This window comes from Schistocerca piceifrons, chromosome 6, assembly GCF_021461385.2.
Source record: "Schistocerca piceifrons isolate TAMUIC-IGC-003096 chromosome 6, iqSchPice1.1, whole genome shotgun sequence".
In the NCBI taxonomy this organism is placed as follows: Eukaryota; Metazoa; Arthropoda; class Insecta; order Orthoptera; family Acrididae; genus Schistocerca; species Schistocerca piceifrons.
In genome coordinates this window covers 595474829-595619007 of record NC_060143.1, presented here as the reverse complement: position 1 = coordinate 595619007, position 144179 = coordinate 595474829, and positions in this window count along the sequence as shown.

The window sequence follows — 144179 nt, the reverse complement described above, 5'->3', positions numbered from 1 at the left end:
GAAACACAGAAATTGAATCGGAATTAAATACAAAAGGCACAATGCCGACATAAGTACAAGAAGACTGACTCTTCTTACTGTCTATATTTTGAACCTTTCCTGTGAGAGCTGTTTATGATTCCGATGCTTCACTTCAGGTTTAATGTATTCCTTGGACCTTCTTATTGACGATGAAACGCAGAAAATGCGTCGGAATTGAATACAAATGGCACAAAGCCGACTTAAGTACAAGAGTACTGACTCTTGCTACATTCTATGTTTAAGGCATTCCTGTGAGACCAGTTTTAGATATCGATGCTGCACTTCAGGTTTAGTGTATCCCTTGGACCTTGTTATTGACGATGAAAGAAAGAAATTACACCGGATTTAAATACAAAAGGCACAATGCCGTCTTAAGTACAATAAGACTGACTCGTCTCACTGTCTATGTTTTGAACCTTTCCTGTGATACCAGTTTTAGATTGCGATGCTTCACTTTAGGGTTACTGTATCCCTTGGACCTTCTTATTGACGATGAAACACAGAAATTGCATCGGAATTAAATACAAAAGGCAAAATGCTGACTTAAGTAAAAGGAGACCCATTCTTCTTACTGTCTACGTTTGAACCTTTCCTGTGAGACCAGTTTCAGTTTCCGATGCTTCACTTCAGGTTTTCTGTATCACTTGGACTTTCTTATTGGCGATGAAACACAGAAATTGCATCGGAATTAAATACAAAAGGCACAATGCCGACTTAAGTACAAGAAGACTGACACTTCTTACTGTCTACATTTTGAACCATTCCTGTGAGACCAGTTTTAGAATTCGATGCTGCACTTCAGGTTTACAGTATCCCTTGGACCTTCTTATTGACGATGAAACACAGAAATTGCATTGGAAGTAAACGCATATGGCACAATGCCGATTTAAATACAAGAGGACAGGCTCTTCTTACATTCTATGATTTGAGCCTTTCCTGTGTCACCGGTTCTTGATATCGACGCTTCACTTCAGGTTTACTGTCTCCCTTGGACCTTCACATTGACGATGAAACACAGATATTGCATCGGAATTAAATACAAAAGGCACAATGCCGACTTAAGTAAAAGAAGACTGACTCGCCTTACTGTCTATGATTTGAACCTTTCCTGTGGGACCAGTTTCAGATTCCGATGCTTTTCAGTTTACAGTATCCCTTGGACCTTCTTATTGACGATGAAACACAGACATTGCATCGGAATTAAATACAAAAGGCACAATGCCGACTTAAGTGCAAGAAAACTGACTCTCCTTTCTGTCTATGTTTTGAACCTGTCCTGTGAGACCCGTTTCAGATTCTGATGCTTCACTTAATGTTTACTGTATCCCTTGGACCTTCTTATTGACGATGAAACACAGAAATTGCAAAGAAATTAAATACAAAAGGCTCAATGCCGTCTTAAGTACAAGAATACTGACTCTTCCTACATTCTATGATTTGAGCCTTTCCAGTCAGACCAGTTTTAGATATCGATGCTTCACTTCAAGTTTAGTGTATCTCTTGGACCTTCTTCTTGACGATGAGACACAGAAATTGCATCGGAATTAAATACAAGAGGCACAATGCCCACCTAAGTACAAATGAACTGGCTCTTCTTACATTCTATGATTTGATCCTTCCCTGTGAGACCGGTTCCAGATATCGATGATTCACTTAAGGTTTACTGTATCCCTTGGCCTTTCTTATTGACGATGAAACACAGAAATTGAATCGGAATTAAATACAAAAGGCACAATGCCGACATAAGTACAAGAAGACTGACTCTTCTTACTGTCTATGTTTTGATCCTTTCCTGTGAGAGGTGTTTATGATTCCGATGCTTCACTTCAGGTTTAATGTATTCCTTGGACCCTCTTATTGACGATGAAACGCAGAAAATGCGTCGAAATTAAATACAAATGGCACAAAGCCGACTTAAGTACAAGAGTACTGACTCTTGCTACATTATGCGTATTAAGTCATTCCTGTGAGACCAGTTTTAGATATCGATGCTGCACTTCAGGTTTAGTGTATCCCTTGGACCTTGTTATTGACGATGAAACAAAGAAATTACATCGGATTTAAATACAAAAGGCACAATGCCGTCTTAAGTACAAGAAGACTGACTCGTCTCACTGTCTATGTTTTGAACCTTACCTGTGATACCAGTTTTAGACTCCGATGCTTCACTTTAGGGTTACTGTATCCCTTGGACCTTCTTATTGACGATGAAACACAGAAATTGCATCGGAATTAAATACAAAGGGCACAATGCTGACTTAAGTAAAACAAGACTGATTCTTCTTACTGTCTACGTTTGAACCTTTCCTGTGAAACCAGTTTCAGTTTCCGATGCTTCACTTCAGGTTTTCTGTATCACTTGGACATTCTTATTGGCGATGAAACACAGAAATTGCATCGGAATTAAATACAAAAGGCACAATGCCGACTTAAGTACAAGAAGACTGACACTTCTTATTGTCTATATTTGAACCATTCCTGTGAGACCAGTTTTAGAATTCGATGCTGCACTTCAGGTTTAGTGTATCCCTTGGACCTTGTTATTGTCGATGAAACAAAGAAATTACACCGGATTTAAATACAAAAGGCAAAATGCCGTCTTAAGTACAATAAGACTGACTCGTCTCACTGTCTATGTTCTGAACCTTTCCTGTGATACCAGTTTTAGATTGCGATGCTTCACTTTAGGGTTACTGTATCCCTTGGACCATCTTATTGACGATGAAACACAGAAATTGCATCGGAATTAAATACAAAAGGCACAATGCTGACTTAAGTAAAAGAAGACTGATTCTTCTTACTGTCTACGTTTGAACCTTTCCTGTGAGACCAGTTTCAGTTTCCGATGCTTCACTTCAGGTTTTCTGTATCACTTGGACTTTCTTATTGGCGATGAAACACAGAAATTGCATCGGAATTAAATACAAAAGGCACAATGCCGACTTAAGTACAAGAAGACTGACTCGTCTTACTGTCTATGATTTGAACCTTTCCTGTCTGAGCAGTTTTAGATTCCGATGCTTTTCAGTTTACAGTATCCCTTGGACCTTCTTATTGACGATGAAACACAGAAATCGATTCGGAATTAAATACAAAAGGCACAATGCCGACTTAAGTACAAGAGGACTGACTCTTCATACTGTCTATGCTTTGATCCTTTCCTGTGAGACCTGTTTATGATACCGATGCCTCACTTCACGTTTAATGTATCCCTTGGACCTTCTTATTGACGATGAAACACAGAAATTGCGTCGGAATTAAATACAAATTGCACAATGCCGCCTTAAGTAAAAGAGTACTGACTCCTGCTACATTCTATCTATTGAGCCTTTCCTGTGAGGCCAGTTTTAGATATCGATGCTTCACTTCAGATTTAGTGTATCCCTTGGACCTTGTTATTGATGATAAAACACAGAAATTGGATCGGAATGAAATAAAAAAGGCCACAATGCTGACTAAGTACAAGAAGACTGACTTCTTACTGTCTATGTTTTGAACCCTTCCTGTATGACCAGTTTTAAATTCCAATGCTTCACTTCACGTTTACTGTATTCCTTTGACCTTCTTATTGACGATGAAACACAGAAATCGATTCGGAATTAAATACAAAAGGCACAATGCCGACTTATGTACAAGAGGACTGACTCTTCTTTCTGTCTATGTTTTGAACCGGTCTTGTGAGACCAGTTTCAGACTCCGATTCTTCACTTAATGTTTACTGTATTCCTTGGACCTTCTTATTGACGATGAAACAAAGAAATTGTAAAGAAATTAAATACAAAAGGCTCAATACCGTCTTAAGTACAAGAATACTGACTCCTCCTACATTCTATGATTTGAGCCTTTCCAGTGAGACCAGTTTTAGATATCGATGCTTCACTTCAAGTATAGTGTATCTCTTGGACCTTCTTCTTGACGATGACACACAGAAATTGCATCGGAATTAAATACAAAAGGCACAATGCCGCCTTAAGTACAAGAATACTGACTCTTCTTACTGTCTATGATTTGAACCTTTCCTTTAAGCCCAGTGTTAGATTCCGATGCTTAACTTAAGTTTTACTGTATCCCTTGGACCTTCTTATTGACGATGAAGCACAGAAATCGATTCGGAATTAAATACAAAAGGCACAATGCCGACTTAAGTACATGAGGACTGACTCTTCATACTGTCTATGCTTTGATCCTTTCCTGTGAGACCTGTTTATGATACCGATGCATCACTTCACGTTTAATGTATCCCTTGGACCTTCTTATTGACGATGAAACACAAAAATTGCGTCGGAATTAAATACAAATTGCACAATGCCGCCTTTAGTAAAAGAGTACTGACTCCTGCTACATTCTATCTATTGAGCCTTTCCTGTGAGGCCAGTTTTAGATATCGATGCTTCACCTCAGATTTAGTGTATCCCTTGAACCTTGTTATTGATGATAAAACACAGAAATTGGATCGGAATGAAATACAAAAGGCCACAATGCTGACTAAGTACAAGAAGACTGACTTCTTACTGTCTGTGTTTTGAACCCTTCCTGTATGACCAGTTTTAAATTCCAATGCTTCACTTAATGTTTACTGTATCCCTTGGACCATCTTATTGACGATGAAACACAGAAATCGATTCGGAATTAAATACGAAAGGCACAATGAAGTCTTAAGTGCAAGAGTACTGACGCTTCCTACATTCTATGATTTGACCCTTTCCAGTGAGACCAGTTTTAGATATCGATGCTTCACTTCAAGTTTAGTGTATCCCTTGGACCTTCGTATTGACGATTAAACACAGAAATTGCATCGGAATTAAATACAAAAGGCACAATGCCCACTTAAGTACAAGAGAACTGACTTTTCTTACATTCTATGATTTGAGCCTTCCCTGTGAGACCGGTTCTAGATGACGATGCTTCACTTCAGGTTTACTGTATTCCTTGCACCTTCTTATTGACAATGAAACACAGAAGTTGCTTCGGAATTAAACACAAAAGGCACAATGCCGACTTAAGAACAAGAAGACTAACTCTTCTTACTGTGTATGCATTGAACCTTTCCTTTGAGACAAGTTTTAGAATCCGATGCTTTCACTTCAGGTTTTCTGAATCCCTTGGACCTTCTTGTTGACGATGAAACACAGAAATTCCATCGGAATTAAATTGAAAAGGCACAATGCTGACAGAAGTACGAGAATAATGATGCTTATTACTGTCAATGTTTTGAACCTTTCCTGTGAGACCTGTTTATGATTCCGATGCTTCACCTCAGGTTTAATGTATTCGTTGGACTTTCTTATTGACGATGAAACGCAGAAAATGCGTCGGAATTAAATACAAATGGCACAATGCCGTCTTAAGTACAAGAAGACTGTCTCTTCTTACTGTTTATGTTTTGAACCTTTCCTGTGAGACCAGTTTCAGATTCCGAAGCTTCACTTAATATTTACTGTATCCCTTGGGGCTTCTTATTGACGATGAAACACAGAAATCGAATCGGAATTAAATAGAAAAGGCACAATGCCGTCTTAAGTGCAAGAGTACTGACGCTTCCTACATTCTATGATTTGAGCCTTTCCAGTGAGACCAGTTTTAGATATCGATGCTTCACTTCAAGTTTAGTGTATCCCTTGGACCATCCTATTGACGATTAAACACAGTTATTGCATCGGAATTAAATACAAAAGGCACAATGCCCACTTAAGTACAAGAGAACTGACTCTTCTTACATTCTATGATTTGAGCCTTTCCTGTGAGACCGGTTCCAGATATCGATGATTCACTTCAGGTTTACTATATTCCTTGCACCTTCTTATTGACGATGAAACACAGAAGTTGCATCGGAATTAATTACAAAAACCGCAATGCCGACTTAAGTACAAGAAGACTGACTCGTCTTACTGTCTATGAATTGAACCTTTCCTGTGGGACCAGTTTTAGATTCCGATGCTTATCAGTTTACAGTATCCCTCGGACCTTCTCATTGAAGATGAAACACAGACATTGCATCGGAATTAAATTCAAAAGGCACAATGCCGACTTACGTACAAGAAGACTGACTCTTCTTTCTGTCTATGTTTTGAACCTGTCCTGTGAGACCAGTTTCAGATACCGATGCTTCACTTAATGTTTACTGTATTCCTTGGACCTTCTTATTGACGATGAAACAAAGAACTTGCAAAGAAACTAAATACAAAAGGCTCAATGGCGGCTTAAGAACAAGAATACTGACTCTTCCTACATTCTATGATTTGAACCTTTCCAGTGAGACCAGTTTTAGATATCGATGCTTCACTTCAAGTATAGTGTATCTCTTGGACCTTCTTCTTGACGATGACACACAGAAACTGCATCGGAATTAAATACAAAAGGCACAATGCCGACTTAAGAACAAGAAGACTGACTCTTCTTACTGTCTATGATTTGAACCTTTCCTTTGAGCCCAGTGTTAGATTCCGATGCTTAACTTAAGTTTTACTGTATCCCTTGGACCTTCTTATTGACGATGAAACACAGAAATTGAATCGGAATTAAATACAAAAGGCACAATGCCGACATAAGTACAAGAAGACTGACTCTTCTTACTGTCTATATTTTGAACCTTTCCTGTGAGAGCTGTTTATGATTCCGATGCTTCACTTCAGGTTTAATGTATTCCTTGGACCTTCTTATTGACGATGAAACGCAGAAAATGCGTCGGAATTAAATACAAATGGCACAAAGCCGACTTAAGTACAAGAGTACTGACTCTTGCTACATTCTATGTTTAAGGCATTCCTGTGAGACCAGTTTTAGATATCGATGCTGCACTTCAGGTTTAGTGTATCCCTTGGACCTTGTTATTGTCGATGAAAGAAAGAAATTACACCGGATTTAAATACAAAAGGCACAATGCCGTCTTAAGTACAATAAGACTGACTCGTCTCACTGTCTATGTTTTGAACCTTTCCTGTGATACCAGTTTAGACTGCGATGCTTCACTTTAGGGTTACTGTATCCCTTGGACCTTCTTATTGACGATGAAACACAGAAATTGCATCGGAATTAAATACAAAAGGCAAAATGCTGACTTAAGTAAAAGGAGACCCATTCTTCTTACTGTCTACGTTTGAACCTTTTCTGTGAGACCAGTTTCAGTTTCCGATGCTTCACTTCAGGTTTTCTGTATCACTTGGACTTTCTTATTGGCGATGAAACACAGAAATTGCATCGGAATTAAATACAAAAGGCACAATGCCGACTTAAGTACAAGAAGACTGACACTTCTTACTGTCTACATTTTGAACCATTCCTGTGAGACCAGTTTTAGAATTCGATGCTGCACTTCAGGTTTACAGTATCCCTTGGACCTTCTTATTGACGATGAAACACAGAAATTGCATTGGAAGTAAACGCAAATGGCACAATGCCGATTTAAATACAAGAGGACAGGCTCTTCTTACATTCTATGATTTGAGCCTTTCCTGTGTGACCGGTTCTTGATATCGACGCTTCACTTCAGGTTTACTGTCTCCCTTGGACCTTCACATTGACGATGAAACACAGACATTGCATCGGAATTAAATACACAAGGCACAATGCTGACTTAAGTAAAACAAGACTGATTCGTCTTACTGTCTACGTTTGAACCTTTCCTGTGAGACCAGTTTCAGTTTCCGATGCTTCACTTCAGGTTTTCTGTATCACTTGGACTTTCTTATTGGCGATGAAACACAGAAATTGCATCGGAATTAAATACAAAAGACACAATGCCGACTTAAGTACAAGAAGACTGACACTTCCTACTGTCTATATTTTGAACCATTCCTGTGAGACCAGTTTTAGAATTCGATGCTGCACTTCAGGTTTAGTGTATCCCTTGGACCTTGTTATTGTCGATGAAACAAAGAAATTACACCGGATTTAAATACAATAGGCAAAATGCCGTCTTAAGTACAATAAGACTGACTCGTCTCACTGTCTATGTTCTGAACCTTTCCTGTGATACCAGTTTTAGATTGCGATGCTTCACTTTAGGGTTACTGTATTCCTTGGACCATCTTATTGACGATGAAACACAGAAATTGCATCGGAATTAAATACAAAAGGCACAATGCTGCCTTAAGTAAAAGAAGACTGATTCTTCTTACTGTCTACGTTTGAACCTTTCCTGTGAGACCAGTTTCAGTTTCCGATGCTTCACTTCAGGTTTTCTGTATCACTTGGACTTTCTTATTGGCGATGAAACACAGAAATTGCATCGGAATTAAATACAAAAGGCACAATGCCGACTTAAGTACAAGAAGACTGACTCGTCTTACTGTCTATGATTTGAACCTTTCCTGTCTGAGCAGTTTTAGATTCCGATGCTTTTCAGTTTACAGTATCCCTTGGACCTTCTTATTGACGATGAAACACAGAAATCGATTCGGAATTAAATACAAAAGGCACAATGCCGACTTAAGTACAAGAGGACTGACTCTTCATACTGTCTATGCTTTGATCCTTTCCTGTGAGACCTGTTTATGATACCGATGCCTCACTTCACGTTTAATGTATCCCTTGGACCTTCTTATTGACGATGAAACACAGAAATTGCGTCGGAATTAAATACAAATTGCACAATGCCGCCTTAAGTAAAAGAGTACTGACTCCTGCTACATTCTATCTATTGAGCCTTTCCTGTGAGGCCAGTTTTAGATATCGATGCTTCACTTCAGATTTAGTGTATCCCTTGGACCTTGTTATTGATGATAAAACACAGAAATTGGATCGGAATGAAATAAAAAAGGCCACAATGCTGACTAAGTACAAGAAGACTGACTTCTTACTGTCTATGTTTTGAAGCCTTCCTGTATGACCAGTTTTAAATTCCAATGCTTCACTTCACGTTTACTGTATTCCTTTGACCTTCTTATTGACGAAGAAACACAAAAATTGCATCGGAATTAAATACGAAAGGCACAATGAAGACTTAAGTACAAGAGGACTGACTCTTCTTTCTGTCTATGTTTTGAACCGGTCTTGTGAGACCAGTTTCAGACTCCGATTCTTCACTTAATGTTTACTGTATTCCTTGGACCTTCTTATTGACGATGAAACAAAGAAATTGCAAAGAAATTAAATACAAAAGGCTCAATACCGTCTTAAGTACAAGAATACTGACTCTTCCTACATTCTATGATTTGAGCCTTTCCAGTGAGACCAGTTTTAGATATCGATGCTTCACTTCAAGTATAGTGTATCTCTTGGACCTTCTTCTTGACGATGACACACAGAAATTGCATCGGAATTAAATACAAAAGGCACAATGCCGACTTAAGTACAAGAATACTGACTCTTCTTACTGTCTATGATTTGAACCTTTCCTTTAAGCCCAGTGTTAGATTCCGATGCTCAACTTAAGTTTTACTGTATCCCTTGGACCTTCTTATTGACGATGAAGCACAGAAATCGATTCGGAATTAAATACAAAAGGCACAATGCCGACTTAAGTACATGAGGACTGACTCTTCATACTGTCTATGCTTTGATCCTTTCCTGTGAGACCTGTTTATGATACCGATGCATCACTTCACGTTTAATGTATCCCTTGGACCTTCTTATTGACGATGAAACACAAAAATTGCGTCGGAATTAAATACAAATTGCACAATGCCGCCTTTAGTAAAAGAGTACTGACTCCTGCTACATTCTATCTATTGAGCCTTTCCTGTGAGGCCAGTTTTAGATATCGATGCTTCACCTCGGATTTAGTGTATCCCTTGAACCTTGTTATTGATGATAAAACACAGAAATTGGATCGGAATGAAATACAAAAGGCCACAATGCTGACTAAGTACAAGAAGACTGACTTCTTACTGTCTGTGTTTTGAACCCTTCCTGTATGACCAGTTTTAAATTCCAATGCTTCACTTAATGTTTACTGTATCCCTTGGACCATCTTATTGACGATGAAACACAGAAATCGATTCGGAATTAAATACGAAAGGCACAATGAAGACTTAAGTACAAGAAGACTGTCTCGTCATACTGTCTTTGATTTGAACCTTTCCTGTGAGACTTGTTTATGATTCCGATGCTTCACTTCAGGTTTAATGTATTCGTTGGACTTTCTTATTGACGATGAAACGCAGAAAATGCGTCGGAATTAAATACAAATGGCACAATGCCGTCTTAAGTACAAGAAGACTGCCTCTTCTTACTGTTTATGTTTTGAACCTTTCCTGTGAGACCAGTTTCAGATTCCGATGCTTCACTTAATATTTACTGTATCCCTTGGGGCTTCTTATTGACGATGAAACACAGAAATCGAATCGGAATTAAATAGAAAAGGCACAATGCCGTCTTAAGTGCAAGAGTACTGACGCTTCCTACATTCTATGATTTGAGCCTTTCCAGTGAGACCAGTTTTAGATATCGATGCTTCACTTCAAGTTTAGTGTATCCCTTGGACCTTCCTATTGACGATTAAACACAGTTTTTGAATCGGAATTAAATACAAAAGGCACAATGCCCACTTAAGTACAAGAGAACTGACTCTTCTTACATTCTATGATTTGAGCCTTTCCTGTGAGACCGGTTCCAGATATCGATGATTCACTTCAGGTTTACTATATTCCTTGCACCTTCTTATTGACGATGAAACACAGAAGTTGCATCGGAATTAATTACAAAAAGCGCAATGCCGACTTAAGTACAAGAAGACTGACTCGTCTTACTGTCTATGATTTGAACCTTTCCTGTGGGACCAATTTTAGATTCCGATGCTTATCAGTTTACAGTATCCCTTGGACCTTCTTATTGAAGATGAAACACAGACATTGCATCGGAATTAAATTCAAAAGGCACAATGCCGACTTAAGTACAAGAAGACTGACTCTTCTTTCTGTCTATGTTTTGAACCTGTCCTGTGAGACCAGTTTCAGATACCGATGCTTCACTTAATGTTTACTGTATTCCTTGGACCTTCTTATTGACGATGAAACAAAGAACTTGCAAAGAAACTAAATACAAAAGGCTCAATGGCGGCTTAAGTACAAGAATACTGACTCTTCCTACATTCTATGATTTGAGCCTTTCCAGTGAGACCAGTTTTAGATATCGATGCTTCACTTCAAGTATAGTGTATCTCTTGGACCTTCTTCTTGACGATGACACACAGAAACTGCATCGGAATTAAATACAAAAGGCACAATGCCGACTTAAGTACAAGAAGACTGACGCTTCTTACTGTCTATGATTTGAACCTTTCCTTTGAGCCCAGTGTTAGATTCCGATGCTTAACTTAAGTTTTACTGTATCCCTTGGACCTTCTTATTGACGATGAAACACAGAAATCGATTCGGAATTAAATACAAAAGGCACAATGCCGACTTAAGTACAAGAGGACTGACTCTTCATACTGTCTATGTTTTGATCCATTCCTGTGAGACCTGTTTATGATACCGATGCCTCACTTCACGTTTAAAGTATCCCTTGGACCTTCTTATTGACGATGAAACACAGAAATTGCGCCGGAATTAAATACAAATTGCACAATGCCGCCTTAAGTGAAAGAGTACTGACTCCTGCTACATTCTATCTATTGAGCCTTTCCTGTGAGGCCAGTTTTAGATATCGATCCTTCACTTCAGATTTAGTGTATCCCTTGGACCTTGTTATTGATGATAAAACACAGAAATTGGATCGGAATGAAATACAAAAGGCCACAATGCTGACTAAGTTAAAGAAGACTGACTTCTTACTGTCTATCTTTTGAACCCTTCCTGTATGAGCAGTTTTAAATTCCAATGCTTCACCACACGTTTACTGTATTCCTTGGACCTTCTTATTGACGAAGAAACACAAAAATTGCATCGGAATTAAATACGAAAGGCACAATGAAGACTTAAGTACAAGAAGACTGACTCGTCTTACTGTCTATGATTTGCACCTTTCCTGTGAGAGCAGTTTCAGATTCCGATGCTTCACTTCAGGTTTACAGTATCAATTGGACCTTCTTATTGACGATGAAACACAGACATTGCATCGGAATTAAATACGAAATGCACAATGCCGACTTAAGTACAAGAGGACTGACTCTTCATACTGTCTATGCTTTGATCCTTTCCTGTGAGACCTGTTTATGATACCGATGCATCACTTCACGTTTAATGTATCCCTTGGACGTTCTTATTGACGATGAAACACAAAAATTGCGTCGGAATTAAATACAAATTGCACAATGCCGCCTTAAGTAAAAGAGTACTGACTCCTGCTACATTCTATCTATTGAGCCTTTCCTGTGAGGCCAGTTTTAGATATCGATGCTTCACCTCAGATTTAGTGTATCCCTTGAACCTTGTTATTGATGATAAAACACAGAAATTGGATCGGAATGAAATACAAAAGGCCACAATGCTGACTAAGTACAAGAAGACTGACTTCTTACTGTCTGTGTTTTGAACCCTTCCTGTATGACCAGTTTTAAATTCCAATGCTTCACTTCACGCTTACTGTATTCCTTGGACCTTCTTATTGACGATGAAACACAGAAATCGATTCGGAATTAAATACAAAAAGCACAATGAAGTCTTAAGTGCAAGAGTACTGACGCTTCCTACATTCTATGATTTGAGCCTTTCCAGTGAGACCAGTTTTAGGTATCGATGCTTCACTTCAAGTTTAGTGTATCCCTTGGAGCTTCTTATTGACGATTAAACACAGAAATTGCATCGGAATTTAATACAAAAGGCACAATGCCCACTTAAGTACAAGAGAACTGACTTTTCTTACATTCTATGATTTGAGCCTTCCCTGTGAGACCGGTTCTAGATGTCGATGCTTCACTTCAGGTTTACTGTATTCCTTGCACCTTCTTATTGACAATGAAACACAGAAGTTGCTTCGGAATTAAATACAAAAGGCACAATGCCGACTTAAGAACGAGAAGACTAACTCTTCTTACTGTGTATGCATTGAACCTTTCTTTTGAGACCAGTTTTGGAATCCGATGCTTTCACTTCAGGTTTTCTGAATCCCTTGGACCTTCTTGTTGACGATGAAACACAGAAACTGCATCGGAATTAAATTGAAAAGGCACAATGCTGACAGAAGTACGAGAATAATGACGCTTATTACTGTCAATGTTTTGAACCTTTCCTGTGAGACCTGTTTATGATTCAGATGCTTCACTTCAGGTTTAATGTATTCGTTGGACTTTCTTATTGACGATGAAACGCAGAAAATGCGTCGGAATTAAATACAAATGGCACAATGCTGTCTTAAGTACAAGAAGACTGACTCGTCTCACTGTCTATGGTTTGAACCCTTCCTGTAAGACCAGTTTTAAATTCCAATGCTTTACTTCAGGTTTACTGTATTCCTTGGACCTTCTTATTGACGAAGAAACACAGAAATTGCATCGGAATTAAATACGAAAGGCACAATGAAGACTTAAGTACAAGAAGACTGTCTCGTCATACTGTCTTTGATTTGATCCTTTCCTGTGAGACCGGTTTTAGATTCCGATGCTTCACTTCAGGTTTACAGTATCAATTGGACCTTCTTATTGACAATGAAACACAGACATTGCATCGGAATTAAATACAAAAGGCACAATGCCGACTTAAGTACAAGAAGAATTTCTCTTCTTACTGTTTATGTTTTGAACCTTTCCTGTGAGACCAGTTTCAGATTCCGATGCTTCACTTAATGTTTACTGTATCCCTTGGGGCTTCTTATTGACGATGAAACACAGAAATCGATTCGGAATTAAATAGAAAAGGCACAATGCCGTCTTAAGTGCAAGAGTACTGACTATTCCTACATTCTATGATTTGAGCCTTTCCAGTGAGACCAGTTTTAGATATCGATGCTTCACTTCAAGTTTAGTGTATCCCTTGGACCTTCCTATTGACGATTAAACACAGTTATTGCATCGGAATTAAATACAAAAGGCACAATGCCCACTTAAGTACAAGAGAACTGACTCTTCTTACATTCTATGATTTGAGCCTTTCCTGTGAGACCGGTTCCAGATATCGATGATTCACTTCAGGTTTACTATATTCCTTGCACCTTCTTATTAACGATGAAACACAGAAGTTGCATCGGAATTAATTACAAAAAGCACAATGCCGACTTAAGTACAAGAAGATTGACTCGTCTTACTGTCTATGATTTGAACCTTTCCTGTGGGACCAGTTTTAGATTCCGATGCTTTTCAGTTTACAGTATCCCTTGGACCTTCTTATTGAAGATGAAACACAGACATTGCATCGGAATTAAATTCAAAAGGCACAATGCCGACTTAAGTACATGAACACTGACTCTTCTTTCCGTCTATGTTTTGAACCTGTCCTGTGAGACCAGTTTCAGATGCCGATGCTTCACTTAATGTTTACTGTATTCCTTGGACCTTCTTATTGACGATGAAACAAAGAACTTGCAAAGAAATTAAATACAAAAGGCTCAATGGCGTCTTAAGTACAAGAATACTGACTCTTCCTACATTCTATGATTTGAGCCTTTCCAGTGAGACCAGTTTTAGATATCGATACTTCACTTCAAGTATAGTGTATCTCTTGGACCTTCTTCTTGACGATGACACACAGAAACTGCATCGGAATTAAATACAAAAGGCACAATGCCGACTTAAGTACAAGAAGACTGACTCTTCCTACTGTCTATGATTTGAACCTTTCCTTTGAGCCCAGTGTTAGATTCCGATGCTTAACTTAAGTTTTACTGTATCCCTTGGACCTTCTTATTGACGATGAAACACAGAAATCGATTCGGAATTAAATACAAAAGGCCCATTGCCGACTTAAGTACAAGAAGACTGACTCTTCATACTGTCTATGTTTTGATCCATTCCTGTGAGACCTGTTTATGATACCGATGCCTCACTTCACGTTTAATGTATCCCTTGGACCTTCTTATTGACGATGAAACACAGAAATTGCGTCGGAATTAAATACAAATTGCACAACGCCGCCTTAAGTGAAAGAGTACTGACTCCTGCTACATTCTATCTATTGAGCCTTTCCTGTGAGGCCAGTTTTAGATATCGATGCTTCACTTCAGATTTAGTGTATCCCTTTTACCTTGTTATTGATGATAAAACACAGAAATTGGATCGGAATGAAATACAAAAGGCCACAATGCTGACTAAGTAAAAGAAGACTGACTTCTTACTGTCTATCCTTTCAACCCTTCCTGTATGAGCAGTTTTAAATTCCAATGCTTCACTACACGTTTACTGTATTCCTTGGACCTTCTTATTGACGAAGAAACACAAAAATTGCATCGGAATTAAATACGAAAGGCACAATGAAGACTTAAGTACAAGAAGACTGACTCGTCTTACTGTCTATGATTTGCACCTTTCCTGTGAGAGCAGTTTCAGATTCCGATGCTTCACTTCAGGTTTACAGTATCAATTGGACCTTCTTATTGACGATGAAACACAGACATTGCATCGGAATTAAATACAAAAGGCACAATGCCGACTTAAGTACAAGAGGACTGACTCTTCATACTGTCTATGCTTTGATCCTTTCCTGTGAGACCTGTTTATGATACCGATGCATCACTTCACGTTTAATGTATCCCTTGGACCTTCCTATTGACGATGAAACACAGAAATTGCATCGGAATTAAATACAAAAGGCACAATGCCGTCTTAAGTACACGAGTACTGACTCTTCCTACATTCTATGATTCGAGCCATTCCTGAGAGACCAGTTTTAGATATCGATGCTTCACTTCAAGTTTAGTGTATCCCTTGGACTTTCTTATTGACGATGAAACACAGAAATCGATTCGGAATTTAATACAAAAGGCACAATAAAGTCTTAAGTGCAAGAGTACTGACGCTTACTACATTCTATGATTTGATCCTTTCCAGTGAGACCAGTTTTAGATATCGATGCTTCACTTCAAGTTAAGTGTATCCCTTGGAACTTCCTATTGACCATTAAACACAGAAATTGCATCGGAATTAAATACAAAAGGCACAATGCCCACTTAAGTACTAGAGAACTGACTCTTCTTGCATTCTATGATTTGAGCCTTTCCTGTGAGACCGGTTCTAGATATCGATGCTTCACTTCAGGTTTACTGTATTCCTTGCACCTTCTTTTTGACAATGAAACACAGAAGTTGCTTCGGAATTAAATACAAAAGGCACAATGCCGACTTAAGAACAAGAAGACTAACTCTTCTTACTGTGTATGCATTGAACCTTTCCTTTGAGACCAGTTTTAGATTCCGATGCTTCACTTCAGGTTTTCTAAATCCCTTGGACCTTCTTATTGACGATGAAACACAGAAATTGCATCGGAATTAAATTGAAAAGGCACAATGCTGACAGAAGTAAGAGAATAATGACTCTTATTAGTGTCAATGCTTTGAACCTTTCCTGTGAGACCTGTTTATGATTCCGATGCTTCACTTCAAGTTTAATGTATTCCTTGGACTTTCTTATTGACGATGAAACGCAGAAAATGCGTCGGAATTAAATACAAATGGCACAATGCCGACTTAAGTACAAGAGTACTGACTCTCGCTACATTCTATGTATTGAGCCATTCCTGTGAGACCAGTTTTAGATATCGATGCTTCACTTCAGATTTAGTGTATCCCTTGGACCTTGTTATTGATGATGAAACACAGAAATTGGATCGCAAGAAATACAAAAAGCCACAATGCTGACTAAGTATAAGAAGACTGACTCATCTTACTGTCCATGTTTTGAACCCTTCCTGTAAGACCAGTTTTAAATTCCAATGCTTCACTTCAGGTTTACTGTATTCCTTGGACCTTCTTATTGATGAAGAAACACAGAAATTGCATGGGAATTAAATACGAAAGGCACAATGCCGACTTAAGTACGAGAAGACTGACTCGCCTTACTGTATATGACTTGAACCTTTCCTGTGAAACCAGTTTTAGATTCCGATGCTGCACTTCAAGTTTACTGTATCACTCGGACCTTCTTATTGACGATGAAACAGAGAAACAGCATCGGAATTAAATAGAAAGGGCACAATGCCGACTTAAGTACAAGAGGACTGACTCTTCTTTCTGACTATGTTTTGAACCAGTCCTGTAAGACCAGTTTCAGATTCCGATGCTTCACTTAATGTTTACTGTATCACTTGGACCTTCTTATTGACGATGAAACACAGAAATTGCAAAGGAATTAAATACAAAAGGCACAATGCCGTTTTAAGAGCAAGAGTACTGACTCTTCGTACATTCTATGATTTGAGCCATTCCAGTGAGACCAGTTTTAGATATCGATGCTTCACTTCAAGTTTAGTGTATCGCTTGGACCTTTTTATTGACGATTAAACACAGAAATTGCATCGGAATGAAATACAAAAGGCACAATGCCCACTTAAGTGCAAGAGAACTCACTCTTCTTACTTTCTATGATTTGAGCCTTTCCTGTGAGACCGGTTCTAGATGTCGATGCTTCACTTCAGGTTTACTGTATTCCTTGCACCTTCTTATTGACGATGAAACACAGAAGTTGCTTCGGAATTAAATACAAAAGGCACAATGCCGACTTAAGAACAAGCAGACTAACTCTTCTTACTGTGTATGCATTGAACCTTTCCTGTGAGACCAGTTTTAGATTCCGATGCTTCACTTCAGGTTATCTGAATCCCGTGGACCTTCTTATTGACGATGAAACACAGAAATTGCATCGGAATTAAATAGAAAAGCACAATGCCAACTTAATTACAAGAGGACTGACTCTTCTTGCTGTCTTTGTTTGAACCTGTCCTGTGAGAGCTGTTTTAGTTTAGGATGCTTCACTTCAGGTTAACTGTATCCCTTGGATTTTCTTATTGACGATGAAACACAGAAATTGCATCGGAATTAAATACAAAAGGCACAATGTCGACTTAAGTATAAGAAACCTGACTCTTCGTACTGTCTATGAATTGAACCTTTCCTGTGAGAGCAGTTTTAGATTCTGATGCTTCACTTAAGGTTTACTGTATCCCTTGGACCTTCTTATTGACGATGAAACACAGAAATTGAATCGGAGTTTAATACAAAAGGCACAATGCCGACTTAAGTACAAGGAGACTGACTCTTCTTACTTTCTATGATTTGAACCTTTAATGTGAGACCTGTTTATGATTACGATGCTTCACCATAGGTTAAATGTATTCCTTGGACCTTCTTATTGACGATGAAACGCAGAAAATGCGTCGGAATTAAATACAAATGGCACAATGCCGACTTAAGTTCAAGAGTACTGAAGGTTGCTACATTCTATGCTCTAAGGCTTTCCTGTGAGACCAGTTTTAGATATCGATGCTGCACTTCAGGTTTAGTGTATCCCTTGGACCTTGTTATTGACGATGAAACAAAGAAATTACATCGGAATTAAATAGCAAAGGCACAATGCCGACTTAAGTACAAGAAGACAGATTCGTCTCACTGTCTATGTTTTGAACCTTTCCTGTGAGACCAGTTTTAGATTCCGATGCTTCACTTCAGGGTTACTGTATGCCTTGGACCTTCATATTGACGATGAAACACAGAAATTGCATCGGAATTAAATACAAAAGGCACAATGCCGACTTAAGTACGAGAATACTGACTCTTATTACTGTAAATGTTTTGAACCATTCCTCTGAGACCGGTTTTAGATTCCGATGCTGCACTTCTGGTTTACAGTATCCCTTGGACCTTCTTATTGACGATGAAACTCGGAAATTGCATCGGAAGTAAATACAAAAGGCACAATGCCGACTTAAGTAGAAGAGGACTGACGCTTCTAACATTCTATGATTTGAGCCTTTCCTGTGAGACCGGTTCGAGATATCGATGCTTCACTTCAGGTTTATTGTCTCCCTTGGACCTTCATATTGACGACGAAACACAGAAATTGCATCGGAATTAAATACAAAAGGCACAATTCCGACTTAAGTACGAGAATACTGACTCTTATTACTGTAAATGTTTTGAACCTTTCCTTAGAAACCAGTTTTAGATTCCGATGCTTCACTTCAGGTTTACTCTATCCCTCGGACCTTTTTATTGACGATGAAACAGAGAAATTGCATCGGTATTAAATGGAAAAGGCACAATGGCGACGTAAGTACAAGAGGACTGACTCTTCTTTCTGTCTATGATTTGAACCTGTCCTGTGAGACCAGTTTCAGATTCCGATGCTTAACTTAAATTTAACTGTATCCCTTGGACCTTCTTATTGACGGTGAAACACAGAAATCGGTCCGGAATTAAATACAAAAGGCACATTGCCGACTTAAGTACAAGAGGACTGACTCATCATACTGTCTATGTTTTGATCCTTTCCTGTGAGACCCGTTTATGATAACGATGCTTCACTTTAGGTTTACTGTATCCCTTGGACCTTCTTATTGACGATGAAACACAGAAAATGCGTCGGAATTAAATACAAATTGCACAATGCCTCCTTAAGTACAAGAGTACTGACTCTCGCTACATTCTATGCATTGAGCCTTTTCTTTGAGACCAGTTTTAGATATCGATGCTTCGCTTCAGATTTAGTGTATCCCTTGGACCTTGTTATTGATGATGAATCACAGAAATTGGATCGGAATGAAATACAAAAAGCCACAATGCTGACTAAGTAAAGGAAGACTCACTCTTCTTGCTGTCTATGTTTTGAACCCTTCCTGTAAGAACAGTTTTAAATTCCAATGCTTCACTTCAGGTTTACTGTATTCCTTGGACCTTCTTATTGACGAAGAAACACAGAAATTGCATCGGAATTAAATACGAAAAGCACAATGCCGACTTAAGTACAAGAGTACTGACTCTTCATACTGTCTATGTTTTGATCCTTTCCTGTGAGACCTGTTTATGATACCGATGCTTCACTTCAGGTTTACTGTATCCCTTGTCCCATCTTATTGACGATGAAACACAGACATTGCATCGGAATTAAATACAGAAGGCACAATGCCGACTTAGGTACAAGAAGACTGACTCTTCTTACTGTCTATGTTTTGAACCTTTCCTGTGAGACCAGTTTTAGATTCCGATGCTGCACTTCTGGTTACTGTATCCCTCGGACCTTCTTATTGACGATGAAACAGAGAAATTGCATCGGAATTAAATACAAAAGGCACAATGCCGACTTAAGTACACGAAGACTGACTCATCTTACTGTCAATCATTTGAACCTTCCGTATGAGACCAGTTTTTGATTCCGATGCTTCACTTCAGGTTTGCTGAATCCCTTGGACCTTCTTATTGACGATGAAACACGGAAATTGCATCGGAATTAAATAGAAAAGCATAATGCCGACTTAATTACAAGAGGAGTGACTCTTCTTACTGTCTATGTTTGAACCTGCCCTGTGAGAGCAGATTCAGTTTAGGATGCTTCACTTCAGGTTAACTGCATCCCCTGGATTTTCGTATTGACGATGAAATACAGAAATTGCATCGGAATTAAATACAAAAGGCTCAATGTCGACTTAAGTACTAGAAGACTGACTCTTCGCACTGTCTATGATTTGAACCTTTCCTGTGAGACCAGTTTTAGATTCCGATGCTTCACTTAAGGTTTACTGTATCCCTTGGGCCTTCTTATTGACGATGAAACACAGAAATTGAATCGGAATTAAATACAAAAGGCACAATGCTGACTTAAGTAAAATAAAACTGATTCTTCTTACTGTCTACGTTTGAACCTTTCCTGTGAGACCTGTTTCAGTTTCTGATGCTTCACTTCAGGTTTTCTGTATCACTTGGATTTTCTTATTGGCGATGAAACACAGAAATTGCATCGGAATTAAATACAAAAGACTCAATGTCGACTTAAGTACAAGAAGACTGACTCTTCTTACTGTCTATGTTTTGAACCTTTCCTGTGAGAGCTGTTTATGATTCCGATGCTTCACTTCAGGTTTAATGTATTCGTTGGACCTTCTTATTGACGATGAAACGCAGAAAATGCGTCGGAATTAAATACAAATGGCACAATGCCGACTTAAGTACAAGAGTACTGACTCTTGCTACATTCTATGTTTTAAGGCATTCCTGTCAGACCAGTTTTAGATATCGATGCTGCACTTCAGGTTTAGTGTATCCCTTGGACCTTGTCATTGACGATGAAACAAAGAAATTACATCGGATTTAAATAGAAAAGGCACAATGCCGTCTTAAGTACAAGAAGACTGAATCGTCTCACTGTATATGTTTTGAACCTTTCCTGTGAGACCAGTTTTAGATTCCGATGCTTCACTTTAGGGTTACTGTATCCCTTGGACCTTCTTATTGACGATGAAACACAGAAATTGCATCGGAATTAAATACAAAGGGCACAATGCTGACTTAAGTAAAATAAAACTGATTCTTCTTACTGTCTACGTTTGAACCTTTCCTGTGAGATCTGTTTCAGTTTCTGATGCTTCACTTCAGGTTTTCTGTATCACTTGGACTTTCTTATTGGCGATGAAACACAGAAATTGCATCGGAATTAAATACAAAAGGCACAATGCCGACTTAAGTACAAGAAGACTGACACTTCTTACTGTCTATATTTTGAACCATTCCTGTGAGACCAGTTTTAGAATCCGATGCTGCATTTCAGGTTTACAGTATCCCTTGGACCTTCTTATTGACGATGAAACACAGAAATTGCATTGGAAGTAAACGCAAAAGGCACAATGCCGATTTAAGTACAAGAGGACAGGCTCTTCTTACATTCTATAATTTGAGCCTTTCCTGTGTGACCGGATCTAGATATCGATGCTTCACTTCAGGTTTACTGTCTCCCTTGGACCTTCACATTGACGATTAAACACAGATATTGCATCGGAATTAAATACAAAAGGCACAATGATGACTTAGTACGAGAATACTGACTCTTATTACAGTCAATGTCTTGAACCTTTCCTTAAAAACCAGTTTCCGATTCCGATGCTTCACTTAAGGTATACTGTATCCCTTGGACCTGCCTATTGACGATGAAACACAGAAATTGCATCGGAATTAAATACAAAAGGCACAATGCCCACTTAAGTACAAGAGAACTGGCTCTTCTTACATTCTATGATTTGAGCCTTTCCTGTGACACCGGTTCCAGATATCGATGATTCACTTCAGGTTTACTCTATTCCTTGCTCCTTCTTATTGACGATGAAACACAGAAGTTGCATCGGAATTAAATACAATAGGCACAATGCCGACTTAAGTACAAGGAGACTGACTCGTCTTACTGTCTATGATTTGAACCTTTCCTGTGGGACCAGTTTTAGATTCCGATGCTTTTCAGTTTACAGTATCCCTTGGACCTTCTTATTGACGATGAAACACAGACATTGCATCGGATTTGAATACAAAAGGCACAATGCCGACTTAAGTACAAGAAGACTGACTCTTCTTTCTGTCTATGTTTTGAACCTGTCCTGTGTGACCCGTTTCAGATTCCGATGCTTCACTTAATGTTTACTGTATCACTTGGACCTTCTTATTGACGATGAAACACAGAAATTGCAAAGAAATTAAATACAAAAGGCTCAATGCCGTCTTAAGTACAAGAATACTGACTCTTCCTACATTCTATGATTTGAGCCTTTCCAGTCAGACCAGTTTTAGATATCGATGCTTCACTTCAAGTGTAGTGTATCTCTTGGACCTTCTTCTTGACGATGAGACACAGAAATTGCATCGGAATTAAATACAAAAGGCACAATGCCGACTGAAGTACAAGTGAACTGGCTCTTCTTACATTCTATGATTTGAGCCTTTCCTGTGAGACCGGTTCGAGATATCGATGATTCACGTCAGGTTTACTGTATTCCTTGCACCTTCTTATTGACGATGAAACACAGAAGTTGCATCGGAATTAAATATAAAAGGGCCAATGCCGACTTAAGAACAAGAAGACTAACTCTTCTTACTGTGTATGCATTGAACCTTTCCTTTGAGACCAGTTTTAGATTCCGATGCTTCAGGTTTGCTGAATCCCTTGGACCTTCTTATTGACGATGAAACACAGAAATTGCATCGGAATTAAGTAGAAAAGCGCAATGCCAACTTAATTACAAGAGGAGTGACGCTTCTTACTGTCTATGTTTGAACCTGCCCTGTGAGAGCAGTTTCAGTTTAGGATGCTTCACTTCAGGTTAACTGTATCCCTTGGATTTTCGTATTGACGATGAAATACAAAAATTGCATCGGAATTAAATACAGAAGGCTCAATGTCAACTTAAGTACAAGATGACTGACTCTTCGTACTGTCTATGATTTGAACCTTTCCTGTGAGACCAGTTTCAGTTTCCGATGCTTCACTTCAGGTTTTCTGTATCACTTGGACTTTCTTATTGGCGATGAAACACAGAAATTGCATCGGAATTAAATACAAAAGGCACAATGCCGACCTAAGTACAAGAAGACTGACTCTTCTTACTGTCTATATTTTGAACCATTCCTGTGAGACCAGTTTTAGAATCCGATGCTGCACTTCAGGTTTACAGTATCCCTTGGACCTTCTTATTGACGATGAAACTCAGAAATTGGATTGGAAGTAAATGCAAAGGCACAATGCCGATTTAAGTACAAGAGGACTGGCTCTTCTTACATTCTGTGATTTGAGCCTTTCCTGTGAGACCGGATCTAGATATCGATGCTTCACTTCAGGTTTACTGTCTCTCTTGGACCTTCACATTGACGATGAAACACTGATATTGCATCGGAATTAAATACAAAGGGCACATTGCCGACTTAGTACGAGAATACTGACTCTTATTACTTTCAATGTTTTGAACCTTTCCTTAAAAACCAGTTTCAGATTCCGATGCTTCACTTAAGGTATACTGTATCCCTAGAACCTCCTATTGTCGATGAAACACAGAAATTGTTATGTCCTAGCCAGTAATGCCACCCGAGCCCGCTGCCAGAAGGTTGGCAGTATCAAAGTCCGGACGCCGTCCGCATAAGCAGCGCCAGCGAGACAGCAAATCGCCGCAAGTCTGCGCGCGCCACCGCTGGCTTCTGGCTTCTTAAGCGCTGGAGTCGCGAGCGCTAGGACAGTTCTGTATTCGCCGCTCAGTTGTATACTCGCCACCGAATTGTGTACTTGCTAGTCAGTTGTGTGTTCATCGCAGCAGAGTTGTTGTTTGTCGTCAGCCGACGCTGACCTAGCCACTCCGACTCGAACTAGACAGATTTCTGTAGACACCGAGTTCACTACTGTATTTCTGTATCTTCGTAATAAAGATAAGTACCGACTTTTATTTAATCAGAGTGTTTGGGTTTTCATCTTTCTGTTCACTGTTCCAGCGGACCGGTCGGCCCGCTATTAAAAGTGTGGCGGTGACTTCGTAAGCCATTTCTACAGCCAAGTGTTTGTCGCTACGAACACCGCCACAAAACTGGCGACGAGGACTTCCGAACTCGTGTGCAGGGCTGGTTCAACTTGTTCTTGTTATACTAATTATAGAGATAAAATTTTGGGGGCTGGTTTAATTTGTGTTCACTATGTCTGCCGAATTACAACAGTTGATCTTGTTACAGAGTCAGCAAATACAAAGTCTGGTGGAAGCAATCGCCAAACAAGCGGCTAATCCACCAACACAAAAGGAACGAGCACAGGCAGCACCACAGTTCCGGGCTTTTGAGGAATCCAGAGAAGAATGGCGAGAATATTTCGCGCAGTTACAGGCGCACATGACAGTCTACAAAATCACAGGTACTGAGCGGCAGCTTTATTTAATTTTCACTGCAGGCGTGGAAATCTATCGACTACTTTGTAAGTTGTTCCCGGAATCCCAGCCAGAAGCTTTAGACTATGACGTTGTTGTTAACAAGCTTGCTGAGTAATTCGAGTCGCGAGTTCATGTGGCAGCAGCCAGATTCAAGTTCTTCAGATTAAAGAAACTGCCACATCAATCTAATAAACAGTGGTTAACAGATTTACGGGGCCTCACCCGTCAGTGCCGATTTAATTGTGTGTGTGGAGCTTCCTACAGTGATGTAATGTTACGAGACGCTATTACTCAAAACATTGCAGATTCTCGTATTCGTGCTGCTATCTTAAAGTTGCCTGACCCGTCCTTAGAGACTGTGATGAACATCATTGAAGCCCAAGATACTTTTGACTATGCTGAGTGTGAGTTAGATCAGCCAAGTATTTCTCAACTTGCCTGTGCTAAGCAAGTTATGTCACGCCCGCGGCCCCACCGGCAGAGTCAGACTGTAAACACTAGCCGGCCGCGTCATGTTAAACACATTCGTCAGCCGCGTGTGCAAAATGATAGAGTTAAGTCTTGCCCTAAGTGTGTTCTTGCTCATCCTCGTGAACGTTGCCCGTTGAGAAACGCGGTTTGTCACTTTTGTCAAAGGAAAGGACACATCCAGACTGTTTGTTTGCGTAAACGCAAGAACAATTCTAGTGCTGCCCAGCCCATGGATATTCATGTTCTTCAAAGCCAGCCCGCCCAGAAGGTCGCATTTAAAGACTCTTCCACGGTTCGTGTGGGTAATAAACTTGTTCGCAATAAGCTACCCACCCAGCCCTCTGCTATGCGACCCAAGCGTAATTCAAATGCTGTAAACAGTAATGTACAGACTGCAAGTGAAGCGGGAGTTGTTGTTCCACCCGCCCAACCCACGAGTTGTCGTAAGCAGCGAACACGCGCTAAACGCGCTGATTTTGTGTCTTCCGCCTCCACTGCACCGATCCAGAGACAGTGTAATAAACTATTTGTGAAGCTACGCATCCAGGATAAGGCCTTCAATTTTCAATTAGACACTGGTGCGTCTGTGACTCTCATAAATAGTGCTACGTATGCGGCTATCGGCCGCCCTAAACTTTCAGCGGCAAAACATTCTTTGGCTACTTATAGTGGAGAACGAATTCCTGTGTTAGGTGTATGTAGCGTGCCAGCCACATTCCGTGGCAATACAAAAACAGTTTCATTCACAGTGCTCCGCGCTACAGACAGTGTAAACATTTTCGGATTAGACTGTTTTGACTTGTTTGGCCTGTCTATCCAAGACAATGTGTTGCAAATTAATTCTGTTGTTGTTCCTCAAGACAGCATAACCGAGTTGTGTGAACGATACAGTGACATATTTAAAGACGAACTAGGTTGTGCTGCGAACTTTTCCGCTCATATTACGTTAAAAGATAATGCTCAGCCTCGATTTTGTCGTGCTCGTCCAGTGCCTCACGCCCTCCGGGCACCTGTAGAAGATGAACTTCGTCGTTGGCAAAACAACGGTGTTATTCAACCCGTTTCAGCGAGCCAGTGGGCTTCTCCCTTAGTTATTGTAAAGAAACCGTCTGGCAAGTTACGTTTGTGTGCTGATTTTAAGTCCACAGTTAATCCTCAGACTGTCATTGATTCTTTTCCTTTGCCTAGACCGGACGAGCTGATGGATAAGTTAGGGGAAGCTCGTTCCAAAATTGATCTCCGTGAAGCATATTTGCAATTGCCCCTCGACGAGCAATCACAACAGTATTTTGTCATAAACACGTCGTTGGGGTTGTTCCGTTTTCTGCGTTTGCCTTTTGGTTGTGCGTCAGCTCCAGCTGTTTTTCAGCGTTTGTCACAACTTCTGGCTAATGTGCCATCGTGTTGCATCTATTTAGACGATATTGTTGTGTCCGGTCGGACGCCTGCTGAACATTTCCGTAATTTGGAGTGTTTGTTTAAAGTGTTGCCTCAGGCAGGCCTACGTTGCAACATCGATAAATGTTCATTTTTCCTTACGGAGATGGAGTATCTGGGACATGTTATTAATGCTTAAGGCATTCATCCCTCCCAGTCACATTTAGCAGCTATTCGTGATTTGCCCGCCCCTCGCAATCTGCATGAATTGCAAGCAGTTCTTGGCAAATTGACGTATTATATTAAGTTTATACCTAATGCATCACAGATTGCTGCACCGTTGCATCGTCTCCGCCGTAAGAATGTTCCGTTTGTGTGGTCAGCTGATTGCCAATCAGCCTTTCAGCAGCTTAAAGAGGCTTTATTGAATGATCGTTGTCTGGTCCATTACGACCCTAACAAGCCTCTGGTGTTAGCTTGTGATGCCTCTTCTTTCGGCCTCGGTGCTGTGTTGTCTCACCGAGTCGGTAACACCGAACGTCCTATTGCGTTCGCATCTAAATTGCTAAACAAAGCTCAGTGTAATTATAGCCAATTGGACAAGGAAGAGTTGGCTATTGTGTTCGGTGTCACAAAATTCCATCACTACCTCTATGGTAGACCATTCTATTTAGTAACAGATCACAAGCCTCTGACGTCACTGTTTCATCCGTCTAAACCAGTTCCTCAGCGGACAGCTCAGAGACTACAACGTTGGGCTCTTTTGTTATCACAATACCAGTATGAGATACTGTATCGCCCTACTGCTCAGCATGCAAACGCTGACGCGCTTTCTAGATTGCCGATTGCTGCGGATGATGTCTTCGATTCCTCTGACGACTCTTGCCATCAGATTGACGCCGATGAGCATCAATCCCTCCGGGATTTTCCGATTGATTATCGTCAGGTGGCACGTGAGACAGCTACGGATCCTCATCTGAGTTTACTATTACGTTTTGTTCAACGTGGTTGGCCGTCCAAGGCAAAGGACATATCGGATCCTGTGGTTCGTCGCTATTATCCGCAACGTCATCTGTTGCCTGTTTCGCACGGAGTTTTGCTGTTACGCACCGAGAATGACCAGCTTCGTGTAGTGGTTCCCCAAGTGCTCCAATCCAAGGTCCTCGACTTGTTGCATCAAGGTCATTGGGGAGTGGTCCGCACCAAGCAGCTTGCCCGCCGTCATTGTACATGGATCGGCATTGATAAGCAGATTACGCAGATGTCTACAGATTGTTCGACGTGTACCGAACACCAAGCTGCTCCGCCTCAACGCTATTTTGAGTGGGCACGCCCTGCCGGTCCCTGGCAGCGAGTACATATTGATTTCGCTGGTCCATATTGGCATTCTCGTTGGCTCATCGTGATAGATGCATTTAGTAATTTTCCGTTTGTTGTGCCCATGCAGTCTACAACGTCTGCACAAACTATACAGGCGTTGACTTCAATTTTTTGTATTGAGGGTCTTCCAGAAGTTTTAGTGTCTGACAATGGTCCACAATTTACCTCTGCTGAATTTGAAAGTTTTTGTTCTGCCAATGGCATTCGCCATGTTCTTACTCCGCCGTTCCACCCTCAATCGAATGGTGCAGCGGAACGTTTTGTACGCACATTCAAGGATCATATGGACCGCCTTCGTGCTACGCACTCTCGTCAGCAGGCCCTCATCACGTTCCTGTCGTCGTACCGGACCACGCCACGCGACGGCCCTTCGCCTGCGGAGCTTCTCCACGGCCGTCGTCATCGCACCCTACTACAGTTGTTGCACCCCCCGGATCGACCCGCCGCTTCTGAGCATCGCACGCGTTTTCAGCGCAACGACGCCGTTTTTTTTTCAGAGTTTATCACGGTCGCCGTCGTTGGGAACGTGGTACCGTGATACGTGTCAAGGGTCGAGGTTTTTATACTGTTCAAGGTGCTACTGCGGTGCACAGGAGGCATCAGAACCAGTTGCGCCGCGCTGGCCGCCCGGATTCTGCCGCTCGTTCTTTGTCCACAGATTTGGTCCGCGGCGGGTTCCAGCCGCGCCTTCCGACTTCGCTGCCGCCCCCAGGGCAGCAGCAGCAGCCGCCGCCGCTACCACGCCGACAGCCCGTCCCGTTGATGCCTCCCGCGCAGCTTCATTCGGGAGCGCCCCAGGTGGTCGCTCCGGCGCCTGCGGTCCCTCTTCAGTCGCCACCGCCTTCGGAGATGATGGACGTCGACCCCTCAGCCGGGCCGCTTTCCCAAGCGGTGGCTGTGCAGCCTGTCCTGCAGCCGCTTTCCTTGGGCACCCCCAAGGAGTCTGACACCGCAGCGCCTTGTCCGGCGCCCACTCAGCAGCCGTCGACGCAGCGTCAGGAGACGCTGCCTCTCTTCGTGGGTCCCGACGCCCCGTCGCGTCCAGTACCAGAAGCTGCGCCCGTGGTCACAGGCGTGCGCCCTGACCTCGGTTTTCAGTCGGTGTTTCCCGAAGCCCCTCGCAGCCAATGCTGGGGTGCGGACCGGGGACTGCCACCGACAACAGTCTCCGCCCCGGTCTCTTCTGCTACGCCTGCGGCCAGACCCCTCCCCCGCCGTCGACGATCGCCACGTCATTATTCAACGACGGTGCGGCGATTTGGGGGGGAGGAGTGTTATGTCCTAGCCAGTAATGCCACCCGAGCCCGCTGCCAAAAGGTTGGCAGTATCAAAGTCCGGACGCCGTCCGCATAAGCAGCGCCAGCGAGACAGCAAATCGCCGCAAGTCTGCGCGCGCCACCGCTGGCTTCTGGCTTCTTAAGCGCTGGAGTCGCGAGCGCTAGGACAGTTCTGTATTCGCCGCTCAGTTGTATATTCGCCACCGAATTGTGTACTTGCTAGTCAGTTGTGTGTTCATCGCAGCAGAGTTGTTGTTTGTCGTCAGCCGACGCTGACCTAGCCGCTCCGACTCGAACTAGACAGATTTCTGTAGACACCGAGTTCACTACTGTATTTCTGTATCTTCGTAATAAAGATAAGTACCGACTTTTATTTAATCAGAGTGTTTGGGTTTTCATCTTTCTGTTCACTGTTCCAGCGGACCGGTCGGCCCGCTATTAAAAGTGTGGCGGTGACTTCGTAAGCCATTTCTACAGCCAAGTGTTTGTCGCTACGAACACCGCCACAAAAGAAATTGCATCGGAATTAAATACAAAAGGCACAATGCCCACTTAAGTACAAGAGAATTGGCTCTTCTTACATTCGATGATTTGAGCCTTTCCTGTGAGACCGGTTCCAGATATCGATAATTCACTTCAGGTTTACTATATTCCTTGCACCTTCTTATTGACGATGAAACACATAAGTTGCATCGGAATTAATTACATAAGGCACAATCCCGACTTAAGTACAAGAAGACTGACTCGTCTTACTGTCTATGATTTGAACCTTTCCTGTGGGACCAGTTTTAGATTCGGATGCTTTTCAGTTTACAGTATCCCTTGGACCTTCTTATTGACGATGAAACACAGACATTGCATCGGAATTAAATACAAAAGGCACAATGCCGTCTTAAGTACAAGAATACTGACTCTTCCTACATTCTATGATTTGAGCCTCTCCAGTCAGACCAGTTTTAGATATCGATGCTTCACTTCAAGTTTAGTGTATCTCTTGGACCTTCTTCTTGACGATGAGACACAGAAATTGCATCGGAATTAAATACAAAAGGCACAATGCCCACTTAATTACAAGTGAACTGGCTCTTCTTACATTCTATGATTTGAGCCTTTCCTGTGAGACCGGTTCCAGATATCGATGATTCACTTCAGGTTTACTGTATTCCTTGAACCTTCTTATTGACGATGAAACACAGAAGTTACATCGGAATTAAATACAAAAGGCACAATGCCGACTTAAGAACAAGAAGACTAACTCTTCTTACTGTGTATGCATTGAAACTTTCCTTTGAGACCAGTTTTAGATTCCGATGCTTCACTTCAGGTTTGCTGAATCCCTTGGACCTTCTTATTGACGATGAAACACAGAAATTGCATCGGAATTAAATAGACAAGCGCAATGCCGACTTAATTACAAGAGGAGTGACTCTTCTTACTGTCTATGTTTGAACCTGCCCTGTGAGAGCAGTTTCAGTTTAGGATGCTTCACTTTAGGTTTACTGTATTCCTTGGATTTTCTTATTGACGATGAAACACAGAAATTGCATCGGAATTAAATACAAAAGGCACAAAATCGACTTAAGTACAAGAAGACTGACTCTTCGTACTGTTTATGATCTGAACCTTTCCTGCGAGACCAGTTTAAATTCCGATGCCACGCTTAAGGCTTACTGTATCCCTTGGACCTTCTTATTAACGAAGAAACACAGAAATTGAATCGGAATTAAATACGAAAGGCACAATGCCGACTTCAATACAAGAAGACTGACTCTTCTTACTGTCTATGTTTTGAACCTTTCCTGTGATACCTGTTTATGATTCCGATGCTTCACTTCAGGTTTAGTGTATTCCTTGGACCTTCTTATTGACGATGAAACAAAGAAGTTGCATCGGAATTAAATACAAAAGGCACAGTGCTTACTTAAGTAAAAGAAGACTGATTCTTCTTACTGTCTAGGATTGAACCTTTCATGTGAGACCAGTTTCAGTTTCCGATGCTTCACTTCAGGTTTTCTGTATCACTTGGACCTTCTTATTGGCGATGAAACACAGAAATTGCATCGGAATTAAATACAAAAGGTACAATGCCATCTTAAGTACAAGAGTATTGACTCTTCCTAAATTCTATGATTTGAGCCTTTCCTGTGAGACCAGTTTTAGATGTCGATGTTTCACTTCAAGTTTAGTGTATCCCTTGGACCTTCCTATTGACGATGAAACACAGTAATTGCATCGGAATTAAATACAAAAGGCACAAAGCCCACTTCAGTGCAAGAGAACTGACTCTTCTTACATTCTATGATTTGAGCCTTTCCTGTGAGACCAGTTTTAGATTTCGATGCTGCATTTCAGGTTTACAGTATCCCTTGGACCTTCTTATTGGCGATGAAACACAGAAATTGCTTCGGAAGTAAATACAAAGGCACAATGCCGACTTAAGTACAAGAGGACTGACTCTTCTTACATTCAATGATTGAGCCTTTCCTGTGAGACCGGTTCTAGATATCGATGCTTACCTTCAGGTTTACTGTATCCCTTGGACCATCATATTGACGATGAAACACAGAAATTGCATCGGAATTAAATACGAAAGGCACGATGCCGACTTAAGTACGAGAATACTGACTCTTATTACTGTCAATGCTTTGAAACTTTACTTAAAAACCAGTTATAGATTCCGATGCTTCACTTCAGGTTCACTGTATCCCACGGAACTTCTTATTGACGATGAAACAGAGAAATTGCATCGGAATTAAATGGAAAAGGCACAATGTCGTCTTAAGTACAAGAGTACTGACTCTTCCCACATTCTATGATTTGAGCCTTTCCTGTGAAACCAGTTTTAGATATCGATGCTTCACTTCAAGTTTAGTGTATCCCTTGGACCTTCCTATTGACGATGAAACACAGAAATTACAACGGATTTAAATACAAAAGGCACAATGCCGACTTAAGTACACGAAGACTGACTCATCTTACTGTCAATCATTTGAACCTTCCGTATGAGACCAGTTTTTGATTCCGATGCTTCACTTCAGGTTTGCTGAATCCCTTGGACCTTCTTATTGACGATGAAACACGGAAATTGCATCGGAATTAAATAGAAAAGCATAATGCCGACTTAATTACAAGAGGAGTGACTCTTCTTACTGTCTATGTTTGAACCTGCCCTGTGAGAGCAGATTCAGTTTAGGATGCTTCACTTCAGGTTAACTGCGTCCCCTGGATTTTCGTATTGACGATGAAATACAGAAATTGCATCGGAATTAAATACAAAAGGCTCAATGTCGACTTAAGTACAAGAAGACTGACTCTTCTTACTGTCTATGTTTTGAACCTTTCCTGTGAGAGCTGTTTATGATTCCGATGCTTCACTTCAGGTTTAATGTATTCGTTGGACCTTCTTATTGACGATGAAACGCAGAAAATGCGTCGGAATTAAATACAAATGGCACAATGCCGACTTAAGTACAAGAGTACTGACTCTTGCTACATTCTATGTTTTAAGGCATTCCTGTCAGACCAGTTTTAGATATCGATGCTGCACTTCAGGTTTAGTGTATCCCTTGGACCTTGTCATTGACGATGAAACAAAGAAATTACATCGGATTTAAATAGAAAAGGCACAATGCCGTCTTAAGTACAAGAAGACTGACTCTTCTTTCTGTCTATGTTTTGAACCTGTCCTGTGTGACCCGTTTCAGATTCCGATGCTTCACTTAATGTTTACTGTATCACTTGGACCTTCTTATTGACGATGAAACACAGAAATTGCAAAGAAATTAAATACAAAAGGCTCAATGCCGTCTTAAGTACAAGAATACTGACTCTTCCTACATTCTATGATTTGAGCCTTTCCAGTCAGACCAGTTTTAGATATCGATGCTTCACTTCAAGTGTAGTGTATCTCTTGGACCTTCTTCTTGACGATGAGACACAGAAATTGCATCGGAATTAAATACAAAAGGCACAATGCCCACTTAAGTACAAGTGAACTGGCTCTTCTTACATTCTATGATTTGAGCCTTTCCTGTGAGACCGGTTCCAGATATCGATGATTCACGTCAGGTTTACTGTATTCCTTGCACCTTCTTATTGACGATGAAACACAGAAGTTGCATCGGAATTAAATATAAAAGGGCCAATGCCGACTTCAGAACAAGAAGACTAACTCTTCTTACTGTGTATGCATTGAACCTTTCCTTTGAGACCAGTTTTAGATTCCGATGCTTCAGGTTTGCTGAATCCCTTGGACCTTCTTATTGACGATGAAACACAGAAATTGCATCGGAATTAAGTAGAAAAGCGCAGTGCCAACTTAATTACAAGAGGAGTGACGCTTCTTACTGTCTATGTTTGAACCTGCCCTGTGAGAGCAGTTTCAGTTTAGGATGCTTCACTTCAGGTTAACTGTATCCCTTGGATTTTCGTATTGACGATGAAATACAGAAATTGCATCGGAATTAAATACAGAAGGCTCAATGTCAACTTAAGTACAAGATGACTGACTCTTCGTACTGTCTATGATTTGAACCTTTCCTGTGAGACCAGTTTCAGTTTCCGATGCTTCACTTCAGGTTTTCTGTATCACTTGGACTTTCTTATTGGCGATGAAACACAGAAATTGCATCGGAATTAAATACAAAAGGCACAATGCCGACCTAAGTACAAGAAGACTGACTCTTCTTACTGTCTATATTTTGAACCATTCCTGTGAGACCAGTTTTAGAATCCGATGCTGCACTTCAGGTTTACAGTATCCCTTGGACCTTCTTATTGACGATGAAACTCAGAAATTGGATTGGAAGTAAATGCAAAGGCACAATGCCGATTTAAGTACAAGAGGACTGGCTCTTCTTACATTCTGTGATTTGAGCCTTTCCTGTGAGACCGGATCTAGATATCGATGCTTCACTTCAGGTTTACTGTCTCTCTTGGACCTTCACATTGACGATGAAACACTGATATTGCATCGAAATTAAATACAAAGGGCACATTGCCGACTTAGTACGAGAATACTGACTCTTATTACTTTCAATGTTTTGAACCTTTCCTTAAAAACCAGTTTCAGATTCCGATATTTTACTTAAGGTATACTGTATCCCTAGGACCTTCCTATTGTCGATGAAACACAGAAATTGTTATGTCCTAGCCAGTAATGCCACCCGAGCCCGCTGCCAGAAGGTTGGCAGTATCAAAGTCCGGACGCCGTCCGCATATGCAGCGCCAGCGAGACAGCAAATCGCCGCAAGTCTGCGCGCGCCACCGCTGGCTTCTGGCTTCTTAAGCGCTGGAGTCGCGAGCGCTAGGACAGTTCTGTATTCGCCGCTCAGTTGTATACTCGCCACCGAATTGTGTACTTGCTAGTCAGTTGTGTGTTCATCGCAGCAGAGTTGTTGTTTGTCGTCAGCCGACGCTGACCTAGCCACTCCGACTCGAACTAGACAGATTTCTGTAGACACCGAGTTCACTACTGTATTTCTGTATCTTCGTAATAAAGATAAGTACCGACTTTTATTTAATCAGAGTGTTTGGGTTTTCATCTTTCTGTTCACTGTTCCAGCGGACCGGTCGGCCCGCTATTAAAAGTGTGGCGGTGACTTCGTAAGCCATTTCTACAGCCAAGTGTTTGTCGCTACGAACACCGCCACAAAAGAAATTGCATCGGAATTAAATACAAAAGGCACAATGCCCACTTAAGTACAAGAGAATTGGCTCTTCTTACATTCGATGATTTGAGCCTTTCCTGTGAGACCGGTTCCAGATATCGATAATTCACTTCAGGTTTACTATATTCCTTGCACCTTCTTATTGACGATGAAACACATAAGTTGCATCGGAATTAATTACAAAAGGCACAATGCCGACTTAAGTACAAGAGGACTGACTCGTCTTACATTCTATGATTTGAGCCTTTCCTGTGAGACCGGTTCTAGATATCGATGCTTCACTTCAGGTTTACTGTATCCCTTGGACCTTCTTATTGACGACGAAACACAGAAATTGCATCGGAATTAAATACAAAATGTACAATGCCGACTTAAGTGAAGGAAGTCTGACCCTACTTACTGCCAAAGTTTTTGGCCTTTCCTGTGAGTCCAGTTTTAGATTCCGATGTTTCACATCAGGTTTAGTGTTCTCCTTGGACCTTCTTATTGACGACGAAACACAGAAATTGCATCGGAATTAAATAAAAAACGCACAATGCCGACTTATGTACAACATGACTGACTCTTCTTACTGTCTATATTTTGAACCATTCTTGTGAGACCAGTTTTAGATTCAGATGCTGCACTTCAGGTTTACAGTATCCCTTGGACCTTCTTATTGACGATGAAACACAGATATTGCATCGGAAGTAAATACAAAAGGCACAATGCCGACTTAAGTACAAGAGGACTGACTCTTCTTTCTGTCTATGTTTGAACCTGTCCTGTGAGAGCAGTTTCAGATTAGGATGCTTCACTTTAGGTTTACTGTATCCCTTGAATTTTCTTATTGACGATGAAACACAGAAATTGCATCGGAATTAAATACAAAATGCACAATATCGACTTAAGTACAAGAAGACTGACTCTTCCTACTGTCTATGATTTGAACCTTTCCTATGAGACCAGTTTTACATTCCGATGCTTCACTTAAGGTTTACTGTATATCTTGGACCTTCTTATTGACGATGAAACTGAGAAAATGATTCGGAATTAAATACAAAAGGCACAATGCCGACTTCAGTACAAGAAGACTGACTCTTCTTACTGTCTATGTTTTGAACCTTTCCTGTGAGACCTGTTTATGATTCCGATGCTTCACTTCAGGTTTAATGTATTCCTTGGACCTTCTTATTGACGATGAAACACAGAAAATGCGTCGGAATTAAATACAAATCCCACAATGCCGACTTATGTACAAGAAGACTGACTCGTCTTACAGTCTATATTTTGAACCCTTCCTGTAAGACCAGTTTTAAAATCCAATGCATCACTTCAGTTTTACTGTATCTCTTGATCTTCTTATTGACGAAGAAACACTCAAATTGCATCGCAATTAAATACGAAAGGCACAATGTCGACTTAAGTACATGAAGACTGACTCGTCTTACTGTCTATGATTTGAACCTTTCCTGTGAGACCAGTTTTAGATACCGATGCTGCACTTTAGGTTTGCAGTACCCTTTTGACCTTCTTATTGACGATGAAACACAGAAATTGTATCGGAATTAAATACAAACAGCACAATGCCGACTTAAGTACAAGAGGACTGACTCTTCTTACATTCTATGAGTTAAGCCTTTCCTGTGAAACCTGTTTTAGATTACGATGCTCCACTTAAGGTTTTCTGTATCCCTTTTACCTTCTTATTGACGATGAATTACAGAAATTGCATCGGAAATAAATACAAAAGGCATAATGCCGACTTAAGTTTAAGAAGACTGTCTCTTCTAACTGTCTATGTTTTGAACGTTTCCTGTGAGACCAGTTTTAGATTCCAATGCTTCACTTCAGGTTTACTGTATACCTTGGACCTTCTTATTCACGATGAAACACAGAATTTGCATCGGAATTAAATACAAAAGCCACAAAGACGACCTAAGTACAAGAGGAATGACTCTTCTTACGGTCTATGATTTGAACCTTTCCTGTGAGACCAGTTTTAGATTCTGATGCTTCACTTCAGGTTTACTGTTTTCCTTGGACATTCTTATTGACGATGAAACACAGAGATGGCATCGGTATTAAATACAAAATTCAGAATGCCGACCTAAGTTCACGAAGACTGACTCTTCTTAATGTCTATGTTTTAAACCTTTCCTGTGAGACCAGTTTTAGTTTCCGATGCTTCACTTCAGGTTAACTGTATCCCTTGGACCTTCTTATTGACAATGAAACACAGAAATTGCATCGGAATGAAATCCAAAAGGCACAATGCCGACTTAAGGGCAAGAAGACTGACAATTCTTACTGTCTATGTTTTCAACCTTTCCTGTCAGACCAGTTTATGAATCCGATGCTGCACTTCAGGTTTACAGTATCCCTTGGACCTTCTTGTTGACGATGAAACACTGAAATTGCATCGGAATTAAATACTAAAGGCACAATGCTCACTTAAGTACAAGAGGACTAACTCTTCTTACATTCTTTGATTTGAGCCTTTCCTGTGAGACCAGTTCTAGATATCGATGCTTCACTTGAGGTTTACTGTATCCCTTGGACCTTCTTATTGACGATGAAACACAGAAATTGCATCGGAATTAAATACAAAAGGCACAATGCCGACTTACATACATAAGGACTGACTCTTCTCACATTTTATGATTCGAGCCTTCCCTGTGAGACGAGTTCTAGTTACCGATGCTTCACTTCAGGTTTACTGTATCTCTTGCACCTTCTTACTGACGAAGAGACACTGAAATTGCATCGGAATTAAATACAAAAGGAACAATGCCGACATAAGTAATGGAAGACTGGCTCCTCTTATTCTCTATGTTTCAACCCTTCCTGTGAAACCATTTTGAGATACGGATGCTTCACTTCAGGTTTACTGTATCCCTTGGACCATCTTATTGACGATGAAACACAGAAATTGCATCGGAATTAAATGCAAATAGCACAATGCCGACTTAAGTACAAGAAGACCGACTCTTCTTACTGTCTATGTTTTGAACCTTTCCTTTGAGACCAGTTTTAGATTCCGATGCTTCACTTCAGGTTTACTGTATCCCTTGTCCCATCTTATTGACGATGAAACACAGACATTGCATCGGAATTAAATACAGAAGGCACAATGCCGACTTAGGTACAAGAAGACTGACTCTTCTTACTGTCTATGTTTTGAACCTTTCCTGTGAGACCAGTTTTAGATTCCGATGCTGCACTTCTGTTTACTGTATCCCTCGGACCTTCTTATTGACGATGAAACAGAGAAATTGCATCGGAATTAAATACAAAAGGCACAATGCCGACTTAAGTACACGAAGACTGACTCATCTTACTGTCAATCATTTGAACCTTCCGTATGAGACCAGTTTTTGATTCCGATGCTTCACTTCAGGTTTGCTGAATCCCTTGGACCTTCTTATTGACGATAAAACACGGAAATTGCATCGGAATTAAATAGAAAAGCATAATGCCGACTTAATTACAAGAGGAGTGACTCTTCTTACTGTCTATGTTTGAACCTGCCCTGTGAGAGCAGATTCAGTTTAGGATGCTTCACTTCAGGTTAACTGCATCCCCTGGATTTTCGTATTGACGATGAAATACAGAAATTGCATCGGAATTAAATACAAAAGGCTCAATGTCGACTTAAGTACTAGAAGACTAACTCTTCGCACTGTCTATGATTTGAACCTTTCCTGTGAGACCAGTTTTAGATTCCGATGCTTCACTTAAGGTTTACTGTATCCCTTGGGCCTTCTTATTGACGATGAAACACAGAAATTGAATCGGAATTAAATACAAAAGGCACAATGCTGACTTAAGTAAAATAAAACTGATTCTTCTTACTGTCTACGTTTGAACCTTTCCTGTGAGACCTGTTTCAGTTTCTGATGCTTCACTTCAGGTTTTCTGTATCACTTGGACTTTCTTATTGGCGATGAAACACAGAAATAGCATCGGAATTAAATACAAAAGGCTCAATGTCGACTTAAGTACAAGAAGACTGACTATTCTTACTGTCTATGTTTTGAACCTTTCCTGTGAGAGCTGTTTATGATTCCGATGCTTCACTTCAGGTTTAATGTATTCGTTGGACCTTCTTATTGACGATGAAACGCAGAAAATGCGTCGGAATTAAATACAAATGGCACAATGCCGACTTAAGTACAAGAGTACTGACTCTTGCTACATTCTATGTTTTAAGGCATTCCTGTCAGACCAGTTTTAGATATCGATGCTGCACTTCAGGTTTAGTGTATCCCTTGGACCTTGTCATTGACGATGAAACAAAGAAATTACATCGGATTTAAATAGAAAAGGCACAATGCCGTCTTAAGTACAAGAAGACTGAATCGTCTCACTGTATATGTTTTGAACCTTTCCTGTGAGACCAGTTTTAGATTCCGATGCTTCACTTTAGGGTTACTGTATCCCTTGGATTTTCTTATTGACGATGAAACACAGAAATTGCATCGGAATTAAATACAAAGGGCACAATGCTGACTTAAGTAAAATAAAACTGATTCTTCTTACTGTCTACGTTTGAACCTTTCCTGTGAGACCTGTTTCAGTTTCTGATGCTTCACTTCAGGTTTTCTGTATCACTTGGACTTTCTTATTGGCGATGAAACACAGAAATTGCATCGGAATTAAATACAAAAGGCACAATGCCGACTTAAGTACAAGAAGACTGACGCTTCTTACTGTCTATATTTTGAACCATTCCTGTGAGACCAGTTTTAGAATCCGATGCTGCATTTCAGGTTTACAGTATCCCTTGGACCTTCTTATTGACGATGAAACATAGAAATTGCATTGGAAGTAAACGCAAAAGGCACAATGCCGATTTAAGTACAAGAGGACAGGCTCTTCTTACATTCTATAATTTGAGCCTTTCCTGTGTGACCGGATCTAGATATCGATGCTTCACTTCAGGTTTACTGTCTCCCTTCGACATTCACATTGACGATTAAACACAGATATTGCATCTGAATTAAATACAAAAGGCACAATGATGACTTAGTACGAGAATACTGACTCTTATTACTGTCAATGTCTTGAACCTTTCCTTAAAAACCAGTTTCCGATTCCGATGCTTCACTTAAGGTATACTGTATCCCTTGGACCTGCCTATTGACGATGAAACACAGAAATTGCATCGGAATTAAATACAAAAGGCACAATGCCCACTTAAGTACAAGAGAACTGGCTCTTCTTACATTCTATGATTTGAGCCTTTCCTGTGAGACCGGTTCCAGATATCGATGATTCACGTCAGGTTTACTGTATTCCTTGCACCTTCTTATTGACGATGAAACACAGAAGTTGCATCGGAATTAAATATAAAAGGGCCAATGCCGACTTAAGAACAAGAAGACTAACTCTTCTTACTGTGTATGCATTGAACCTTTCCTTTGAGACCAGTTTTAGATTCCGATGCTTCAGGTTTGCTGAATCCCTTGGACCTTCTTATTGACGATGAAACACAGAAATTGCATCGGAATTAAGTAGAAAAGCGCAATGCCAACTTAATTACAAGAGGAGTGACGCTTCTTACTGTCTATGTTTGAACCTGCCCTGTGAGAGCAGTTTCAGTTTAGGATGCTTCACTTCAGGTTAACTGTATCCCTTGGATTTTCGTATTGACGATGAAATACAGAAATTGCATCGGAATTAAATACAGAAGGCTCAATGTCAACTTAAGTACAAGATGACTGACTCTTCGTACTGTCTATGATTTGAACCTTTCCTGTGAGACCAGTTTCAGTTTCCGATGCTTCACTTCAGGTTTTCTGTATCACTTGGACTTTCTTATTGGCGATGAAACACAGAAATTGCATCGGAATTAAATACAAAAGGCACAATACCGACCTAAGTACAAGAAGACTGACTCTTCTTACTGTCTATATTTTGAACCATTCCTGTGAGACCAGTTTTAGAATCCGATGCTGCACTTCAGGTTTACAGTATCCCTTGGACCTTCTTATTGACGATGAAACTCAGAAATTGGATTGGAAGTAAATGCAAAGGCACAATGCCGATTTAAGTACAAGAGGACTGGCTCTTCTTACATTCTGTGATTTGAGCCTTTCCTGTGAGACCGGATCTAGATATCGATGCTTCACTTCAGGTTTACTGTCTCTCTTGGACCTTCACATTGACGATGAAACACTGATATTGCATCGGAATTAAATACAAAGGGCACATTGCCGACTTAGTACGAGAATACTGACTCTTATTACTTTCAATGTTTTGAACCTTTCCTTAAAAACCAGTTTCAGATTCCGATGCTTCACTTAAGGTATACTGTATCCCTAGGACCTTCCTATTGTCGATGAAACACAGAAATTGTTATGTCCTAGCCAGTAATGCCACCCGAGCCCGCTGCCAGAAGGTTGGCAGTGTCAAAGTCCGGACGCCGTCCGCATAAGCAGCGCCAGCGAGACAGCAAATCGCCGCAAGTCTGCGCGCGCCACCGCTGGCTTCTGGCTTCTTAAGCGCTGGAGTCGCGAGCGCTAGGACAGTTCTGTATTCGCCGCTCAGTTGTATACTCGCCACCGAATTGTGTACTTGCTAGTCAGTTGTGTGTTCATCGCAGCAGAGTTGTTGTTTGTCGTCAGCCGACGCTGACCTAGCCACTCCGACTCGAACTAGACAGATTTCTGTAGACACCGAGTTCACTACTGTATTTCTGTATCTTCGTAATAAAGATAAGTACCGACTTTTATTTAATCAGAGTGTTTGGGTTTTCATCTTTCTGTTCACTGTTCCAGCGGACCGGTCGGCCCGCTATTAAAAGTGTGGCGGTGACTTCGTAAGCCATTTCTACAGCCAAGTGTTTGTCGCTACGAACACCGCCACAAAACTGGCGACGAGGACTTCCGAACTCGTGTGCAGGGCTGGTTCAACTTGTTCTTGTTATACTAATTATAGAGATAAAATTTTGGGGGCTGGTTTAATTTGTGTTCACTATGTCTGCCGAATTACAACAGTTGATCTTGTTACAGAGTCAGCAAATACAAAGTCTGGTGGAAGCAATCGCCAAACAAGCGGCTAATCCACCAACACAAAAGGAACAAGCACAGGCAGCACCACAGTTCCGGGCTTTTGAGGAATCCAGAGAAGAATGGCGAGAATATTTCGCGCAGTTACAGGCGCACATGACAGTCTACAAAATCACAGGTACTGAGCGGCAGCTTTATTTAATTTCCACTGCAGGCGTGGAAATCTATCGACTACTTTGTAAGTTGTTCCCGGAATCCCAGCTAGAAGCTTTAGACTATGACGTTGTTGTTAACAAGCTTGCTGAGTAATTCGAGTCGCGAGTTCATGTGGCAGCAGCCAGATTCAAGTTCTTCAGATTAAAGAATCTGCCACATCAATCTAATAAACAGTGGTTAACAGATTTACGGGGCCTCACCCGTCAGTGCCGATTTAATTGTGTGTGTGGAGCTTCCTACAGTGATGTCATGTTACGAGACGCTATTACTCAAAACATTGCAGATTCTCGTATTCGTGCTGCTATCTTAAAGTTGCCTGACCCGTCCTTAGAGACTGTGATGAACATCATTGAAGCCCAAGATACTTTTGACTATGCTGAGTGTGAGTTAGATCAGCCAAGTATTTCTCAACTTGCCTGTGCTAAGCAAGTTATGTCACGCCCGCGGCCCCACCGGCAGAGTCAGACTGTAAACACTAGCCGGCCGCGTCATGTTAAACACATTCGTCAGCCGCGTGTGCAAAATGATAGAGTTAAGTCTTGCCCTAAGTGTGTTCTTGCTCATCCTCGTGAACGTTGCCCGTTGAGAAACGCGGTTTGTCACTTTTGTCAAAGGAAAGGACACATCCAGACTGTTTGTTTGCGTAAACGCAAGAACAATTCTAGTGCTGCCCAGCCCATGGATATTCATGTTCTTCAAAGCCAGCCCGCCCAGAAGGTCGCATTTAAAGACTCTTCCACGGTTCGTGTGGGTAATAAACTTGTTCGCAATAAGCTACCCACCCAGCCCTCTGCTATGCGACCCAAGCGTAATTCAAACGCTGTAAACAGTAATGTACAGACTGCAAGTGAAGCGGGAGTTGTTGTTCCACCCGCCCAACCCACGAGTTGTCGTAAGCAGCGAACACGCGCTAAACGCGCTGATTTTGTGTCTTCCGCCTCCACTGCACCGATCCAGAGACAGTGTAATAAACTATTTGTGAAGCTACGCATCCAGGATAAGGCCTTCAATTTTCAATTAGACACTGGTGCGTCTGTGACTCTCATAAATAGTGCTACGTATGCGGCTATCGGCCGCCCTAAACTTTCAGCGGCAAAACATTCTTTGGCTACTTATAGTGGAGAACGAATTCCTGTGTTAGGTGTATGTAGCGTGCCAGCCACATTCCGTGGCAATACAAAAACAGTTTCATTCACAGTGCTCCGCGCTACAGACAGTGTAAACATTTTCGGATTAGACTGTTTTGACTTGTTTGGCCTGTCTATCCAAGACAATGTGTTGCAAATTAATTCTGTTGTTGTCCCTCAAGACAGCATAACCGAGTTGTGTGAACGATACAGTGACATATTTAAAGACGAACTAGGTTGTGCTGCGAACTTTTCCGCTCATATTACGTTAAAAGATAATGCTCAGCCTCGATTTTGTCGTGCTCGTCCAGTGCCTCACGCCCTCCGGGCACCTGTAGAAGATGAACTTCGTCGTTGGCAAAACAACGGTGTTATTCAACCCGTTTCAGCGAGCCAGTGGGCTTCTCCCTTAGTTATTGTAAAGAAACCGTCTGGCAAGTTACGTTTGTGTGCTGATTTTAAGTCCACAGTTAATCCTCAGACTGTCATTGATTCTTTTCCTTTGCCTAGACCGGACGAGCTGATGGATAAGTTAGGGGAAGCTCGTTCCAAAATTGATCTCCGTGAAGCATATTTGCAATTGCCCCTCGACGAGCAATCACAACAGTATTTTGTCATAAACACGTCGTTGGGGTTGTTCCGTTTTCTGCGTTTGCCTTTTGGTTGTGCGTCAGCTCCAGCTGTTTTTCAGCGTTTGTCACAACTTCTGGCTAATGTGCCATCGTGTTGCATCTATTTAGACGATATTGTTGTGTCCGGTCGGACGCCTGCTGAACATTTCCGTAATTTGGAGTGTTTGTTTAAAGTGTTGCCTCAGGCAGGCCTACGTTGCAACATCGATAAATGTTCATTTTTCCTTACGGAGATGGAGTATCTGGGACATGTTATTAATGCTTAAGGCATTCATCCCTCCCAGTCACATTTAGCAGCTATTCGTGATTTGCCCGCCCCTCGCAATCTGCATGAATTGCAAGCAGTTCTTGGCAAATTGACGTATTATATTAAGTTTATACTTAATGCATCACAGATTGCTGCACCGTTGCATCGTCTCCGCCGTAAGAATGTTCCGTTTGTGTGGTCAGCTGATTGCCAATCAGCCTTTCAGCAGCTTAAAGAGGCTTTATTGAATGATCGTTGTCTGGTCCATTACGACCCTAACAAGCCTCTGGTGTTAGCTTGTGATGCCTCTTCTTTCGGCCTCGGTGCTGTGTTGTCTCACCGAGTCGGTAACACCGAACGTCCTATTGCGTTCGCATCTAAATTGCTAAACAAAGCTCAGTGTAATTATAGCCAATTGGACAAGGAAGAGTTGGCTATTGTGTTCGGTGTCACAAAATTCCATCACTACCTCTATGGTAGACCATTCTATTTAGTAACAGATCACAAGCCTCTGACGTCACTGTTTCATCCGTCTAAACCAGTTCCTCAGCGGACAGCTCAGAGACTACAACGTTGGGCTCTTTTGTTATCACAATACCAGTATGAGATACTGTATCGCCCTACTGCTCAGCATGCAAACGCTGACGCGCTTTCTAGATTGCCGATTGCTGCGGATGATGTCTTCGATTCCTCTGACGACTCTTGCCATCAGATTGACGCCGATGAGCATCAATCCCTCCGGGATTTTCCGATTGATTATCGTCAGGTGGCACGTGAGACAGCTACGGATCCTCATCTGAGTTTACTATTACGTTTTGTTCAACGTGGTTGGCCGTCCAAGGCAAAGGACATATCGGATCCTGTGGTTCGTCGCTATTATCCGCAACGTCATCTGTTGCCTGTTTCGCACGGAGTTTTGCTGTTACGCACCGAGAATGACCAGCTTCGTGTAGTGGTTCCCCAAGTGCTCCAATCCAAGGTCCTCGACTTGTTGCATCAAGGTCATTGGGGAGTGGTCCGCACCAAGCAGCTTGCCCGCCGTCATTGTACATGGATCGGCATTGATAAGCAGATTACGCAGATGTCTACAGATTGTTCGACGTGTACCGAACACCAAGCTGCTCCGCCTCAACGCTATTTTGAGTGGGCACGCCCTGCCGGTCCCTGGCAGCGAGTACATATTGATTTCGCTGGTCCATATTGGCATTCTCGTTGGCTCATCGTGATAGATGCATTTAGTAATTTTCCGTTTGTTGTGCCCATGCAGTCTACAACGTCTGCACAAACTATACAGGCGTTGACTTCAATTTTTTGTATTGAGGGTCTTCCAGAAGTTTTAGTGTCTGACAATGGTCCACAATTTACCTCTGCTGAATTTGAAAGTTTTTGTTCTGCCAATGGCATTCGCCATGTTCTTACTCCGCCGTTCCACCCTCAATCGAATGGTGCAGCGGAACGTTTTGTACGCACATTCAAGGATCATATGGACCGCCTTCGTGCTACGCACTCTCGTCAGCAGGCCCTCATCACGTTCCTGTCGTCGTACCGGACCACGCCACGCGACGGCCCTTCGCCTGCGGAGCTTCTCCACGGCCGTCGTCATCGCACCCTACTACAGTTGTTGCACCCCCCGGATCGACCCGCCGCTTCTGAGCATCGCACGCGTTTTCAGCGCAACGACGCCGTTTTTTTTTCAGAGTTTATCACGGTCGCCGTCGTTGGGAACGTGGTACCGTGATACGTGTCAAGGGTCGAGGTTTTTATACTGTTCAAGGTGCTACTGCGGTGCACAGGAGGCATCAGAACCAGTTGCGCCGCGCTGGCCGCCCGGATTCTGCCGCTCGTTCTTTGTCCACAGATTTGGTCCGCGGCGGGTTCCAGCCGCGCCTTCCGACTTCGCTGCCGCCCCCAGGGCAGCAGCAGCAGCCGCCGCCGCTACCACGCCGACAGCCCGTCCCGTTGATGCCTCCCGCGCAGCTTCATTCGGGAGCGCCCCAGGTGGTCGCTCCGGCGCCTGCGGTCCCTCTTCAGTCGCCACCGCCTTCGGAGATGATGGACGTCGACCCCTCAGCCGGGCCGCTTTCCCAAGCGGTGGCTGTGCAGCCTGTCCTGCAGCCGCTTTCCTTGGGCACCCCCAAGGAGTCTGACACCGCAGCGCCTTGTCCGGCGCCCACTCAGCAGCCGTCGACGCAGCGTCAGGAGACGCTGCCTCTCTTCGTGGGTCCCGACGCCCCGTCGCGTCCAGTACCAGAAGCTGCGCCCGTGGTCACAGGCGTGCGCCCTGACCTCGGTTTTCAGTCGGTGTTTCCCGAAGCCCCTCGCAGCCAATGCTGGGGTGCGGACCGGGGACTGCCACCGACAACAGTCTCCGCCCCGGTCTCTTCTGCTACGCCTGCGGCCAGACCCATCCCCCGCCGTCGACGATCGCCACGTCATTATTCAACGACGGTGCGGCGATTTGGGGGGGAGGAGTGTTATGTCCTAGCCAGTAATGCCACCCGAGCCCGCTGCCAAAAGGTTGGCAGTATCAAAGTCCGGACGCCGTCCGCATAAGCAGCGCCAGCGAGACAGCAAATCGCCGCAAGTCTGCGCGCGCCACCGCTGGCTTCTGGCTTCTTAAGCGCTGGAGTCGCGAGCGCTAGGACAGTTCTGTATTCGCCGCTCAGTTGTATATTCGCCACCGAATTGTGTACTTGCTAGTCAGTTGTGTGTTCATCGCAGCAGAGTTGTTGTTTGTCGTCAGCCGACGCTGACCTAGCCGCTCCGACTCGAACTAGACAGATTTCTGTAGACACCGAGTTCACTACTGTATTTCTGTATCTTCGTAATAAAGATAAGTACCGACTTTTAATTAATCAGAGTGTTTGGGTTTTCATCTTTCTGTTCACTGTTCCAGCGGACCGGTCGGCCCGCTATTAAAAGTGTGGCGGTGACTTCGTAAGCCATTTCTACAGCCAAGTGTTTGTCGCTACGAACACCGCCACAAAAGAAATTGCATCGGAATTAAATACAAAAGGCACAATGCCCACTTAAGTACAAGAGAATTGGCTCTTCTTACATTCGATGATTTGAGCCTTTCCTGTGAGACCGGTTCCAGATATCGATAATTCACTTCAGGTTTACTATATTCCTTGCACCTTCTTATTGACGATGAAACACATAAGTTGCATCGGAATTAATTACAAAAGGCACAATGCCGACTTAAGTACAAGAAGACTGACTCGTCTTACTGTCTATGATTTGAACCTTTCCTGTGGGACCAGTTTTAGATTCGGATGCTTTTCAGTTTACAGTATCCCTTGGACCTTCTTATTGACGATGAAACACAGACATTGCATCGGAATTAAATACAAAAGGCACAATGCCGTCTTAAGTACAAGAATACTGACTCCTCCTACATTCTATGATTTGAGCCTCTCCAGTCAGACCAGTTTTAGATATCGATGCTTCACTTCAAGTTTAGTGTATCTCTTGGACCTTCTTCTTGACGATGAGACACAGAAATTGCATCGGAATTAAATACAAAAGGCACAATGCCCACTTAATTACAAGTGAACTGGCTCTTCTTACATTCTATGATTTGAGCCTTTCCTGTGAGACCGGTTCCAGATATCGATGATTCACTTCAGGTTTACTGTATTCCTTGAACCTTCTTATTGACGATGAAACACAGAAGTTCCATCGGAATTAAATACAAAAGGCACAATGCCGACTTAAGAACAAGAAGACTAACTCTTCTTACTGTGTATGCATTGAAACGTTCCTTTGAGACCAGTTTTAGATTCCGATGCTTCACTTCAGGTTTGCTGAATCCCTTGGACCTTCTTATTGACGATGAAACACAGAAATTGCATCGGAATTAAATAGAAAAGCGCAATGCCGACTTAATTACAAGAGGAGTGACTCTTCTTACTGTCTATGTTTGAACCTGCCCTGTGAGAGCAGTTTCAGTTTAGGATGCTTCACTTTAGGTTTACTGTATTCCTTGGATTTTCTTATTGACGATGAAACACAGAAATTGCATCGGAATTAAATACAAAAGGCACAAAATCGACTTAAGTACAAGAAGACTGACTCTTCGTACTGTTTATGATTTGAACCTTTCCTGCGAGACCAGTTTAAATTCCGATGCTTCGCTTAAGGCTTACTGTATCCCTTGGACCTTCTTATTAACGAAGAAACACAGAAATTGAATCGGAATTAAATACGAAAGGCACAATGCCGACTTCAATACAAGAAGACTGACTCTTCTTACTGTCTATGTTTTGAACCTTTCCTGTGATACCTGTTTATGATTCCGATGCTTCACTTCAGGTTTAGTGTATTCCTTGGACCTTCTTATTGACGATGAAAGACAGAAGTTGCATCGGAATTAAATACAAGAGGCACAATGCTTACTTAAGTAAAAGAAGACTGATTCTTCTTACTGTCTACGATTGAACCTTTCCTGTGAGACCAGTTTCAGTTTCCGATGCTTCACTTCAGGTTTTCTGTATCACTTGGACCTTCTTATTGGCGATGAAACACAGAAATTGCATCGGAATTAAATACAAAAGGTACAATGCCATCTTAAGTACAAGAGTATTGACTCTTCCTAAATTCTATGATTTGAGCCTTTCCTGTGAGACCAGTTTTAGATGTCGATGTTTCACTTCAAGTTTAGTGTATCCCTTGGACCTTCCTATTGACGATGAAACACAGAAATTGCATCGGAATTAAATACAAAAGGCACAAAGCCCACTTAAGTGCAAGAGAACTGACTCTTCTTACATTCTATGATTTGAGCCTTTCCTGTGAGACCAGTTTTAGATTTCGATGCTGCATTTCAGGTTTACAGTATCCCTTGGACCTTCTTATTGGCGATGTAACACAGAAATTGCTTCGGAAGTAAATACAAAGGCACAATGCCGACTTAAGTACAAGAGGACTGACTCTTCTTACATTCAATGATTGAGCCTTTCCTGTGAGACCGGTTCTAGATATCGATGCTTACCTTCAGGTTTACTGTCTCCCTTGGACCATCATATTGACGATGAAACACAGAAATTGCGTCGGAATTAAATACGAAAGGCACGATGCCGACTTAAGTACGAGAATACTGACTCTTATTACTGTCAATGCTTTGAAACTTTACTTAAAAACCAGTTATAGATTCCGATGCTTCACTTCAGGTTCACTATATCCCACGGAACTTCTTATTGACGATGAAACAGAGAAATTGCATCGGAATTAAATGTTAAAGGCACAATGTCGTCTTACGTACAAGAGTACTGACTCTTCCCACATTCTATGATTTGAGCCTTTCCTGTGAAACCAGTTTTAGATATCGATGCTTCACTTCAAGTTTAGTGTATCCCTTGGACCTTCCTATTGACGATGAAACACAGAAATTACAAAGGAATTAAATACAGAAGGCACAATGCCCACTTAAGTACAAGAGAACTGACTCTTCCTACATTCTATGATTTGAGCCCTTCCTGTGAGACCGGTTCTAGATATCGATGCTTCACTTCAGGTATAGTGTATTCCTTGCACCGTCTTATTGACGATGAAACACAGAAGTTGCATCGGAATTAAATACAAAAGGCACAATGCCGACTTAAGAACAAGAAGACTAACTCTACTCACTGTGTATGCATAGAACCTTTCCTTTGAGACCAGTTTTAGATTCAGATGCTTCACTTCAGGTTTGCTGAAACCCTTGGACCTTCTTATTGACGATGGAACTCAGAAATTGCTTCGGAATTAAATAGAAAAGCACAATGCCAACTTAATTACAAGAGGACTGATTCTTCTTACTGTCTATTTTTGAACCTGTCCTGTGAGAGCAGTTTCAGTTTGGGATGCTTCACTTCAAATTTACTGTATCCATTGGATTTTCTTATTGACGAAGAAACACACAAATTGCATCGCAATTAAATACGAAAGGCACAATGTCGACTTAAGTACAAGAAGACTGACTCGTCTTACTGTCTATGATTTGAACTTTTCCTGTGAGACCAGTTTTAGATACCGATGCTGCTCTTCAGGTTTACAGTACCCCTTGGACCTTCTTATTGGCGATGAAACACAGAAATTGTATCGGAATTAAATACAAAAGGCACAATGCCGACTTAAGTACAAGAGGACTGACTCGTCTTACATTCTATGATTTGAGCCTTTCCTGTGAGACCGGTTCTAGATATCGATGCTTCACTTCAGGTTTACTGTATCCCTTGGACCTTCTTATTGACGACGAAACACAGAAATTGCATCGGAATTAAATACAAAATGTACAATGCCGACTTAAGTGAAGGAAGTCTGACCCTACTTACTGCCAAAGTTTTTGGCCTTTCCTGTGAGTCCAGTTTTAGATTCCGATGTTTCACATCAGGTTTAGTGTTCTCCTTGGACGTTCTTATTGACGACGAAACACAGAAATTGCATCGGAATTAAATACAAAATGTACAATGCCGACTTAAGTGAAGGAAGTCTGACCCCACTTACTGCCAAAGCTTTTGGCCTTTCCTGTGAGTCCAGTTTTAGATTCCGATGTTTCACATCAGGTTTAGTGTTCTCCTTGGACCTTCTTATTGACGATGAAACACAGATATTGCATCGGAATTAAATACAAAAGGCTCAATGTCGACTTAAGTACAAGAAGACTGATTCTTCTTACTGTCTATGTTTTGAACCTTTCCTGTGAGAGCTGTTTATGATTCCGATGCTTCACTTCAGGTTTAATGTATTCGTTGGACCTTCTTATTGACGATGAAACGCAGAAAATGCGTCGGAATTAAATACAAATGGCACAATGCCGACTTAAGTACAAGAGTACTGACTCTTGCTACATTCTATGTTTTAAGGCATTCCTGTCAGACCAGTTTTAGATATCGATGCTGCACTTCAGGTTTAGTGTATCCCTTGGACCTTGTCATTGACGATGAAACAAAGAAATTACATCGGATTTAAATAGAAAAGGCACAATGCCGTCTTAAGTACAAGAAGACTGACTCTTCTTTCTGTCTATGTTTTGAACCTGTCCTGTGTGACCCGTTTCAGATTCCGATGCTTCACTTAATGTTTACTGTATCACTTGGACCTTCTTATTGACGATGAAACACAGAAATTGCAAAGAAATTAAATACAAAAGGCTCAATGCCGTCTTAAGTACAAGAATACTGACTCTTCCTACATTCTATGATTTGAGCCTTTCCAGTCAGACCAGTTTTAGATATCGATGCTTCACTTCAAGTGTAGTGTATCTCTTGGACCTTCTTCTTGACGATGAGACACAGAAATTGCATCGGAATTAAATACAAAAGGCACAATGCCCACTTAAGTACAAGTGAACTGGCTCTTCTTACATTCTATGATTTGAGCCTTTCCTGTGAGACCGGTTCCAGATATCGATGATTCACGTCAGGTTTACTGTATTCCTTGCACCTTCTTATTGACGATGAAACACAGAAGTTGCATCGGAATTAAATATAAAAGGGCCAATGCCGACTTCAGAACAAGAAGACTAACTCTTCTTACTGTGTATGCATTGAACCTTTCCTTTGAGACCAGTTTTAGATTCCGATGCTTCAGGTTTGCTGAATCCCTTGGACCTTCTTATTGACGATGAAACACAGAAATTGCATCGGAATTAAGTAGAAAAGCGCAGTGCCAACTTAATTACAAGAGGAGTGACGCTTCTTACTGTCTATGTTTGAACCTGCCCTGTGAGAGCAGTTTCAGTTTAGGATGCTTCACTTCAGGTTAACTGTATCCCTTGGATTTTCGTATTGACGATGAAATACAGAAATTGCATCGGAATTAAATACAGAAGGCTCAATGTCAACTTAAGTACAAGATGACTGACTCTTCGTACTGTCTATGATTTGAACCTTTCCTGTGAGACCAGTTTCAGTTTCCGATGCTTCACTTCAGGTTTTCTGTATCACTTGGACTTTCTTATTGGCGATGAAACACAGAAATTGCATCGGAATTAAATACAAAAGGCACAATGCCGACCTAAGTACAAGAAGACTGACTCTTCTTACTGTCTATATTTTGAACCATTCCTGTGAGACCAGTTTTAGAATCCGATGCTGCACTTCAGGTTTACAGTATCCCTTGGACCTTCTTATTGACGATGAAACTCAGAAATTGGATTGGAAGTAAATGCAAAGGCACAATGCCGATTTAAGTACAAGAGGACTGGCTCTTGTTACATTCTGTAATTTGAGCCTTTCCTGTGAGACCGGATCTAGATATCGATGCTTCACTTCAGGTTTACTGTCTCTCTTGGACCTTCACATTGACGATGAAACACTGATATTGCATCGAAATTAAATACAAAGGGCACATTGCCGACTTAGTACGAGAATACTGACTCTTATTACTTTCAATGTTTTGAACCTTTCCTTAAAAACCAGTTTCAGATTCCGATATTTTACTTAAGGTATACTGTATCCCTAGGACCTTCCTATTGTCGATGAAACACAGAAATTGTTATGTCCTAGCCAGTAATGCCACCCGAGCCCGCTGCCAGAAGGTTGGCAGTATCAAAGTCCGGACGCCGTCCGCATATGCAGCGCCAGCGAGACAGCAAATCGCCGCAAGTCTGCGCGCGCCACCGCTGGCTTCTGGCTTCTTAAGCGCTGGAGTCGCGAGCGCTAGGACAGTTCTGTATTCGCCGCTCAGTTGTATACTCGCCACCGAATTGTGTACTTGCTAGTCAGTTGTGTGTTCATCGCAGCAGAGTTGTTGTTTGTCGTCAGCCGACGCTGACCTAGCCACTCCGACTCGAACTAGACAGATTTCTGTAGACACCGAGTTCACTACTGTATTTCTGTATCTTCGTAATAAAGATAAGTACCGACTTTTATTTAATCAGAGTGTTTGGGTTTTCATCTTTCTGTTCACTGTTCCAGCGGACCGGTCGGCCCGCTATTAAAAGTGTGGCGGTGACTTCGTAAGCCATTTCTACAGCCAAGTGTTTGTCGCTACGAACACCGCCACAAAACTGGCGACGAGGACTTCCGAACTCGTGTGCAGGGCTGGTTCAACTTGTTCTTGTTATACTAATTATAGAGATAAAATTTTGGGGGCTGGTTTAATTTGTGTTCACTATGTCTGCCGAATTACAACAGTTGATCTTGTTACAGAGTCAGCAAATACAAAGTCTGGTGGAAGCAATCGCCAAACAAGCGGCTAATCCACCAACACAAAAGGAACAAGCACAGGCAGCACCACAGTTCCGGGCTTTTGAGGAATCCAGAGAAGAATGGCGAGAATATTTCGCGCAGTTACAGGCGCACATGACAGTCTACAAAATCACAGGTACTGAGCGGCAGCTTTATTTAATTTCCACTGCAGGCGTGGAAATCTATCGACTACTTTGTAAGTTGTTCCCGGAATCCCAGCTAGAAGCTTTAGACTATGACGTTGTTGTTAACAAGCTTGCTGAGTAATTCGAGTCGCGAGTTCATGTGGCAGCAGCCAGATTCAAGTTCTTCAGATTAAAGAATCTGCCACATCAATCTAATAAACAGTGGTTAACAGATTTACGGGGCCTCACCCGTCAGTGCCGATTTAATTGTGTGTGTGGAGCTTCCTACAGTGATGTCATGTTACGAGACGCTATTACTCAAAACATTGCAGATTCTCGTATTCGTGCTGCTATCTTAAAGTTGCCTGACCCGTCCTTAGAGACTGTGATGAACATCATTGAAGCCCAAGATACTTTTGACTATGCTGAGTGTGAGTTAGATCAGCCAAGTATTTCTCAACTTGCCTGTGCTAAGCAAGTTATGTCACGCCCGCGGCCCCACCGGCAGAGTCAGACTGTAAACACTAGCCGGCCGCGTCATGTTAAACACATTCGTCAGCCGCGTGTGCAAAATGATAGAGTTAAGTCTTGCCCTAAGTGTGTTCTTGCTCATCCTCGTGAACGTTGCCCGTTGAGAAACGCGGTTTGTCACTTTTGTCAAAGGAAAGGACACATCCAGACTGTTTGTTTGCGTAAACGCAAGAACAATTCTAGTGCTGCCCAGCCCATGGATATTCATGTTCTTCAAAGCCAGCCCGCCCAGAAGGTCGCATTTAAAGACTCTTCCACGGTTCGTGTGGGTAATAAACTTGTTCGCAATAAGCTACCCACCCAGCCCTCTGCTATGCGACCCAAGCGTAATTCAAACGCTGTAAACAGTAATGTACAGACTGCAAGTGAAGCGGGAGTTGTTGTTCCACCCGCCCAACCCACGAGTTGTCGTAAGCAGCGAACACGCGCTAAACGCGCTGATTTTGTGTCTTCCGCCTCCACTGCACCGATCCAGAGACAGTGTAATAAACTATTTGTGAAGCTACGCATCCAGGATAAGGCCTTCAATTTTCAATTAGACACTGGTGCGTCTGTGACTCTCATAAATAGTGCTACGTATGCGGCTATCGGCCGCCCTAAACTTTCAGCGGCAAAACATTCTTTGGCTACTTATAGTGGAGAACGAATTCCTGTGTTAGGTGTATGTAGCGTGCCAGCCACATTCCGTGGCAATACAAAAACAGTTTCATTCACAGTGCTCCGCGCTACAGACAGTGTAAACATTTTCGGATTAGACTGTTTTGACTTGTTTGGCCTGTCTATCCAAGACAATGTGTTGCAAATTAATTCTGTTGTTGTCCCTCAAGACAGCATAACCGAGTTGTGTGAACGATACAGTGACATATTTAAAGACGAACTAGGTTGTGCTGCGAACTTTTCCGCTCATATTACGTTAAAAGATAATGCTCAGCCTCGATTTTGTCGTGCTCGTCCAGTGCCTCACGCCCTCCGGGCACCTGTAGAAGATGAACTTCGTCGTTGGCAAAACAACGGTGTTATTCAACCCGTTTCAGCGAGCCAGTGGGCTTCTCCCTTAGTTATTGTAAAGAAACCGTCTGGCAAGTTACGTTTGTGTGCTGATTTTAAGTCCACAGTTAATCCTCAGACTGTCATTGATTCTTTTCCTTTGCCTAGACCGGACGAGCTGATGGATAAGTTAGGGGAAGCTCGTTCCAAAATTGATCTCCGTGAAGCATATTTGCAATTGCCCCTCGACGAGCAATCACAACAGTATTTTGTCATAAACACGTCGTTGGGGTTGTTCCGTTTTCTGCGTTTGCCTTTTGGTTGTGCGTCAGCTCCAGCTGTTTTTCAGCGTTTGTCACAACTTCTGGCTAATGTGCCATCGTGTTGCATCTATTTAGACGATATTGTTGTGTCCGGTCGGACGCCTGCTGAACATTTCCGTAATTTGGAGTGTTTGTTTAAAGTGTTGCCTCAGGCAGGCCTACGTTGCAACATCGATAAATGTTCATTTTTCCTTACGGAGATGGAGTATCTGGGACATGTTATTAATGCTTAAGGCATTCATCCCTCCCAGTCACATTTAGCAGCTATTCGTGATTTGCCCGCCCCTCGCAATCTGCATGAATTGCAAGCAGTTCTTGGCAAATTGACGTATTATATTAAGTTTATACCTAATGCATCACAGATTGCTGCACCGTTGCATCGTCTCCGCCGTAAGAATGTTCCGTTTGTGTGGTCAGCTGATTGCCAATCAGCCTTTCAGCAGCTTAAAGAGGCTTTATTGAATGATCGTTGTCTGGTCCATTACGACCCTAACAAGCCTCTGGTGTTAGCTTGTGATGCCTCTTCTTTCGGCCTCGGTGCTGTGTTGTCTCACCGAGTCGGTAACACCGAACGTCCTATTGCGTTCGCATCTAAATTGCTAAACAAAGCTCAGTGTAATTATAGCCAATTGGACAAGGAAGAGTTGGCTATTGTGTTCGGTGTCACAAAATTCCATCACTACCTCTATGGTAGACCATTCTATTTAGTAACAGATCACAAGCCTCTGACGTCACTGTTTCATCCGTCTAAACCAGTTCCTCAGCGGACAGCTCAGAGACTACAACGTTGGGCTCTTTTGTTATCACAATACCAGTATGAGATACTGTATCGCCCTACTGCTCAGCATGCAAACGCTGACGCGCTTTCTAGATTGCCGATTGCTGCGGATGATGTCTTCGATTCCTCTGACGACTCTTGCCATCAGATTGACGCCGATGAGCATCAATCCCTCCGGGATTTTCCGATTGATTATCGTCAGGTGGCACGTGAGACAGCTACGGATCCTCATCTGAGTTTACTATTACGTTTTGTTCAACGTGGTTGGCCGTCCAAGGCAAAGGACATATCGGATCCTGTGGTTCGTCGCTATTATCCGCAACGTCATCTGTTGTCTGTTTCGCACGGAGTTTTGCTGTTACGCACCGAGAATGACCAGCTTCGTGTAGTGGTTCCCCAAGTGCTCCAATCCAAGGTCCTCGACTTGTTGCATCAAGGTCATTGGGGAGTGGTCCGCACCAAGCAGCTTGCCCGCCGTCATTGTACATGGATCGGCATTGATAAGCAGATTACGCAGATGTCTACAGATTGTTCGACGTGTACCGAACACCAAGCTGCTCCGCCTCAACGCTATTTTGAGTGGGCACGCCCTGCCGGTCCCTGGCAGCGAGTACATATTGATTTCGCTGGTCCATATTGGCATTCTCGTTGGCTCATCGTGATAGATGCATTTAGTAATTTTCCGTTTGTTGTGCCCATGCAGTCTACAACGTCTGCACAAACTATACAGGCGTTGACTTCAATTTTTTGTATTGAGGGTCTTCCAGAAGTTTTAGTGTCTGACAATGGTCCACAATTTACCTCTGCTGAATTTGAAAGTTTTTGTTCTGCCAATGGCATTCGCCATGTTCTTACTCCGCCGTTCCACCCTCAATCGAATGGTGCAGCGGAACGTTTTGTACGCACATTCAAGGATCATATGGACCGCCTTCGTGCTACGCACTCTCGTCAGCAGGCCCTCATCACGTTCCTGTCGTCGTACCGGACCACGCCACGCGACGGCCCTTCGCCTGCGGAGCTTCTCCACGGCCGTCGTCATCGCACCCTACTACAGTTGTTGCACCCCCCGGATCGACCCGCCGCTTCTGAGCATCGCACGCGTTTTCAGCGCAACGACGCCGTTTTTTTTTTTCAGAGTTTATCACGGTCGCCGTCGTTGGGAACGTGGTACCGTGATACGTGTCAAGGGTCGAGGTTTTTATACTGTTCAAGGTGCTACTGCGGTGCACAGGAGGCATCAGAACCAGTTGCGCCGCGCTGGCCGCCCGGATTCTGCCGCTCGTTCTTTGTCCACAGATTTGGTCCGCGGCGGGTTCCAGCCGCGCCTTCCGACTTCGCTGCCGCCCCCAGGGCAGCAGCAGCAGCCGCCGCCGCTACCACGCCGACAGCCCGTCCCGTTGATGCCTCCCGCGCAGCTTCATTCGGGAGCGCCCCAGGTGGTCGCTCCGGCGCCTGCGGTCCCTCTTCAGTCGCCACCGCCTTCGGAGATGATGGACGTCGACCCCTCAGCCGGGCCGCTTTCCCAAGCGGTGGCTGTGCAGCCTGTCCTGCAGCCGCTTTCCTTGGGCACCCCCAAGGAGTCTGACACCGCAGCGCCTTGTCCGGCGCCCACTCAGCAGCCGTCGACGCAGCGTCAGGAGACGCTGCCTCTCTTCGTGGGTCCCGACGCCCCGTCGCGTCCAGTACCAGAAGCTGCGCCCGTGGTCACAGGCGTGCGCCCTGACCTCGGTTTTCAGTCGGTGTTTCCCGAAGCCCCTCGCAGCCAATGCTGGGGTGCGGACCGGGGACTGCCACCGACAACAGTCTCCGCCCCGGTCTCTTCTGCTACGCCTGCGGCCAGACCCCTCCCCCGCCGTCGACGATCGCCACGTCATTATTCAACGACGGTGCGGCGATTTGGGGGGGAGGAGTGTTATGTCCTAGCCAGTAATGCCACCCGAGCCCGCTGCCAAAAGGTTGGCAGTATCAAAGTACGGACGCCGTCCGCATAAGCAGCGCCAGCGAGACAGCAAATCGCCGCAAGTCTGCGCGCGCCACCGCTGGCTTCTGGCTTCTTAAGCGCTGGAGTCGCGAGCGCTAGGACAGTTCTGTATTCGCCGCTCAGTTGTATATTCGCCACCGAATTGTGTACTTGCTAGTCAGTTGTGTGTTCATCGCAGCAGAGTTGTTGTTTGTCGTCAGCCGACGCTGACCTAGCCGCTCCGACTCGAACTAGACAGATTTCTGTAGACACCGAGTTCACTACTGTATTTCTGTATCTTCGTAATAAAGATAAGTACCGACTTTTATTTAATCAGAGTGTTTGGGTTTTCATCTTTCTGTTCACTGTTCCAGCGGACCGGTCGGCCCGCTATTAAAAGTGTGGCGGTGACTTCGTAAGCCATTTCTACAGCCAAGTGTTTGTCGCTACGAACACCGCCACAAAAGAAATTGCATCGGAATTAAATACAAAAGGCACAATGCCCACTTAAGTACAAGAGAATTGGCTCTTCTTACATTCGATGATTTGAGCCTTTCCTGTGAGACCGGTTCCAGATATCGATAATTCACTTCAGGTTTACTATATTCCTTGCACCTTCTTATTGACGATGAAACACATAAGTTGCATCGGAATTAATTACAAAAGGCACAATGCCGACTTAAGTACAAGAAGACTGACTCGTCTTACTGTCTATGATTTGAACCTTTCCTGTGGGACCAGTTTTAGATTCGGATGCTTTTCAGTTTACAGTATCCCTTGGACCTTCTTATTGACGATGAAACACAGACATTGCATCGGAATTAAATACAAAAGGCACAATGCCGTCTTAAGTACAAGAATACTGACTCTTCCTACATTCTATGATTTGAGCCTCTCCAGTCAGACCAGTTTTAGATATCGATGCTTCACTTCAAGTTTAGTGTATCTCTTGGACCTTCTTCTTGACGATGAGACACAGAAATTGCATCGGAATTAAATACAAAAGGCACAATGCCCACTTAATTACAAGTGAACTGGCTCTTCTTACATTCTATGATTTGAGCCTTTCCTGTGAGACCGGTTCCAGATATCGATGATTCACTTCAGGTTTACTGTATTCCTTGAACCTTCTTATTGACGATGAAACACAGAAGTTCCATCGGAATTAAATACAAAAGGCACAATGCCGACTTAAGAACAAGAAGACTAACTCTTCTTACTGTGTATGCATTGAAACTTTCCTTTGAGACCAGTTTTAGATTCCGATGCTTCACTTCAGGTTTGCTGAATCCCTTGGACCTTCTTATTGACGATGAAACACAGAAATTGCATCGGAATTAAATAGAAAAGCGCAATGCCGACTTAATTACAAGAGGAGTGACTCTTCTTACTGTCTATGTTTGAACCTGCCCTGTGAGAGCAGTTTCAGTTTAGGATGCTTCACTTTAGGTTTACTGTATTCCTTGGATTTTCTTATTGACGATGAAACACAGAAATTGCATCGGAATTAAATACAAAAGGCACAAAATCGACTTAAGTACAAGAAGACTGACTCTTCGTACTGTTTATGATTTGAACCTTTCCTGCGAGACCAGTTTAAATTCCGATGCTTCGCTTAAGGCTTACTGTATCCCTTGGACCTTCTTATTAACGAAGAAACACAGAAATTGAATCGGAATTAAATACGAAAGGCACAATGCCGACTTCAATACAAGAAGACTGACTCTTCTTACTGTCTATGTTTTGAACCTTTCCTGTGATACCTGTTTATGATTCCGATGCTTCACTTCAGGTTTAGTGTATTCCTTGGACCTTCTTATTGACGATGAAAGACAGAAGTTGCATCGGAATTAAATACAAAAGGCACAATGCTTACTTAAGTAAAAGAAGACTGATTCTTCTTACTGTCTACGATTGAACCTTTCCTGTGAGACCAGTTTCAGTTTCCGATGCTTCACTTCAGGTTTTCTGTATCACTTGGACCTTCTTATTGGCGATGAAACACAGAAATTGCATCGGAATTAAATACAAAAGGTACAATGCCATCTTAAGTACAAGAGTATTGACTCTTCCTAAATTCTATGATTTGAGCCTTTCCTGTGAGACCAGTTTTAGATGTCGATGTTTCACTTCAAGTTTAGTGTATCCCTTGGACCTTCCTATTGACGATGAAACACAGAAATTGCATCGGAATTAAATACAAAAGGCACAATGCCCACTTAAGTACAAGAGAACTGACTCTTCTTACATTCTATGATTTGAGCCTTTCCTGTGAGACCAGTTTTAGATTTCGATGCTGCATTTCAGGTTTACAGTATCCCTTGGACCTTCTTATTGGCGATGTAACACAGAAATTGCTTCGGAAGTAAATACAAAGGCACAATGCCGACTTAAGTACAAGAGGACTGACTCTTCTTACATTCAATGATTGAGCCTTTCCTGTGAGACCGGTTCTAGATATCGATGCTTACCTTCAGGTTTACTGTCTCCCTTGGACCATCATATTGACGATGAAACACAGAAATTGCGTCGGAATTAAATACGAAAGGCACGATGCCGACTTAAGTACTAGAATACTGACTCTTATTACTGTCAATGCTTTGAAACTTTACTTAAAAACCAGTTATAGATTCCGATGCTTCACTTCAGGTTCACTGTATCCCACGGAACTTCTTATTGACGATGAAACAGAGAAATTGCATCGGAATTAAATGGAAAAGGCACAATGTCGTCTTAAGTACAAGAGTACTGACTCTTCCCACATTCTATGATTTGAGCCTTTCCTGTGAAACCAGTTTTAGATATCGATGCTTCACTTCAAGTTTAGTGTATCCCTTGGACCTTCCTATTGACGATGAAACACAGAAATTACAAAGGAATTAAATACAGAAGGCACAATGCCCACTTAAGTACAAGAGAACTGACTCTTCCTACATTCTATGATTTGAGCCCTTCCTGTGAGACCGGTTCTAGATATCGATGCTTCACTTCAGGTATAGTGTATTCCTTGCACCGTCTTATTGACGATGAAACACAGAAGTTGCATCGGAATTAAATACAAAAGGCACAATGCCGACTTAAGAACAAGAAGACTAACTCTACTCACTGTGTATGCATAGAACCTTTCCTTTGAGACCAGTTTTAGATTCAGATGCTTCACTTCAGGTTTGCTGAAACCCTTGGACCTTCTTATTGACGATGGAACTCAGAAATTGCTTCGGAATTAAATAGAAAAGCACAATGCCAACTTAATTACAAAAGGACTGATTCTTCTTACTGTCTATTTTTGAACCTGTCCTGTGAGAGCAGTTTCAGTTTGGGATGCTTCACTTCAAATTTACTGTATCCATTGGATTTTCTTATTGACGAAGAAACACACAAATTGCATCGCAATTAAATACGAAAGGCACAATGTCGACTTAAGTACAAGAAGACTGACTCGTCTTACTGTCTATGATTTGAACTTTTCCTGTGAGACCAGTTTTAGATACCGATGCTGCTCTTCAGGTTTACAGTACCCCTTGGACCTTCTTATTGGCGATGAAACACAGAAATTGTATCGGAATTAAATACAAAAGGCACAATGCCGACTTAAGTACAAGAGGACTGACTCGTCTTACATTCTATGATTTGAGCCTTTCCTGTGAGACCGGTTCTAGATATCGATGCTTCACTTCAGGTTTACTGTATCCCTTGGACCTTCTTATTGACGACGAAACACAGAAATTGCATCGGAATTAAATACAAAATGTACAATGCCGACTTAAGTGAAGGAAGTCTGACCCTACTTACTGCCAAAGTTTTTGGCCTTTCCTGTGAGTCCAGTTTTAGATTCCGATGTTTCACATCAGGTTTAGTGTTCTCCTTGGACGTTCTTATTGACGACGAAACACAGAAATTGCATCGGAATTAAATACAAAATGTACAATGCCGACTTAAGTGAAGGAAGTCTGACCCCACTTACTGCCAAAGCTTTTGGCCTTTCCTGTGAGTCCAGTTTTAGATTCCGATGTTTCACATCAGGTTTAGTGTTCTCCTTGGACCTTCTTATTGACGATGAAACACAGATATTGCATCGGAATTAAATACAATAGGCACAATGCCGACTTAAGTGCTAGAAGACTGACCCTTCTTACTGCCAAAGATTTTGAACTTTCCTCTGAGATCAGTTTTAGATTGCGATGCTTCACTTTAGGTTAACTGTATTCCTTGGTCATTCTTATTGACGATGAAACACAGAAATTGCATCGGAATTAAATACAGAAGGCAAAATGCCGACTTAAGTACAAGAAAACTGACTCTTCTTACGGTCTATGATTTGAACTTTCCTGTGAGACCAGTTTTAGATTCCGATGCTTCACTTCAGGTTTACTGTATTCCTTGGACCTTCTTATTGACGATGAAACACAGAAATGGCATCGGTATTAAATACAAAAGGCAGAATGCCGACCTAAGTTCAAGAAGACTGACTCTTCTTAATGTCTACGCATTAAACCTTTCCTGTGAGACCAGTTTTAGTTTCCGATGCTTCACTTCAGGTTAACTGTATCCCTTGGACCTTCTTATTGACGATGAAACACAGTAATTGCATCGGAATTAAATACAAAAGGCGCAATGCTGACTTAAATAAAAGAAGACTGATTCTTCTTACTGTCTACGTTTGAGCCTTTCCTCTCAGACCAGTTTCAGTTTCCGATGCTTCACTTCAGGTTTTCTGTATCACTTGCACCTTCTTATTGGCGATGAAACACAGAAATTGCATCGGAATTAAATAAAAAACGCACAATGCCGACTTATGTACAACATGACTGACTCTTCTTACTGTCTATATTTTGAACCATTCTTGTGAGACCAGTTTTAGATTCAGATGCTGCACTTCAGGTTTACAGTATCCCTTGGACCTTCTTATTGACGATGAAACACAGATATTGCATCGGAAGTAAATACAAAAGGCACAATGCCGACTTAAGTACAAGAGGACTGACTCTTCTTTCTGTCTATGTTTGAACCTGTCCTGTGAGAGCAGTTTCAGATTAGGATGCTTCACTTCAGGTTTACTGTATCCCTTGAATTTTCTTATTGACGATGAAACACAGAAATTGCATCGGAATTAAATACAAAATGCACAATATCGACTTAAGTACAAGAAGACTGACTCTTCCTACTGTCTATGATTTGAACCTTTCCTATGAGACCAGTTTTACATTCCGATGCTTCACTTAAGGTTTACTGTATCTCTTGGACCTTCTTATTGACGATGAAACTGAGAAAATGAATCGGAATTAAATACAAAAGGCACAATGCCGACTTCAGTACAAGAAGACTGACTCTTCTTAGTGTCTATGTTTTGAACCTTTCCTGTGAGACCTGTTTATGATTCCGATGCTTCACTTCAGGTTTAATGTATTCCTTGGACCTTCTTATTGACGATGAAACACAGAAAATGCGTCGGAATTAAATACAAATCCCACAATGCCGACTTATGTACAAGAAGACTGACTCGTCTTACAGTCTATATTTTGAACCATTCCTGTAAGACCAGTTTTAAAATCCAATGCATCACTTCAGTTTTACTGTATCTCTTGATCTTCTTATTGACGAAGAAACACTCAAATTGAATCGCAATTAAATACGAAAGGCACAATGTCGACTTAAGAACATGAAGACTGACTCGTCTTACAGTCTATGATTTGAACCTTTCCTGTGAGACCAGTTTTAGATACCGAAGCTGCACTTTAGGTTTGCAGTACCATTTTGACCTTCTTATTGACGATGAAACACAGAAATTGTATCGGAATTAAATACAAACGGCACAATGCCGACTTAAGTACAAGAGGACTGACTCTTCTTACATTCTATGAGTTAAGCCTTTCCTGTGAAACCTGTTTTAGATTACGATGCTCCACTTAAGGTTTTCTGTATCCCTTTTACCTTCTTATTGACGATGAATGACAGAAATTGCATCGGAAATAAATACAAAAGTCATAATGCCGACTTAAGTTTAAGAAGACTGTCTCTTCTAACTGTCTATGTTTTGAACGTTTCCTGTGAGACCAGTTTTACATTCCAATGCTTCACTTCAGGTTTACTGTATACCTTGGACCTTCTTATTCACGATGAAACACAGAATTTGCATCGGAATTAAATACAATAGCCACAAAGACGACCTAAGTACAAGAGGAATGACTCTTCTTACGGTCTATGATTTGAACCTTTCCTGTGAGACCAGTTTTAGATTCTGTTGCTTCACTTCAGGTTTACTGTTTTCCTTGGACATTCTTATTGACGATGAAACACAGAGATGGCATCGGTATTAAATACAAAATTCAGAATGCCGACCTAAGTTCACGAAGACTGACTCTTCTTAATGTCTATGTTTTAAACCTCTCCTGTGAGACCAGTTTTAGTTTCCGATGCTTCACTTCAGGTTAACTGTATCCCTTGGACCTTCTTATTGACAATGAAACACAGAAATTGCATCGGAATGAAATCCAAAAGGCACAATGCCGACTTAAGGGCAAGAAGACTGACAATTCTTACTGTCTATGTTTTCAACCTTTCCTGTCAGACCAGTTTATGAATCCGATGCTGCACTTCAGGTTTACAGTATCCCTTGGACCTTCTTGTTGACGATGAAGCACTGAAATTGCATCGGAATTAAATACTAAAGGCACAATCCTCACTTAAGTACAAGAGGACTAACTCTTCTTACATTCTTCGATTTGAGCCTTTCCTGTGAGACCAGTTCTAGATATCGATGCTTCACTTGAGGTTTACTGTATCCCTTGGACCTTCTTATTGACGATGAAACACAGAAATTGCATCGGAATTAAATACAAAAGGCACAATGCCGACTTACATACATAAGGACTGACTCTTCTCACATTTTATGATTCGAGCCTTCCCTGTGAGACGAGTTCTAGTTACCGATGCTTCACTTCAGGTTTACTGTATCTCTTGCACCTTCTTACTGACGAAGAGACACTGAAATTGCATCGGAATTAAATACAAAAGGAACAATGCCGACATAAGTAATGGAAGACTGGCTCCTCTTAATCTCTATGTTTTCAACCCTTCCTGTGAAACCATTTTGAGATACGGATGCTTCACTTCAGGTTTACTGTATCCCTTGGACATTCTTATTGACGATGAAACACAGAAATTGCATCGGAATTAAATGCAAATAGCACAATGCCGACTTAAGTACAAGAAGACCGACTCTTCTTACTGTCTATGTTTTGAACCTTTCCTTTGAGACCAGTTTTAGATTCCGACGCTGCACTTCAGGTTTGCAGTATCCCTTGGACCATCTTATTGACAATGAAACACAGAAATAGCATCGGAATTAAATACAAAAGGCACAATGCCGACTTAAGAACAAGAGGACTGACTCTACTTACTTTCTATGCTTTGAGCCTTTCTTGTAACACCGGTTCTAGCTATCGATGCTTCACTTCAGGTTAACTGTATCCCTTGGACCTTCTTATTGACGATGAAACACAGATATTGCATCGGAATTAAATACAAAAGGCACAATGCCGACTTAAGTGCTAGAAGACTGACCCTTCCTACTGCCAAAGATTTTGACCTTTCCTGTGAGATCAGTTTTAGATTCCGATGCTTCACTTTAGGCTAACTCTATTCCTTGGTCATGCTTAGTGACGATGAAACACAGAAATTGCATCGGAATTATATACAAATGGCACAAAGCCGACTTAAGTACAAGAGGAATGACTCTTCTTACGGTCTATGATTTGAACCTTTCCTGTGAGAAAAGTTTTAGATTCCGATGCTTCACTTCAGGTGTAATGTATGCCTTGGACCTTCTTATTGACGATGAAACACAGAAATTGCGTCGGAATTAAATTCAAAAGGCACAATATCGACTTAAGTACCAGAAGACTGACTCTTCGTACTGTCTATGATTTGAACCTCTCCTGTGAAACCAGTTTTACATTCGAATGCTTCACTTAAGGTTCAATGTATCCCTTGGACCTTCTTATTGACGATGAAACACAGAAATTGAATCGGAATTAAATACAAAAGGCACAATGCCGACTTCAGTACAAGAAGACTGACTCTTCTTACTGTCTATGTTTTGAACCTTTCCTGTGAGACCTGTTTATGATTCCGATGCTTCACTTCAGGTTTAATGTATTCCTTGGACCTTCTTATTGACGATGAAACACAGAAAATGCGTCGGAATTAAATACAAATGGCACAATGCCGACTTAAGTACAAGAAGACTGACTCGTCTTACTGTCTATGATTTGAACCTTTCCTGTGAGACCAGTTTTAGATTCCGATGCTTTTCAGGTTTACAGTATCCCTTGGACCTTCTTATTGACGATGAAACACAGACATTGCATCGGAATTAAATACAAAAGGCACAATGCCGACTTAAGTACAAGAAGACCGGCTCTTCTTACTGTCTATGTTGTGAACCTTTCCTGTGAGACCAGTTTTAGATACCGATGCTGCACTTCCGGTTTACAGTACCACTTGGACCTTCTTATAGACGATGTAACACAGAAATTGCATCGGAATTAAATACAAAAGGCACAATGCCGACTTAAGTACAAGAGGACTGACTCTACTTACTTTCTATGATTTGAGCCTTTCCTGTGAGACCGGTTCTAGATATCGATGCTTCACTTGAGGTTTACTGTATCCTTGGACCTTCTTATTGACGATGAAACACAGAAATTGCATCGGATTAAATACAAAAGGCACAATGCCGACGTACATACATGAGGACTGACTGTTCTTACATTCTATGATTCGAGCCTTCCCTGTGAGACGAGTTCTAGTTACTGATGCTTCACTTCAGGTTTACTGTATCTCTTGGACCCTCTTACTGACGAAGAGACGCTGAAATTGCATCGGAATTAAATACAAAAGGAACAATTCCGACATAAGTAATGGAAGACTGACTCTTCTTAATCTCTATGTTTTCAACCTTTCCTGTGAGACCATTTTGAGATACGGATGCTTCACTTCAGGTTTATTGTATCCCCTGGACCTTCTTATTGACGATGAAACACAGAAATTGCATCGGAATTAAATACAAATAGCACAATGCCGACTTAAGTACAAGAAGACCGACTCTTCTTACTGTCTATGTTTTGAACCTTTCCTTTGAGACCAGTTTTAGATTCCGATGCTGCACTTCAGGTTTACAGTATCCCTTGGACCATCTTATTGACAATGAAACACAGAAATAGCATCGGAATTAAATACAAAAGGCACAGTGCCGACTTAAGAACAACAATACTGACTCTACTTACATTCTATGATTTGAGCCTTTCCTGTAACACCGGTTCTAGCTATCGATACTTCACTTCTGGTTAACTGTATCCCTTGAACCTTCTTATTGACGATGAAACACAGACATTGCATCGGAATTAAATACAAAAGGCACAATGCCGACTTAAGTGCTAGAAGACTGACCCTTTCTACTGCCAAGGATTTTAACCTTTCCTGTGAGATCAGTTTTAGATTCCGACGCTTCACTTTAGGTTAACTCTATTCCTTGGTCATTCTTATTGACGATGAAACACAGAAATTGCATCGGAATTAAATGGAAAAGGCACAATGCCGACTTAAGTACAAGAGGACTGACTCTTCTTTCTGTCTATGCTTTGAACCTGTCCTGTGAGACCCATTTCAGATTCCGATGCTTCAGTTAAGGTATACTGTATCCCTCGGACCTTCTTATTGACGATGAAACAGAGAAATTGCATCGGAATTAAATACAAAAGGCACAATGCCGTCTTAAGTACAAGAGTGCTGACTCTTCCTACATTCTATGATTTCAGCCTTTCCTGTGAGACCAGTTATAGATATCGATGCTTCACTTCAAGTTTAGTGTATCCCTTGGACCTTCCTATTGACGATGAAACACAGAAATTGCAACGGAATTAAATACAAAAGGCACAATGCCCCCATAAGTACAAGAGAACTGACTCTTCTTTCGTTCTATGATTTGAGCCTTACCTGTGAGACCGGTTCTAGATATGGATTCTTCACTTCAGGTGTACTGTATTCCTTGCACCTTCTTATTGACGATGAAGCACAGAAGTTGCATCGGAATTACATTCAAAAGGCACAATGCCGACTTAAGAACAAGAAGACTAACTCTACTTACTGTGTATGCATTGAACCTTTCCCTTGAGACCAGTTTTAAATTCCGATGCTTCACTTCAGGTTTGCTGACTCACTTGGACCTTCTTACTGACGATGAAACACATAAAATTGCATCGGAATTAAATAGAAAAGCACAATACCGACTTAATTACAGGAGGACTGACTCTTCTTACTGTCTATGTTTGAACCTGTCCTGTGAGGGCTGTTTATGATTCAGATGCTTCACTTCAGGTTTAATGTATTCCTTGGACGTTCTTATTGACGATGAAACACTGAAATTGCAACGGAATTAAATACAATGGGCACAATGCCGTCTTAAGTACAAGAGTACTGACTCTTCCTACATTCTATGATTTGAGCCTTTCCTGTGAGACCAGTTTTAGATACCGATGCTTCACTTCAAGTTTAGTGTAGCCCTTGGATCTTCCTATTGACGATGAAACACAGAAATTGCATCGGAATTAAATACAAAAGGCACAATGCCCACTTAAGTACAAGAGAACTGACTCTTCTTACATTCTATGATTTGAGCCTTTCCTGTGAGACCGGTTCTAGATATCGATGCTTCACTTCAGGTATAGTGTATTCCTTGCACCTTCTTATTGAAGATGAAACACAGAAGTCGCATCGGAATTAAATACAAAAGGCTCACACCGACTTAAGAACAAGAAGACTAACTCTTCTCATTTTGTATGCGTTGAACCTTTCCTTTGAGACCAGTTTTAGATTCCGATGCTTCACTTCAGGTTTGCTGAACTCCTTGGACCTTCGTATTGACGATGAAACACAGAAATTGTATCGGAATTAAATAGAAAAGCACAATGCCGACTTAATTACAAGAGGACTGACTCTTCTTACTGTCTATGTTTGAACCCGTCCTGTGAGAGTAGTTTCAGTTTAGGATGCATCACTTCAGGTTTACTGTATCCCTTGGATTTTCTTATTGACGATGAAACACAGATATTGCGTCGGAATTAAATTCAAAAGGCACAATATCGACTTAAGTACCAGAAGACTGACTCTTCGTACTGTCTATGATTTGAACCTCTCCTGTGAGACCAGTTTTACATTCCGATGCTTCACTTAAGGTTTACTGTATCCCTTGGATTTTCTTATTGACGATGAAACACAGAAATTGAATCGGAATTAAATACAAAAGGCACAATGCCAACTTCAGTACAAGAAGACTGACTCTTCTTACTGTCTATGTTGTGAACCTTTCCTGTGAGACCAGTTTCAGATACCGATGCTGCACTTCAGGTTTACAGTACCACTTGGACCTTCTTATAGACGATGAAACACAGAAATTGCATCGGAATTAAATACAAAAGGCACAATGCCGACTTAAGTACAAGAGAACTGACTTTTCTTACTGTCTATGTTTGGACCATTCCTGTGAGACCAGTTTCAGATTACGATGCTTCACTTCAGGTTTACTGTATCCCTTAGACCTTCTTATTGACGATGAAACACAGAAATTACATCGGAATGAAATACATAAGGCACAATGCCGACTTAAGTACAAGGGGACTGACTCTTCTAACTGTCTATGCTTTGAATCTTTCCTGTGAGACCAGTTTTAGATTCAGATGCTTCACCTCAGGTTTACTGTATCCCTTGGACCTTATTATTGACGATGAAACACAGAAATTACATCGGAATTAAATACTAAAAGGCACAATGACGACTTAAGTACAAGGGGACTGATTCTTCTTACGGTCTATGTTTTGAACCTTTCCTGTGAGACCAGTTTAAATTCCGCTGTTTCACTTTAGGTTTACTGTATCCCTTGGACCTTGTTATTGACGATGTAACACAGAATTTGCATTGGAATAATATACAAAAGCACAATACAGACTTCAGATCAAGAGGAAAGTCTCTTCTTACTGTCTATGCCTTTGAACCTTTCCTGTGAGTCCAGTTTTGGATTCCGATGCTTCGTTTCAGGTTTACTGTATCCCTTGGACCTTCTTATTGACGATGAAACACAGAAATTGCAACGGAATTAAATACAAAATGCACAATGCCGACTTAAGTACAAGAGGACTGACTCTTCTTACTGTCTATGTTTTGAACCATTCCTGTGACACCAGTATTAGATTCCGATGCTTTACTTCTTGTTTTCTGTATCCCTTGGACCTTCTTATTGACGATGAAACATAGAAATTGCATCGGAATTAATTACAAATGCAAGAAGACTGACTCTTCTTACTGTCTATATTGTGAATCTTTCTGTGAGACAAGTTTTAGACTCCGATGCTCCACTTCAGGTTTACAGCATCCCTTGGACCTTCTTATTGACTATGAAACACCGAAATTGCATCGAAATTAAATCCTAAATGCACAGTCCTCACTTAAGTACAATAGGACTGACTCTTCTTACTTTCTTTGATTTGAGCCTTTCCTGTGAGACCAGTTCTAGATATCGATGCTTCACTTCAGGTTTACTGTATCCCTTGGACCTTCATATTGACGATGAAACGTAAAAATTGCATCGGAATGAAATTCAAAAGGCACAATGCCGACTTAAGTGCAGGGGGACTGACTCTTCTTACTGTCTATGTTTGAACCTTTCCTGTGAGACCAGTTTTAGATTCCCATGCTTCACTTCAGGTTTACTGCATCCCTTGGACCTACTTATTGACGATGAAACACAGAAATTGCATCGGAATTAAATACAAAAGGCACAATGCTGACTTAAGTAAAGGAAGACTGACTCTTCTTACTGTCTACGTTTAAACCTATCCTGTGACACCAGTATTAGATTCCGATGCTTTACTTCTTGTTTTCTGTATCCCTTGGACCTTCTTATTGACGATGAAACACAGAAATTGCATCGGAATTAATTACAAATGCAAGAAGACTGACTCTTCTTACTGTCTATATTGTGAATCTTTCTGTGAGACCAGTTTTAGACTCCGATGCTGCACTTCAGGTTTACAGCATCCCTTGCCATCTTATTGACGATGAAACACAGAAATTGCATCGGAATTAAATATAAAAGGCACAATGCCGACTTAAGTACAAGAGGACTGACTCTTCTTACATTCTATGATTTGAGCCTATCCTTGGAGACTGGTTCTAGATATCGAAGCTACTCTTCAGGTTTACTGTATCCATTGGACCTTCTTATTGACGATGAAACACAGAAATTGCATCGGAATTAAAAACAAAAGGCACAATGCTGACTTAAGTGTAATAAGTCTGATCCTTCTTACTGCCAATGATTTGGACCTTTCCTGTGAGACCAGTTTTAGATTCCGATGCTTCACTTCAGGTTTATTGTAATCCTTGGACCTTGTTATTGACGATGAAACACAGAAATGGCAACGGAATTAAATACAAAAGGCAAAATGCCGACTTAAGTACAAGAAGACTGACTCGTCTTCCTGTCTATGGTTTGAACCTTTCTTGTGAGACCAGTTTTAGATTCCGATCCTTCACTTCGGGATTACTGTATCCCTTGGACCTTCGTATTGACGATGAAACACAGAAATTGCATCGGAATTAAATACAAAAGGCACAATGCTGACTTAAGTAAAGGAAGACTGACTCTTCTTACTGTCTACGTTTAAACCTTTCCTGTGACACCAGTTTTAGATTCCGATGCTTCACTTCAGGATTTCTGTATCCCTTGGACCTTCTTATTGACAAAGAAAACTCAGAAATTGCATCGGAATTAATTACAAAAAGCAAGAAGACTGACTCTTCTTACTGTCTATATTTTGAATCTTTCTGTGAGACCAGTTTTAGGTTCCGATGCTGCACTTCAGGTTTACAGTATCCCTTGGACCTTCTTATTGACGATGAAACACAGAAATTGCAACGGAATTAAATTCAAAGGGCACAATGCCGCCTTAAGTACATGAGGACTGACTCTTCTTACATTCTATGATTTGAGCCATTCCTGTGAGACCAGTTCCAGATATCGATGCTCGACTTCAGGTTTACTGTATCCCTTGGACACTGTTATTGACCATGAAACACAGAAATTCCATCGGAAGTAAATACAAAAGGCACAATGCCGACTTAAGTACAGGAGGATTGACTCTTCTTACATTCTATGATTTGAGCCTTTCCTGTGAGACGGGTTCTAGATATCGATGCTTCACTTCAGATTTACTGTATCCCTTGGCCCTTCTAATTGAGGATGAACCGCAGAAATTGGATCGGGATTAAGTAGAAAAGGAACAATGACGACTTAAGTACAAGAAGACTGACTCTTCTTAGTGTCTATGTTTTGAACCTTTCCTGTGAGACCTGTTTTAGATTACGATGCCTCACTTCAGGTTTACTGTATCCCTTGGGCCCTCTTATTGACGATGAATCATAGAAATTGCATCGGAATTAAATACAAAAGGCACAATGCCAACTTTAGTACAAGAAGAATGACTCGTCTTACTGTCTATGATATGAAACTTTCCTGTGAGACCAGTTTTGGATTCTGATGCTAGACTTCTGGTTTACTGTAACCCTTGGACCTTCTTATTGACGATGAAACACAGAAATTGTATCGGAATTAAATACAAAAGGAACAATGCCGATTGAAGTACATGAATACTGACTCTTCTTACTGTGTATGCTTTCAACCTTTCTTTAGAGACCAGTTTTATATTCCGATGCTTCACTTCAGGTTTACTGTATCCCTTGGACCTTCTTATTACGATGAAACACAGAAATTATATCGGAATTAAATACAAAATGCACAATGCCGACTTAAGTACAAGAATACTGACTCTTCTTTCTGCCTATGTTTTGAACCTTTCCTTAGAGACCAGTTTTACATTCCGATGCTCCACTTCAGGTTTACTCCATCCCACGGAACTTGTTATTGACGATGAAACACATAAATTGCATAGCAATTAAATAGAAAAGGCACAATGCCGACTGAAGTACAAGAGGACTGACTCTTCTTTCTGTCTATGTTTTGAAACAGTCCTGTGATACCAGCTTTAGATTCCGATGTTTCACTTCAGGTTTACTGTATTCCTTGGACCTTCTTATTGACGATGAAACACCGAAATAGCATCGGAATTAAATACAAAAGGCAAAATGCCGACTTAAGTACAAGAGTACTGTTTTTTCTTACTGTCTATGTTTTGAACCCTTCCTGTGAAATCAGTTTTAGATTCCGATGCTTCTTTTCAGGTTTACTGTATCCCTTGGACATTCTTATTGACGATGAAACACAGAAATTGCATCGGAAAGAAATACAAAAGTCATAATGCCGACTTAAGTTTAAGGAGACTGACTCTTCTTACTGTCTATGTTTTGAACATTTCCTGTGAGACCAGTATTAGATCCCGATGCTTCACTTCAGGTTTACTGTCTCCCTTGGACCTTCGTATTGACGATGAATCACAGATATTGCATCGGGATTAAATACAAAAGGCACAATGCCGACATAAGTACAAGAGCAATGACTCTTCTTACTGTCTATGATTTGAACATTTCCTGTGAGACCAGTATTAGATTCCGATGCTTCACTTCAGGTTTACTGTATTCCATGGACCTTCTTATTGACGATGAAACACAGAAATTGCATGGGAATTAAATAGAAAAGGCACAATGCCGACTTAAGTACAAGAGGATGACTCTTCTTTCTGTCTATGGTTTCAACCATTCCTGTGAGACCAGTTTTAGATTCCGATGCTTCTTTTCAGGTTTACTGTATCCCTTGGACCTTCTTGTTGTAGATGAAACACAGAAATTGCATCGGAATTAAATACAAAATGCACAATGCTGACTTAAGTACAAGAGGACTGACTCTTCTTACAATCTATGATTTAAACACTTCCTGTGAGACTAGTTCTATATAAGTTTAACGTTTCCCTTGGACCTTCTTAATGACGATGAAACACAGAAATTGCATCGGAATTAAAAACAAAATGCACAATCCTGACTTAAGTACAAGAGGACTGACTGTTCTTACTTTCAATGATTTGAGCCTTTCCAGTGAGACCAGTTCTAGATATCGATGCTTCATTTCAGGTTTACTGTATCCCTTGGAACTTCTTATATACGGTGAAACACAGAAATTGCATCGGAATTAAATACTAAAGACACAATGCCGACTTAAGTACAAGAAGACAGACTCTTCTTACTGTCTATGTTTGATCCTCTCCTGTGAGACCAGATTTAGATTCCCATGCTACACTTCAGGATTTCTGTATCCCTTGGACCTTCTTATTGATGATGAAACACTGAAATTGCATCGGAATTAAATACAAAGTTTACAATCCTGTCTTAAGTACAAGAGGACTGACTCTTCTTATAATCTGTGATATGAGCATTTCCTGTGAGACCAGTTCTATATATCGATGCTTCACTTCAGGGTTATTGTATCCCTTAGACCTTCTTGTTGACGATGAAACACAGATATTGCATCGGAATTATATACTAAAGGCACAATGCCGACTTAAGTACAAGAAGACTGACTCTTCTTACTGTCTATGTTTTGAACCTTTCCTGTGAGACCAGTTTTAGTTTCCGATGCTTCACGTCAGGATTTACTGTATCCTTAGGACCATCTTATTGACGATGAAACACAGTAATTGCATCGGAATTAAATACAAAAGGCACAATGCCGACTTCAGTGTAAGAAGTCTGACTCTTCTTTCTGTCTATTATATGTGCCTTTCCTGTGAGACCAGTTTTAGATTCCAATGCTTCAATTCAGGTTTACTGTATCCCTTGGACGTTCTAATTGACGATGCAACACAAAAATTGCGTCGGAATTAAATACATAGTGCACAATGCCAACTTAAGTACAAGATGAATATCTCTTCTTAATGTCTATGACTTGAACCTTTCCTGTGAGAAATGTTTTAGATTCCGATGCTTTACTTCAGGTTTACTGTATCCCTTGCACCTTCTTACTGAGGATGAAACACAGAAATTGCATTGGAAGTAACTACAAAAGGCACAAAGCCTACTTATGTACAAGAGGAAGGTCTCTTCTTACTCTCTACGTTTTTAAACTTTCATATGAGTCCAGTTTTAGATTCCGATTCTTCACTTCAGGTTTACTGTAACCCTTCGACCTTATTATTGTCGATGAAACACAAATATTGAATCGGAATTAAACACAAATGGCACAATGCCGACTTAAGTACAAGAGGACTGATTCTTATTACTGTCTATGTTTTGAACCTCTCCTGTGACACCAGTTTTTGATTCCGATGCTTCCCTTCAGGTTTACTGTATCCCTTGAACCTTCTTACTGGCGATGCGACACAGAAATTGTATCGGAAATAAATACAAAAGGCACAATGCCGACTTAAGTACAAGAAGACTGACTCTTCCTTCTGTCTATGTTTTGAACCTTTCCTGTGAGACCTGTTTTAGACTCCGATGCTTCACTTCTGGTTTACTGCATCCCTTGGACCTTGTTATTGACGATGAAACACAGAAATTGCAACTGAATTAAATAGAAAGGGCACAATCCCGACTTCAGTACAAGAAGACTGACTCCTCTTACGGTCTATGTTTTCAACCTTTCCTGTGGGACCATTTTTAGATTCCGATGCTTCACTTCAGGTATACTGTATCCCTTGGAACTTCTTATCGACGATGAAACACAGAAATTGCATCGGATATAAATACAAAAGGAACTATGCAGACTTAAGTACAAGAAGACTGACTATTCTTACTGTGTATCTTGGAATGTTTCCTGTGAGACCAGTTTTAGATTCCGATGCTTCCCTTCAGGTTTTCTGTATCCATTGGACCTTCTTATTGACGATGAAACACCGAAATAGCATCGGAATTAAGTAAAAAAGGCAAAATGCCGACTTAAGTACAAGAGTACTGTCTTTTCTTACTGTCTATGTCTTGAACCCTTCCTGTGAAACCAGTTAGAGATTCCGATGCTTCTTTTCAGGTTTACTGTATCCCTTGGACATTCTTACTGACGATGAAACACAGAAATTGCATCGGAGTTAAATACAAAAGGCACAATCCTAGTACAAGAGGACTGACTCTTCTTACAATCTATGATTTGAGCACTTCCTGTGAGACCAGTTCTATATATGTTTAATGTATCCCTTGGACTTTCTTAATGACGATGAAACACAGAAATTGCATCGGAATAAATTCAAAAGGCACAATGCCGACTTAAGTACAAGAGGACTGACTGTTCTTACTTTCTATGATTTGAGCCTTTCCAGTGAGACCAGTTCTAGATATCGATGCTTCATTTCAGGTTTACTGTATCCCTTGGAACTTCTTATATACGGTGAAACACAGAAATTGCATCGGAATTAAATACTAAAGACACAATGCCGACTTAAGTACAAGAAGACAGACTCTTCTTAGCGTCTATGTTTGATCCTCTCCTGTGAGACCAAATTTAGATTCCGATGCTACACTTCAGGCTTTCTGTATCCCTTGGACCTTCTTATTGACGATGAAACACTGAAATTGCATCTGAATTAAATACAAAGTTCACAATCCTGTCTTAAGTACAAGAGGACTGACTCTTCTTATAATCTGTGATTTGAGCATTTCCTGTGAGACCAGTTCTATATATCGATGCTTCACTTCAGGGATACAGTATCCCTTGGACCTTCTTATTGACGATGAAACACTTAAGTACAAGACGACTGACTCTTCTTACTGTCTATGTTTTGAACCTTTCCTGTGAGACCTGTTTTACAATCCGATGCTTCACCTGAGCTTTACTGTATCCCTTGGACCTTCTTATTGACGATGAAACACAGAAATTGCATCGCAATTAAATAGGAAATGCACAATCCCGACTTAAGTACAAGAAGACTGAGTCTTCTTAATGTCTATGTTTCAACCCATCCTGAGAGACCAGTTTTAGAGTCCGATGCTGCACTTCAGGGTTATTGTATCCCTTAGGCCCTCTTATTGACGATGAAACACAGAAATTGCATCGGAATTAAATACTAAAGACACAATGCCGACTTAAGTACAAGAAGACAGACTCTTCTTACTGTCTATGTTTGAGCCTCTCCTGTGAGACCAAATTTAGATTCCGATGCTACACTTCAGGTTTCCTGTATCCCTTGGACCTTCTTATTGACGATGAAACACTGAAATTGCATCGGAATTAAATACAAAGTTCACAATCCTGTCTTAAGTACAAGAGGACCGACTCTTCTTATCATCTGTGATTTGAGCATTTTCTGTGAGACCAGTTCTATATATCGACGCTTCACTTCAGGATTACTGTATCCCTTGGACCTTCTTATTGACGATGAAACACAGAAATTGCATCGGAATTAAATATAAAAGGCATATTGCAAAAATAAGTATAACAGGACTGACTCCTCTTTCTGTCTATGATTTGAAACTTTCCTGCGGGATCAGTTATAGGTTACGATGCTTCACTTCAGGTTTACTGTATCCCTTGGACCTTCTTATTGACGATGAAACACAGAAATTGCATCGGAATTAAATACAAAAAACACAGTGCCGACTTAAGTACAAGAGGAATGACTCTCCTTACTGTCTATGATTTGAACCTTTCCTGTGAGACCAGTTTCAGTTTCCGATGCTTCACGTCAGGTTTTACTGTATCCTTAGGACCATCTTATTGACGATGAAACACAGTAATTGCATCGCAATCAAATACAAAATGCACAATGCTGACTTCAGTATAAGAAGTCTGACTCTTCTTTCTGTCTATTATATGTGCCTTTCCTGTGAGACCAGTTTTAGATTCCAATGCTTCAATTCAGGTTTACTGTATCCCTTGGACCTTCTAATTGACGATGCAACACATAAATTGCGTCGATATTAAATACATAGTGCACAATGCCAACTTAAGTACAAGATTAATATCTCTTCTTAATGTCTATGACTTGAACCTTTCCTGTGAGAAATGTTTTAGATTCCGATGCTTTACTTCAGGTTTACTGTATCCCTTGCACCTTCTTACTCAGGATGAAACACAGAAATTGCATTGGAAATAACTACAAAAGGCACAAAGCCTACTTATGTACAAGAGGAAGGTCTCTTCTTACTCTCTACGTTTTTAAACTTTCATGTGAGTCCAGTTTTAGAAGCCGATTCTTCACTTCAGGTTTACTGTAACCCTTCGACCTTATTATTGTCGATGAAACACAGAAATTGAATCGGAATTAAACACAAATGGCACAATGCCGACTTAAGTACAAGAGGACTGATTCTTATTACTGTCTATGTTTTGAACCTCTCCTGTGACACCAGTTTTAGATTCCGATGCTTCACTTCAGGTTTACTGTATCCCTTGAACCTTCTTATTGACGATGTGACACAGAAATTGTATCGGAAATAAATACAAAAGGCACAATGCCGACTTAAGAACAAGAGTTCTATCTCTTCTTACTGTCTATGTTTTGAACCTTTCCTGTGAGACCGGTTTTAGATTCCGATGCTTCACTTCAGGTTTACTGTATCCCTTGGACATTTTTATTGACGATGAACCACAGAAATTGCATCGGAAATAAATACAAAAGGCACAATGCCAACTTAAGTACAAGATGAATATCTCTTCTTAATGTCTATGACTTGAACCTTTCCTGTGAGACCAGTTTTAGGCTCCGATGCTGCACTTCAGGTTTACTGTGTCCCTTGGACCTTCTTATTGACGATGAAACACAGAAATTGCATCGGAGTTAAATACAAAAGGCACAATGCCGACTTAAGTACAAGAAGACTGACTCTTCCTTCTGTCTATGATTTGACCCTTTCCTTTGAGACCAGTTTAGATTCCGATGATTCACTTCAGGTTTATTGTATCCCTTGGACCTTCTTATTGACGAAGAAGCACCGAAATTGCATCGGAAATGATAACAAAAGCGACAATGCCGACTTAAGTACAAGAAGACTGAGTCTTCTTACTGTCTACGTTTTGAACCTTTCCTGTGAGACCTGTTTTAGATTCCGATGCTTCACTTCAGGTTTACTGCATCCCTTGGACCTTGTTATTGACGATGAAACACAGAAATTGCAACGGAATTAAATAGAAAGGGCACAATCTCGACTTCAGTACTAGAAGACTGACTCCTCTTACGGTCTATGTTTTCAACCTTTCCTGTGAGACCATTTTTAGATTCCGATGCTTCACTTCAGCTATACTGTATCCCTTTGGAACTTCTTATCGACGATGAAACACAGAAATTGCATCGGATATAAATACAAAAGGAACTATGCAGACTTAAGTACAAGAAGACTGACTATTCCTACTGTGTATCTTGGAACGTTTCCTGTGAGACCAGTTTTCGATTCCGATGCTTCCCTTCAGGTTTTCTGTATCCCTTGGACATTCTTATTGACGATGAAACACAAAAATTGCATCGGAATAAAATAGAAAAGGCACAATGCCGACTTAAGTACAAGAAGACTGACTCTTCTTACTGTCTATGTTTTTGAACCTCTCCTGTGAGACCAGTTGTAGACTCCGATGCTACACTTCAGGTTTACAGTATCCCTTGGACCTACTTATTGACGATGAAACACTGAAATTGCATCGGAATTAAATACAAAAGGCACAATTCTGTCTTAAGTACAAGAGGACTGACTCTTCTTACAATCTGTGATTTGAGCATTTTCTGTGAGACCAGTTCTATATATCGACGCTTCACTTCAGGATTACTGTATCCCTTGGACCTTCTTATTGACGATGAAACACAGAAATTGCATCGGAATTAAATATAAAAGGCATATTGCAAAAATAAGTATAACAGGACTGACTCCTCTTTCTGTCTATGTTTTGAAACTTTCCTGCGGGATCAGTTATAGGTTACGATGCTTCACTTCAAGTTTACTGTATCCCTTGGACCTTCTTATTGACGATGAAACACAGAAATTGCATCGGAATTAAATACAAAAGACACAATGCCGACTTAAGTACAAGCTGACTGAGTCTTATTACAATCTATGCTTTGAACCTTTCCTGTGAGACCAGTTTTAGTTTCCGATGCTTGATATCAGGTTTTACTGTATCCTTAGGACCATCTTATTGACGATGAATCACAGTAATTGCATCGGAATTAAATGCAAAAGGCACAATGCCGACTTCAGTATAGGAAGTCGGACTCTTCTTTCTGTCTATGATATGTGCCCTTCCTGTGAGACCAGTTTTAGATTCCAATGCTTCCCTTCAGGTTTACTGTATCCCTTGGACCTTCTAATTGACGATGCAACACAAAAATTGCATCGGAATTAAATACATAGTGCACAATGCCAACTTAAGTACAAGATGAATATCTCTTCTTAATGTCTATGACTTGAACCTTTCCTGTGAGAAATGTTTTAGATTCCGATGCTTTACTTCAGGTTTGCTGTATCCATTGCACCTTCTTACTGAGGATGGAACACAGAAATTGCATTGGAAATAACTACAAAAGGCACAAAGCCTACTTAAGTACAAGAGGAATGTCTCTTCTTACTCTCTACGTTTTTAAACTTTCATGTGAGTCCAGTTTTAGATTCCGATTCTGCACTTCAGGTTTACTGTAACCCTTCGACATTATTATTGTCGATGAAACACAGAAATTGAATCGGAATTAAACACAAACGGCACAATGCCGACTTAAGTACAAGAGGACTGATTCTTATTACTGTCTATGTTTTGAACCTCTCCTGTGACACCAGTTTTTGATTCTGATGCTTCACTTCAGGTTTACTGTATCCCTTGAACCTTCTTATTGACGATGCGACACAGAAATTGTATCGGAAATAAATACAAAAGGCACAATGCCGACTTAAGAACAAGAGTTCTAACTCTTCTTACTGTGTATGTTTTGAACCTTTCCTGTGAGACCGGTTATAGATTCCGATGCTTCACTTCAGGTTTACTGTATCCCTTGGACATTCTTATTGACGATGAACCACAGAAATTGCATCGGAAATAAATACAAAAGGCACAATGCCAACTTAAGTACAAAATGAATATCTCTTCTTAATGTCTATGACTTGAACCTTTCCTGCGAGACCAGTTTTAGGCTCCGATGCTGCACTTCAGGTTTACTGTGTCCCTTGGACCTTCTTATTGACGATGAAACACAGAAATTGCATCGGAATTAAATACAAAAGGCACAATGCCGACTTAAGTACAAGAAGACTGACTCTTCCTTCTGTCTATGATTTGACCCTTTCTTTGAGTCCAGTTTAGATTCCGATGACTCACTTCAGGTTTACTGTATCCCTTGGACCTTCTTATTGACGATGAAGCACAGAAATTGCATCGGAAATGATATCAAAAGCGACAATGCCGACTTAAGTACAAGAAGACTGAGTCTTCTTACTGTCTATGTTTTGAACCTTTCCTGTGAGACCTGTTTTAGATTCCGATGCTTCACTTCAGGTTTACTGCATCCCTTGGACCTTGTTATTGACGATGAAACACAGAAATTGCAACGGAATTAAATAGAAAGGGCACAATCCCGACTTTAGTACAAGAAGACTGACTCTTCTTACGGTCTATGTATTCAACCTTTCCTGTGAGACCATTTTTAGATTCCGATGCTTCACTTCAGCTATACTGTATCCCTTGGAACTTCTTATCGACGATGAAACACAGAAATTGCATCGGATATAAATACAAAAGGAACTATGCAGACTTAAGTACAAGAAGACTGACTATTCTTACTGTGTATCTTGGATCGTTTCCTGTGAGACCAGTTTTAGATTCCCATGCTTCCCTTCAGGTTTTCTGTATCCCTCGGACCTTCTTATTGACGATGAAACACAAAAATTGCATCGGAATTAAATACAAAAGGCACAATGGCGACTTAAGTACAAGAAGACTGAATCTTCTTACTGTCTATTCTTTTAACCTTTTCTGTGAGACCTGTTTTAGATTCCGATGCTTTACTTCAGGTTTACTGTATCCCTTACACCTTCTTATTGATGTTGAAACATAGAAATTGCATTGGAAATAACTACAAAAGGTAAAAAGCCGACTTAAGTACAAGGGGAATGTCAGTTCTTACTCTCTATGTTTTGAAACTCTCATGTGAGTCCAGTTTTAGATTTCGATGCTTCACTTCTGGTTATTGTATCCCTTCGACCTTATTATTGTCGATGAAACGCAGAAATTGAAACGGAAATAAATACAATAGGCAAAATGCCGACTTAAGTACAAGAGTACTGACTCTTCTTACATTCTATGATTTGAACCTTTCCTGTGAGACCAGTTTCAGATTCCGATGTTTCACTTCAGGTTCACTGAATCCCTTGGACCTTCTTATGGACGATGAATCCCAGAAATTGCATCGGAATTATGTATAAAAGGCACAATGCCAACTTAGGTGCAAGATGACTGACTCTTCTCACCGTCTATGTTTTGAACCTTTCCTGTGAGACCAGTTTTAGATTCCGGTGCTTCACTTCAGGTTTACTGTATCCCTTGGTCCTTCTTATTGACGATAATACACAGAAATTGTATCGGAATTAAATACAAAAGGCACAATGCCGACTTAAGTGCAACAGGACTGAATCTTCATTCTGTCTATGATTTGAGTCTTTCCTGTGATACTAGTTTTAGATTTTGATGCTTCACTTCAGGTTTACTGTATCCCTTGGACATTCTAATTGACGATGGAACACAGAAATTGCTATCGGATTTAAATACAAAAGGCACAATGCCAACTTAAGTACAACTAGACTGACTCTTTTTACTGTGTATGATTTGAGCCTTTCCTGTGAGACCAGTTTTAGATTTCGATGCTTCACTTCCGGTTTACTGTATCCCTTGGAGCTTCTAATTGACGGTGGAACACAGAAATTGCATCGGAATTAAATACAAAAGGTACAATGTCACTTAAGTACAAGAAGACTGAATCTTCTTTCTGTCTATGATTTGAGCCTTTCCTGTGAGACCAGTTTTAGATTCCGATGCTTCACTTCAAGATTAGTATATCCCTTGGACCTTCTAATTGACGATGGAACACAGAAACTGCATCGGAATTAAATACAAACGGCACAATGCCGACTTAAGTACAAGCTGACTGAGTCTTATTACAATCTATGCTTTGAACCTTTCCTGTGAGACCAGTTTTAGTTTCCGATGCTTGACATCAGGTTTTACTGTATCCTTAGGACCATCTTATTGACGATGAATCACAGTAATTGCATCGGAATTAAATACAAAAGGCACAATGCCGACTTCAGTATAAGAAGTCGGACTCTTCTTTCTGTCTATGATATGTGCCTTTCCTGTGAGACCAGTTTTAGATTCCAATGCTTCCCTTCAGGTTTACTGTATCCCTTGGACCTTCTAATTGACGATGCAACACAAAAATTGCATCGGAATTAAATACATAGTGCACAATGCCAACTTAAGTACAAGATGAATATCTCTTCTTAATGTCTATGACTTGAACCTTTCCTGTGAGAAATGTTTTAGATTCCGATGCTTGACTTCAGGTTTACTGTATCCCTTGCACCTTCTTACTGAGGATGAAACACAGAAATTGCATTGGAAATAACTACAAAAGGCACAAAGCCTACTTAAGTACAAGAGGAATGTCTCTTCTTACTCTCTACGTTTTTAAACTTTCATGTGAGTCCAGTTTTGATTCCGATTCTGCACTTCAGGTTTACTGTAACCCTTCGACATTATTATTGTCGATGAAACACAGAAATTGAATCGGAATTAAACACAAACGGCACAATGCCGACTTAAGTAAAAGAGGACTGATTCTTATTACTGTCTATGTTTTGAACCTCTCCTGTGACACCAGTTTTTGATTCTGATGCTTCACTTCAGGTTTACTGTATCCCTTGAACCTTCCTATTGACGATGCGACACAGAAATTGTATCGGAAATAAATTCAAAAGGCACAATGCCGACTTAAGAACAAGAGTTCTAACTTTTCTTACTGTCTATGCTTTGAACCTTTCCTGTGAGGCCGGTTATAGATTCCGATGCTTCACTTCAGGTTTACTGTATCCCTTGGACATTCTTATTGACGATGAACCACAGAAATTGCATCGGAAATAAATACAAAAGGCACAATGCCAACTTAAGTACAAAATGAATATCTCTTCTTAATGTCTATGACTTGAACCTTTCCTGTGAGACCAGTTTTAGGCTCCGATGCTGCACTTCAGGTTTACTGTGTCCCTTGGACCTTCTTATTGACGATGAAACACAGAAATTGCATCGGAATTAAATACAAAAGGCACAATGCCGACTTAAGTACAAGAAGACTGACTCTTCCTTCTGTCTATGATTTGACCCTTTCTTTGAGACCAGTTTAGATTCCGATGACTCACTTCAGGTTTACTGTATCCCTTGGATATTCTAATTGACGATGGAACACAGAAATTGCTATCGGATTTAAATACAAAAGGCACAATGCCAACTTAAGTACAACTAGACTGACTCTTTTTACTGTGTATGCTTTGAGCCTTTCCTGTGAGACCAGTTTTAGATTTCGATGCTTCACTTCCGGTTTACTGTATCCCTTGGAGCTTCTAATTGACGGTGGAACACAGAAATTGCATCGGAATTAAATACAAAAGGTACAATGTCACTTAAGTACAAGAAGACTGAATCTTCTTTCTGTCTATGATTTGAGCCTTTCCTGTGAGACCAGTTTTAGATTCCGATGCTTCACTTCAAGATTAGTATATCCCTTGGACCTTCTAATTGACGATGGAACACAGAAATTGCATCGGAATTAAATACAAAAGGCACAATGCCGACTTAAGTACAAGCTGACTGAGTCTTATTACAATCTATGCTTTGAACCTTTCCTGTGAGACCAGTTTTAGTTTCCAATGCTTGACATCAGGTTTTACTGTATCCTTAGGACCATCTTATTGACGATGAATCACAGTAATTGCATCGGAATTAAATACAAAAGGCACAATGCCGACTTCAGTATAAGAAGTCGGACTCTTCTTTCTGTCTATGATATGTGCCTTTCCTGTGAGACCAGTTTTAGATTCCAATGCTTCCCTTCAGGTTTACTGTATCCCTTGGACCTTCTAATTGACGTTGCAACACAAAAATTGCATCGGAATTAAATACATAGTGCACAATGCCAACTTAAGTACAAGATGAATATCTCTTCTTAATGTCTATGACTTGAACCTTTCCTGTGAGAAATGTTTTAGATTCCGATGCTTTACTTCAGGTTTACTGTATCCCTTGCACCTTCTTACTGAGGATGAAACACAGAAATTGCATTGGAAATAACTACAAAAGGCACAAAGCCTACTTAAGTACAAGAGGAATGTCTCTTCTTACTCTCTACGTTTTTAAACTTTCATGTGAGTCCAGTTTTAGATTCCGATTCTGCACTTCAGGTTTACTGTAACCCTTCGACATTATTATTGTCGATGAAACACAGAAATTGAATCGGAATTAAACACAAACGGCACAATGCCGACTTAAGTACAAGAGGACTGATTCTTATTACTGTCTATGTTTTGAACCTCTCCTGTGACACCAGTTTTTGATTCTGATGCTTCACTTCAGGTTTACTGTATCCCTTGAACCTTCTTATTGACGATGCGACACAGAAATTGTATCGGAAATAAATACAAAAGGCACAATGCCGACTTAAGAACAAGAGTTCTAACTCTTCTTACTGTCTATGCTTTGAACCTTTCCTGTGAGACCGGTTATAGATTCCGATGCTTCACTTCAGGTTTACTGTATCCCTTGGACATTCTTATTGACGATGAACCACAGAAATTGCATCGGAAATAAATACAAAAGGCACAATGCCAACTTAAGTACAAAATGAAAATCTCTTCTTAATGTCTATGACTTGAACCTTTCCTGTGAGACCAGTTTTAGGCTCCGATGCTGCACTTCAGGTTTACTGTGTCCCTTGGACCTTCTTATTGACGATGAAACACAGAAATTGCATCGGAATTAAATACAAAAGGCACAATGCCCACTTAAGTACAAGAAGACTGACTCTTCCTTCTGTCTATGATTTGACCCTTTCTTTGAGACCAGTTTAGATTCCGATGACTCACTTCAGGTTTACTGTAACCCTTGGACATTCTTATTGACGATGAAGCACAGAAATTGCATCGGAAATGATAACAAAAGCGACAATGCCGACTGAAGTACAAGAAGACTGAGTCTTCTTACTGTCTATGTTTTGAACCTTTCCTGTGAGACCTGTTTTAGATTCCGATGCTTCACTTCAGGTTTACTGCATCCCTTGGACCTTGTTATTGACGATGAAACACAGAAATTGCAACGGAATTAAATAGAAAGGGCACACTCCCGACTTTAGTACAAGAAGACTGACTCTTCTTACGGTCTATGTTTTCAACCTTTCCTGTGAGACCATTTTTAGATTCCGATGCTTCACTTCAGCTATACTGTATCCCTTGGAACTTCTTATCGACGATGAAACACAGAAATTGCATCGGATATAAATACAAAAGGAACTATGCAGACTTAAGTACAAGAAGACTGACTATTCTTACTGTGTATCTTGGAACGTTTCCTGTGAGACCAGTTTTAGATTCCGATGCTTCCCTTCAGGTTTTCTGTATCCCTCGGACCTTCTTATTGACGATGAAACACAAAAATTGCATCGGAATTAAATACAAAAGGCACAATGGCGACTTAATTACAAGAAGACTGAATCTTCTTACTGTCTATGCTTTTAACCTTTCCTGTGAGACCTGTTTTAGATTCCGATGCTTTACTTCAGGTTTACTGTATCCATTACACCTTCTTATTGATGTTGAAACATAGAAATTGCATTGGAAATAACTACAAAAGGTAAAAAGAAGACTTAAGTACAAGGGGAATGTCAGTTCTTACTCTCTATGTTTTGAAACTCTCATGTGAGTCCAGTTTTAGATTTCGATGCTTCACTTCTGGTTATTGTATCCCTTCGACCTTATTATTGTCGATGAAACGCAGAAATTGAATCGGAAATAAATACAATAGGCAAAATGCCGACTTAAGTACAAGAGTACTGACTCTTCTTACATTCTATGATTTGAACCTTTCCTGTGAGACCAGTTTCAGTTTCCGATGTTTCACTTCAGGTTCACTGAATCCCTTGGACCTTCTTATGGACGATGAATCCCAGAAATTGCATCGGAATTATGTATAAAAGGCACAATGCCAACTTAGGTGCAAGATGACTGACTCTTCTCACCGTCTATGTTTTGAACCTTTCCTGTGAGACCAGTTTTAGATTCCGGTGCTTCACTTCAGGTTTACTGTATCCCTTGGTCCTTCTTATTGACGATAATACACAGAAATTGTATCGGAATTAAATACAAAAGGCACAATGCCGACTTAAGTGCAACAGGACTGAATCTTCTTTCTGTCTATGATTTGAGTCTTTCCTGTGATACCAGTTTTAGATTTTGATGCTTCACTTCAGGTTTACTGTATCCCTTGGACATTCTAATTGACGATGGAACACAGAAATTGCTATCGAATTTAAATACAAAAGGCACAATGCCAACTTAAGTACAACTAGACTGACTCTTTTTACTGTGTATGCTTTGAGCCTTTCCTGTGAGACCAGTTTTAGATTTCGATGCTTCACTTCCGGTTTACTGTATCCCTTGGAGCTTCTAATTGACGGTGGAACACAGAAATTGCATCGGAATTAAATACAAAAGGTACAATGTCACTTAAGTACAAGAAGACTGAATCTTCTTTCTGTCTATGATTTGAGCCTTTCCTGTGAGACCAGTTTTAGATTCCGATGCTTCACTTCAAGTTTAGTATATCCCTTGGACCTTCTAATTGACGATGGAACACAGAAATTGCATCGGAATTAAATACAAAAGGCACAATGCCGACTTAAGTACAAGCTGACTGAGTCTTATTACAATCTATGCTTTGAACCTTTCCTGTGAGACCTGTCTTGGATTCCGATGCTTCACTTCAGATTAACTGTATCCCTTGCACCCTCTTATTGACGATGAAACACAGAAATTGCATCGGACATAAACACAAAGGGCACAATGCTGACTTAAGTACAAGTAGACTGACACTTCTTACTGTCTATGCTTTGAACCTTTCCTGTGGGATCAGTTTTAGGCTCCGATGCTCACTTCAGGTTTACTGTATCCCTTGGACCTTCTTATTAACAATTAAACACAGAAATTGCACGGAATTAAATAACAAAGGCACAATGCCGGCTGAAGTACAAGAAGACCGACCCTTCTTACTGTCTATGCTTTGAACCTTTCCTCTGAGACCACTTTTAGATTCCGATGCTTCACTTCACGTTTACTGTATCCCTAGGTCCTTCTTATTGACGATGAAACACAGAAATTGCATCGGAAATAAGTACAATTGGCACAATGCCGGCTTAAGTACAAGAAGACTGACTCTTCTTTCTGTCTAAGATTTGCGCCTTTCCTGTGATACCAGTTTTAGATTCCGTTGCCTCACTTCAGGTTTACTATATCCCTTGGACCTTCTAATTGACGATGGAACACAGAACTTGCTTCGGAATTAAATTCAAAAGGCACAATGCCGACTTAAGTAATAGAAGACTGACTCTTCTACCTGTCAATGTTTCAACCATTCCTGTGAGACCATTTTTAGTTTCCGATACTTCATTTCAAGTTTACTGTATCCCTTGGACCTTCTTATTGACAATTAAACACAGAAATTGCACGGAATTAAATAACAAAGGCACAATGCCCACTGAAGTACAAGAAGACCGACCCTTCTTACTGTCTATGCTTTGAACCTTTCCTCTGAGTCCAGTTTTAGATTGCGATGCTTCACTTCAGGTTTACTGAACCCCCTGGGACTTTCTTATTGACGATGAAACACAGCAATTGCATCGGAATTAAATGCAATAGGCACAATGCCGACTCAAGTACAAGAAGACTGAATCTTCTTCCTGTCTATGATTTGAGCTATTCCTGTGAGACCAGTTTTAGATTCCGATGCTTCACTTCAAGTTTACTATATCCCTTGGACCTTCTAATTCACAATGGAACACAGAAATTGCATCGGAATTAAATAAAAAAGGCACAACGCCGACTTAAGTACAAGCAGACTGACTCTTTTTACTGTCTATGTTTTAAACATTTCCTGTGAGACCAATTTTAGATTCCGATGCTTTACTTCTGGTTTACTGTATCCCTTGCACCTTCTTATTGACTATGAAACACAGAAATTGCATTGGAATTAAATACAAAAGGCACAATGCCGACTTAAGTACAAGAGGAATGTCTCTTCTTACTGTCTACGACTTAAACATTTCCTGTGAGTCCAGTTTTAGATTCCAATGCTTCATTTCAGGTTTACTGTATCCCATGGACCCTCTTATTGACGATGAAACACAGAAATTGCAACGGAATTAAATGTAACTGGCACAATGGCGACTTATGTACAAGAAGATTGACTCGTCTTACTGTCTATGCTTTGAACCTTTCCTGTGAGACCAGTTTTAGATTCAGATGCTTCACTTCAGGTTTACTGTACCCCTTGGTGCGTCTTATAGACGATGAAACACAGAAATTGCATCGGAACTAAGTACAAAAGGCACAATGCCGACTTAAGTACAAGAGGACTGACTCTTCTTACTGTCTATGTTTTGAACGTTTTATGTGGGAGCAGTTATAGTTTCCGATGCTTCACTTCAGGTTTACTGTATCCCTTGGACCTTATTATTGACGATGAAACACAGGAATTGCATCGGAATGGAATAAAAAAGGCTCAATCCGACTCTAGTACAAGAAGACTGACCCTTCTTACTGTCTTTGTTTTGAACCTTTCCTGTGAGACCAGTTTTAGATTCCGATGCCTCAATTCTGGTTTATGTATCCCTTGGACCTTCTTATTGACGATGAAACACAGAAATTACATCGGAATTAAATACAAAAGGCAAAATGCCGGCTTAAGTACAAAAGTACTGACTCTTCTTACAATCTATTATTTGAGCCTTCCCTGTGAGACCAGTTTTAGATTCCGATGCTTCACTTCAGGTTTACTGCATCCCTTGGACCTTCTTACTGTCGATGTAACACAGAAATTGCATCGGAAATAAATAAAAAAGCACAATACCGACTTAAGTACAAGAAGACTGACTCTTCTTACAGTCTATGTTTTGAACCATTCATGTAAGACCAGTCTTAGATTCCGATGCGTCACTTCAGGTTTACTGTATCCCTTGGTGCTTCTTATTGACAATGAAACACAGATATTGCATCGAAATTAAATACAAAAGGCACAATGCCAACATACGTACAAGAGGACTGACTCTTGTTACTGTCTATGATTTGAACATATCCTGTGAGATCAGTTTTAGGTTCCGATGCTTCACTTCAGGTTTACCGTATCCCTTGGACCTTTTTATTGACGATGAAACACAAAAATTGCATCGGAATGAAATACAAAAGGCACAATGCCGTCTTAAGTACAAGAAGACTGAGTCTTCTGACTGTCTAAGCTTTGAAACTTTCCTGTAAGACCAGTTTTAGATTCCAATGCTTCACTTCAGGTTTACTGTATCCCTTGGACCTTCCTATTGACGATGAAACACAGATATTGCATCGATATTAAATGCAAAAGGCTCAATGCTGACTTAAGTTCAAGAGGACAGACTCTTCTTACTGTCTATGTTTTGAACCTTTTCTGTGAGACCAGTTTTAGATTACGATGCTTCACTTCAGGTTTACTGAATCCCTTGGACTCTCCAATTGAAGATGGAACACAGAAATTGCATCGGAATTAAATACAAAAGGTAGAATGCCGACTTAAGTACAAGGTGACTGAGTCTTCTTACTGTGTATGCTTTGAACCTCTCCTGTGTGACCTGTGTTAGATTCCGATGCTTCACTTCAGGTTTACTGTATCCCTTGCACTTTCTTATTGACGATGAAACACAGAAATTGCATCGGTAATAAAAACAAAAGGCAAAATGCCGACATAAGTACAAGAGTACTGACTCACCGTACATTCTGTGATTTGAACCTTTCCTGCGAGACCAGTTTTAGATTCCGATGCTTCACTTCAGGTTTACTTTATCCCTTGAATGTTCTTATTGACGATGAGACCCAGAAATTGCAACGGAATTAAGTACAAAAGGCACAATGCCGACCTAAGTACAAGGAGACTGACTCTTCTTACTGTCTATGTTTTGATCCTTTCCTGTGAGACCAGTTTTAGATTCCGATGCTTCACTTCAGGTTTACTGTATCCCATGGTCCTTCTTATTGACGATGAAACACAGAAATTGCAACGGAATGAAATACAAAAGGCACAATGCCGACTTAAGTACGAAAAGACTGACCCATTCAACTGTCTATGTTTTAAACCTTTGCTGTGAGACCAGTTTTGGATTCCGATGGTTCACTTCACGTTTACTGTATCCCTTGGACCTTCTTATTGACGATGAAACTCAGAAATATCATCGGAATTAAAAACAAAATGCACAATGCCGAACGAGCGAGGTGGCGCAGTGGTTCGACACTGGACTCGCATTCGGGAGGACGACGGTTCAATCCCGCTTCCGGCCATCCTGCTTTAGGTTTTCCGTGATTTCCCTAAATCACTCCAGGCAAATGCCGGGATGGTTCCTCTGAAAGGGCACGGCCGACTTCCTTCCCCATCCTTCCCTAATCCGATGAGACCGATGACCACGCTGTGTGGTCTCCTTCCCCAAAACCAACCAACCAACCAACCACAATGCCGACCTATGTACAAGAGGAATGACTCTTCTTACTGTCTATCATTTGAACCTTTACTGTGAGACCAGTTTCAGATTCCGTTGCTTCACTTCAGGTTTACTGTATCCCTTGGTCCTTCTTATTGACGGTTAAACACTGTAATTGTATCGGAATTAAATACAAAAGGCACAATGCCGACTTAAGTGCAAGAGGACTGACTCTTCTTTCTGTCTATGTTGTGAACCTTTCCTGTGAGATTAGGTTTAGATTTGGATGCGTCACTTCAGGTTTACTGTATCTCTTCTACCTTCGTATTGACGAAGAAATATAGAGATTGCATCGGAATTAAATACAATTGGCATTATGCCAACTTAAGTACAAGAAGACTGACTCTTCTCTCTGTCTATGACTTGAGCCTTTCCTGTGAGACCAGTTTTAGATTCCGATGCTTCACTTCCGGTTTACTGTATCCCTTGGAGCTTCTAATTGACGATGGAAAATAGAAATTGCATCGGAATTAAATACAAAAGGTACAATGCCGACTTAAGTACAAGAAGACTGAGTCTTCTAACTCTCTATGCTTTGAACCTCTCCTGTGAGACTTGTCTTAGATTCCGATGCTTCACTTCAGGTTTATTGTAACCCTTGCACCTTCTTATTGACGATGCAACTCAGAGATTGCATCTGAAATAAACGCAAAAGGCACAATGCCGGCTTGAGTAAAAGAAGACTATTTCTTTTTACAGTATATGTTATGAAACTTTCCTGTGAGATCAGTTTTAGATTCCGATGCTTCACTTCAGGTTTCCTGTATCCATTGGACCTTCTTATTGACGATGAAACACAGAAATTGAATCGGAAATAAATACAAAAGGCACAATGCCATCTTATTTACAAGAAGACTGACTCTTCTTACTGTGTATGTTTTGAACCTTTCCTGTGAGACCAGTTTTAGATTCCGATGCTTCACTTCAGGTCTTCTGTATGCCTTGGACCTCCTTATTGACGATGAAACACAGAAATTGCATCGGAATTAAATACAAAAGGCACAAGGCCGACTTAAGTACAAGAAGACTGACTCTTCTTACTGTCTCTGTTTTGAACCTTTCCTGTGAGACCACTTTTAGATTCCGATGCTGCACTTCATGTTTACTGTATCCCTTGCACCTTCTTATTGACGATGCAACTCAGAGATTGCATCTGAAATAAACGCAAAAGGCACAATGCCGACTTGAGTAAAAGAAGACTGACTCTCCTTACAGTATATGTTATGAACCTTTCCTGTGAGGACAGTTTTAGCTTCCGATGCTTCACTTCAGGTTTACTGTATCTCTTGGACCTTCTCATTGACGAAGAAATCCAGATATTGCATCGGAATTAAATACAAAATGCACAATGCCGACTTAAGTACACGAAGACTGACTCTTCTTACTGTCTATGATTTGAACCTTTCGTGTGAGACCAGTTTTGATTCCGATGCTTCACTTCAGGTCTTCTGTGTCCCTTGGACCTTCTTATTGACGATGAAACACAGAAATTGCATCGGAATTAAATACAAAATGCACAAGGCCGACTTAAGTTCAAGAAGACTGACTCTTCTTACTGTCTATGTTTTAGACCTTTCCTATGACACCAGTTTTAGATTCCGATCCTTCACTTCAGGTTTACTGTATTCCTTGGACCTTCTTGTTGACGACGAAGCACAGAAATTGCATCGGAATTAAATTCAAAAAGCACAATGCGGACTTAAGTACACGAAGACTGACTCTTCTTACTGTCAATGATTTGAACCTTTCGTGTGAGACCAGTTTTAGATTCCGATGCTTTACTTCAGGTTTACTGTATCCCTTGGACCTTCTTATTGACGATGAAACACAGAAATTGCATCGCAAATAAATACAAAGGCAAAATGCCGACTTAAGTACAAGAGCTCTGCCTCTCCTTACATTACATGACTTGAGCCTTTCCTGTGAGACCAGTTTTAGATTCCGATGCTTCACTTCAGGTTTACTGTATCCCTTGGACCATCTTATTGACGATGAAACGCAGAATATGCATCGGAATTAAATACAAAAGGCACAATGCCGACTGAAGTACAAGAGGATTGACTCTTCGTACTGTCTATGTTTGGAACCTTTCCCGTGAGACCTGTTTTAGATTCCGATGCTTCACTTCGGGTTTACTGTACCCCTTGGACCTTCTTATTGGCGATGAAACACAGAAATTGCATGGCAATTAAATACAAAAGGCACAATGCCGACTCAAGTACAAGAAGACTGACTCTTCTTCCTGTCAATGTTTCAACCTTTCCTGTGAGACGGTTTTTAGATTCCGATGCTTCATTTCAGGTTTACTGTATCCCTTGGTGCTCCTTATTGACGTTGAAACTCTTTAATTGTATCGGAATTAAATACAAAAGGAACAATGCCGATCTAAGTACAAGAGGAATGACTCTTCTTACTCTCTATGCTTTGAAACTTTCATGTGACTCCAGTTTTAGATTCCGAAGCTTCACTTCAGGTTTACTGTATCCCGCCCACCTTAATATTATCGAGGAAACACAGAAATTGAATCGGAATTAAATACAAATGGCACAATGCCGACTTATGTACAAGAGGACTGATTGTTCTTACTGTCTATGGTTTGAACCTCTCGAGTGAGCCCAGTCTTAGATTCCGATGTTTCACTTCAGGTTTACTGTATCCCTTGGACCTTCTTATTGACGATGAAACACAGAAATTGCATCGCAATTAAATACAAAATGCAAAACGCCGACTTAAGTACAACAGTACTGCCTCTACTTACATTCTACGATTTGTGCCTTTCCTGTGAGACAAGTTTTAGATTCCGATGCTTCACTTCACGTTTACTGTATCCCTTGGACCTTCTTATTGACGATGAATCACAGAAATTGCAACGGAATTAGATACAAAAGGCAAAATGCCGACTTCAGTACAAGAGTAATGACTCTTCTTACATTCTGTGATTGGAACCTTTCCTGAGAGACCAGTTTTACATTCCGATGCTTCACTTCAGGTTTACTGTATCCCTTGGACCTTCTTATTGACGATGAAACATAGATATTGCATCGGAATTAAATACAAAAGTCACAATGCCAACTTAAGTACAAGAGGACTGACTCTTCTTACTGTCTATGTTGTGAACCTTTCCTCTGAGACCAGTTTTCGATTCCGATACTTCACTTCAGGTCTTCTCTATCCCTTGGACCTTCTTATTGACGATTAAACACAGAAATTGCATCGGAATTAAATACAAAATGCACAATGACGACTGAAGTACAACAAGACTGGCTCATTCAAATGTCTATATTTTTGACCTTTGCTGTTAGACCAGTTTTGGATTCCGATGGTTCACTTCACGTTTACTGTATCCATTAGATTTTCTTATTGACGATGAATCTCAGAAATTGCATCGGAATTAAATACAATAAGCACATTGCCGACATAAGTACAAGAGGAATGACTCTTCATACTGTCTATCATTTGAACCTTACCTGAGAGACCAGTTTTAGATTCCGATGCTTCACTTCAGGTTTACTGTATCCCTTGGTGCTTCTTATTGACGGTGAAACACTTTAATTGTATCAGAATTAAATACAAAAGGCACAATGCCAACTTAAGTACAAGAGGCCTGACTCTTCTTATTGTCTATGTTTTGAACCTTTCCTGTGAGATCAGTTTTAGATTCCGATGTTTACTGTATCCCTTAGACCCTCTAATTGACGATGAAACACAGAATTTGCATCGGAATTAAATACTAAAGGCACAGTGCCGACCTAAGTACAAGAGGAATGACTCTTCTTACTCTCTATCTTTTGAAACTTTCATGTGACTCCAGTTTTAGATTCCGAAGCTTCACTTCAGGTTTACTGTATCCCGTCCATCGTAATATTGTCGAGGAAACACAGAAATTGAATCGGAATTAAATACAAATGGCACAATGCCGACTTAAGTACAAGAGGACTGATTGTTCTGACTGTCTATGGTTTGAACCTCTCCAGTGAGACCAGTCTTAGATTCCGATGCTTCACTTCAGGTTTAGTGTATCCCTTGCACCTTCTTATTGACGATGAGACACAGAAATTGCACCGGATATAAATACATAAGGCACAATGCCGACTTAAGAACAAGAATTCTGACTCTTCTCACTGTCTATCTTTTGAAACTTTCCTGTGACACCAGTTATAGATTCCGATGCATAACTCAGGTTTACTGTATTCCTTGGACACTCTTACTGACGATGAAACACAGAAATTGCATCGGATTTAAATACGAAAGGCACAATGCCCACTTGAGTGCAAGAGGACTGACTCTTCTTACATTCTATGATTATAGCCTTTCCTGTGAGACCAGTTCTAGATATCGATGCTTCACTTCAGGTTTACTGTATCCGTTGGACCTTCTTATTGACGATGAAACACAGAAATTGCATCGGAAATAAACACAAAATGCACAGTGCCGACGTAAGTACAAGAAGACTGACCCTTCTTACTGTGTATGTTTTGAACCTTTTCTGTGAGACCAGTTTTAGATTCCGATGCTTCACTTCAGGTCTTCTGTATCCCTTGGACCTTCTTATTGACGATGAAACACAGAAATTGCATCGGGATTAAATACAAAATGCACAAGGCCGACTTAAGTACAAGAAGACTGACTCTCCTTACTGTCTATGTTTTGGACCTTTCCTTTGGGACCAGTTTTAGATTCCGATGCTTCAGTTTGGGTTTACTTAATTCCTTGGACCTTCTTGTTGACGATGAAACACAGAAATTCCATCGGAAATAAACACAAAAGGCACAATGCAAACTTAAGTAAAAGAAGACTGACTCTTCTTACTGTATATGTTTTGAACCTTTCCTGTGAGATCGGTTTTAGATTCCGATGCTCACTTCGGGTTTACTGTGTCCCTTGGTGCCTCGTATTGACGATGAAACACAGAAATTGCATCGGAATTAAATACAAAAGGCACAATGCCGACTTAAGTACGAGAAGACTGACTTTTCTTATTGTCTATGATTTTGGACCTTTCCTGTCAGACTAGTTGTAGATTCCGATGCTTCACTTCAGGTTTACTGTATGCCTTGAACCTTCTTATTGACGTTGAAACACAGAAATTGCATCGGTAATAAACACAACAGGCACAATGCCGACCTAAGTCAAGAAGACTGACTCTTCTTACTGTGTATGTTTTGAACCTTTCCTGTGAGACCAGTTTTAGATTCCGATGCTTCACTTCAGGTCTTCTGTATCCCTTGGACCTTCTTATTGACGATGAAACACAGAAATTGCATCGGAATTAAATACAAATTGCACAAGACCGACTTAACTACAAGAAGACTGACTCCTCTTTCTGTCTATGATTTGAGCCTTTCCTGTGAGACCTGTTTTAGATTCCCATGCTTCACTTCAGGTTTACTGTATCAATTGGACCATCTTATTGACGATGAAACGCAGAATTTGCATCGGAATTAAATACAAAAGGCACAATGCCAACTGAAGTACAAGAGGATTGACTCTACGTACTGTCTATGTTTGGAACCTCTCCCGTGAGACCTGTTTTAGATTCGGATGCTTCACTTCGGGTTTACTGTACCCCTTGGACCTTCTTATTGGCGATGAAACACAGAAATTGCATTGCAATTAAATACAAAAGGCACAATGCCGACTCAAGTACAAGAAGACTGACTCTTCTTCCTGTCAATGTTTCAACCTTTCCTGTGAGACGGTTTTTGGATTCCGATGCTTCATTTCAGGTTTACTGTATCCCTTGGAACTTCTTATTGACGACGAAACACAGTAATTGCATCGGATTTAAATACGAAAGGCACAATGCCCACTTGAGTACAAGAGGACTGACTCTTCTTACTTTCTATGATTATAGCCTTTCCTGTGAGACCAGTTCTAGATATCGATGCTTCACTTCAGGTTTACTGTATCCGTTGGACATTCTTATTGACGATGAAACACAGATATTCCATCGGAAATAAACACAAAAGGCACAATGCAAACACAAGTACTAGAAGACTGGCTCTTCTTACTGTGTATGTTTTGAACCTTTCCTGTGAGACCAGTTTTAGATTCCGATGCTTCACTTCAGGTCTTCTGTATCCCTTCGACCTTCTTATTGACGATGAACACAGAAATTGCATCGGAATTAAACACAAAATGCACAAGGCCGACTTAAGTACAAGAAGACTGACTCTTCTTACTGTCTATGTTTTGGACCTTTCCTATGAAACCAGTTTTAGATTCCGATGCTTCACTTCAGGTTTACTGTATTCCTTGGACCTTCTTTTTGACGATGTAGCACAAAAATTGCATCGGAATTAAATACAAAAGGCACAATGCCGACTTAAGTACACGAAGACTGCCTCTTCTTACTGTCTATGATTTGAACCTTTCGTGTGAGACCAGCTTTAGATTGCGATGCTTCACTTCAGGTTTACTGTATCCCTTGGACCTTCTTATTGACGATGAAACACAGAAATTGCATCGCAATTAAATACAAAACGCAAAATGCCGACTTAAGTACAAGAGTACTGCCTCTACTTACATTCTATGATTTGAGCCTTTCCTGTGAGACCTGTTTTAGATTCCGATGCTTCACTTCACGTTTACTGTATCCCTTGGTGCTTCTTATTGACGGTGAAACACTTTAATTGTATCAAAATTCAATACAAATGGCACAATGCAGACATAAGTGCAAGAGGCCTGACTCTTCTTATTGTCTATGTTTTGAACCTTTCCTGTGAGATCAGTTTTAGATTCCGATGTTTACTGTGTCCCTTAGACCCTCTAATTGACGATGAAACACAGAATTTGCATCGGAATTAAATACTAAAGGCACAGTGCCGACCTAAGTACAAGAGGAATGACTCTTCTTACTCTCTATGTTTTGAAACTTTCATGTGACTCCAGTTTTAGATTCCGAAGCTTCACTTCAGGTTTACTGTATCCCGTCCATCGTAATATTGTCGAGGAAACACAGAAATTGAATCGGAATTAAATACAAATGGCACAATGCCGACTTAAGTACAAGAGGACTGATTGTTCTTACTGTCTATGGTTTGAACCTCTCCAGTGAGACCAGTCTTAGATTCCGATGCTTCACTTCAGGTTTAGTGTATCCCTTGCACCTTCTTATTGACGATGAGACACAGAAATTGCACCGGATATAAATACATAAGGCACAATGCCGACTTAAGAACAAGAATTCTGACTCTTCTCACTGTCTATCTTTTGAAACATTCCTGTGACACCAGTTATAGATTCCGATGCATAACTCAGGTTTACTGTATTCCTTGGACACTCTTACTGACGATGAAACACAGAAATTACATCGGAATTAAATATAAAAGGCACAATGCCTACATAAGTACAAGAAGACAGACTCGTCTTACTTTGTATACTTTGATCCTTTCCTGTGAGACCAGCTTTAGATTCCGATGCTTCACTTCAGGTCTTCTGTATCCCTTGGACTTTCCTATTGACGATGAAACACAGAAATTGCATCGGAATGAAATACAAATAGCACAAGGCAGACTTAAGTACAAGAAGACTGACTCTTCTTACTGTCTATGTTTTGAACCTTTCCTGTGAGACCAGTTTTAAATTCCGATGCTGCACTTCATGTTTACTGTATCCCTTGGAACTTCTTATTGACGACGAAACACAGTAATTGCATCGGATTTAAATACGAAAGGCACAATGCCCACTTGAGTGCAAGAGGACTGACTCTTCTTACATTCTATGATTATAGCCTTTCCTGTGAGACCAGTTCTAGATATCGATGCTTCACTTCAGGTTTACTGTATCCGTTGGACCTTCTTATTGACGATGAAACACAGAAATTGCATCGGAAATAAACACAAAATGCACAGTGCCGACGTAAGTACAAGAATACTGACCCTTCTTACTGTGTATGTTTTGAACCTTTTCTGTGAGACCAGTTTTAGATTCCGATGCTTCACTTCAGGTCTTCTGTATCCCTTGGACCTTCTTATTGACGATGAAACACAGAAATTGCATCGGAATTAAATACAAAATGCACAAGGCCGACTTAAGTACAACAAGACTGACTCTCCTTACTGTCTATGTTCTGGACCTTTCCTGTGAGACCAGTTTTAGATTCCGATGCTTCAGTTTGGGTTTACTTAATTCCTTGGACCTTCTTGTTGACGATGAAACACAGAAATTGCATCGGAATTAAATATAAAAGGCACAATGCCGACTTAAGTACACGAATACTGACTCTTCTTACTGTCAATGATTTGAACCCTTCCTGTGAGACCAGATTTAGATTCCGATGCTTCACTTCAGGTCTACTGTATCCCCTCGACCTTTTCATTGACGATGAAACACAGATATTGCATCGGATTTAAATACGAAAGGCACAATGCCCACTTAAGTACAAGAGGACTGACTCTTCTTACATTCTATAATTATAGCCTTTCTTGTGAGACCAGTTCTAGATATCGATGCTTCACTTCAGGTTTACTGTATCCGTTCGACATTCTTATTGACGATGAAACACAGAAATTCCATCTGAAATAAACACAAAAGGCACAATGCAAACTTAAGTAAAAGAAGACTGACTCTTCTTACTGTATATGTTTTGAACCTTTCCTGTGAGATCGGTTTTAGATTCCGATGCTCACTTCGGGTTTACTGTGTCCCTTGGTGCCTCGTATTGACGATGAAACACAGAAATTGCATCGGAATTAAATACAAAAGGCACAATGCCGACTTAAGTACGAGAAGACTGACTTTTCTTATTGTCTATGATTTTGGACCTTTCCTGTCAGACTAGTTGTAGATTCCGATGCTTCACTTCAGGTTTACTGTATGCCTTGAACCTTCTTATTGACGTTGAAACACTGAAATTGCATCGGTAATAAACACAACAGGCACAATGCCGACCTAAGTCAAGAAGACTGACTCTTCTTACTGTGTATGTTTTGAACCTTTCCTGTGAGACCAGTTTTAGATTCCGATGCTTCACTTCAGGTCTTCTGTATCCCTTGGACCTTCTTATTGACGATGAAACACAGAAATTGCATCGGAATTAAATACAAATTGCACAAGACCGACTTAACTACAAGAAGACTGGCTCCTCTTTCTGTCTATGATTTGAGCCTTTCCTGTGAGACCTGTTTTAGATTCCGATCCTTCACTTCAGGTTTACTGTATCAATTGGACCATCTTATTGACGATGAAACGCAGAATTTGCATCGGAATTAAATACAAAAGGCACAATGCCAACTGAAGTACAAGAGGATTGACTCTTCGTACTGTCTATGTTTGGAACCTTTCCCGTGAGACCTGTTTTAGATTCGGATGCTTCATTTCGGGTTTACTGTACCCCTTGGACCTTCTTATTGGCGATGAAACACAGAAATTGCATGGCAATTAAATACAAAAGGCACAATGCCGACTCAAGTACAAGAAGACTGACTCTTCTTCCTGTCAATGTTTCAACCTTTCCTGTGAGACGGTTTTTAGATTCCGATGCTTCATTTCAGGTTTACTGTATCCCTTGGAACTTCTTATTGACGACGAAACACAGTAATTGCATCGGATTTAAATACGAAAGGCACAATGCCCACTTGAGTACAAGAGGACTGACTCTTCTTACTTTCTATGATTATAGCCTTTCTTGTGAGACCAGTTCTAGATATCGATGTTTCACTTCAGGTTTACTGTATCCGTTGGACATTCTTATTGACGATGAAACACAGAAATCCCATCGGAAATAAACACAAAAGGCACAATGCAAACACAAGTACAAGAAGACTGGCTCTTCTTACTGTGTATGTTTTGAACCTTTCCTGTGAGACCAGTTTTAGATTCCGATGCTTCACTTCAGGTCTTCTGTATCCCTTCGACCTTCTTATTGACGATGAAACACAGAAATTGCATCGGAATTAAACACAAAATGCACAAGGCCGACTTAAGTACAAGAAGACTGACTCTTCTTACTGTCTATGCTTTGGACCTTTCCTATGAAACCAGTTTTAGATTCCGATGCTTCACTTCAGGTTTACTGTATTCCTTGGACCTTCTTTTTGACGATGTAGCACAAGAATTGCATCGGAATTAAATACAAAAGGCACAATGCCGACTTAAGTACACGAAGACTGCCTCTTCTTACTGTCTATGATTTGAACCTTTCGTGTGAGACCAGTTTTAGATTGCGATGCTTCACTTCAGGTTTACTGTATCCCTTGGACCTTCTTATTGACGATGAAACACAGAAATTGCATCGCAATTAAATACAAAAGGCAAAATGCCGACTTAAGTACAACAGTACTTCCTCTACTTACATTCTATGATTTGAGCCTTTCCTGTGAGACCAGTTTTAGATTCCGATGCTTCACTTCACGTTTACTGTATCCCTTGGACCACATTATTGACGATGAAACACAGAACTTGCATCGGAATTAAATACAAAATGCACAATGCCGACTGAAGTACAACAAGACTGACTCATTCAAATGTCTATATTTTGGACCTTTGCTGTTAGCCCAGTTTTAGATTCCGATGGTTCACTTCACGTTTACTATATCCCTTGGAACTTCTTGTTGACGCTGAAACACTTTAATTGTATCGGAATTAAATACAAAAGGCACAATGCCGACTTAAGTGCTAGAGGTCTGACTCTTCTTACTGTCTATGTTTTCAACCTTTCCCGTGAGATCAGTTTTAGATTCCGATGCTTCACTTCAGGTTTACTGTGTCTCTTGGACCTTCTCATTGACGAAGAAATACAGAAATTGCACGGAATTAAATACAATAGCCACTATGCCGACTTAACAACAAGAAGACTGACTCCTCGTCCTGACTATGATTTGAGACTTTCCTGTGAGACCAGTTTTAGATTCCGATGCTTCCCTTCAGGTTTACTGTATCCCTTGGACCTTCTTGTTGACGATGGAACACAGAACATGCATCGGAATTAAATACAAAGGGTACAATGCCGACTCAAGTACAAGAAGACTGAGTCTTCTTACTCTCTATGTTTTGAACCTCTCCTGTGAGACCTATCTTAGATTCCGATACTCCACTTCAGGTTTGTCGTATCCATTGCACCATCTTATTGACGATGAATCACAGAAATTGCATCGGAAATAAACACAAAAGTCACAATGCCGACTTGAGTAAAAGAAGACTGATTCTTCTTACAGTATATGTTAAGAACCTTTCCTGTGAGGTCAGTTTTAGCTTCCGATGCTTCACTTCAGGTTTACTGTATCCCTTGGACCTTCTCATTGACGAAGAAATACAGATATTGCATCGGAATTAAATACAAAATGCACAATGCCGACTTAAGTACACGAGGACTGACCCTTCTTACTGTCTATGATTTGAACCTTTCGTGTGAGACCAGTTTTGATTCCGATGCTTCACTTCAGGTCTTCTGTATCCCTTGGACCTTCTTATTGACGATGAAACACAGAAATTGCATCGGAATTAAATACAAAATGCACAAGGCCGACTTAAGTTCAAGGAGACTGACTCTTCTTACTGTCTATGTTTTAGACCTTTCCTATGACACCAGTTTTAGATTCCGATGCTTCACTTCAGGTTTACTGTATTCCTTGGACCTTCTTGTTGACGATGAAGCACAGAAATTGCATCAGAATTAAATTCAAAAAGCACAATGCCGACTTAAGTACACGAAGACTGACTCTTCTTACTGTCAATGATTTGAACCTTTCGTGTGAGACCAGTTTCAGATTCCGCTGCTTCACTTCAGGTTTACTGTATCCCTTGGACCTTCTTATTGACGATGAAACACAGAAATTGCATCGCAATTAAATACAAAGGCAAAATGCCGACTTAAGTACAAGAGTACTGCCTCTACTTACATTAAATGATTTGGGCCTTTCCTGTGAGACCAGTTTTAGATTCCGATGCTTCACTTCACGTTTACTGTATCCCTTGGACGTTCTTATTGACGATGAAACACAGGTATTGCATCGGAATGAAATACAAAATGCACAAGGCCGACTTAAGTACAAGAAGACTGACTCCTCTTACTGTCTATGTTTTGGACCTTTCCTATGACACCAGTTTTAGATTCCTATGCTTCACTTCAGGTTTACTGTATTCCTTGCACCTTCTTGTTGACGATGAAACACAGAAATTGCATCGGAATTAAATACAAAATGCACAATGACGACTGAAGTACAACAAGACTGGCTCATTCAAATGTCTATATTTTGGACCTTTGCTGTTAGACCAGTTTTGGATTCCGATGGGTCACTTCACGTTTACTGTATCCATTGGACCTTCTTATTGACGATGAAACTCGGAAATTGCATCGGAATTAAATACAATAAGCACAATGCCGACCTAAGAACTAGAGGAATGACTCTTCATACTGTCTATCATTTGAACCTTACCTGAGAGACCAGTTTTAGATTCCGATGCTTCACTTCAGGTTTACTGTATCACTTGGTGCTTCTTATTGACGGTGAAACACTTTAGTTGTATCGGATTTAAATACAAAAGGCACAATGCCGACCTAAGTACAAGAGGAATAACTCTTCTTACTCTCTATGTTTTGAAACTTTCATGTGACTCCAGTTTTAGATTCCGAAGCTTCACTTCAGGTTTACTGTGTCCCGTCCACCTTAATATTGTCGAGGAAACACAGAAATTGAATCGGAATTAAATACAAATGGCACAATGCCGACTTAAGTACAAGAGGACTGATTGTTCTTACTGTCTATGGTTTGAACCTCTCCAGTGAGACCAGTCTTAGATTCCGATGCTTCACTTCAGGTTTACTGTATCCCTTGCACCTTCTTATTGACGATGAGACTCAGAAATTGCACCGGATATAAATACATAAGGCACAATGCCGACTTAAGAACAAGAATTCTGACTCTTCTCACTGTCTATCTTTTGAAACTTTCCTGTGACACCAGTTATAGATTCCGATGCATAACTCAGGTTTACTGTATTCCTTGCACACTCTTACTGACGATGAAACACAGAAATTGCATCGGAATTAAATACAAAAGGCACAATGCCGACTCAAGTACAAGAAGACTGACTCTTCTTCCTGTCAATGTTTCAACCTTTCCTGTGAGACGGTTTTCAGATTCCGAAGCTTCATTTCAGGTTTACTGTATCCCTTGGACCTTCTTAATGACGATGAAACACAGAAATTGAATCGGAATTAAATACAAAACGCACAATGCCTACTTAAGTACAAGAAGACTGACTTGTCTTACTTTGTATACTTTGAACCTATCCTGTGAGACCAGTTTTAGATTCCGATGCTTCACTTCAGGTCTTCTGTATCCCTTGGACTTTCTTATTGACGATGAAACACAGAAATTGCATCGGAATGAAATACAAATGGCACAATGCCGACTCAAGTACAAGAAGACTGACTCTTCTTCCTGTCAATGTTTCAACCTTTCCTGTGAGACGGTTTTTAGATTCCGATGCTTCATTTCAGGTTTACTGTATCCCTTGGACCTTCTTAATGACGATGAAACACAGAAATTGAATCGGAATTAAATACAAAACGCACAATGCCTACTTAAGTACAAGAAGACTGACTTGTCTTACTTTGTATACTTTGAACCTATCCTGTGAGACCAGTTTTAGCTTCTCATGCTTCACTTCAGGTCTTCTGTATCCCTTGGACTTTCTTATTGACGACGAAACACAGAAATTGCATCGTAATGAAATACAAATGGCACAAGGCAGACTTAAGTACAAGAAGACTGCCTCTTCTTACTGTCTATGTTTTGAAATTTCCTGTGAGACCAGTTTTAGATTCCGATGCTTCACTTCAGGTCTACTGTATCCCTTGGACCTTTTCATTGACGATGAAACACAGAAATTGCATCGGATTTAAATACGAAATGCACAATGCCCACTTAAGTACAAGAGGACTGACTCTTCTTACATTCTATGATTACAGCATTTCTTGTGAGACCAGTTCTAAATTCGATGCTTCACTTCAGGTTTACTGTATCCGATGGACATTCTTATTGACGATGAAACACAGAAATTCCATCGGAAATAAACACAAAAGGCACAATGCAAACTTAAGTAAAAGAAGACTGACTCTTCTTACTGTATATGTTCTGAACCTTTCCTGTGAGATCAGTTTTAGATTCCGATGCTCACTTCGAGTTTACTGTGTCCCTTGGTGCCTCGTATTGACGATGAAACACAGAAATTGCATCGGAATGAAATACAAAAGGCACAATGCCGACTTAAGTACAAGAAGACTGACTTTTCTTACTGTCTATGATTTTGGACCTTTCCTGTCAGTTTAGTTTTCGATTCCGATGCTTCCCTTTGGGTTTACTGTATGCCTTGCACCTTCTTATTGACGATGAAACAAAGAAATTGCATCGGAATTAAATACAAAATGCACAAGGCCTACTTAAGTACAAAAAGACTGACTCTTCCAACTGTCTATGTTTTGGACCTTTGATATGACACCAGTTTTAGATTCCGATGCTTCACTTCAGGTTTACTGTATTCCTTGGACCTTCTTGTTGACGATGTAACATAGAAATTGCATCGGAATTAAATACAAAAGGTACAATGCCGACACAAGTACAAGAAGACTGAGTCTTCTTACAATCTATGTTTTGAACCTCTCCAGTGAGACCAGTTTTAGATTCCGATGCTTCACTTCAGGTTTACTGTATCCTCTGCACCTTCTTATTGCCGATGAGACACAAAAATTGCATCAGATATCAATACAAAAGACACAATGCCGACTTAAGAACAAGAATTCTGACCCTTGTCACTGTCTATGTTTTGAACATTTCCTGTGAGACCAGTTATAGATTCCGATGCATCACTTCAGGTTTACTGTATCACTTGTGCACTCTTACTGACGATGAAACACAAAAATTGCATCGTTATTAAATACAAAAGGCACAATGCCGACTTAAGTACAAGAAGACTGACTCCTCTTTCTGTCTATGATTTGAGCCTTTCCTGTGAGACCAGTTTTAGATTCCGATGCTTCACTTCAGGTCACAGTATCACTTGGACCATCTTATTGACGATGAAACACAGAAATTGCATCGGAATTTGATAACAAGAAGCACAATGCCGACTTAAGTAGAAGAAGACTCAGTCTTCTTACAGTCTATGTTTTGAACCTTTCCTGTGAGAGCAGTTTTAATTTCCGATGCTTCACTTCATGTTTACTGTATCCCTTGGACCTTCTTATTGACGATGAAACTCGGAAATTGCATCGGAATTAAATACAATAAGCACAATGCCGACCTAAGTACTAGAGGAATGACTCTTCATACTGTCTATCATTTGAACCTTACCTTAGAGACCAGTTTTAGATTCCGATGCTTCACTTCAGGTTTACTGTATCCCTTGGTGCTTCTTATTGACGGTGAAACACTTTAATTGTATCGGATTTAAATACAAAAGGCACAATGCCGACCTAAGTACAAGAGGAATGACTCTTCTTACTCTCTATGTTTTGTAACTTTCATGTGACTCCAGTTTTAGATTCCGAAGCTTCACTTCAGGTTTACTGTGTCCCGTCCACCTTAATATTGTCGAGGAAACACAGAAATTGAATCGGAATTAAAACAAATGGCACAATGCCGACTTAAGTACAAGAGGACTGATTGTTCTTACTGTCTATGGTTTGAACCTCTCCAGTGAGACCAGTCTTAGATTCCGATGCTTCACTTCAGGTTTACTGTATGCCTTGCACCTTCTTATTGACGATGAGACACAGAAATTGCACCGGATATAAATACATAAGGCACAATGCCGACTTAAGAACAAGAATTCTGACTCTTCTCACTGTCTATCTTTTGAAACTTTCCTGAGACACCAGTTATAGATTCCGATGCATAACTCAGGTTTACTGTATTCCTTGCACACTCTTACTGACGATGAAACACAGAAATTGCATCGGAATTAAATACAAAACGCACAATGCCGACTTAAGTACAAGAAGACTGACTCCTCTTTCTGTCTATGATTTGAGCCTTTCCTGTGAGACCAGTTTTAGATTCCGATGGTTCACTTCAGGATTACTGTATCCCTTGGACCATCTTATTGGCGATGAAACGCAGAATTTGCATCGGAATTAAATACAAAAGGCACAATGCCGACTGAAGTACAAGAGGTTTGACTCTTCGTACTGTCTATGTTTGGAACCTTTCCCGTGAGACCTGTTTTAGATTCCGATGCTTCACTTCGGGTTTACTGTACCCCTTGGACCTTCTTATTGGCGATGAAACTCCGAAATTGCATGGCAATTAAATACAAAAGGCACAATGCCGACTCAAGTACAAGAAGACTGACTCTTCTTGCTGTCAATGTTTCAACCTTTCCTGTGAGACGGTTTTTAGATTCCGATGCTTCATTTCAGGTTTACTGTATCCCTTGGACCTTCTTAATGACGATGAAACACAGAAATTGAATCGGAATTAAATACAAAACGCACAATGCCTACTTAAGTACAAGAAGACTGACTTGTCTTACTTTGTATACTTTGAACCTATCCTGTGAGACCAGTTTTAGATTCCGATGCTTCACTTCAAGTCTTCTGTATCCCTAGGACTTTCTTATTGACGATGAAACACACAAATTGCATCGGAATGAAATACAAATGGCACAATGCCGACTCAAGTACAAGAAGACTGACTCTTCTTCCTGTCAATGTTTCAAACTTTCCTGTGAGACGGTTTTAGATTCCGATGCGTCATTTCAGGTTTACTGTATCCCTTGGACCTTCTTAATGACGATGAAACACAGAAATTGAATCGGAATTAAATACAAAACGCACAATGCCCACTTAAGTACAAGAAGACTGACTTGTCTTACTTTGTATACTTTGAACCTATCCTGTGAGACCAGTTTTTGCTTCCGATGCTTCACTTCAGGTCATCTGTATCCCTTGGACTTTCTTATTGACGATGAAACACAGAAATTGCATCGGAATGAAATACAAATGGCACAAGGCAGACTTAAGTACAAGAAGACTGACTCTTCTTACTGTCTATGTTTTGAACCTTTCCTGTGAGACCAGTTTTAGATTCCGATGCTTCACTTCAGGTGTACTGTATCCCTTGGACGTTTTCATTGACGATGAAACACAGAAATTGCATAGGATTTAAATACGAAAGGCACAAAGCCCACTTAAGTACACGAGGACTGACTCTTCTTACATTCTATGATTACAGCATTTCTTGTGAGACCAGTTCTAAATATCGATGCTTCACTTCAGGTTTACTGTATCCGATGGACATTCTTATTGACGATGACACACAGAAATTCCATCGGAAATAAACACAAAAGGCACAATGCAAACGTAAGTAAAAGAAGACTGACTCTTCTTACTGTATATGTTCTGAACCTTTCCTGTGAGATCAGTTTTAGATTCCGATGCTCACTTCGGGTTTACTGTGTCCCTTGGTGCCTCGTATTGACGATGAAACACAGAAATTGCGTCGGAATGAAATACAAAAGGCACAATGCCGACTTAAGTACAAGAAGACTGACTTTTCTTACTGTCTATGATTTTGGACCTTTCCTGTCAGACTAGTTTTAGATTCCGATGCTTCCCTTTGGGTTTACTGTATGCCTTGCACCTTCTTATTGACAATGAAACAAAGAAATTGCATCGGAATTAAATACAAAATGCACAAGGCCGACTTAAGTACAAGAAGACTGACTCTTCCTACTGTCTATGTTTTGGACCTTTGATATGACACCAGTTTTAGATTCCGAAGCTTCACTTCAGGTTTACTGTGTCCCGTCCACCTTAATATTGTCGAGGAAACACAGAAATTGAATCGGAATTAAATACAAATGGCACAATGCCGACTTAAGTACAAGAGGACTGATTGTTCTTACTGTCTATGGTTTGAACCTCTCCAGTGAGACCAGTCTTAGATTCCGATGCTTCACTTCAGATTTACTGTATGCCTTGCACCTTCTTATTGACGATGAGACACAGAAATTGCACCGGATATAAATACATAAGGCACAATGCCGACTTAAGAACAAGAATTCTGACTCTTCTCACTGTCTATCTTTTGAAACTTTCCTGAGACACCAGTTATAGATTCCGATGCATAACTCAGGTTTACTGTATTCCTTGCACACTCTTACTGACGATGAAACACAGAAATTGCATCGGAATTAAATACAAAACGCACAATGCCGACTTAAGTACAAGAAGACTGACTCCTCTTTCTGTCTATGATTTGAGCCTTTCCTGTGAGACCAGTTTTAGATTCCGATGGTTCACTTCAGGTTTACTGTATCCCTTGGACCATCTTATTGACGATGAAACGCAGAATTTGCATCGGAATTAAATACAAAAGGCACAATGCCGACTGAAGTACAAGAGGTATGACTCTTCGTACTGTCTATGTTTGGAACCTTTCCCGTGAGACCTGTTTTAGATTCCGATGCTTCACTTCGGGTTTACTGTACCCCTTGGACCTCCTTATTGGCGATGAAACACCGAAATTGCATGGCAATTAAATACAAAATGCACAATGCCGACTCAAGTACAAGAAGACTGACTCTTCTTCCTGTCAATGTTTCAACCTTTCCTGTGAGACGGTTTTTAGATTCCGATGCTTCATTTCAGGTTTACTGTATCCCTTGGACCTTCTTAATGACGATGAAACACAGAAATTGAATCGGAATTAAATACAAAACGCACAATGCCTACTTAAGTACAAGAAGACTGACTTGTCTTACTTTGTATACTTTGAACCTATCCTGTGAGACCAGTTTTAGATTCCGATGCTTCACTTCAAGTCTTCTGTATCCCTTGGACTTTCTTATTGACGATGAAACACACAAATTGCATCGGAATGAAATACAAATGGCACAATGCCGATTCAAGTACAAGAAGACTGACTCTTCTTCCTGTCAATGTTTCAACCTTTCCTGTGAGACGGTTTTAGATTCCGATGCGTCATTTCAGGTTTACTGTATCCCTTGGACCTTCTTAATGACGATGAAACACAGAAATTGAATCGGAATTAAATACAAAACGCACAATGCCCACTTAAGTACAAGAAGACTGACTTGTCTTACTTTGTATACTTTGAACCTATCCTGTAAGACCAGTTTTAGCTTGCGATGCTTCACTTCAGGTCATCTGTATCCCTTGGACTTTCTTATTGACGATGAAACACAGAAATTGCATCGGACTGAAATACAAATGGCACAAGGCAGACTTAAGTACAAGAAGACTGACTCTTCTTACTGTCTATGTTTTGAACCTTTCCTGTGAGACCAGTTTTAGATTCCGATGCTTCACTTCAGGTCTACTGTATCCCTTGGACGTTTTCATTGACGATGAAACACAGAAATTGCATAGGATTTAAATACGAAAGGCACAAAGCTCACTTATGTACAAGAGGACTGACTCTTCTTACATTCTATGATTACAGCATTTCTTGTGAGACCAGTTCTAAATATCGATGCTTCACTTCAGGTTTACTGTATCCGATGGACATTCTTATTGACGATGAAACACAGAAATTCCATCGGAAATAAACACAAAAGGCACAATGCAAACGTAAGTAAAAGAAGACTGACTCTTCTTACTGTATATGTTCTGAACCTTTCCTGTGAGATCAGTTTTAGATTCCGATGCTCACTTCGGGTTTACTGTGTCCCATGGTGCCTCGTATTGACGATGAAACACAGAAATTGCGTCGGAATGAAATACAAAAGGCACAATGCCGACTTAAGTACAAGAAGACTGACTTTTCTTACTGTCTATGATTTTGGACCTTTCCTGTCAGACTAGTTTTAGATTCCGATGCTTCCCTTTGGGTTTACTGTATGCCTTGCACCTTCTTATTGACAATGAAACAAAGAAATTGCATCGGAATTAAATACAAAATGCACAAGGCCGACTTAAGTACAAGAAGCCTGACTCTTCCTACTGTCTATGTTTTGGACCTTTGATATGACACCAGTTTTAGATTCCGATGCTTCACTTCAGGTTTACTGTATTCCTTGGACCTTTTTGTTGACGATGTAACACAGAAATTGCATCGGAATTAAATACAAAAGGTACAATGCCGAATCAAGTACAAGAAGACTGAGTCTTCTTACTCTCTATGCTTTGAATCTCTGAAGTGAGACCAGTTTTAGATTCCGATGCTTCACTTCAGGTTTACTGTATCCCTTGCACTTTCTTATTGCAGAGGAGACACAAAAATTGCATCAGATATCAATACAAAAGACACAATGCCGACTTAAGAACAAGAATTCTGACCCTTGTCAATGTCTATGTTTTGAACATTTCCTGTGAGACCAGTTATAGATTCCGATGCATCACTTCAGATTTACTGTATCCCTTGGACACTCTTACTGACGATGAAACACAGAAATTGCATCGTTATCAAATACAAAAGGCACAATGCCGACTTAAGTACAAGAAGACTGACTCCTCTTTCTGTCTATGATTTGAGCCTTTCCTGTGAGACCAGTTTTAGATTCCGATGCTTCACTTCAGGTTTACAATATCACTTGGACCATCTTATTGACGATGAAACACAGAAATTGCATCGGAATTTGATAACAAGAGGCACAATGCCGACATAAGTAGAAGAAGACTCAGTCTTCTTACAGTCTATGTTTTGAACCTTTCCTGTGAGACCAGTTTTAATTTCCGATGCTTCACTTCATGTTTACTGTATCCCTTGGACCTTCTTATTCACGATGAAACGCAGAATTTGCATCGAAATTAAATACAAAAAGCACAATACTGACTAAAGTACAAGAGGATTGACTCTTCGTACTGTCTATGTTTGGAACCTTTCCTGTGAGACCTGTTTTAGATTCCGATGCTTCACTTCGGGTTTACTGTATCCCATGGACCTTCTTATTGGCGATGAAACACAGAAATTGCATGGGAAATAAATACAAAAGGCACAATGCCAACTTAAGTACAAGAGGACTGACTCTTCTTCCTGTCATTGTTTCAACCTTTCCTGTGAGACCATTTGATTCCGATGCTTCATTTCAGGTTTACTGTATCCCTTGGACCTTCATTATGACGATGAAACACAGAAATTGAATCGAAATTAAATACAAAAGGCACAATGCAGACTTAAGTACAAGAAGACTGACTCTTCTTACTTTGTATGCTTTGAACCTTTCCTGTGAGACCAGTTTTAGATTCCGATACTTCCCTTCTGGTCTTCTGTATCCCTTGGACTTTCTTATTGACGATGAAACACCGAAATTGCATCGGAATGAAATACAAATAGCACAAGGCAGACTTAAGTACAAGAAGACTGACTCTTTTTACTGTCTATGATTTGAACCTTTCCTGTGAGACCAGTTTTAGATTCCGATGCTGCACTTCATGTTTATTGTATCCCTTGGACCTTCTTATTGACGATGAAACACAGTAATAGCATCGGATTTCAATACGAAAGGCACAATGCTCACTTGAGTACAAGAGGATTGACTCTTCTTGCATTCTATGATTATAGCCTTTCCTGTGAGACCAGTTCTAGATATCGATGCTTCACTTCAGGTTTACTGTATCCGTTGGACCTTCTTATTGACGATGAAACACAGAAATTGCATCGGAATGAAATACAAATAGCACAAGGCAGACTTAAGTACAAGAAGACTGAGTCTTCTTACTGTCTATGTTTTGAACCTTTCCTGTGACACCTGTTTTAGATTCCGATGCTTGACTTCGGGTTTACTGTATCCCTTGGACCTTCTAATTGGCGTTGAAACACAGAAATTGCATCTAAATTAAATACAAAAAGCACAATGCCGACTTAAGTACAAGAAGACTGACTCTTCATCCTGTCAATGTTTCAACCTTTCCTGTGAGACTATTTTTAGATTCCGATGCTTCAATCAGGTTTACTGTATCCCTTGGACCTTCTTATTGACGATGAAACACAGAAATTGAATCTGAATTAAATACAAAAGGCACAATGCCGACTTAAGTAGAAGAATACTGAGTCTTCTTACTGTCTATGTTTTGAACCTTTCCTGTGACACCTGTTTTAGATTCCGATGCTTGACTTCGAGTTTACTGTATCCCTTGGACCTTCTTATTGGCGTTGAAACACAGAAATTGCATCTAAATTACATACAAAAGGCACAATGCCGACTTGACTACAAGAAGACTGACTCTTCTTCCTGTCAATGTTTCAACCTTTCCTGTGAGACTATTTTTAGATTCCGATGCTTCATTTCGGGTTTACTGTATCCCTTGGACCTTCTTATTGACGATGAAACACAGAAATTGAATCTGAATTAAATACAAATGGCACAATGCCGACTTAAGTACAAGAAGACTGACTGTCCTTACTGTGTATGTTTTGAACCTTTCCTGTGAGACCAGTTTTAGATTCCGATGCTTCACTTCAGGTCTTCTGTATCCCTTGGACCTCCTTATTTGACGATGAAACACAGAAATTGCATCGGAATTAAATACAAAAGGCACAAGGCTGACTTAAGTACAAGAAGACTAACTCTTCTTACTGTCTATGGTTTGAACCTCTCTTGTGAGACCAGTTTTAGTGTCCGATGCTGCACTTCATGTTTACTGTATCCCTTGGACCTTCTTATTGACGATGAAACACAGAAATTGCATCGGATTTAAATATGAAAAGTACAATGCCCACTTAAGTGCAAGAGGACTGACTCTTCTTACATTCTATGATTATAGCCTTTCTTGAGAGACCAGTTCTAGATATCGATGCTTCACTTCAGGTTTACTGTATCCGTTGGACCTTCTTATTCACGATGAAACACAGAAATTGCATCGGAATTAATTACAAAATGCACAAGGCCGACTTAAGTACAAGAAGACTGACTTTTCTTACTGTCTATGACTTTGGACCTTTCCTGTCAGACTAGTTTTAGATTCCGATGCTTCACTTCAGGTCTTCTGTATACCTTGGACCTTCTTATTGACGATGAAATACAGAAATTGAATCGGAATTAAACACAAAAGGCACAATGCCGACTTAAGGACAAGAAGACTAAATCTTCTTACTGTGTATGTTTTGAACCTTTCCTGTGAGACCAGTTATAGATTCCGATGCTTCACTTCAGGTCTTCTGTATCCCTTGGACCTTCTTATTGACGATGAAACACAGAATTTGCATCGGAATTAAATACAAACTGCACAAGGCCGACTTAAGTACAAGATGACTGACTCTTCTTACGGTCTATGCTTTGAACCTTTCCTGTGACGCCAGTTATAGATTCCGATGCTTCACTTCAGGTTTACTGCATTCCTTGCACCTTCTTGTTGACGATGAATCACAGAAATTGCATCGGAATTAAATACAAAAGGCACAATGCCGACTTAAGTACACAAAGGCTGACTCTTCTTACTGTCAATGATTTGAACCTTTCGTGTGAGACCAGTTTTAGATTCCGATGCATCACTTCAGGTTTACTGTATCCCTTGGACCTTCTTATTGACGATGAAACACGGAAATTGCATCGGATATAAATACAAAGGGCACGATGCCGACTTAAGTACAAGAGGACTGATTGTTCTTACTGTCTATGGTTTGAACCTCTCCAGTGAGACCAGTTTTAGATTCCGTTGCATCACTTCAGGTTTACTGTATCCCTTGGACCTTCTTATTGACGATGAAACACAGAAATTGCATCGGATATAATTACAAAAGGCACAATGTCGACTTAAGAACAAGAATTCTGACTCTTGTCACTGTCTATTTTGAACCTATCCTGTGAGACCGGTTATAGATTCCGATGCATCGCTCCAGGTTTACTGTATCACTTGGACGCTCTTACTGACGATGAAACACAGAAATTGCATCGGAATTAAATACAAAAGGCACATTGCCGACTTAAGTACAAAGAGACTGACTCCTCTTTCTGTCTATGATTTGAGCCTTTCCTGTGAGACCAGTTTTAGATTCCGATGCTTCACTTCAGGTTTACTGTATCCCTTGGACCATCATATTGACGATGAATCACAGATATTGCATCGGAATTTGATAACAAGCGGCACAATACCGTCTTAAGTACATGAAGACTCAGTCTTCTTACAGTCTATGATTTGAACCTTTCCTGTGAGACCAGTTTTAAATTCCGATGCTTCACTTCAGGTTTTCTGTATCCCTTGGACCTTCTTATTCACGATGAAACGCAGAATTTGCATCGGAATTAAATACAAAAGGCACAATGCCATCTAAAGTACAAGAGGATTGACTCTTCGTACTGCCTATGTTTGGAACCTCTCCTGTGAGACCTGTTTTAGATTCCGATGCTTCACTTCAGGTTTACGGTATCCCTTGGACCTTCTTATCGGCGATGAAACACAGAAAATGCATATGAATTAAATACAAAAGGTACAATGCCAACTAAAGTACAAGAAGACTGACTCTTCTTCCTGTCTATGCTTTGAACCTTTCCAGTGAGACCAGTTTTAGATTCCGATGCTGCACTTCCTGTTTACTGTATCCTTTGGACCTTCTTATTGACAATGAAACACAGTAATTGCATCGGATTTAAATACGAAAGGCACAATGCCCACTTGTGTACAAGAGGACTGATTCTTCTTACATTCTATTATTATAGTCTTTCCTGTGAGAACAGTTCTAGATATCGATGCTTCACTTCATGCTTACTGTATCCGTTGGACCTTTTTATTGACGATGAAACACAGAAATTGCATCACAATTAAATACAAAAGGCTAAATGCCGTCTTAAGTACAGGAGTACTGCCTCTACGTACATTCTATGATTTGAGCCTTTCCTGTGAGACCAGTTTTACATTCCGATGCTTCACTTCAGGTTTACTGTATCCCTTGGACGTTCTAATTGACGATAAAACACAGAAATTGCAACGGAATTAAGTATAAAAGGCACAATGCCGACTTAAGTACAAGAAGACTGACTCTTCTTACTGTGTATGTTTTGAACCTTTCCTGTGAGACCAGTTTTAGATTCCGATGCTTCACTTCAGGTCTTCTGTATCCCTTGGACCTTCTTTTTGACGATGAAACACAGATATTGCATCGCAATTACATACAAAAGGCTAAATGCCGTCTTAAGTACAAGAGTACTGCCTCTACCTATATTCTATGATTTGAGCCTTTCGTGTGAGACCAGTTTTACATTCCGATGCTTCACTACAGGTTTACTGTATCCCTTGGACGTTCTAATTGACGATAAAACCCAGAAATTGCAACGGAATTAAGTACAAATGGCACATTGCCGACTTAAGTACAAGAAGACTGACTCTTCTTACTGTCTATGTTTTGAACCTTTCCTGTGAGACCAGTGTTTGATTCCGATGCTTCACTTCAGGTTTACTGTATCCCTTGGACCTTCTCATTGACGATGAAACACAGATATTGCATCGGAATTAAATACAAAAGGCACAATGCCAACCTAAGTACAAGAGGCCTGAATCTTCTTACTGTCAATGTTGTGAACCTTTCCTGAGAGACCAGTTTTAGATTCCGATGCATCACTTCAGGTTTACTGTATCCCTTGGACCCTCTTATTGACGATGAAACACAGAGATTGCATCGCAATTAAATACAAAAGATAAAATGGCGACTTAAGTACAAGAGTACTGACTCCTCTTACATTCTGTGATTTGAATCTTTCCTGCGAGACCAGTTTTAGATTCCGATGCTTCACTTCAGGTTTACTGTATCCCTTGGACGTTCTTATTAACGATAAAACCCAGAAATTGCAACGTAATCAAGTACAACAGGCACAATGCCGACTTAAGTACAAGAAGACTGACACTTCTTACTGTCTATGTTTTGAACCTTTCCTGCGAGACCAGTTTTAGACTCCGAAACTTCACTTCAGGTTTACTGTATCCTTTGGAAATTCTTATTGACGATGAAACACAGATATTGCATCGGAATTAAATACAAAATGCACAATGCCGACTTAAGTATAACAAGACTGACTCATTCAAATGTCTATATTTTGGACCTTTGCTGTGAGACCAGTTTTAGATTCCGATGCTTCACTTCAGGTTTACTCTATCCCTTGGACCTTCTAATTGACGATGGAACACAGAAAATGCATCGGAATTAAATACAAAAGATACAATGCCGACTTAAGTACAAGAAGAATGACTCCTCTTTCTGTCTATGATTTGAGCCTTTCCTGTGAGACCAGTTTTTGATTCCGATGCTTCACTTCAGGTTTACTGTATCCCTTGGACCTTCGTATTGACGATGAAACACAGAAATTGCAACGGAATTAAATACAAAAGTCACAATTCCGACTTAAGTACAAAAAGACTGACTCTCCCTACTGTCCATGTTTTGAACCTTTCCTGTGAGACCAGTTTTAGTTTCCGATGACTCATTTATGGTTTATATATCCCTTGGACCTTCTTATTGACGATGAAACACAGAAATTGCATCGGATGTAAACACAAAAGGCACAATGCTGACTTAAGTACAAGATGACTGACTCTTCTTGAGTCTATGTTTTGAACCTATCTTTTGAGATCAGTTTTAAATTCCGATGCTTCACTTCAGGTTTACTGTATTCCTTGGTGCTTCGTATTGACGATGAAACACAGGAATTGCATCGGAATTAAATACAAAAGGCAAAATGCCGACATAAATACAAGTAGACTGACTCCTCTCACTGTCTATGTTTCTACCTTTCCTGTGAGACCACTTTTAGATTGCAATGCTTCACTTCAGGTTTTCTGTATCCTTTGGACCTTCTTATGAAACGCAGAAATTGCAACGAAATTAAATACAAAAGGCACAATGCTGACTTAAGTACAAGATGACTGACACTTCTTACTCTCTATGCTTTGAACCTTTCCTGTGGGATCAGTTTTAGGTTCCGATGCTCACTTCAGGTACAAGAATTCTGACTCTTCCTACTGTCTATGATTTGGACCTTTCCTGTGACACCAGTTTTAGTTTCCGATGCCTCACTTCAGGTTTACTTTGTTCCTTGGAGCTTCTTATTGACGATGAAACACAGAAAATGCATCGGAATAAAACATAATTGGCACAATGCCGCCTTCAGTACAAGAAGACTGACTCTTCTTACTGTCTATGATTTGAACCTTTCGTGTGAGATGAGTTTTAGATTCCGATGCTTCACTTTAGGTTTACTGTATCCCTTGGACCTTCTTCTTGGCGATTAAAATACAGAAATTGCATCGCAATTAAATACAAAAGGCACAAGGCCGACTTAAATACAAGAAGACTGACTATTCTTACTTTCTATGCTTTTGAGCCTTTCCTGTGAGACCAGTTTTAGATTCCGATGCTTCACCACAGGTCTTCTGTATCCCTTGTACCTTCTTATTGACGATGAAACACAGAAATTGCATCGGATATAAATACTAAAGTCACAATATCAACTTAAGTACAAGAGGATTGACTCTTCTTACCCCTTATGATTTGAGCCTTTCCTGTGAGACCAGTTCTAGATATCGATGTTTCACTTCAGGTTTACTGTATCCCTTGGACCTTCTAATTGACGATGAAACACAGAAATCGCATCGGAATTAAATACAAAAGGCACAATGCCGACTTAAGTACAAGACGACTGACTCTTCTTACTGTCTACGTTTTGGACCTTACCTGTGAGACCAGTTTTAGATTCCGATGCTTCACTTCAGGTTTACTGTATCCCTTGAGCCTTCAAATTGACGATGGAACACAGATATTGCGTCGGAATTAAATACAAAACGCACAATGCCGACTTAACTACAACAAGATTGACTCTTCTTCCTGTCTATGATTTGAGCCCTTCCTCTGATACCAGTTTTAGATTCCGATGCTTCACTTCAGGTTTACTGTATCCCTTGGACCTTCTAATTGACGATGGAACACAGAAATTGCATCGGAATTAAATACAAAAGCACAATGCCGAAGTAAGAACAAGAAGACTGCCTCTTACTTATGTCTATGATTTGAGCCTTTCCTGTGATACCAGTGTTAGATTCCGATGCTTCACTTCAGGTTTACTGTATCTCTTGGCCCATCTAATTGACGATGGAAGACAGAAACTAGATCGGAATTGAATACAAAAGGCACAATGCTGACTTAAGTACAAGAAGACTGAGTCTTCTTAGTGTCTATGTCTTGAAACTTTCCTGTGAGACCGGTTTTGGATTCCGATGCTTCATTTCAGGTTTACTGTATCCCTTTGTGCTTCTTATTAGCGATGAAACACAGAAATTGCATCGGAATTAAATACAAAAGGCACAATGTCGACTTAAGTACTAGAGGACTGACTCTTCTTACTGTCTATGCTTTGAACCTTTCCTCTGGAATTAGTTTAAGGTTCCGACTCTTCACATCAGGTTTACTGTATCCCCTGGACCCTCTTATTGACAACGAAACACAGAAATTGAGTCGAATTTAAATACAAAAGGAACAATGCCGACTTAAGTACAAGAAGACTGAATCTTCTTTCTGTCTATGATTTAAGACTTTACTGTGAGACCAGTTTTAGATTCCGATGCTACACTTCAGGTTTACTGTATCCCTTGGACCTTCTAATTGACGATGGAACATAGAAATTGCATCGGAATTAAATACAAAATGCACAATGCCGTCTTAAGTACAAGGAGACTGAGTCTTCTTACTGTCTACGTTTTGAACCTTTCCTGTGAGACCTGTTTAAGATTCCGATGCTTCACTTGCACCTTCTTATTGACGATGAAACACAGAGTTTGCATTGGAATAATATACAAAAGCACAATGCAGACTTCAGATCAAGAGGAAAATCTTTTCTTACTGTCTGTGCCTTTGAACCTTTCCTGTGAGTCCAGTTTTAGATTCCGATGCTTCATTTCGGGTTTACTGTATCCCTTGGACCTTCTTATTGACGATGAAACACAGGAATTGCAACGGAATTATATACAAAAGGCACAATGGCGACTTGAGTACAAGAGGACTAACTCTTCTTACTGTCCAATTTTTGAACCTTTCCTGTGAGTCCAGTTTTGGATTCCGACGCCTCATTTCAGGTATACTGTATCCCTCGGACTTTCTTATTGACGATCAAACACAGAAATTGCATCGGAATTAAATACAAAAGGCACAATGCCGACTTAAGTACAAGAGGAGTAACTCATCTTCCTGTCTATGTTTTGAACCTTTCCTGTGAGACCAGTTTTGGATTCCGATGCTTCATTTCGGGTTTACTGCATCCCTTGGTGCATCTTATTAGCGATGAACACAGAAATTGAGTCGAATTTAAATACAAAAGGAACAATGCCGACTTAAGTACATGAAGACTGACTCTTCTTTCTGTCAATGATTTGTGCCTTTCATGTGAGACCAGTTTTAGATTCCGATGCTTCACTTCACTTTTACTGTATCCCTTGGACATTCTTATTGACGATGAAACACTGAAATTGCATCGGAATTAAATACAAAAGGCACATTGCTGACTTAAGTACAAGAAGACTGACTCTTCTTCCTGTCTATGATTTGAGCCCTTCCTGTGATACCAGTTTTAGATTCCGATTCTGCACTTCAGGTTTACTGTATCGCTTGGACCTTCTTATTGACGATGAAACACAGAAATTGCATCGGAATTAAATACAAAAGGCACAATACCGACTTAAGTACAAGAGGACTGACTCTTCTTACATACTATGATTTGAGCCTTTCCTGTGAGACCAGTTCTAGATATCAATGTTTCACTTCAGGTTTACTGTATCCCTTGGACCTTCTTATTGACGATGAAACACATAAATTGCATCAGAATTAAATACAAAATTCACAATGCCGACTTAAGTACAAGAATACTGACTCTTCTTACTGTCTATGTTTTGGAGCTTTCCTGTGAGACCAGTTATAGATTCCGAAGCTACACTTCAGGTTTACTGTATTCCTTGGACCTTCTTATTGACCATACAACACAGAAATTGCATCGCAATTTAATACAACAGGCAAAATGCCGACTTAAGTACAAGAGTACTGACTCATCTTACGTTCTATGATTCGAGCCTATCCCGTGGGACCAGTTTTTGATTCCGATGGTACACTTCAGGTTTACTGTATCCCTTGGACCTTCTTATTGACGATGAAACCCATAAATTGCATCGGAATTAAATACAAAGCGCACAATGCCGACTAGAGTACAAGAAGAATGACTCTTCATACTGTCTATGTTTTGAACCTTTCCTGTGAGACCGGTTTTGAATTCCGATGCTTCATTTCAGGTTTACTGTATCCCTTGGTGCTTCTTATTAGCGATGAAACACAGAAATTGCATCGGAATTAAATGCAAAAGGCACAATGCCGACTTAAGTACTAGAGGACTGACTCTTCTTACTGTCTTTGCTTTGAACCTTTCCTCCGGGATCATTTTAAGCTTCCGACTCTTCACGTCAGGTTTACTGTATCCCCTGGACCCTCTTATTGACGACGAAACACAGAAATTGAATCGAATTTAAATACAAAAGGAACATTGCCGACTTAAGTACAAGAGGACTGACTCTTCTTACTGTCTATATTTTGAACCTTTCCTGTGAGTCCAGTTTTGGATTCCGACGCCTCATTTCAGGTTTACTGTATCCCTTGGACCTTCTTATTGACGATGAAACACAGAAATTACATCGGAATTATATACAAAAGGCACAATGCCGACTTAAGTACAAGAAGAGTGACTCATCTTACTGTCTATGTTTTGAACCTTTCGTGTGAGACCAGTTTTTGATTCCGATGGTACACTTCAGGTTTACTGTATCCCTTGGACTTTCTTATTGACGATAAAACACAGAAATTGCAACGGAATTATATACAAAATGCACAATGCCGACTTGAGTACAAGAGGACTGACTCTTGTTACTGTCTATGTTTTGAAACTTTCCTGTGAGACTAGTTTTCGATTCCGACGCCTCATTTCAGGTTTACTGTATCCCTTGGACTTTCTTATTGACGCTGAAACACAGAAATTGCATCGGAATTAAGTACAAAAGGCACAATGCCGACTTAAGTGCAAGAGGACTGACTCTTCTTACTGTCTATGCGTTGAACCTTTCCTCTGGGATCAGTTTAAAGGTCCGATGCTTCACATCAGGTTTACTGTATCCTTTGGACCTTCTTATTGACGATGAAACACAGAAATTGCATCGAATTTATATACAAAAGGATCAATGCTGACTAAAGTACAAGAAGACTGACTCTCCTTTCTGTCTATGATTTGAGTCTTTCCTGTGAGACCAATTTTATCTTCCGATGCTTCACTTCAGGTTTACTGTATCCCTTGGACCTTCTAACTGACGATGGAACACAGAAATAGCATCGGAATTAAATACAAAATGCACAATGCCGACTTAAGTACAAGAAGACTGAGTCTTCTTACTGTCTATGTTTTGAACCTTTCCTGTCAGACCTGTTTTAGATTCCGATGCTTCACTTCAAGTTTACCGTATCCCTTGAGCTTTCTTATTGAGGATGAAACACAGAAATTGCATTGGAATTAAATACAAAAGCACAATGCCGACTTAAAATCAATAGGAATGTCTCTTCTTACTGTCTATCCCGTTGAACCTTTCCTGTGCGTCGATTTTTAGATTCCGAAGCTTCTTTTTAGGTTTACTGTATCCCTTAGACCTTCTTATTGACGATGAAACACAGAAATTGGATCGGAATCAATACAATATGCACAATGCCGACCTAAGTACAAGAAGACTGACTCTTCTTTCTGTCAATGATTTGAACCTTTCCTGTGAGACCAGTTTTAGATTCCGATGCTTCACTTCAGGTTTTCTGTATCCCTTCGACCTTCTTATTGGCGATGAAACACAGAAATTGCATCGGAATTAAATACAAAAGGCACAAGGCCGACTTAAGTTCAAGAAGACTGACTCTTCTTACTGTCTATGATTTGAGCCTTTCCTGTGGGACCAGTTCTAGATATCGATGTTTCACTTCAGGTTTACTGTATCCCTTGGACCTTCTTATTGACGATGAAACACATAAATTGCATCGGAATTAAATACAAAATTCACAATGCCGACTAAAGTACAAGAATACTGACTCTTCTTACTGTCTATGTTTTGGAGCTTTCCTGTGAGACCAGTTTTAGATTCCAAAGCTACACTTCAGGTTTACTGTATTCCTTGGACCTTCTTATTGACCACACAAAACAGAAATTGCATCGAAATTAAATACAAAAGGCACAATCGCCGAATTAAGTACAGGAAGACTGACTCTTCTTACTGTCTATGTTTTGAACATTTCGTGTGAGACCAGTTTTAGATTCCGATGCATCACTTCCGGTTTACTGTATCCATTGGAACTTCTTATTGACGATGAAACTCAGAAATTGCATCGCAATTTAATACAACAGGAAAATGCCGACTTAAGTACAAGAGTACTGACTCATTTTACGTTCTATGATTCGAGCCTTTCCTGTGGGACCAGTTTTTGATTCCGATGGTACACTTCAGGTTTACTGTATCCCTTGGACCTTCTTATTGACGATGAAACCCATAAATTGCATCGGAATTAAATACAAAAAGCACAATGCCGACTCAAGTACTAGAGGTCAGACTCTTCTTACTGTCTATGGTTTGAACCTTTCCTGTGAGACCAGTTTTAGACTCCGAAGCTTCACTTCAGGTTTACTGTATCCCTTGCACTTTCGTATTGACGATGAAACACAGATATTGCATCGGAAATAAATACTAATGGCACAATGCCGACTTAAGTACAAGAGGACTGACTCTTCTTACTGTCTATGCTTTGAACCTTTCCTGTGCTATCAGTTTTAGGTTCCGATGCTTCACTTCAGTTTTTCTGTATCCCTTGGACCTTCTTATTGACGATGAAACTCAGAAATTGGATCGGAATTAATACAATATGCACAATGCTGACCTAAGTACAAGAAGACTGACTCTTCTTTCTGTCAATGATTTGAGCCTTTCCTGTGAGACCAGTTTTAGATCCCGATGCTTCACTTCTCGATAACTGTATCACTTGGACCTTCTTATTGACGATGAAACATAGAGATTGCATCGGAATTAAATACAAAAATCACAATGCCGAAGTAAGTACAAGAAGACTGACTCTTACTTCTGTCTATGATTTGAGAATTTCCTGTGATACCGCTTTTAGATTCCGATGCTTCACTTCATGTTTACTGTATCCCTTGGTCTTTCTTATTGACAATGAAACACAGAAATTGCATCGGAAATAAATACAAAAGGCACAATGCCGAATTAAGTACAAGAAGCCTGACTCTCCTTACTGTCTATGATTTGAACCTTTCGCGTGAGACCAGTTTTAGATTCCGATGTTTCACTTCGGGTTTACTGTATCCGTTGGAACTTCTTATTGACGGTGAAACACAGAAATTGCATCGCAACTAAATACAAAAGGCAAAATGCCGACTTAAGTACAAGAGTACTGACTCATCTTACATTCTATGATATGAGCCTTTCCTGTGAGACGAGTTTTAGATTCGGATGCTTCACTACAGGTTTACTGTATCCCTTGGACCTACTTATTGACGATGAAACACTGAAATTGCATCGGAATTAAATACAAAAGGCACATTGCTGACTTAAGTACAAGAAGACTGACTCTTCTTCCTGTCTATGATTTGAGCCCTTCCTGTGATACCAGTTTTAGATTCCGATGCTTATCTTCAGGTTTTCTGTATCCCTTCTACCTTCTTATTGGCGATGAAACACAGAAATTGCATCGGAATTAAATACAATAGGCACAAGGCCGACTTAAGTTCAAGAAGACTGACACTTCTTACTGTCTATGATGTGAACCTTTCCAGTGAGACCAGTTTTAGATTCCGATACTGCACTTCAGGTTTACTGTATCCCTTGGACCTTCTTATTGACGATGAAACACATAAATTGCATCGGAATTAAATACAAAATTCACAATGCCGACTAAAGTTCAAGAATATTGACTCTTCTTACTGTCTATGTTTTGGAGCTTTCCTGTGAGACCAGTTTTAGATTCCGAAGCTACACTTCAGGTTTACTGTATTCCTTGGAGCTTCGTATTAACCATACAACACAGAAATTGCATCGGAATTAAATACAAAAGGCACAATGCCGACTTAAGTACAGGAAGTCTGTATCTTCTTACTGTCTATGTTTTGAACATTTCGTGTGAGACCAGTTTTAGTTTCCGATGCATCACTTCCGGTTTACTGTATCCCTTGGAACTTCTTATTGACGATGAAACACAGAAATTGCATCGCAATTTAATACAACAGGCAAAATGCCGACTTAAGTACATGAGTACTGACTCATTTTACGTTCTATGATTCGAGCCTTTCCTGTGGGACCAGTTTTTGATTCCGATGGTACACTTCAGGTTTACTGTATCCCTTGGACCTTCTTATTGACGATGAAACCCATAAATTGCATCGGAATTAAATACAAAAAGCACAATGCCGACTTAAGTACTAGAGGACTGACTCTTCTTACTGTCTATGTTTTGAACCTTTCCTGTGAGACCTGTTTAAGATTCCGATGCTTCACTTCAGATTTACTGTATCCCCTGCACCTTCTTATTGACGATGAAACACAGAATTTGCATTGGAATAATATACAAAAGCACAATACAGACTTCAGATCAAGAGGAAAGTCTCTTCTTACTGTCTATGCCTTTGAACCTTTCCTGTGAGTCCAGTTTTGGATTCCGATGCTTCGTTTCAGGTTTACTGTATCCCTTGGACCTTCTTATTGACGATGAAACACAGAAATTGCAACGGAATTAAATACAAAATGCACAATGCCGACTTAAGTACAAGAGGACTGACTCTTCTTACTGTCTATGTTTTGAACCATTCCTGTGAGACCAGTTTTAGATTCCAATGCTTCACGTCAGGTTTACTGTACCCCTTGGTGCTTCGTATTGAAGATGAAACACAGAAATTGCATCGGAATTAATTACAAAACGCATAATGCCGACTTAGGTACGATTAGTCAGACTCTTCTTACTGTCTATGTTTTGAACCTTTCCTGCGCTATCAGTTTTAGGTTCCGATGCTTCACTTCAGTTTTACTGTATCCCTTAGACCTTCTTATTGACGATGAAACACAGAAATCGCATCGGAATTACAAACAAAAAGCTTAATGCCGTCTAAAGTACAAGAGGAATGTCTCTTCTTACAGTCTATGATTTGAACCTTTCCTGTGAGTACAGTTTTAGTTTCCGATGCTTCACTTGAGGTTTACTGTATCCCTTGAGCATTCATATTGACGATGGAACACAGAAATTGCGTCGGAAGTAAATACAAATGGCACAATGCCGACTTATGTACAAGAAGACTGACTCTTCTTACTGTCTATAATTTGAACCTTTCGTGTGAGACCAGTTTTTGATTCCGATGTTTCACTTCAGGTTTGCTGTATCCCTTGGACCTTCTTATTGACGTTGAAACACAGAAATTGCATCGCAATTAAATACAAAAGCCAAAATGCCGACTTAAGTACAAGCGTACTGACTTATCTTACATTCTATGATTTGGGCCTTTCCTGTGAGACCAGTTTTAGATTCCGATGCTTCACTACAGGTTTACTGTATCCCTTGGACCTAATTATTGACGATGAGAGACAGAAATTGCATCGGTATTAAATACAAAACGCACAATGTCGACTTAAGTACAAGAAGACTGACACGTCTTACTGTCTATGTTTTGAACCTCTAGTGTGAACCCAGTTTTAGATTCCGATGCTTCACTTCACGTTTACTGTATCCCTTGGACCTTCTTATTGACGATGAAACACTGAAATGGCATCGGAATTAAATACAACAGCCACATTGCTGACTTAAGTACAAGAAGACTGACTTCACTTCCTGGCTATGATTTGAGCCCTTCCTGTGATACCAGTTATAGATTCCGATGCATCACGTCAGGTTCGCTGTAACCCTTGGACCTTCTAATTGACGATGAAACACAGAAATCGCATCGGAGTTAAATACAAAATGCCCAATGAGGACCTAAGTACAAGACGACTGACTCTTCTTACTGTCTATGGTTTGAACCATTTGTGTGGGACCAGTTTTAGATTCCGATGCTTTACTTCTAGTTTACTGTATCCCTTGGACCCTCTTATTGGCGATGAAATACAGAAATTGCAACGGAATTAAATAAAAAGGCACAAGGCCGACTTAAGTACAAGAAGACTGACTCTTCTTACTGTCTATGTTTTGAACCTTTCCTGTGAGACCCTGTTTTGGATTCCGATACTGCACTTCAGGTTTACTGTTTCCCTTGGACCTTCTTATTGACGATGAAACACAGAAATTGCATCGGAATTAAATACAAAAGGCACAATAGCGACTTAAGTACAAGAGGACTGACTCTTCTTACACTCTATGATTTGAGCCTTTCCTGTGAGACCAGTTCTAGATATCGATGTTTCACATCAGGTTTACAGTATCCCTTGGACCTGCTTATTGACGATGAAACACAGAAATTGGATCGCAATTATATACAACAGGCAAAATGCCGACTCAAGTACAAGAGTACTAACTCATCTTACTTTCTATGATTCGAGCCTTTCCTGTGAGACCAGTTTTAGATTCCGATGGTTCACATCAGGTTTACTGTATCCATTGGACCTTCTTATTGACGATGAAACCCATAAATTGCATCGGAATTAACTACAAAGGGTACAATGCCGACTTAAGTACAAGAAGACTGACTCTTCTTACTGTCTAAGTTTTGAACCTTTCCTGTGAAACCGGTTTTGGATTCCGATGCTTCATTTCAGGTTTACTGTATCCCTTGGGCTCTCTTATTGACGGTGAAACACAGAAATTGCATCGGAAATAAATATAAAAGGCACCATGCCGACTTTAGTACAAGTAGACTGACTCATCTTACTGTCTATGTTCTGAACCTTTCCTGTGAGACCGGTTTTGGATTCCGATGCTTCATTTCAGGTGTACTGTATCCCTTGGACCTTCTTATTGACGATGTAACACAGAAATTGCATCGGAATTAAATACAATAAGCTCAAAGCCAACTAAAGTACAAGAGGAATGTCTCTTCTTACAGTCTATGATTTGAACCTTTCCAGTGAGACCGGTTGTACATTCCGATGCTTCACTTCACGTTTATTGTATCCCTTGGACCTTCTTATTGACGATGTAACACAGAAATTGCATCGGAATTAAATTCAAAAGGCACAATGCCGGCTTAAGTACAAGAAGACTGACTCTGCTTACTGTGTATGCTTTGAACCTTTCCTGTGAGACCCGCTTTAGACTCCGATGCATCACTTCAGGTTTTTTATATACCATGGACCTTCTTATTAACGATGAAACATAGAAATTGCGTCGTAACTAAATACAAAGTGCACGATGACGACTTAAGTACACGAGGAGTGACTCTTCTTACATTCTATGATTTGAACCTTTGCTGTGAGACCAGTTCTAGATATCGATGCTTCACTTTAGGTTTACTGTATCCCTTGGACCTACTCATTGACGACGAAACACAGAAATTGCATCGCAATTACATACAGAAGGCAATTTCACGATTTAAGTACTAGAGTACTGAATCTTCTTACAATGTATGATTTGTGCCTTTCCTGTGAGACCAGTTCTAGATTCCGATGCTTCACTTCATGTTAATTGTATCCCTAGGACCTTCTTATTGACGATGAAACCCAGAAATTGCATCGGAATTAAGTACAAAAGGCACAATGCCGACTTAAGTACAAGAAGACTGACTCTCCTTACTATGTATGTTATGCACCTTTCCTGTGAGACCAGTTTTACTTTCCGATGCCTCACTTCAGGTTTACTGTACCCCTTGGACTTTCTTGTTTACGATGAAACCAGAAATTGCATCGGAATTAAATACCAAAGGCACAATGCCGACTTCAGTACAAGAAGACTGACTCTTCTTACTGTCTATGTTTGAACCTGTCCTGTAAGACCAGTTTTGGATTCCGCTGCTTCACTTCAGGTTTACTGTATCCCTTGGACCTTCTCATTGACGATGAAACACAGAAATTGCATCGGAATTAAATGCAAATTGCACAATGCCGAATTAAGTAAAAGAAGACTGACTATTCGTACTGTTTATGTTTTGAATGTTTCCTGTGAGACCAGTTTTAGATTCCGATGCTTCACTTTAGGTTTACTGTATCCCTTGGAACTTCTTATTGACAATGAAACTCAGAAATTGCATCGGAATTAAATACAAGAGCCACAATGCCGACTCAAGTAAAAGAGGACAGACTCTTCTTACTGTCTATGATTTAAACCTTTCTAGTGAGACCAGATTTAGATTCCGATGCTTCACTTCAGTTTTACTGTATCCCTTGGTTCTTCTTATTGACGATGAAACACAGAAATTGCATCCGAATAAATACAAAAGGCACAATGCCGACTTAAGTAAATGTAGACTGAGTCCTCTTACTGTCTATGGTTTGAAACTCTCCTGTGAGACCTGTTTTAGATTCCGATGCTTCACTTCAGGTTTGCTGTATCCCTTGGACCGTCTTATTCACGATGAAACACAGAAAATGCATTGGAATTAAATACAAAGGGCACAATGCACGCTTAAGTTCAAGAGGAATGTCTCTTCTTACTGTCTATGTTTTGAACCTTTCCTGTGAGTCCAGTTTTAGATTCCCATGCTTCACTTCATGTTAATTGTATCCCTTGGACCTTCTTATTCACGATGAAACACAGAAAATGCATTGGAATTAAATACAAAGGGCACAATGCACGCTTAAGTTCAAGAGGACTAACTCTTCTTACTGTCTATGTTTTGAACCAATCATGTGAGACCAGTTTTAGATTCCAACGCTTCACTGCAGCTTTACTGTATCCATTGCACCTTCTAATTGACGATGAAACACAGATATTGCATCGTAATTAAATACAAAAAGCACTATGCCGACTTAAGTACAAAAGGACTGACTCGTCTTACTGTCTATACTTTGAACCTTTCCTGTGGGATCAGTTTTAGGTTCCGATGCTTCACATCAGGTTTACTGTATCCCTTGGACCTTCTTATTGACGATTGAACACAAAAATTGCATCGGAATTAAATACAAAAGGCACAATGCTGATATACGTAAAAGAAGACAGACACTTTTGTCCGTCTATGTTTTGAACCGTTCCTGTGAAACCAGTTTTAGATTCCGATGCTTCACTTCAGGTTGCTGTATCCCTTGGATCATCTTACTGACGATTGAACACAGAAATTGCATCGGAATTAAATACAAAAGGCACAATGCCGACATACGTTCAAGAGGAATGACTCTTCTTACTGTCTATGATTTTAACCTTTCCTGTGAGACCAGTTCTAGATTCTGATGCTTCACTTCAGGTTTACTGTAACCCTTGGACCGTCTAACTGACGATGGAACATAGATATTGCATCGGAATTAAGTAAAAAAGGCACAATGCCGTCTTAAGTACAAGAAGACTGACTCTTCTTACTGTCTATGATTTGAACCTTTCCTGTGAGACCAGTTTCAGATTCCGATGCTTCACTTCAGGTTTACTGTATCCCTTAGACCTTCTTATTGACGATGAAACAAAGAAATTGCATCGGAATTAAAAACAAAAAGCTCTATGCCGTCTAAAGTACAAGAGGAATGTCTCTTCTTACAGTCTATGATTTGAACGTTTCCTGTGAGACCAATTTTAGATTACCATGCTTCACTTCAGGTTTACTGTATTCCCTGGACCTTCTTATTGACGATTGAACACAGAAATTGCATCGGAATTAAGTACAAAAGGCACAATGCCGACTTAAGAACAAGAAGACTGACTCTTCTTACAGTAAATGATTGGAACCTATCCTGTGAGACCAGTTTTAGAATCCGATGCTTCACTTAAGATTTACTGTATCCCTTGGACCTTCTTATTGACGATGAAACACAGAAATTGCATCACAATTAATTACAAAAGGCAAAATGCCGACTTAAGTACATGAGTGCTGAATCTTCTTACATTCTATGATTTGAGCGGTCTTGTGAGACAAGTTTTATATTCCGATGCTTCACTTCAGGTTACCTGTATTCCTAGGACCTTCATATTGACGATGATGCCCAGAAATTTCATCGGAATTAGGTACAAAAGGCACAAGCCGTCTTAAGTACAAGAGGACTGACTCTTCTTATTGTCTATGCCTTGAACCTTTCCTGTTGGACCAGTTTTAGAATCCGATGCTTCACTTTAGGTTTACTGTATCCCTTGGCCCTTCTTATTGACGATGAAACACAGAAATTGCATCGGAATTAAATACAAAAGGCACAATGCCGACTGTGTACAAGAGTACTGACACTTCCTACAATCTATGATTTGAGCGATTCCTGTCAGATCAGTTTTAGATATCAATGCCTCACTTCAGGTTTACTGTACCCCCTTGGACCTTCTTATTGACGATGAAACAAAGAAATTGCATCGGAACCAAATACAAAATTCACAATGCCGACTCAAGTACAAGAAAGCTGACTTCTCTTACTGTCTATTTTTTGAACCTTTCCTGTTTGACCAGTTTTAGATTCCGATGCTTCACTTCAGGTTCTCTGTATCCCATGGACCCTCTTATTGACGATGGAACATAGAAATTGCCTCGTAATTAAATACTAAGTGCACAATGCCGACTTAAGTACACGAAGAGTGACTCTTCATACATTCTATGATTTGAGCCTTTCCTGTGAGACCAGTTCTAGATATCGATGTATCACTTCTGGTTTACTGTATCCCTTGGACCTTCTTTTTGACGATGAAATACAGAAACTGCATCGGAATTAAATTCAAAAGGCACAATGCCGACTTAGGTACAAACCGACTGACTCTTCTTACTGTCAATGTTTTGGACTTTTCCTCTGAGACCAGTTTTAGATTCTGATGCTTCACTTCAGGTTAATTGTATCCGTTGGCCCTTCTTATTGACAATGAAACACAAAAATTGCATCGGAATAAAATACAAAAGGCACAATGCCGACTTAAGTACAAGAAGATTGACTCTTCTTTCAGTCTATGATTTGAACCTCTCCTGTGTGACCAGTTTTGGATTCTGATGCTTCACTTCAGGTTTACTGTAACCCTTGGACCGTCTAACTGACGATGGAACATAGATATTGCGACGGAATTAAGTACAAAAGGCACAATGCCCTCTTAAGTACAAGAAGACTGACTCTCCTTACTGTCTATGATTTGAACCTTTCCTGTGAGACCAGTTTCAGATTCCGATGCTTCACTTCGGGTTTGCTGTATCCCTTAGACTTTCTTATTGACGATGAAATACAGAAATTGCATCGGAATTAAAAACAAAAAGCTCAATGCCGTCTAAAGTACAATAGGAATGTCTCTTCTTACAGTATATGATTTGAACCTTTCCTGTGAGACCGGTTTTAGATTTCGATGCTTCACTTCACGTTTATAGTATCCCTTGGACCTACTTATTGACGACGAAACACAGAAATTGCATCGCAATTAAATACAAAATGCACAATGCCGACTTAAAAATAAGAAGACTGACTCTTTTTTCTGTCTATGTTTTGAACGTTTCCTTTGAGACCAGTTTTAGATTACGATGGTTCACTTCAGGTTTACTGTATTCCTTGGACCTTCTTATTGACGATAGAACACAGAAATTGAATCGGAATTAAGTACAAAAGGCAGAATGCTGACTTAAGAACAAGAAGACTGACTCTTCTTACTGTAAATGATTTGAACCTATCCTGTGAGACCAGTTTTAGAATCCGATGCTTCACTTAAGGTTTGCTGTATCCCTTGGACCTTCTTATTGGCGATCAAACACAGATATTGCATCGGAATTAAATACAAAATGCACAATGACGACTTACGTATAAGAAGATTGACTCTTTTTTCTGTCTATGATTTGAACGTTTCCTGTGAGACCACTTTTAGATTCCGATGCTTCACTTCAGGTTTACTGTATCCCTTGGACCTCCTTATTGACGATTGAACACAGAAATTGCATCGGAATTAAATACAAAAGGCACAAGGCCGACATAAGTACAATAGGAATGACTCCTCTTACTGTCTATGATTTGAACCTTTCCTGTGAGACCAATTTTCGATTCCGATGCATCACTTCAGGTTTCCTGTATCCGTTGGCCCTTCTTATTGACAATGAAACACAGAAATTTCATCGGAATTAAATACAAAAGGGTCAATGCCGACTTAAGTACAAAAAGACTGACTCTTCTTTCAGTCTATGATTTGAGCCTTCCTGTGATACCAGTTTTGGATTCTGATGCTTCACTTCAGCTTTACTGTAAACCTTGGACCGTCTGACTGACGATGGAACACAGATATAGCATCGGAATTAAGTAGAAAAGACACAATGCCGTCTTAAGTACATGAAGACTGACTCTTCTTACTGTCTATGATTTGAATCTTTCCTGTGAGACCAGTTTTAGAATCCGATGCTTCACTTCAGGTTTTCTGCATCCCTTGGACCTTCTTAATGACGATGAAACACAGATATTGCATCGGAATTAAATACAAATGCACAATGCCGACTTAAGTACAAGAAGACTGACACTTGTTACTGTCTATGTTTTCAGCCTATTCTGTGTGGCCAGATTTAGATTCCGTCGCTTCACATCAGGTTTACTATACCCCTTGGTTCACCTCATTAATGATGAAACAAAGAAATTGCATGGGAATTAATAACAAAAGGCACAATGCTAACTTAAGTCTATGTTTTGAACCTTTCGTGTGAGTCCAGTTTTAGATACCGATGCTTCACTTCAGGTTTACTGTCTCCCTTGGACCGTCCAACGGACGATGGAACACAGATATTGCATCGGAATTAAGTACAAAAGACACAATGACGCCTTAAGTACAAGAAGGATGAGTCTTCTTACTGTCTATAATTTGAACCTTTCCTGTGAGATCAGTTTTAGGTTTTGATGCTTCACGTCAGGTTTACTGTATCCCTTGGACCTTCTTATTGGCGACCAAACACAGAAATTGCGTCGAACTTAAATACAAAAGCACAATGCCGAATTTAGTACAAGAAGTCTGTCTCTTTTATCTGTCTATGTTTTGAACCTTTCCTGTGCGACCAGTATTAGATTTCGATGCTTCACTTCAAGTTTTCTGTATCCCTGGACGTTCTTATTGTCGATTGAACACAGAAATGGCATCGGAATTAAGTACAAAATGCACAATGCCGACTTAAGTACACGAAGACTGACTCTTCTTACTGTCTATGCTTAAAACCTCTCCCGTGAGACCAGTAGTAGATACCGATGCTTCACTTCAAGTTCACTGTATCCCTTGGATCTTCTTATGGGCGATGAAACAAAGAAATAGCATCGGAATGAAATACAAAAGGCACAATGCCGACTTAAGTACAAGGAGACTAACTTTTCTTACCGTCTATGATTTGAACCTTTCCTGTGAGACCAGTTTTAGATTCCGATGCTCCACCTCAGGTTTACTGTATCCCTTGGACCTTCTTATTGACGATGAAACACAGGAATTGCATCGGAATTAAACACAAATGGCACAATGCCGACTAAAGTACAAGAAGACTGACTCTTCTTACTGTCTATGTTTGAACATTTCCTGTGAGACCAGTTTTAGATTCCGATGCTTCATTTCAGGTTTACAATATCCCTTGGACCTTCTTATTGGCGATGAAACACATAAATTGCATCGGGATTAAATACAAATGGCACAATGCCGACTTTGTGCAAGTGTACTGACTCTTCTTACGATCTGTGATTTGAGCCATTCCAGTCAGACCAGTTTTAAATATCAATGCCTCACTTCAGGTTTCCTGTATCCCTTGGACCTTCTTATTGACGATGAAACAAAGAAATTGCATCTGAACCAAATACAAAATTCACAATGTCGACGTAAGTACAAGAAGGCTGACTCCTCTTACTGTCTATTTTTTGAACCTTTCCTGTGGGGCCAGTTTTAGATAACCATGCTTCACTTCAGGTTTACTGTATCCCATGGACCATCTTAGTGACGAAGAAACACAGAAATCGCATTGGAATTAAATACAAAAGGCACAATGCTGACTTAAGTACAAGAAGACTGACTTTTCTTACGGTCTATGTTTTGAACCTTTCCTCTGAGACCAGTTTTAGATTCCGAAGCTTCACTTCAGGTTTACTGTATCCCTTGGACCTTCTTATTGGCGATGAAACACAGGAATTGCATCGGAATTAAATACAAATGGCACAATGCCGACTTAAGTACAAGAAGACTGACTCTTCTTACTGTCTATGCCTTGAACCTTCCTGTAAGACCAGTTTTAGAATCCGATGCTTCGCTTCAAGTTTACTGTAACCATTGACCTTGTTATTGACGATGAAACACAGATATTGCATGGGAATTAAATACAAATGGAACAATGCCGACATAAGTACAAGAGGACTGACTCTTCTTACATCCTATGATTTGAGCCATTCCTGTGAGACCAGTTTTAGTTTCCGATGCTTCACTTCAGGTTTACTATGTCCCTTGGACCTCCTTATTGGCGATGAAACACAGAAATTGCATCGGAATTATATACAAAGGGCACAATGCCGACGTTGTACAAGAGTCTTGACTCTTCTGACAATCATAGATTTGAGCCATTCCTGCCACACCAGTTTTAGATATCAATGCCTCACTTCAGGTTTTCTGTATCCCTCGTACCTTCTTATTGACGATGAAACAAAGAAATTGCATCGGAACCAAATACAAAATTCACAATGCCGACTTAAGTACAAGAAGGCTGACTCCTCTTACTGTCCATTTTTTGAACCTTTCCTGTAAGACCAGTTTTAGATTCCGATGCTGCACTTCTGGTTTACTGTATCACTTGGACTTTCTTATTGACGATGAAAAACAGAAATTGCATCGTAATTATATTCAAAAGGCACAATGACGACTGAAGTACAAGAGGACTGACTCTTCGTACTGTCTATGCTTAGGACCTTTCCTGTGAGACCAGTTTTAGAATCCGATGCTTCACTTCAGGTTTACTGTAACCCTTGGACTATGTTGTTGACGATGAAATACAGCTATTGCACCGTAATTAATTACAAAAAGCACAATGACGACATAAGTACAAGAGGACTGACTCTTCTTACATCCTATGATTTGAGCCTTCCCTATGAGACCAGTTTTAGATTCCGATGCTTCACTATATGTTTACTGTATCCTTTGGAACTTCTTATTGACGATGAAACACAGAAATTGCATCGGAATTAAATACAAAAGGCACAATGCCGACTTAAGTGTAAGAAGACTTACTCTTCTTAGAGTCTATGTTTTGAACCAAATCAGTGAGACCAGTTTTAGATTCCGATGCATCACATCAGGTTTACTGTATCCCTTGGACCTTCTTATTGACGATGAAACACAGAAACTGCATCGCAATTAAATGCAAAAGGCAAATTGCGACTTAAGTACAAGAATACTGCATCTTCCTACAATCTGAGATTTGAGCCTTTCCTGTGAGACCAGTTATAGATTCCGATGCTTCACTTCAGGTTAACTGTATCCCTAGGATCTTTTTATTGACGATGAAACCCAGAAATTGCGTCGGAATTAAGTACAAAAGGCAGAATGCCGACTTAAGAACAAGAGCACTGACTCTTCTTACTGTCTACGATTTGAACCTAAACCGTGAGACCAGTTTTAGAATCCGAAGCTTCACTTAAGGTTTACTGAATCCCTTGGACCTTCTTATTGACGATGAAACACAGATATTGCATCGGAATTAAACACAAAAGGCACAATGCCCACTTAAGTATAAGAAGACTGACTCTTTTATCTGTCTATGATTTGAACGTTTCCTGTCAGACCGGTTTTAGTTTCCGATGCTTCACTTCCGGTTTACTGTATCCCATGGACCTTCTTATTGACGATTGAACACAGTAATTGCATCGCAATTAAATACAAAAGGCGAATTGCCGACTTAAGTACAAGAGGATGGACTCCTCCTACTGTCTATGATTTGAACCTTTCCTGTGAGACCAGTTTTAGAATCCGATGCTTCACTATAGGTTTACTGTATCCTTTGGAACTTCTTATTGACGATGAAACACAGAAATTGCATCGGAATTAAATACAAAAGGCACAATGCCGACTTAAGTGTAAGAAGACTTACTCTTCTTAGAGTCTATGTTTTGAACCAAATCAGTGAGACCAGTTTTAGATTCCGATGCATCACATCAGGTTTACTGTATCCCTTGGACCTTCTTATTGACGATGAAACACAGAAACTGCATCGAAATTAAATGCAAAAGGCAAATTGCGACTTAAGTACAAGAATACTGCATCTTCCTACAATCTGAGATTTGAGCCTTTCCTGTGAGACCAGTTATAGATTCCGATGCTTCACTTCAGGTTAACTGTATCCCTAGGATCTTTTTATTGACGATGAAACCCAGAAATTGCGTCGGAATTAAGTACAAAAGGCAGAATGCCGACTTAAGAACAAGAGCACTGACTCTTCTTACTGTCTACGATTTGAACCTAAACCGTGAGACCAGTTTTAGAATCCGAAGCTTCACTTAAGGTTTAATGAATCCCTTGGACCTTCTTATTGACGATGAAACACAGATATTGCATCGGAATTAAACACAAAAGGCACAATGCCCACTTAAGTATAAGAAGACTGACTCTTTTATCTGTCTATGTTTTGAACGTTTCCTGTCAGACCGGTTTTAGTTTCCGATGCTTCACTTCAGGTTTACTGTATCCCTTGGACCTTCTTATTGACGATTGAACACAGTAATTGCATCGCAATTAAATACAAAAGGCGAATTGCCGACTTAAGTACAAGAGGATGGACTCCTCCTACTGTCTATGATTTGAACCTTTCCTGTGAGACCAGTTTTAGATTCCGATGCATCATTTTAGGTGTACTGTATCCCTAGGACCTTTTTATTGGCAATGAAACACAGATATTACATCGGAATTAAGTACAAAAGAAACAATGCCGTCTTAGGTAAAAGAAGACTGACTCTTCTTACTGTCTATGATTCGAACCTTTCCTGTGAGGCCAGATATAGCTTCCGTCGCTTCACTTCTGGTTTACTATATCCCTTGGTGCATCTCATTGACGATAAAACACAGAAATTTCATCGCAATTAAATACAAAAAGCTTAATGCCGACTAAAGTACAAGAGGAATGTCACTTCTTACAGTCTATGATTTGAACCTTTCCTGCGAGACCGGTTTTAGAATCCGATGCTTCACTTCACGTTTATTGTATCCCTTGGACCTACTTATTGACGACGAAACACAGAAATTGCATCGCAATTAAATACAAAACGCACAATGCCGACTTAAGTATAAGAAGACTGACTCTTTTTTCTGTCTATGTTTTGAACGTTTCCTGTGAGACCAGTTTTAGATTACGATGCTTCACTTCAGGTTTACTGTATTCCTTGTACCTTCTTAATGACGATGAAATGCAGAGATTGCATCGGAATTAAATACAAAAGGCACAATGCCGACTTAAGTACAGGAAGACTGACTCTTCTTACCGTGTATGCTTTGAACCTTTCCTGTGAGACCAGTTTCAGATTCCGATGCTTCACTTCGGGTTTGCTGTATCCCTTAGACCTTCTTATTGACGATGAAATACAGAAATTGCATCGGAATTAAAAACAAAAAGCTCAATGCCGTCTAAAGTACAATAGGAATGTCTCTTCTTACAGTATATGATTTGAACCTTTCCTGTGAGACCGGTTTTAGATTCCGATGCTTCACTTCACGTTTATAGTATCCCTTGGACCTACTTATTGACGACGAAACACAGAAATTGCATCGCAATTAAATACAAAATGCACAATGCCGACTTAAAAATAAGAAGACTGACTCTTTTTTCTGTCTATGTTTTGAACGTTTCCTTTGAGACCAGTTTTAGATTACGATGGTTCACTTCAGGTTTACTGTATTCCTTGGACCTTCTTATTGACGATAGAACACAGAAATTGCATCGGAATTAAGTACAAAAGGCAGAATGCCGACTTAAGAACAAGAAGACTGACTCTTCTTACTGTAAATGATTTGAACCTATCCTGTGAGACCAGTTTTAGAATCCGATGCTTCACATAAGGTTTACTGTATCCCTTGGACCTTCTTATTGGCGATGAAACACAGATATTGCATCGGAATTAAATACAAAATGCACAATGACGACTTAAGTATAAGAAGATTGACTCTTTTTTCTGTCTATGGTTTGAACGTTTGCTGTGAGACCACTTTTAGATTCCGATGCTTCACTTCAGGTTTACTGTATCCCTTGGACCTCCTTATTGACGATTGAACACAGAAATTGCATCGGAATTAAATACAAAAGGCACAAGGCCGACATAAGTACAATAGGAATGACTCCTCTTACTGTCTATGATTTGAACCTTTCCTGTGAGACCAGTTTTCGATTCCGATGCATCACTTCAGGTTTCCTGTATCCGTTGGCCCTTCTTATTGACAATGAAACACAGAAATTTCATCGGAATTAAATACAAAAGGGTCAATGCCGACTTAAGCACAAAAAGACTGATTCTTCTTTCAGTCTATGATTTGAGCCTTCCTGTGATACCAGTTTTGGATTCTGATGCTTCACTTCAGGTTTACTGTAACCCTTGGACCGTCTGACTGACGATGGAACACAGATATTGCATCGGAATTAAGTAGAAAAGACACAATGCCGTCTTAAGTACAAGAAGACTGACTCTTCTTACTGTCTATGATTTGAATCTTTCCTGTGAGACCAGTTTTAGAATCCGATGCTTCACTTCAGGTTTACTGCATCCCTTGGACCTTCTTAATGACGATGAAACACAGATATTGCATCGGAATTAAATACAAATGCACAATGCCGTCTTAAGTACAAGAAGACTGACACTTGTTACTGTCTATGTTTTCAGCCTATTCTGTGTGGACAGATTTAGATTCCGTCGCTTCACATCAGGTTTACTATACCCCTTGGTTCACCTCATTAATGATGAAACAAAGAAATTGCATGGGAATTAATAACAAAGGGCACAATGCTGACTTAAGTGCAAGAAGACTGACTTTCCTTACTGTCTATGTTTTGAACCTTTCGTGTGAGTCCAGTTTTAGATACCGATGCTTCACTTCAGGTTTACTGTCTCCCTTGGATCTTCTTATGGGCGATGAAACAAAGAAATAGCATCGGAATGAAATACAAAAGGCACAATGCCGACTTAAGTACAAGGAGACTGACTTTTCTTACGGTCTATGTTTTGAACCTTTCCTCTGAGACCAGTTTTAGATTCCGATGCTCCACCTCAGGTTTACTGTATCCCTTGGACCTTCTTATTGACAATGAAACACAGGAATTGCATCGGAATTAAACACAAATGGCACAATGCCGACTAAAGTACAAGAAGACTGACTCTTCTTACTGTCTATGTTTGAACATTTCCTGTGAGACCAGTTTTAGATTCCGATGCTTCATTTCACGTTTACAATATCCCTTGGACCTCCTTATTGGCGTTGAAACACAGAAATTGCATCGGAATTATATACAAAGGGCACAATGCCGACGTCGTACAAGAGTCTTGACTCTTCTGACAATCTGTGATTTGAGCCATTCCTGCCACACCAGTTTTAAATATCAATGCCTCACTTCAGGTTTTCTGTATCCCTCGTACCTTCTTATTGACGATGAAACAAAGAAATTGCATCGGAACCAAATACAAAATTCACAATGCCGACTTAAGTACAAGAAGGCTGACTCCTCTTACTGTCTATTTTTTGAACCTTTCCTGTAAGACCAGTTTTAGATTCCGATGCTGCACTTCTGGTTTACTGTATCACTTGGACTTTCTTATTGACGATGAAAAACAGAAATTGCATCGTAATTATATTCAAAAGGCACAATGACGACTTAAGTACAAGAGGACTGACTCTTCGTACTGTCTATGCTTAGGACCTTTCCTGTGAGACCAGTTTTAGAATCCGATGCTTCACTTCAGGTTTACTGTAACCCTTGGACTATGTTATTGACGATGAAATACAGCTATTGCACCGTAATTAATTACAAAAAGCACAATGACGACATAAGTACAAGAGGACTGACTCTTCTTACATCCTATGATTTGAGCCTTCCCTGTGAAACCAGTTTTAGATTCCGATGCTTCACTATAGGTTTACTGTATCCTTTGGAACTTCTTATTGACGATGAAACACAGAAATTGCATCGGAATTAAATACAAAAGGCACAATGCCGACTTAAGTGTAAGAAGACTTACTCTTCTTAGAGTCTATGTTTTGAACCATATCAGTGAGACCAGTTTTAGATTCCGATGCATCACATCAGGTTTACTGTATCCCTTGGACCTACTTATTGACGATAAAACACAGAAAGTGCACGGAACTACATACAAATGGCACAATGCCGCCTTAAGTACAAGAAGACTGACTATTCTTACTGTCTATGTTTTGAACCTTTCGTGTGAGTCCAGTTTTAGATTCAGATGCTTCTATTCTGATTTACTGTATCCCTTGGACCTTCTTATTGACGATGAAACACAGAAACTGCATCGCAATTAAATGCAAAAGGCAAATTGCGACTTAAGTACAAGAGTAGTGCATCTTCCTACAATCTGATATTTGAGCCTTTCCTGTGAGACCAGTTATAGATTCCGATGCTTCACTTCAGGTTAACTGTATCCCTAGGATCTTTATATTGACGATGAAACCCAGAAATTGCGTCGGAATTAACTACAAAAGGCAGAATGCCGACTTAAGAACAAGAGCACTGACTCTTCTTACTGTCTACGATTTGAACCTTAACCGTGAGACCAGTTTTAGAATCCGAAGCTTCACTTAAGGTTTACTGAATCCCTTGGACCTTCTTGTTGACGATGAAACACAGATATTGCACCGGAATTAAACACAAAAGGCACAATGCCCACTTAAGTATAAGAAGACTGACTCTTTTATCTGTCTATGTTTTGAACGTTTCCTGTCAGACCGGTTTTAGTTTCCGATGCTTCACTTCAGGTTTACTGTATCCCTTGGACCTTCTTATTGACGATTGAACACAGTAATTCCATCGCAATTAAATACAAAAGGCGAATTGCCGACTTAAGTACAAGAGGATGGACTCCTCCTACTGTCTATGATTTGAACCTTTCCTGTGAGACCAGTTTTAGATTCCGATGCATCATTTTAGGTGTACTGTATCCCTAGGACCTTTTTATTGGCAATGAAACACAGATATTACATCGGAATTAAGTACAAAAGAAACAATGCCGTCTTAGGTACAAGAAGACTGACTCTTCTTACTGTCTATGATTCGAACCTTTCCTGTGAGGCCAGATATAGCCTCCGTCGCTTCACTTCAGGTTTACTATATACCTTGGTGCATCTCATTGACGATAAAACACAGAAATTTCATCGCAATTAAATACAAAAAGATTAATGCCGACTAAAGTACAAGAGGAATGTCACTTCTTACAGTCTATGATTTGAACCTTTCCTGCGAGACCGGTTTCAGAATCCGATGCTTCACTTCACGTTTATTGTATCCCTTGGACCTACTTATTGACGACGAAACACCGAAATTGCATCGCAATTAAATACAAAACGCACAATGCCGACTTAAGTATAAGAAGACTGACTCTTTTTTCTGTCTATGTTTTGAACGTTTCCTGTGAGACCAGTTTTAGATTACGATGCTTCACTTCAGGTTTACTCTATTCCTTGTAACTTCTTAATGACGATGAAATGCAGAGATTGCATCGGAATTAAATACAAAAGGCACAATGCCGACTTAAGTACAGGAAGACTGACTCTTCTTACCGTGTATGCTTTGAACCTTTCCTGTGAGACCCGCTTTAGATTCCGATGCTTCACTTCAGGTTATCTGTATCCCATGGACCTTCTTATTGACGATGAAACATAGAAATTGCGTCGTAATTAAATACTAAGTGCACAATGCCGACTTAAGTATACGAAGAGTGACTCTTCATACATTCTATGATTTGAGCCTTTCCTGTGAGACCAGTTCTAGATATCGATGCATCACTTCAGATTTACTGTATCCCTTGGAATTTCTTTTTCACGATGAAATACAGAAACTGCATCGGAATTAAATTCAAAAGGCACAATGCCGACTTAGGTACAAACCGGCTGACTCTTCTTACTGTCAATGTTTTGGACCTTTCCTCTGACACCAGTTTTAGATACTGATGCTTCACTTCAGGTTAATTGTATCCGTTGGCCCTTCTTATTGACAATGAAACACAGAAATCGCATTGGAATTAAATACAAAAGGCACAATGCTGACTTAAGTACAAGAAGACTGACTTTTCTTACCGTCTATGTTTTGAACCTTTCCTCTGAGACCAGTTTTAGATTCCGAAGCTTCACTTCAGGTTTACTGTATCCCTTGGACCTTCTTATTGGCGATGAAACACAGGAATTGCATCGGAATTAAATACAAATGGCACAATGCCGACTTAAGTACAAGAAGACTGACTCTTCTTACTGTCTATGCCTTGAA